General features: G+C 38.0%; 1 protein-coding gene across 4 annotated transcripts; it reads right to left on the reverse strand.

The window, feature by feature from the left end:
• Positions 1–29896: 29896 nt before the first annotated feature.
• LOC149159685 (uncharacterized) lies at positions 29897–90826 on the reverse strand. 4 transcript variants are annotated; one of them, XM_089436544.1, is made up of 3 exons: positions 90620–90826; positions 90175–90357; positions 29897–31737 (listed from the first exon to the last, which is right to left on the reverse strand). In XM_089436544.1, exons 2-3 carry the CDS (start codon positions 90353–90355, stop codon positions 30161–30163), a joined length of 1758 nt encoding a protein of 585 aa, XP_089292670.1. In that variant the 5' UTR covers positions 90356–90357; positions 90620–90826; the 3' UTR covers positions 29897–30160. The 4 variants fall into 4 exon arrangements, with proteins under 4 accessions (XP_089292670.1, XP_089292668.1, XP_089292669.1 ...); XM_089436542.1 differs by having other exon boundaries at positions 90536–90826; XM_089436543.1 differs by having other exon boundaries at positions 90488–90826.
• Between the last annotated feature and the right edge of the window lie 53353 nt (positions 90827–144179).

Raw genomic sequence — 144179 nt, forward strand, 5'->3', positions numbered from 1 at the left:
GTAATGGAAGAAAGAAATAAAACTAGCAACCAAGGAAGGTGACTTTTTAAAGAAAATCATTTCTTCTGAGAAATAAGTATGGCAAAAATGCAAAAATCCAAAGAAGGAACACCTATTCATTTTCTCCCTTGATGGATGATATTGAGTGTTTTATCTGTCACAACTTTGGACACGTTGCAGTCGATTATAGAGGCAAATTCTTCAAGCCATAAATTTTTTTTTATCAATCAAGAAGTCAAGGAAATATATTCTATATACGAAATTCATTAGTTCCTGGGTATACAAGTTTCTTTCAAGGCTATTGTTTTTCATGCAATTTATTTGGTCATAAGTCTACACACTCTAAATTATATGGAAATGAAAGGAACATGAGGCAGAAGTCCTATGATTATCCCCCCCGAATTGTTGTTGGAATCACTGAGAGGAGGTGAATCAATATTAGACCATTATCATTGATTCAAAACATGACAAGAAAAATACACATGAAATTTTTTAAGTGGCAACCCCTCTCAGAGAAAAATCACTGAACACTTTTATAATATTTTCATGAGTACAAAAATAATTTAGCTCCAATTGAAAGGGAAGCCCCAACTTCCTAGTACTCTAGAAAAACATTCAAGTTTATCAGGTAGCTCCAAATCCTGAAAGGATGCTTCTACACCCTGGTTTTACTAGCTCCAATTGGAAGGATGCTCCAACGCCCTAGTTTTATCAGCTACAACTGAGCGGATGCTACAACACCCTTCAAGCTCTAACTTTCCCTCGCACCACCCTACCTCCTTGAATTATTTTCAGGCTATAACCTAAAGGAGAATTCACTCTCCTATGTTGTACCACCCAACCACCCTTAAAATATAAAAAGAAAAAAGAAAGTGAAATGAAATGTGCGATCCCATACCAGGGACAATGACCCACTTACAATAATATTCAACAAAGTTTCTTTTCTACTAATATATGTTCGTATGTGCCAAACTTCAAAACTGCTTGTTATCTCTTACTTTAATAACAACTCAACCATAACTTAATCATTAATAATACAAACTCGACTGTTGATGTAAACCTCGGATGTACAATCTACAGAATTTCCTCTTGTATATTATCAAGATAATACTTTTCACCAAATCATACCTCAAGTGTATTGAAGCAGAGAGTGCCACTATTGTACTTAAGGATGTCCTTGAGTTGGTATCAAATGGCCACTAATGTTTGTCAGTATCTTGTTGTCAATGCTTGTGACTTTATTTATAAACCGCTGATGATGATATATAGGGTTTTTATTGCTATAGATGAAGCCCTTTTTAATCATTGATAAGATCAAGTTCTTATGCTCTCAAAGTGTCTTAACAGTGATCAAGGTTCTTAGAACTACTGTGAAAATGTTTACCCTTAAGAAACCTCTGGTTTGTGAACTGATAATGAAGGTTTTCTACAAAAATAACCCAATGGAACCCTTATAATAATACTACCACAAAATTGAGATGAAAACAATCCATAAAACTTAGATCAAATTTAAAGGTGTTTCGTTTATGTTCCTTAATGAATTGGCCTTATAGTAATTTCATTAGACCTCAAAATATGTTTAAGATAGCCTTAGGAAGCTAGGAAATTGATGGCCACATATGCCTTAGGGGTGTCAATAAGAAAGTCATCAAATTGTCAAAAAAATTGAATATGCCTCTAAAATTACCCTTAGAAGGATTCAAATTAGGGCTTATAATAGAGGTGAAATTTGTCATAAGAAAACTTGCAATAGGCCATAAAAAATATAACCACAAACCAGAAAAATAAACCTTAAATTGTGTCAACAGGTCACTTCCTTAGGGCTGAAATGAATGTCATAACTCTTAATAAAAAGTTTCCCAAAATATGCCACCTACTTGAAAGAATAAGCTTATGAAATTGTATGAGAATTACTTCAGACAAAGGGGATGAAATATCTATGATAATCCTCAGAAACGAGCCTCTCAAATATTAGGTTTATGATCTGTCACAAAGGTCTATAGATTCGAATTCAAAACAAAATAAGAGGACTCAGAAACCATGAGTTTTCTTCATAAGAAAATGCCTGCAAGAGTCTCCAAAATAGGGCTGAAAATACTGTCTGGAACGTTGCCACAGGAGTCCAAAAATTAGCCCTTAGCCATGGGCCCAAAATGCCGTAGAAATCATTCTAAATTTGCCTCAGAGCTACAATGAAAGGCCACCAAAATTTCATCTATTCAAGTCTGAAATAAAGGTTTAGAACTTGCACATCTATTGCAGGAGGTAGCCTCAAATATGTGTGAATGGCCACAACGAATCCACCTAGATCAATCTCAGGAAAATGGCCGAATGGCCTCAGAGATGCTCAAAAACCCTAGTGAAAACCATAATCCAACAGACATAAAAATTAAGCCCAAAACCCTTCAAAACTTCAAACTTCTGCTTGAGATATGCTACACTACTCAAGGCCACAAAGATATCTCAAATCAAGCACACAAGATGATTTTCAATGAATGGAAAATGAGTCCCCTTTTATAGAAACTGTAGAGGCTTCTAGGAATAACTGACTTGTAAAAAATGGAGGGACGCTGATTTTAATTTTGCATTTCAAATTTAAATTTTTTTGGAGCCAAATACAAATTCTTCTTAGAGGCCGACTTTAACTAGGAGACCCAAAAAAGTTTAATTAATTTTCTCTTGACCAATTTTGTAAGAAAAAATGATTAGGATAGGCCCATGGCATAATTTCTTTTTAACTTAATTTTTAAAATAAATATGCTACAAATAAACCAATCTAAAAGTTGCTTGCCACGTCATCTTTAGGGCTTCTTGACTACATGAAGGGGCTCCAACTTTGATCTAGCATATCTCCTCAACTATGACGAGCTATGAGGTGTGCCACCTACTGTTAGAATTGGCATGATGAGGGCCATCAAATGAAGGTGATCCCGATCCCAAACAACCTAAACTTTCTTGTCATTTTTTTCATTGAAAGCGAGACTTCTTCTATTGTTGTTTGAGTTGACATCAGTGACATCCAATTCAAAAATCTCCCCCTTTGTCATTGATGGAAACACACCTACTCCTATTGCGACTGTTTCTCCCCTAAATTCATCCCTTTAACCTTCCTTTTATGATTTCTCTCCCCATTTGACATCAATGGAAAAGGGTAACTCAACATGCCTTTCTCTCCATGGCTACATGGCTTGATGGAATTCATGTCAATGTGAACCTGGTAGAATCTCGAGCTTATCCCAAAGTTAAATGTCTCTCATGGAGAGGCTTGGTGAAGATGTCAACTATTTGTTCCTTTGTCTCAATGTACTCTACCTTAATATTACTCTCTACAACTTGTTTTCACAAAAAGTGGTATTTAATAGGAATTTGTTTTGCTTTTGAATGGATGACAATATTTTTGGAGAGACTTGTGGCGCTAGTGTTTTCACAGAATATCAGAATGGGATCATCAAAATTCACTTGGAGATTCTGTAGAGTTTGTTTCATCTAGAGAACTTGAGTACAACATGTTGTTGTTGCAATATACTCTACTTCTATTGTGGACAAGGAGACTAAGGACTTGTTCTTTCTCAACCAAGATATAAGATAATCACCCAAATAGAAGGATTCTCCACTGGTGCTTTTGCAATCATTAATATTCCGTGCCTAATTTTCATCTGTATGGGTTTTTAAGGTCAAATCATTCCCTTTCGAATACCATAGTCGAAAATATTTTGTTCCTTTAAGGTTTCAGAAGATTCTTTTAACTACAACAACATGGGATTCTTTTTGCTTCACTTGGAATCATGGCACCTATCCAACTACCTACATCATATATGGTCTCGAGGCTATCACATGCAATAGGCTTCCAATCATCAATTTATAAAATCTTTGGCTTGCTTCTTTGGATTCATCATCCTTGCTCAACTCGCAACTAGTCACCATGGCAGTGCTAACTGGTTAACAATCTTCCATTTTGAACCTCTTCAACATTTATTTGATGTACTTGGTTTGAGAGATGAATATGACATCATCTTCCAGATATATTTGAAGTCCCAAGAAGAAGGTCAATTCATCAATTAAATACATCTCGAACTCACTTTGCTTATCGTTGGCAAAATTTTGCTTAGCCTATCATCGTCGCTGCCAAAAATTATATCATCCACATACACTTCAATGAGAGTCAAGTTATCTTATTTAATATTTATGTATAGGTTTCTATTGACACTTCCTCTTTTGAAACCTTTTTGCAACAAATACTTGTCCAGGTGAGCATACCAAGCTCTGGGAACTTGCTTAAGACCATACAAAGATTTATTTAACCTGCAAACATAATCTTTCTTTTTCGTAAGTATAAAACCTTTGGGTTTATCTATGTAGGCTTCTTCTAATCCTTCATTTATAAAAGTTTATTTGACGTCCAACTGGTACACCTTGATCTTTATTGAGCAAGCATAGACCAAAAACATCATGATAGATTCCATTCTAGCAATAGGGGCAAACGTCTCTTGAAATATATTCCTTCAACATGTGCATATCCTTTAAATACCAATCTCGCTTTATTCTCGGTAACCTGTCCATCTTCATTCATCTTGTTCTTGAAGACCCATTTTGTGCCAATAACATTTTTGTCCCTAAGTCTTGGAACGAATTCCCATGTTTTATTATTTTCGATCTAATCTAGTTCTTCTTCCATGGATTTTATATAATGATCATCATCGTTGGCTTCTTTAAAGCCGCTAGGCTCAACTATGGATAAGAGTGCAAGATGTCCTTATTTTGGCATGCATATTTAATGTATTCTTCTTGTTCCTATTCCTGCATTCATATCACTGATGATTTGTTCTAATAAATGATTCTTTGGGTACCATCATTTTTAAGAGTTTTAGAAGGTCACTGTTGATTATCTTCTGCTTCTCTCTCATTGACAATTGACTCTTTGTCTGATTTTTCTTCTTCATTTATTCCTCCTTCTTTCTTTGGTTTTTTTGTTTCTTGTTCCCTTGAAGGTGAGCCTCCTTTCCTGACCTTTTCTCCATGAACTTCATTGGGTGTTACATTGATGCTTTTAACTATAGTGTTAAGTATCAAATTATAACATTTGTATGCCTTGATTTTTTGTGAGTACCCAACAAATATGCCTTCATCTACCCTAGAGTCAAATTTTTTGATCTTCTTGTCTTCCATGTTTATGTAGCATTTTCATCCAAAGATTCTAAAATGTTTGACGTTTGTCGATATCCCCTTCCATAATTCATATGGGGTCTTATCATAGTTTCTTCTAAGCATTCCATTATTCTAAATGTTCATAATTGTCTCCATCGCTTGATTTTGAATCATTAAATATGGTCCTTGTCATTTCTTCTACCGTTATGTTTTTTCTTTCTACGACTCCATTTTGTTTTGGTGTCCTAGCTGCCAAGAATTGTCTTTTTATCCCTTGTTCTTCACTAAAGTGTTGGAATTATTTGGATGTAAACTCTCCTCCATTATCATATATTAAACACTTGATTTTCAAATTAGTTTCATTCTCAACCATCTCTTTGTAGATTCTGAAACATTCAAATGCTTCTAACTTTTTCTTCAAAAAACTTATTGTTGTCATTCTGGTGTAATCGTCGATAAATAGCATGAAGTATTTTTCACCTTCCAATCCTTTCATTCTTATGGGATCACATAGATTAGTATGAACCAACTCTAATGGTTTTGAAGAGGAATGGTCTTTGGTCTTGAATTCAACCCTTTTCTGTTTTTCGTGCTTGCACTGCTTGCACATGGTACTTGTTGGTTTTGACATTTCTAGCATTTCTCTTACAAGTTCCTTTTTACTAATTCTGATGAGGTTATCAAAGTTTAAGTGTCCCATTATTTTGTTCCAAAGCTAACTTTCATCCTCTTTAGCCAAAAATCATCCTTCTTTTCCAATTTTATCTAGAGTGTATATATCATTTTGGGTCCTTATTGCAGTCGCCACTAATCTGCTTGATTTTTCCCTTCTTATTTCACATTTCCTTGAATCAAACAGAAGTGTGTGTCCTTCATCACACATTTGACTCACATTCAGCAGGTTATGGTTCATATTTTCAATGAGAAAAACATCTTCTTCCATGGCAATCTTTCTTCCATGGCAAGTTAAGGTTACCTTTGTACTTGCATGTTCCTCTTTTCAATTTCCTCATGAAGTTGGCTATTTCTTCATCTAAAATTTCACTATAGATACAACTGGGGTTGGCTTGGATTGTTTCTTTCTCTTCTTTCTCTTCTTAAATGTCATAAAATTTGCTTCTCTCTTAGATGGATTCTCCTGCTCCGTTCTCATTTCCTAGGATGTAAGTAGTCCATGTAGCATGTCCATGCTGACAGTTTCTAAGTATGATATTTATTCAACACCGAAAGTTTAGCGTAAAATCTCATTGGAATTATTCTCAATATCTTTCGGACAATTACTTTGTTCATTGGTTCTCCCAATCCGTGTATGGTGCTTACTACTTCATCAACCTAGAGAAAATTACTACAATATTTTCATCTTCATTCATTTTCAGCTACTCAAATTTTCCTCTAAAGGTCTGAAGCTTGGCCTCCTTGACCTTTTTGTCCCCTTCATATATATTTTGGAGCTTGTCCCAAATATCTTTTGCAGATGTGAAATGCATTACTTTAACATACATTGACTTTGTTAGGCCATTCAAAATAGCATTCTTGGCTTTAGCATTACTATCATAGAGCTTCTTACTTGTATCATCTATTGGAGGAGTAGAGGGTTCTTTGTATACAGTGATTACAAAGTTCCAAACATCATATCCTTGTGCTTGCATATATTCCTTCTTCCTTCCACTCCAAAGCACATATTTTTGTCCATTGAATACAAGAACTTCATTCTTTGTGCAATCTGTGATCTCCCTTCCAACGGTTACACTGCTTGTCAAGGAATCTGCTATGATAGAAAATGTTGTAAATATTGAGAGGGGGGTGAATCTGTATTAGAGCATTAACATTGATTCAAAACATAAATCATCAACACATCACAAGAACAATACACAAGAAATTTTTTAGGTGGAAAACTTTTTGAGAGAAAAAGCCACCAAAAGATTTTCTAACATTTTATGAGTACAAAAATAATTCAACTCCAACTAAAAGGGAAGCCCCAACTTAATAGTACTCTAGAAAATCATTCGAGTTTATCAGGTATATCCAACTCCTGAAAGGATGCTTTTACACCTTGGTTTACCAGCTCCAACTAGAAGGATGCTCCAACGCCCTAGTTTTATCAGGTACAACTAATCGAATGCTCCAACACCCCGCAAGCTCCAACTTTCCCTAGCACCACCCTGCATCCATGAAGTCTTTTCAGGGTACAACCTGAAGGAGACTTAACTCTCCTACCTTGCACCACCCAACCACCCTTAAAATATAAAAAAAAGTGAAATGAATTGTGGGCTCCCATACTATGGAAAATGACACACTTATAAGGGTATTCAAAAAATTTCTTTTCTACTAATATATGTCAAAATGTGCCAAACTTCAAAACTCCTCTTTGTCGCTTACTTTAATAACAACTCAACCATAACTGAATCATTAACAATCCAAAATCAAGATTGTTGATGTAATACCTCAAATGTACAATCTACAAAATTGCCTCTTGTATACTGTCAAAATAATACTTTTCAATCAAATCAAACCTAAAGTGTGTTGAAGTAGAGAGTTCTACTGTTGTACTTGAGGATGTCCTTGAGTTGGTGTCAAATGTGCCACTGATGTATGAAGATGTCTGTTATTATCTTGTTCTCAATGCTTATGACTTGATCTTCAAACCATTGATGTTTTCTTGGTAATCTTCCAAACTTCTATATATAGGGTTTTTACTGTTGTAGATGAAGCCTTTTTTGATGGCTGATAAGATCAAGTTCTTGTGCTCTCAAAGTATCATGAAAGTGATCAAGTTTCTTAGGACTATTGTGATAAGGTTGACCCTTAAGAAACCTCTAGTACACAAACTATTAATGAAGGTCTACTACACGAATAACTCAACGAAACCCTTATAATAATACTATCATAAAATCAAGGTGAAAATAATCCATAAAAATCAGATCAGCTTTAAAGATGTTTCGTTTATGTTCCTTGATGAATTAGACCCCAAAAGTTGTTTCAGGTAGCTTCAAGAAGTTGCAAAATTGATGCCCAAAGATGCCATAGGGATTTCAATAAGAAATTCCTCAAAGTGTCAACAAAAATTGCAAATGTGCCTCTGAAATTACCCTTAGGAGCGTTCAAATTAGGGCCTAGAATGAGGGTGAAATTTGTCACAAGAAAATTTTCATTTGGGCACAACAAATAAAACCACAAACTATTGAAATAATCCTTAAATTGTGTGAACATGTCACTTCCTCAGGGTTGAAATGAATTCCATATGTCTCTGCGAAAGTTTCCCAAAATATGCCACAGACTTGAGCGAGTAAGCATATAAAATTGTACCATAATTGCTTCAAAAAGAGGGACTGAAAAATCTCTAATAATCCTAAAAAACGAACCTCTTAAAGATTAGGTTTATGCTTTGTCACATAGGTCTATATATTTGACTTCAAAACACAATAAGAGACTTCATAAACCACAAGTTATCTTCATAAGTGGATTCCTACAAAAGCCTCCAAAAGAGGGTTGAAAAGACAATCAAAAACTGATTGCCAAAAGGGTCCAAAAATTAGCCCTTGGAAAGAGCCTTGAAATGTGTTAGAAGTCCTTCCAAATATTCCTTAGAGATACAATGAAAGGCCACCGAAATTTCATCTTTTTAAGACTAAAATAAAGGCTCAATACTTGCATATTTGTTGCAGGAGGTAGCCTTAGACAGGTGTGAATGGCTTCAGAGAATCCACCCAGATCAGTCTTAGGAAAAAGTCAGAATTAGCTTAGAGTTGCTCAAAAACCTCAGCGAAAACCATTATCCAAAAGAAATAAACAATAAGCCCAAAACCCTTCACATTTTTTACCTCTTGCTTCAGATATGCTAGACTACTCAAGGCCACAAAGATATCTCATATCAAGCATAGAAGATGATTGTCGTCAAAGGGAAAATGAGTCCCATTTTATACAAACCTTGTAGGATTGTAGGAAGAGCTGACTTGGAAAAATGGAGGGAAGTCGACTTGAATTTTTAATTTCAAATTTAATTTTTTCTTGAGCCAAATATAAATTCTTCTTGGAGGACGAATTTAGCTAGGAGACCCAAAATAGTTTAATTAAATTTCCCTTGACCATTTTTGTAAGAAAAAATGATTAGGATAGGCCCATCATATTTTTTTTTTTAAATAAAGATGCTACAAATAAACCAATATAAAGTTTGCTTGCCACATCATATTTGGGGCTTCTTAACTACACGAAGGGGCTCCAACTTTGATCAAGTATATCTCCTTAACTGTGAGGAGTTATGAGGCATGCCACCTACCATTATAATTGACATGATGAGGGCCATCAAATGAAGGTGATCCTGACCCCAAAGAGCCTGAATTTCCTTGTCATTTTTTTCATTGAAAGTGGGGCTTGTTCTACTGCTGCTTAGGTTGACATTAATTACAACTAAGTCAACACTTCTCTGGTCACATAAGATGTTATACATGCAATAAATTTGAACATGTGGAAAAGGAGTGTAGGAGAAATTCAATGAGCTATTTTAGACATTTCAGATGAGGTAGAACTTGTCCAAGACATGCAATTGAAAAATAATTCATTTAATGAAAGGCCTAATGAAATATGCCTCCATCAGCAGTCATCATACCAAAATATGGAAGAAAAGGGAAGAGGGACAAGTTAAGTGTGGCCTATAGTGGCTATTCTCACCACGTCTGGAGATAAGGGCATATTTATCTCTTTATAGAAAACCAAGGGTGGTAATGTTATTCTCAGAAACAATTCACCGACAAAGGTGATAGGAAAAGGTAGAGCCAACCGTGATGTCAAAAATACAACAACTACTAATGTCTTATAGGTTGAAGGATTAAAAGACAACATCCTTAGTGTGGGTCAAATGATTGACAGAGGACATGTAGTCATATTCACTTCAAGAGGATGAAAAATTATAGAAGAAGACACTAGAAAAATAATAACAAAAGGAATCAAAATTGCAAATAAGTTATATGTACCGAAGAAAAGTCTCGGAAGAAATAAGCGACTAAAAACAATCTCTTCTTCAGATTCTGAATAAAGGAAGAAAGGCCCAACTACAATCCATCACTACTTGGCATATTCACAAGGAGCATTAGAAGATTAGCACAATCTCAGGAGGAGCTAATGGCAACAATATAGTAGCTTAATGATTTGATTGAGATGAGTAGCAACAGTAGCATGTTTGATCGAGAGCCTACATGCATGATCAGGTCCATAGGATCAACAAGAATGCAAGAAGGTATAGTTAGCTCAAGGGGAGCTATGCATATGTTTCAACCATATATGTGTATTTGGTTACCACTGACAGTTGAAAATCTCTTGTACCAACCATGCATAGAAGAGCATATTTGATTCATCCATATGTATGTATTGTTTAACTTTTGGCCTATTGGTTGAGTAGTATTTGTCCATTGCATGCATAGTAATACATTGAAAAACCTTGAACCAACTATGTATCATGTGATTTAGTATGCAAAGGAGAGAGAGAGAGTCTTGACTCAGCCATGTGTGAAGAAAGAGTATTTTGCATGCATAGCCAATGGATTAGTTAAGCACATGTGTGTGCATTTACTCTAGCTTTGTAACATCATTATCATCAACATTGAATCTAGTTAGTTGAGTTGTCTTAGTGTCAATTATGCATGGTGGAGAGTCATGAGAATTGGTTCAACCAAATGTGGGATGTTGGGTTTCATTGTTGTAACCATATTATAGCCCTATAACATTGTTGTCTTTATTACTTGGCTATTTTTGGATCAGTCCTAGAGTCAAGCATGCATAGGCAAGATAATCTTGGTGTTAGTCATGCAAAACACTTGTGATAATTATATATGGGTTGTTTGGTGTCATTTTAGCAGCATTATCCTTCATTATATAGATATGTATCTCTCATTATGCAGCCATGCAATATCATAGTTATCATTTGGTCATTGGTTATGAGGAGTTAGTGGTTAGTTGGGGTGTCTCTTGCAAGTGGAAATGAGGCTAATTGCAGGGCAACGGTAAAAGTTTTGAATAGTAGAAAAAAGATGTTTGCAACCTCTTTTAGCCCCATTACTTGTTCAAGGGAGAGGAAAGCATAGTGTTGGCTAGAGGCAGTAGATTCTTTGGTTCATCATGTCTATTTTGTAATAATGATGGTAGTTGATCATTTTATCATCAAACAAAGCATTTGATATCAACCTTTCCTATTGGCATTAACATGGTGTATTCATTTTGTTAGCATGGTTCTTCAACGTGATTTGGGATACTCTTTTCCATTGATGTCAAAGGTGGAGAGTGACACAGCCACTAGCAGAGAAGGAAGAATGACGATCGGTCAATGTGCTGAGAAGAAGATCATTTTGGTGTTTGTGGTTGTACGTTGACATCAACGCCAAAGGTAAAAAATGTCGGCAACATGGTTTTAGCATTTATGTCAACCCTGGAGCCAGTTATGTTGTCAAAATTCTTAGTGAGCTTGTAATGATGATTTATTGATTGAAAGAGGTTTGATGAGGTCTAGGAGGTACTTAACGATGATATGTTATACGTGGTTCCTAATCTGAGCCAAGGAACTTTCTTTTTCCCCATTTAAGCATACGAACATTGGTTCACAAATGCAAACCAACATTTGTAGTTTGGATCACCCATATTTGCTTTGGAAAATTCGTGGACACAACCTTGATTTAGACTACAAAAACAATGTCTATGGTTGTAGGTGTGCAAAGGAAAAATGACCTGCTCCAAGGGATTTGCCCATGGTAATTGGCAGGAACACATTCAACAAGTAGTTACGAATACCAAGAAATGATTCCTTGGTTTTCTCCCATTGTTAATCATTAGGTTGGCTTGACTCAGTTCTCCAATTTCATATATATATATATATATATATATATATCACACAACAGGGGGTCAATGAAATCAATCTGAGCTATTTGTGCATTAGACATTTGTGGATCAATTGTTGTCTATTCTTGTACAGGTCTAGAAGGTCATCGAGAATGCGACTAGATTGAGATAATGGTTTGATCAATGATCGTATTTTCTCATCTCTCTTTTTGTTCTCACCCAAGAGAGCGTAATGGAGGTCATGGAGATCTAATATATCGCACAACAGGGGGTCAATGAAATCAATCTGAGCTATTTGTGCATTGGACATTTGTGGATCAATTATTGTCTATTCTTGTACACGGCTAGAAGTTCATGGAGAATGCGACTAGATTGAGATAATGGTTTAATCAATGATCATATTTTATCTTGTCTCTCTTTTTATTCTGTCCTAGGAGAGCGTAATGGAGGTCATGGAGATCTAATGTGGTGGATGCATGTCTGAATACATCGTTTTTCTAACGCAATTGAAGGATAATTATTCAAGCACAAGTGTGATAAAGGAAAAATATTTGGTACAGATTGTGGTAGATCTAATATGCATGTCTCTGGTTCAATCTTTGTGGAAAGTGTGATATGTTGGGGTGAATCCAGTGCAATTTCTATTGATTGTGTGTTCTGGTGCTTGGATTGTGTTCATGTTTATTGTTCATGTGTCTAATGTGGTTTGCATAATGATGTGATGATAAGACTCGATTTTTGGCATACTGGTTTGTCTCTCATTGTGTCCTGATGTATGGTGCAACACTCTATCCAATCATGTGTATTGGTGCTTGTCTCTGATCTAGAGTACGCACTATTAATTGTGAACACCTACAAATCTTGCCTAGAATGGGTCAATTGATTATGTAAGAGGTTAGATCATAGGCCAATATGAGGATTGCACTAAATACATGGACAAGTTGTTATGTATGTGATCCGAGCATGGTCTGAGTTGAGATATAATTTTTAGAAGTTGAATGTGTTATGATTAATCTTGTAAATTGATGGCAAATCGAGTAAGATTTTTGTATGGTTCGATTTGACTATGTGTGTAGAGAGAACAATGGAAGTTTGTGACTATAGTGTGAACTAGGACATAATGCTAGTGTGTATTGGTTTGATTGTGGATGTCCTAAGGTTGTTGTGTGTTACAATGGCCAAAAGCATACTTTAGTGGCAAAATAAAACAACATCAAATTGAAATTTTGAGGGTGGATTCGAGGTGTAATAATGTGCAGTGTTAACTTGTGTGTGAGTGTTTTAATTGCTACTTGTGTTGGATTGATTATAGATTGGTCACAGTGCACATTAGAGATTTATATGAATTTACCTGAGTGTGATCACTTCGGGTAAGGTGGAACAATGATAAGAACACATGAGAATCTTGACTCAGTTATAGGTATCCAAACTAGAGACCAATGGTGTACGAAAAGGTCGATCATAATTTGATTTGGTGATTTGGTATGGAGTGATAAATGCAGTGCAGAGCACATTTGATAGTGTGGTTTGCATTTAGAATCCCATTGAAAATATCCTACGCAATTGACAGTGTTGTACCAGTGCATTGAGAGTATTTCAGTCCAGTGTATTGCTAATCTAACATTGTGTTGCAGGAATGTAAAGCACTGAGTATTGAATTGCTTTGCTTTGGTTCTCATATGTATAGCTACAACATTTCTAGTTAGAATCCTTGTGCATTATCATTACAGCCAAGACTTGTTTGAATAAGGCCTGAATATGTTGTTGCTAAGGTTTATCAATGAGCTTGATGTGTTGGTTATTGATGTTTAGAGAGATGGGTGTTTTTTTTTGCATAGATTCATATACATGCCTTTTATATTGTGCTAAAGCCATATAATTCTAAGTGTGAGCCTTGTGAGGTCAAAGTACTTATCGGTCAGTTGTTGTTGTAGGGGTTTGATGAGTGTGTGAGAGTATGTTCATGTTGAGTCTTGTTGTTGCCAGTATTTAACAGTGTTTCGGTAGAATTAGTTGATGAGATTTGCATTGTCTTGAGCAAAGGTATTGTCAGTAAGTTTGAATATGAGAAGTATGCCAATTATTGTAGTTTTCAACTACTAGGGTATCTCATGTAAGAGTCTTGTACGTGTTGAGAGCATTGTAACGTTGATATTGAGAGTGTATTTTTTATTTTTTATTGGTGCTAGGGTTTTGTCAATGGAGTTGGATTACATGAGCATAGAAAGTGTATGTTGTTGTTGCTTCTAGGATGACAAAGAGATGTATGTATGCTGCTAGTGGTAGCTTTCTTCCGTTGGTGGCCAAAGAACTTGATCAGGGAGTATTGACTTCCTTCCAGTGGTAGTTGGAGAAACTATTGGAGGTGGTGGTCTCCATCAGGTAGGGGCTTTCACACTGGCAGTGGCCAGTGTATGACGTAAAAGAAGATTTTTTTTAATATTAATAAGAAGAAGACAAAGAAAACAACAACAATGGTTTTTCCCAGTTGGGTTTTCCACCTAATATTCAATGTCTGTGTGCTTGATGGTGTTCCTGCTGCTCATGGCTCATGATTGATAATACTCATGTATTGATGGTTTCACTTATATAGTTTCTCATGATATGTGCATGTTTATGTATATTTTGTTGATTAATCACTGGTACAGTTAATGATTTGTAAAGAAGAGTAAAAATTGAGGTAAAAGTTGATTTATCATGAAATATTGATTCACCTCCCCTCTTAGTGTTTCTAACATGTGGTTGATGTAAATGGTAGGGATACATGATAACGGTAATTAAGAAGTGAATGGTCGCTGGTTAGATGGTTATCCAACTGGCTATCCAATGCAGGAGGAAAAAATTCTCCTATAGGGTTACCCATTTTGGTGGCGAACGATTGAGGGCGAGTAATTTCCACCCAACTGTAGGCATAATGACACTTTTTATTTCTACCACTTTCATGCCCTTGGTGGTATCCAGGGCATGATACCACCAAGGCAAATTTCTAACACTCTCAATAGTTTATAGGTTTAGGTTATAAGCTATCATCAAGGTGTTTTTTAACCAAGGAACTCTTGTCACCAAGCAGACAAGCATACTTCCAGTCGCCCATATGCTCTCTTGCACAACACATGAGAGAGCTATTTTCATTGCTATGCAGTCCCTCAAGTAGCTCCCCTTCCCTGCGTATATTGTGTACATCTAGTGGGACCATGTTACCAAAAAATCTAGCAACCTTTCTCCTCGTGTTTTGTGGATGGATATTATCCCCACAAGGGAGGGTTCCCCAACAAGTCTCAAAGATAAACCTAAGGATTTCCAGGTTAAATAGCCTCTAAAGGCGCTATTAATTAAACACTTAAGAATAATTTCAATAAGGTAGAGCTCCACGGGGAATGAGGTAACAAGTTTTAAAAACCCATAGCTAATTCTAGAGGGATAATTCTCGGAGATGCTAAAATAGATTCCAAACACAAGTTATTTTAAATTTAATTATTGTTGTTATAAATTAGGGTTTAAAATAAAGACATTTTTCAACATGTAAAATATATGAAAATAGTAAAAGGAAACCCACAATTAATGATAAAGAATAAATAGTCAATGTCTATTTGTTGAATAAACAAGGAAAAATATTATAACAAATTTTCAATGGTTGAAAATGCACAAAATAGCTACTAAATCTAAAAGTCAACACTAGAAATATGGCTGAAAAATGCATAAAATTATATTTTTCCCTTCTCAATTTAAGAGGTGAAAAGCCTAACCCTAGGACTATGATGTTTAAGGTATTTTATGTTATTTAATATAGACTTTGTCATAGCCTAACTCTACCTTAACATAATAGGAAGAAAAAACTAAAATATCTAAGATATTGACACACGAAGACCAGTGTCTTTATCAATCTTGGTTATATGGAGTCCAAAAAGGGCAAGATCAAATGTCGAAAACCTTGATTGGGGTGAGTAAGAGAGATAAAAACCTCGCAATCAAACCCTAGCAACTTTTAATCAATTGGAGATTTAAGCTAAAGGAATGATATTCTAATTTTCTTGGATGGATGTTAGGTGAAAATTCTTGCATCAAAGATTTTAGAGCCATAAAATATTCAACATATCATGAAAGATTCATAAAAACTGTAATTCTACAATCTTTCCTATGGAAGAATATACTCACAATAAAATAACACAATTCACCATAGTATCACTTCATCAATCCAAGAGAAAATCCCTCAAAGCAAATTTATCCTCCCCAAGACAATTCATTATCTTCAGTGATTAATTGCATCCAAGAGACAAGAACAACTAGTGCACACTCCATAAGAAAAATAATGATTATGTGACAATGATCCTCCTAAATAAACTTCCCTCTACTTACATGAGGAAAACCAAGTTGGCATAGGGAAAAATTAGACTAAAATCCCTAAAAATAATAATTTAAGTGCTTATAAGTAAAGTAGGTCACAAGCCGACCTAAAGTATAGATATATTATCGATAAAACATAACAAAAAGCCTCCTTTTAGCCTACATGTGTGAGCAAAAAGTCTTCCAAGGGTGACATCATTCTCTAATCGCGAAGATATCTATCAAAAAGGTTCTAAGGATAGGTCACATGAGTGCTCCTCACTCAAATCCATCTCGTCAACAAGTGTACATCATTAAGAAAAATCCCTCCTCGTTAAGGTATCACCGTAAACCAAGCCCACATCATCACTTTAGGCCTCATGAGGGCGACATCAAAACCCTATATCATGTTTACATCATACATAAAGGAGTACCATCCCTTCCAAAGGGCTCTCAAGCCATCATCACCATCAAATTGGTCTAAGAGTAAGGACACATCCATCAAGAAGGTGCAATGCTAGCCTAGGGTATCCTATGTTATTGCTCTCTGAGGTACATCTTCCTTCTAGGTAATGTCTTGGGCTCAATGACAGTGTTTTAGGCACTCGAGGAAGAGGAGATTTTCATCATCAATGCCAAAACCATCCAAAGGTCAACACTCATTTCAAAGTGGTCAATGCCCTAGATATGGTGCCCTTAAGGGTCATTAGGAGGCAGTGGATGTCCTCAGTGAAATTTTGGAGAAGTCTCAATTAATCCCTCAAGGGATAGCAATTGTACCTGGGAGAAAACATCTTAAACATATAATAGAGTTTAGGCTTCTGTGATCCATATCAAGTTAAGAAAGATTCTTCGGCGAAAATCACATGGAATATCATTTGTCGACGCGTTTCGAACCAACCAGTGTGGTTCATCGTCAGGACAAGTTGAAGAAACAGATCAAGCTCATCATGTTAAATAGACTAAGCGGAGCCTCCAACAGCGATCCTTTCTAACGGCTAGCCCGCTTAGTCTATTTAACATGATGAGCTTGATCTGTTTCTTCAACTTGTCCTGACGATGAACCACACTGGTTGGTTCGAAACGCGTCGACAAATGATATTCCATGTGATTTTCGCCGAAGAATCTTTCTTATCTTAAACATATCCTTGAAATCAAGTGAGATCAACATCATAGTTTAAGTAACGACAAGAGTATCACGATGGAGCATACTAATGCAAACATTAGGGGAATTTTGAAGTCTAAAATGGGCCTCCTAAGAAAAATGTACAACCAAAATAAACTTTATAAGAACCAATAGGATTCAAGATGGTGATGTCAACCATGGGGGGTGATTTACCATTTTTGGAGTAAAAAAATAAAAAGATTAAAAAATAATAAAACTATTTTTTCAACTCGTATTTTCAACTTATCTCCCTAAGGTTTTACACAAATTTTGAGTGAGAGTACTCGTTGGATGCAAAATTTAATTCCTCATCCAAGGAGTACCCATGTTGCATACTTTCAATGGACCTTGCTACACAGAAAATGAGAAATATATGAAAAAACATAATTGCAATAATGTTTTTCATGTATTTCTCATTTTTCGTGTAGCAGGGTCCATCGAAAGTATGCAACATGGGTACTCCTTGGATGAGGAATAAAATTATGCATCCAACAAGTGTTGCCACTGGAAATCTGTGTAAACTCATAGGGAGATAAGTTGAAAATACAAGTTGAAATTTTATTTTATTTTTTCTTTTTCCCTCTAAAATTTGATGATGTAATCTAATCTTATTTTATTATTTCCACTATTATTTTATAATTTCCTTAGGAGGCTCATTTTAGACCTCAAAATTCCCCTAATGAGGCATAAGAGTAATTCCCACAAGCTTCATCTTCAAATGTCTTTCTAACTTGCGGTTGGTAAACATGTTATCATGCTTAAATATGGAAGGGTTATCTAGAGGCCCTATTAGATGCTTCCAACCCTAAGGGGAGGAACAATGCCTAGGTCAATCCATCAATCAACTCTAATTATCTCCCTTTTCCATGCAATTAGGTTCATCCACAATTTCCAAAATGGATACTCTTGCCCATTCTATATTTAGTTGACATGGAGATTGCTTTACCAACCTTCTACATGGAATAATTCGCAACATTCCATCGACAAGGTACTTGTCCATGCATGCATTAACTTGAAAGATGATGTTTTATTTCTTAGTATTACCTGTTAGAAATTTTATCTGTATTCTCTGGTTTATTTTGCCTACTTGTTTTATTACTAACAAGTTATTTAACCATATAAACATTGAAATAAACACAATATAGTCTCAACCATCTACAGATCAACAACTGAAAGAAATGAACAAACACACAAGGTACACTGTTATTTTTCGACAATTGTCCCCCGAAAAACCCAACTTGGGAAAACTGGAGTAGCAGTTATGAGGGTTTTATTATTAAGCAACTTTTCTTGAGTACACTGGGTGCCAAATTGGCTCACTCGACAGAGATAAAAAAAATCTAGCATTAATACCTCTCTTCGGAAGCAAATATTCCGAAACTCTGCCCCACGAAACCTTCTCCAGTGCAATTTGAAGCATTGTGTCAGCGCTCTTGGCCTTTGCGTCAGCCTGAAACCCTCTGCGTCAGCCCTTTGAGGCTCTGCGCAACCTCTCTGGCCCTCTACGTCACTTCTACAACCTCTGCGTGGATGATGCAGGCCCTTCTGGCCTCTGTGAAGTCTCTGTTGGCCTTTGTGTGGCTCCCTCTAGCTTTGCCTCTACCTATCTACCTTTGCGCTGGTCTTCTGGCACTATCTCTTCCTCGTACTCGCTGCCCCTCGCTGCAACTCTGATCACTGGTTCGATTTATCTTAGCAAACCCCACTCTAGAAAATCGAAATCACTGATCACTGTGGTGTTTCTCCAACTGACCCTCAAGCCTCCTCTTATACTTTTTATGTTGAGTATTCAACGACCGAGATTACATCTTTAATCAACGACTAAGATTAGATTTGGCTTGATCCATGTCATTTAGAACCTTCTAACCCAGTTTTATATTAATACCCATTGGTATTTTTATTTTCCTAAGTTTAGACTTAGGAACCCATTAAAAATATTAATTATTTTAATATCTCATTCAGCGAGCATAATTTCCCCAAACCATTTCTGGGCCTTGGAGATCTCATGTGCTTTAGCCTCTCCACCAATTTTCATGGCTAGATCACATCCAATGCTACTCCAAATCAACACTCCCTCTTAGCGAGGAATGTGCTCTAGTAATACTCCACCACTGAGCATCACCCTGATTATACGGCACCGGTATCTGTGCTGATGCTAGGCCTTCCTACCCAATATCCTCTGCACTGTTGCATCCTGTACTGCTGCCCATGGCCCTACCACTTCCACTACTACATATGTATGACAACTCCCTCTGCATCCATTCTGTTGCTGGTCCTTCCTCCCAACACTGCATCTGCACTGCAGTTCTCTCTCATCATGTTGCATCGTGTTGCCCATAACACTACCACTGCTACTGTTGCACTGTAACTTAGTTACTGAGAAGTAAGTAACTAATCCACCCAACTACTGACATGCTTCTCAGGCTAGAAACCCTCTCGATGTTGAAGCTCTTTGTGTCGCTATTTTGTGCTCCCTTTGTTGCCTCTGCACTGCCGCAACAACTTTGTGCCTCTCGCACCACTGCAAACCTCTTTGTGCCATCCTGCGCTGATGCAACCTCCTCTGTGCCTCTCACACTATTGCAACCCTCTCTGTGCTGCCTGGGACTGCTGCACTCTAGCACTATCTGTCACTTCATCCGCATCCGCTTATACCAACATCCACCATCCTGCCACTGTCACTTCAGGGCTCCCGTAGTCGAATATGATCCAAGAGGTTGGATACCTTAAGGATCCTGCCATACATCTCCTGTAGTCCTCCTGACTACAGCTCGATGTCTCCCCACCTCTTCTCTAGAGGTACATGAGCACTCATGGCACAATCGTCATCATCCTCTACCTCCTTTTCCGCCTTCGTTGGCGTTGCCTTGGAGTCAAACGCCTCTCCCTTATTCTTCTTCCTTGGACACTGGTTTGCATAATGGACTAGCTCCCCACAGTTGAAGCACTTAATCTTGGAGAGGTCATTTTTCTTCCTCTTCCCCTGCTGCCCCGCAGATGCCAGATCTGCATCCTCTTCCTCCTCTTTCTTGACCCAGGCTCCTTTTCTGCTACTTACCGTCTTGGTCAGCCGTCTGATCTCTTCTTGGCGAAGAGCTGCCCATAATTCTTCCCATCCTGGAAGATTTTCTCTGCCCAAAATGCTTTGGAAGAATGTCTCCCACTCCTCGAACACTGCGTTCAGGGTGGTCCTCGCCATTAACTTCGGATCCCCTGCAACCTGTCGAGGAAGTGATCTATCTGTTCCCCCTTCTGCATTTGATACCACTGCAATTGATTCTCCAGTAGCATCTTCCTCTGCACGAAAGTGCCTTGATACAATGTCTTCAAGGTATCCCACATTTCCTTTGTTGTCTCCTTCTCGGCAATATGTTGACCGCATGATCCTTGACCCCATCAAGGATTATGCATTTCGCCTTGGCCATCGCATCCTCATACTTTTCGTTATCAGCTAAGTCGACTGGGATAGCCATGGTTCTCAAGGCGAAGGCCTTGATGTGATGTCTATTCAGAATGGACAGGATCCTAGCCTTCCAGATCACAAAGTTGGACGCCCCGTCCAGCTTGTCTTGATCCCTGAGTCCATTCGTGGCTACCTCTGCTCTTCTTTTTCGACTCCTCTAAGTCTGTACTTCCCTCCTAGAATTTCTCTGTTGGACTCCCTCTGAGTCTCGATTTCCCTCCTGGAAATCCTCCTGCCAACGTCGAATTGCACCTCTCCGATCTCCTATGCACTTGCAACACTGATCTGGATTTCTTGGCTAAAAATCCGCCTAGGTAGCAACTCCCTCTAACTTGGTTTTCCCTGGTTAGGTATTGTTCTGTCTCGGCAGCAACAACACCCCATCAGCTTCACTCCCCACAATCTGCCCACAGCGTCCTATGCCCCAAAAACTGAAGAACTGAGCCTCTAGGCTCGACGCAATCCCGAGAACACTGATTTTCTCGCTTGGTCAACTGCGTCAACCCTCCTGGTCTCTGCGTGGCTCTTCGTGAGCCTCTTCTACCTTCTGCTGCCTCTGCACTTGCCTCTCTCTGGCTCAAACTGATGATGCGTGCCCTCTGCGTCAACCCTTCTTTGTTGATTTCTGCGTAAAAACAACTTTTGTCACTCGGGACAGTTGTTTCTGCTGCAAATTCTCTAATTCAGTTGGTGCCTTCAACTCTCTTGTGATCTGCAACCTTGCTCTGATACCATGTTGAAATTTCTAAGTATTACCCGTTAGAAATTTTATCTGTATTCTCTGGTTTATTTCACCTACTTGTTTTATTACTAACAAGTTATTTAACCATATAAACACTGAAATAAACACAATACAATGCCAACCATCTACAAATCAACAACTGAAAGAAATGAACAAACACACAAGGGACACCGTTATTTATGGACAATTATCCCCGGAAAAACCCAACTTGGGAAAACCGGTGCAGCTGTTCTCAGGATTTTATTATTAAGCAACTTTTCTTGAGTACATTGGGTGCCACACTCGCTGATCCGACAGAGATAAAAAATCTTGCAGTAATACCTCTCTTCGGAAGCAGATATTCTTAAAGTCTACCCCATGAAACCCTCTCCAGCACAATCTGAAGCACTGTGTCAACCCTCTTGGCCCCTGCGTCAGCCTGAAAACCTCTATGTAAGCCCTCTGAAGCTCTGCGCAGCCTCTCTAGTCCTCTGCGTCACTTCTACAGCCTCTGCATGGATGACGCATGCCCTTCTGGGCTATGCACAGTCTCTGTTGGCCTCTACGTGGCTCCCTCTAACTCTGCGCCTGCCTCTACGCTGGTCTTTTGGCACTATCTCTGCCTCGAACTCACTGCCCCTCACTGCAACTCTGATCACTAGTTCGATTTCTCTTAGCAAACCCCACTCTAGAAAAACGAACTGACTGATCACTCTGGTGTTTCTCCAACTGACCCCCAAGCCTCCTCTTATAATTTTTCTGTTGAGTCTTCAACGGTCGAGATTACATCTATACTCAACGACTAAGATTAGATTTGGCTTTATCCATGTCATTTAAAACGTTCTAACCCAATTTTATATTAATACCCATTAATATTTTTATTTTCCTAAGTTTAGACTCAGAAACCCATTAAAAATATTAAATATTTTAATATCTCTTTCACCGGGCAGAATTTCCCCAAATCATTTCTGGGTCTTGGAGATCTCATGTACTTTAGCCTCTCCACCAATTTTCATGGCTAGAGCACATCCAATGCTACCTCAAATCAACAGATAACCTCTTCTACCAACCTTACACTCATTCAATGATTGGTTGGGACAAGACAAAGAGGGGAAAATGGAAATTTCACAATTCAAAAATCAACACTATAAAATTTTGCTTGAAACCTTTGACATGTTGAACCTCCTTAGCCCCCTCACTATTCCCCATGCTCATGGTATCATGGCAACTATAGGTGCTTGTACCACAAGTAGTTGTTGGCATTTTTCTAATAATTGAAGGACATAATATTTACAAAACACATCGAGATCATCATGGCATACAAATTAAATATCCATGCTGAAAATAAAACAATAACTAGCATATTTAATTACACATTTAATAAAGAAATTGAAATGAAGATGTAAAGTGCAATACTTGCCAACGCAAACCATGTATGGTAAGTCTTTGTGTACAACAAAGTTGAGAGACAAAGCTTTGGAGGGATACTAGTCCCTTAGAAGATGCCTTCAACATTAGTAGCAAGCTATCCAATGAGCTTTACAAATATTCAAACTAGCAAGTTTCATATGATAGTGCATTAACAATTGAAAGCTCGAAGGGGCTAGATTATTGGTCAAGGTACACATGCATCAAGGGAGCGAAACTACAAAACTATTAGAAGGTTGTACTTGATAGTATTGTTTTGTCGTGGATGCTAATATAATAACCGTTAGAAACTACTATTGATGGCCACACAATAGTCCAATGATAGCTTGCTTTTCTTGGTAGGAGTGCTCATGGAATACATGAATTTGGTGTGGTAGCTAATAATTATAGGCTATGTTTTAATAGACTATTAAATAATTAGAAATTTCACGGGGAACTCTAGGCAACAAAATTATGCAACTTGGAAGTTGGATTATGTTGCAAAGAATATTGAAGAGGTAGTCTTTAACAATGATTACAAGTGCAACAATGAATGTGCATTTCTTTCTTGCACTAATCAAGCCATGGAAAATGCATTCCTACATCTCATTATCGAACTAGTCATAAGAAGTACCATCATAACAAAAATTTATACACTCTATCCATTAACAAGAATCCTCACAACAAAGTAGAATAGAGCCTTGATGGGTATCCCAGTTTGTTGAAGGCACCCCCCCCTCAACAAGTCCTTGGTCCTCTGTCATGAGGCATGGGTTCAATTCTCCTTGGGTCCATCAGGGTCAGGCTCCCTTTGGTAGAGTCGACTAGGCAGGAATTCGGCCCATCTAGGGGTGTTACGAGTAAAAAAAAAAACAAAGTAGAATAGGGTCTGATAAGATGGTTAACCATTTCGAATTATGACCTACTACTAACAATATAAAGGATAAAACCAAGCTTGCTTCTCATTAACAATCAAACATAGAGGGGTGGCAAGTGCCTAGGTCAATCCATCAATCAACCCTAATTCTCGCCCTTTTCCATGCAATTAGGTTCATCCACATTTTCCCAAATGGATAGTCTTGCCCATTCTATATTTAGTTCACAGGGAGGTTGCTTTACCAACCTTCTACATGGAATAATTGGCAACATTCCATCGACAGGGTACTTTCCCATGCCTCCATTAACTTGAAAGGTAACCTCATCTACCAACCTTACACTCATTCAATGATTGGTTGGGACAAGACAAACAGGGGAAAATGGAAATTTCCCAATTCAAAAATCAACACAAAATAATTTTTTGCTTGAAACCTTTGCCATGTTGAACCTCCTTAGCACCCTCACTATTCCCCATGCTCATGGTATCATGACAGCTATAGGTGCTTGTACCATAAGTAGTTGTTCACATTTTTCTAATAATTGAAGGGCATAATATTTACAAAACACATCGAGATCATCATGGCATACAAATTAAATATCCATGTTGAAAATAAAACAATAACTAGCATATTTAATTACACATTTAATAAAGCAATCAAAATGAAGATGTAAAGTGCAATACTTGCCAATGCAAACCATGTATGGTAAGTCATTGTGTACAACAAAGTTTGAGAGACAAAGGTTTGGAGGGGGGATACTAGTCCCTTAGAAGATGCCTTCAACATTATTAGCAAGCTACCCAGTGAGCTTTACAAATATTCAAACTTGTGAGTTTCATACGATCATGCATTAACAATTGAAATCTCAAAGGGGCTAGATTATTGGCCAAGGTACACATGCATCGAGGGAGAGAAACTACAAAACTATTAGAAGGTTGTACTTGATGCAAGCCTAAGTGTTGTTTTGTCGTGGATGCCAATATAATAACCGTTAGAAACTACTATTGATGGCCACACAATAGTCCAACGATAGCTTGCTTTTCTTGGTAGGAGTGCTCGTGGAACACATGAATTTGGTGTAGTAGCTAATAATTATAGGCTATGTTTTAATAGACTATTAAATAAATTAGAAATTTCACTGGGCACTTTAGGTAACAAAATTATGGACTTGGAAGTTGGATTATGTTGCAAAGAATGTTGAAGAGGTAGTCTTTAACAATGATTACAAGTGCAACAATGAAAGTGCATTTCTTTCTTGCACTAATCGAGCCATGGAAGATGCATTCCTACAATCTCATTATCGAACTAGTCATAAGAACTACCATCATAACAAAAAATTATGCACTCTATCCCTTAACAAGAATCCTCACAATCATCAACTCAAAAAAGTAGAATAGAGCCTTGATGGGTAGCCTAGTTGGTTGGAGTCCCCCTCCCCCCCAACAAGTCCTTGGCCCTATGTCATGAGGCATCGGTTCAGTTCTCCTTGGGTCCATCAAGGTCAAGCTCCCTGTGCTAGAGTCAACTAGGTGGGAGTTCGGCCCATCTTGGGGTGTTACGAGGAAGAATAAACAAAATAGAACAGGGTCCCATAAGGTGGTTAATGATTTCAAATTATGACCTACAATTAGCAATATAAAGGATAAAACCAAGCTTGCTCTCTCATTAACAATCAAGCATAATCAAATATAGAGGGGTGGCAAGTGCAGGGGTTTTAATATTAGATCCCGAAAGGAAAACGAAAATAACAATTGCCTTGGGTCTGGAAATGTCGCCAAACAAGCAAGTCAAAGCTTGTGCTCTGCTCCAAGGACTCATCATTGCAAAGGAATCCAATATATATCATTGATCGTTGAGCTTCTGCTCTTCTCCAAGGACTCATCATTGTAAAGGAATCCAACATAAAATCATTAATCATTGTTGGAGATTCAAGTGTTATTATAAAATTGATGCCTATGAAATCAACTCCAGCAAATAACAAGCTGCCTTGTCATTGCTTGAATCAACAAGGAGGTCTCTCGTTCTTTCAAGTGCTGAGAGAATTCAATTATCAAGTTGATTTGTTTGCTAATGAAGCCACCACACTTAATCAAAGGAATTTTGAAAAAAAGGAGAGATGATTCCATTATATAGTCCCTAAGCATCCACTGGCTATGAATTTAAGCTATGTCTCATCCTCGTCAGTAACAGATGTTCTATGGCTTCTCATGTCATTCTCAAACACAGCGAGAGGAAATGATAGGACACAGCCCCATCTCCTCGGCATGCAAGAATGAAATCTCATCCTTCTTATTGAACTCTTATCTATGACTTCTCGCTGGTGAGGGGGGACAATTAAGCAATCCGACTTTAGTTTGCAATGACACCTGAAATATTCTCATCATTCTAGAACCCAACGGATAAGAGTTTCTGTGTCTCTGGTTGGTGTTTTAGAAATCTAGTTTGCGAGCTGCCATATTCAGGTTTCATCAATCGACCATTTCCAAGGGGTGTCAATTTTCGGAATATATTTGCAGTCTATTATTTGGAAAGTGCTGTTGGGTTTTGGATTTTATGCGGTGCCTACCTCATTCTCTTCTCTTTCGTGGCATCCTCTTTGGCTCTCCAAATCCTGTCAGTGCCTAGAATTTGAGCCCCAGTGCTTTGGTCTTTAAATCCATGGGATAAGCTCTCTTCTTTTTTGGGATGGGAAGTGTAGTTATTATTAATTTGGGCTATAGACATTTTAGAAAATATAGTTCTCTAATTGTATCACTGTTAGGAATGTGCAATAGAAGAGATACCGTGGGTGTTGAAGCTAACCGTGATCAGAGTGGATATGATTCGGCTCAGCCATCCTCTTTCTGGTTTTAAAGATCATTGACTTCAGAGAACTTCAAGAGATTCACAGGACTCTAGGAAGACATGATGAGTCCATCCACTACAAGCCATCTCTGTTCTCAATGACCTCTAAGGTTCATGAGAACGAACAACATTCTCAGTATGTGACAATTATAAATCTCTTGGTCCAACAAAAGACAGAAAATCTACATGTCGGAAGCAGAGTGTAGCATCTTAAAGAACACATGGTCATCAACCTTCACAAAGACTCCCACTCCATAAGCTTCAAACAGACGATGTCAGTCAACTCTGTACAAAGAGACCTCAAGGAGGAGAAAATACATCAATTGAAAAATGACAAGGGAATTGAACAATAAAATTTTAGGTGGCTCAGAAGGGCCACCAATTTTGTATGAATCTCCATATCAGTACTTCCTGGATGCTTTGCTGTTTGGCTCCGCTACAACACCTTTAATATAATATTTCATAGTTCCAGAATAGAGAAGAAAACAAGCAAAGAAAAATTGTTGTGACATGTTTCTGTGCACATAAACCATTTGTCATGTTTCGGAATAACCTGTAGAATATTTGATATACATATATATACACACCACATCTTAACAGAACACATAAGATCAACCAGTATTAGAAAGAGAGACGCAAAAACGATAAACGGAACATAAACCAACATTACATAAGAAATAAGAAGCTGCGACTCGAGACAAGTGCATCAAGCTGTAGCTGTACTCCGGAGGATGGGCTTTCTCAAACTCTGAATTATTCTGATACTGTTGGCAACGTGAAAAACTCTAATTTCTCTGAAAACTCCCTATCACAGAGACATATACATAATTTATTTTTTAATTATATACATAGCATATGAGTTTCTGGTCTTCAAGAGCCTCGTTGCCTTAACATTTACATAAAACAGTCACCCCTCTCTGGCTATATATTCATGTAGCTGTACTCTTCATTCTTCAGTTTCATTGACCTATTTACTGTGATCATTCGTTGAATATTAATAAGATTTTCTCATCTGATCTTACCTCTAATTCTTATTAAAGTTACGAAGGAAAGGGGTGGATATTAGAAGTTAACTGAAGACATAATGCCCCTAAGAATTATATACAGGGCTAGCATAAGTTTAATTAAAAACTTCAGACACAACAATTTTTTTTCTTTTGTTGTTTGCTAGTCTGTTCGTGACTTGTGGGACTAGTCTATGGCTAAAAAGTTGCAAACTTGCAACGCAGGGGCACCTAATCTATCAAAATCACCGTAAGATTTGTTCCCATGGGATTTTAAACCCAGGACCTTAACACAAGGAGTGCCCTAACAGCACACCCTATCACCGTTTGTTCTACACCCTGTGGGTTTTGAGATATTAAACAATTGAGCATAAGGACCTTACCAGAAAAATATCCTCTATCAATATATCACCAGCTATTACGAGCCAATGCTAGCATCTCTTTATGGTTTTGAAAGAAACATAACCTATTTATCAATGAAAGGTATCATGGATCAAGTCGATGTTTTAAACAAATGTTTACAATGTCGGTGTTAAATAGAAAAGTTAACTGAAAAGTACAGAATATCCCAAATACCGAAATGTGTTGTAAAATTTCTTCATTGTTCATGAAGGAGCATGCAAACAGGATCAGCAGGCCAATCGACAACAAAATGAAGAATTCATAGGACCATAGGCTATATGATAAGGGAACATTTTTTATTGAATACATATATAGTGAGTTTAAGCGAAGGACAATCCTTCAGCTTATCCATATGGTTGAAATTTTAATTATATAACAGAGAAAATTAAAGAGTTGTAACCAGAAGAACTCGGATATTCAGCTAGTTCAAAGACCGGTTTAGAAACATTTCATTGATTTCAAGCATCCAATCTCCGTGTATAAAAATGTCATTTTTTAACAAAAACAACTGCAATGTATATAGTTGTTTCACATCGGAAGTCAAGGAGATTGAAACAAACATCAATGCACTAAAGGAAAAACGCAAGAAAGCTTACAATTGTACAAATCGATTTTACATTAGAGTTTCTAGCAACACATGAAATGTGTCCAAACTGAGTGTACAATGCTAAAGATACAAACATTTCAGATGAAAATGTTTGCCATGTCAAGCATCTAACTATCAAAACTAATACCTCTTTAGATCTAGAGTCACTCACAGAGGTTTAGGTTCTGACACAGTAATTCAACAATTCAATTTTGAAAATCTAGTGTATGATTAATCATATACAGGCATGAGCAGCATTGGATACATTCAGTGATCTTGGTACTGTTCTGCATATATCAAGTTAATCAGGAATCTTGTGAAGCAATAATTGCATATATTCAATTTTCTACACTTGCCAACACACGGGCCTTGAAGGTAGTAGGACTTGAAAACAGTTTCCATTTCGCGACCTGTCTCCGCAGGCTTGAATATTGTTTTGTGTGAGTTCAAAAATCATAATTAAAAAGTTTTCAATGCATAAAACATCATACAATATGCTGTAAGTAAGCTTAAAACCTGATTTAACTAATTATAGAATAATAGAAATCATCGACAACATGGACAAATGAGAAGTGAAGCAAGTCAATTTAAGTTACATGCTGCAATTCAGCTCCTAATCAAAGGTTAGCATGCCACCTAATATTCAGTTATACCTAACGAATAAAGAAGTTACTCCTCTAGTGAAGCTGAAATAATAACAACTACCATGGTCTACTGTCTGACAAGGTAAGGTGTGTTGATCAATTTAAGCTTTCCATTATTATAGTTCGCAGAGCCTCTCAATGCTTGCAAAAACTTCCCATTCAACAAAAAGGAGAAGAAAAACTCCTGCAATCATTTCATCTTGTCCCTACAGAACTTAGAAGCTGAAGTCAAGTTGCCCATCATTCCTCTGATTACCTCAATACAGGTTTGCCTGGTCAGTGCAAACCCTTCTAAATATCCCATTGTTAAAAAACAAAGCATTCAAACCATTAAGATGCATGTCACTCGAAGTTTAATGTTTTTCCAAATATATTTCAGAAGATATCAAAACCAAACCAGTTATACCAAAAAGAAGCATTATAGTCCCCTTAATAAGGCCATCCATTGGGTGCATGCAGAATTTACACATTCTCAATCTCATCTTCCTCATCTAAAACAACAAATGTAATCTCCATATTACTAACATTTCAATTCACAAAACCACTTTCATGCATCCAGGTTTATGTGTAGTACCATAATGAGCTCAACCTACATATAAACGAAATTCAACAGATTATGCCAACCAATTGCTCGTGTGTTTTCTTTCTAGTACACGTCTCAATCTTAAATTTCTTGAATCAAAAAGAGGTAATTTGTAAGAACAAAAATGAATAGTGGAGAAGCAATCTCTCCATTTGCTGTTACAAACATTGAATTTACTCAACAGCAGGGGCTTCTGACTCAAGTTGAGCAACTTCTATGGCTGACGCAGGTGTTTGTGGTTCAAGTTGCACAGCTGCTACAGCCAATGCAGGTCCCTGTGGTTCACACTGTGTAGAGGCCTGTTGTTCAAGTTGTGCAGTTTCTCCCAGTAATGCAGGGGGCTGTGGATCAAGTTTTGCAACTTCTCCCACCATTGCAGGGACATGTGGATCAAATTGTGCAGCTCCTACCACCAATTCAGGGGCCTTTGGATCAAGTTGCCCAACTTTTACCACAGATGCAGGGGCCTGTGGATCAAGTTGCACAGCTTCTACTGCTGATGTAGGGGCCTGTGGTTCACTTTGTGCAGTTGCTATGGCTGCTCCCACCACTTCAGGGACTCGTGGATCAAGTTTCACAGCTTTTACTACCAATGCAGGGACCTGTGGATCAAGTTGTACAGCTTCTACCATGGAAGCAGGGTTCTGTGGATCAAGTTGCCCAGCTTCTATCACAGATGGAGGGGTCTGTGGATCAAGTTGCACAGCTTCTACTTCTGATGCAGTGGCCTGTGGTTCAAGTAGTGCAGCTGTTGTGGCTGCTCCAACCATTGCAGGGACCTGTGGATCAAGTTTTGCAGCTTCTACCACCAATGCAGTGGCCTGTGGATCAAGTTGCACAGCTTCTACCACCAATGCAGGGACTTGTGGATCAAGTTGCACAGCTTTTACAGCTGATAGAGGGGCCTGTGGATCAAGTTGTGCAGTTTCTAATGCTGATGCAAGGGCCTGCGGTTCAGGTTGTGCAGCTGCTATGGCTGATGCATGGACAAGTTCAACCTGTTCATCTACCACCAATGCAGGGGCCTGTGGTTCAAAATGCGCATCTCCTATAACTGATATAGCAGCCTGTGGTTTAAAAGGTGCATCTACCATTGCTGATGCAGGTGCCTGTGGTTCAAGTTGAGTAACTGGTATAGACAATGTTGGTAGCTGTAGTTCAAGTGAAGCAGCTTGTATGGCCGAAGCAGAAGCCTGTGGTTCAAGTTGATCATCTGCTTCAACCAATGGAGGGGCCTGTGGTTCAAGTTGAGCAGCTTCCACAGTCAATGTAGGGGGCTTTCGTTCAAATTCAGCAGCAGCCATAGCCAATGCGGGGACCTGTGGTTCAAGTTGAGCATCTGATGCCACTGATGCAGGGGCCTGTGAATCAAGTTGTCCAGCTGCTCCAGCTTTCACTTCCTTTTTGTCTACAGTTACACACCATTTCCGTTTCTTCTTTTTTGGTACCATATGCGTGTCCCTATGAACTGCTAGATAACCATACAAAACTCTCTTTTGCTGGTTTGTTTCCTTATCAAGTCTGACAAAATCAGGACTTTCTTCAAGCCCCTCGTGTCCAGGTAAACCATGCCAGAAAGGATGAACACTATCCCATTCATCTCGACCACGAGCATTTGCTTTGAAGTATTCATGAAGCCGTTCAGCTTCTTTTAATCCCTCAATTGTGGGTGGATACTGTACCACCACTTGGCCTCTGTGGCCCTCTTTACCCCATGAAGATTTTGGCTTACCAGACGTGTGTCCAATTTCTGCATAGAATTCATTTGCAGATATCAGTTTTCACATATTTTACACATGAATGCCAGCTTTCAAGTTGTTAGGATCGAATTGTAATGAATTTTCAAGTTGCAGCTTGGAAAATCATCTTTTTGAACCAAGGACAACATTTTAAAACCAGTAAAAGTAGCCTGACGTTGAGTTTGTATAAATTAATTTCCACAAAAATATGCATATCTAGATACAAAACGCAGAAAAAAAAAGTACTTACGTTACAAGTAAAACTAAACTATGACCACCTTTTTAAAAATTAAGACTCAGACCAAAAATTTAATAGTACAAACCCATTCATAACTATGCATCCTGCAAACATAGTTTTTCAAGATCCAAAGATATACATGCCTCATAAACTCCAAACAACAGAAGCCTAAAAACCTGGAAAGCCCTCAAATGAAGAACAGAAATGGTAACTAGCTATTTGATCATGATCTCACTTCTTACTTTCACCAACCTGAACACTTGCACAATGTTGAGATAGAGATTTAGACCAAAGGGTGAATTATTGAAAAATGACTGCTAATGATCCTAGTAATGAACAGATTACCAGCCATTCAAGATTGTCATAAAGCTCAAACACTTGAATTGACCCATTAATAGAGCAGTGAATTCTGAATTTAACACACCAATCCCATTATTTCTCAATATCCCCCAATGCATCTTTTTTTTAAATCTTCAGCATGTACACGTCTGTGAATCTCATATCAAAGCAAGTCAACTTGGAAAACTTCCTCAATGGAAAATGCAAGTAAGAATTAAATATCTGATTATGATCAGAATTCCACTTTCATTGAGTTGAAAACATCCTTCAGAGGTAATATTGTCTACTTATTTTATGTCCCAAAAATTACACTAACTAATCTTACCATAAAGCTTATTCCTAAACTTCGCCTTGGATATTCTTACAGTCATATCACAACACTAAAGCAACCCTGCCAAGAAACTTGTCTTTTGTAATTTTACTTTCTCCAAAATTCCTAGATCTTATGTACTGATGTCTCAATATTATAATGTCTAGTTGATTAGATGAACCCAATATCCCTTAAATAGTTCTGTAGTTCATTGTATCAATTTTCCTAGCAAGAACTCTCTAAGACCAGGAGTGAAATTAGCTGCAAGGAAAATTGCCTACAGTTTTCTAAACTAGCTAGAATTATAGAAGCAGGCCCTAATCGTACTAAGATTTTCTCTCATAATCTGTTATTTTAAAGCAAATAAAAGAAAACCATTATCTAGGCTTGATCAATTGTGCAAATAAATTTGAGAAGAAATTTACAGTGAACATAAAGGAAAAAGATTAAGATGAGACCCTCAAATCAGTCCCTAATGCAAAAATAAAATAAACAGAAAACAAGCTGAAAATGAATGCAAAAAAAAAGTAAAATACGCAAGCCTCTAACCAAATATCTTGCTCAATCAATCATACTATGAGGTAGATCCTCCAAGTGACTAAGTCCAGCCTCTTCTTACATGTGAAGTATGTGTAAAGGAAGCTGGAAAAGATGAGACCAAATGAGCCAATTGGCATAGAGTGGCGAATATATCAGTGAAAGCGTTCACTTAACTCCATCTAGCACAATAAATCATTCAATAAGTTGCATCAACTATTAGCTTCTCATAAGGGACTTCTCTTAGTCATGCACACAAATAGCAAATATTCTCTCTCAAGTCCTTTGCAGACTAATACCTAAAACAAAAAATTCTGAACCCGTGATTCTTTTAAAAAATCAGACCAGAAAGACTTCAAAGCTCAAGTTTAATGCTTCTATTATAGACAATTTATTGAGATTCAAGAAGGGGAAAGGTGAGTCTTCCAAAGGGACTGCAATATAGCACCAGAAATGTATTTTTAGAGCTTGGGACAACTTTAGAGCTTGGGACAACTGTGCAGACTGCAGAACAATGGCGCAGTCAAACAATCTGGACTCTGCACATGTACGCCTTTTGTTGTTTCAGTGCCAAGAAAGCCTATTTTTGGTATTTTCTTGTCCAAAAGTTGGATTTGAAAGAATTTCTACGTGTTTCAAGTTTTATGTGGAAATTTTGAGATGTCTAGATTTCCTAACTGGAAGCACAAAGAGGGCTTAAGTTTGATGAAATGACATGGAAAAAGCTAGGAGTGGTTAGGCATATTTTGGGTTTACTCCAGTATTACAAAAATCACCAAGTTAGACCCAGACTTGCAGGTTAAACCTAGCTTGGCCTGTAAAAAAGAGGCAGGTTAATCTCTCAGAGAGTCAAACTCACTGCCCACAAGTGTGACTCAGCAGGTATGAGTTTGACTTGGGAGTAATCACAGGTCAAATTCTGGTCCACATGTACTCGTTGAGTTTAAACACAGGTCAATAATCAATCTGACTTGCAATCCCATCAAAAAACTCAGTGTGCCCTATTTATGTTAACCCAAACAGTAAATATAAACTCAGTGGTCCCTACTTGTATTAGCCAAATTCCAAGTTTTTGCAAAGTCGAAGTCAAACTCTTAACCTCTGGCCTCATCAAGTGTTTCACTGAGCCGAGTATTTACACTGGTTTGATCTTCGAGGACTATCCACAAGGATTTTAAGACCTGGGAAGGACTACTCAAATCAAACAAAGTGAAAAGTCCAATAAATGGGTTCAAGTGTCAAAATTGATCATCTTCAGGATTTCAAGACCTAAGCTGATCCAACTGGGAGGGACTCAATCTAGGATATATGACCCACAGAATCATATAGGACAACAAATAAGCAGAGATGTATGACTCCACAGGATAAAAGCCTTATATAAAGATATATCCTAAATATAACATCATCGTTGAAACAAGGTATGCACTAGTAGAGATGATTGCAGTACACTACATGGCTTTCTCTACTATTAATTGAAATTTAATATCCAATCTATCTTTAACCAGCTAATGCATTTTGTAACGAATAAAATATATAAATAATATAAATATAATGAAAAAGATAATAATTAGTTAACTAGTAATTAGGTTGAAGAGGCATGTCTAAATGAGAAATGACTCTTCATGAAGAGACGCTTGGTATATAAGCAAGCCTCTCGTTCTCATTTGTAATTCATTGTCATTCTTATTCTCATTCTTATTCATATTTAATATTTAATATTTGTATCTTCATGGATATCTATACATTCCAAGTCTTCTGGAGTAATTAATTTTTAGAAGGAACTTTGTTCGCTTCATTTGGTATCAGAGCAGTTTGGTTCTCTAGGTTGCTTAACCGATGCACAGAGCTCGTTCTCCTATCTAGGTCCTTGGCTATCCAAATTCGTCAACCTTGTTGCCGTACAATTGAAGCATTTTGCTCAGAATTTGGGAGTTTCTCCTTTTCTCCGTTTTTCTAGGCCCTTGGCCATAAAAAAAAAAATAACCAAAAAAAATATATATATACAAGTAAATAAAATAAAATAAAATAAAAAGAAGAAGAAAAAAAAAAGTAAAAGAAAAAACAAAACGGATACAAAATCTCATACCAAGTATATTTAAAACTTTTTACGTGGAGAAGCCCGTGGTTTTAAAAACAACCCATGGTAATAGCCCATGGTATTTAAAAGTAAAAGATATTTTGATAACATTGGAGAAAAAAGGTGTGATCTAAATAATTTTAATCGTTCAAATCTAAAGATTGTGACAGTACCAAGAGTCACGTCTCATCCAAATTTTCTGAGAAAAAAAATATTATTATAATTATAAAAAAGGATACTATATAAGCCTTATATAGTTACATATAAAAGGAAAAGTGGGTCTCAAAAAAGTATATATAAATTAAAATTATATAATATATATAATTTATTTTTATATATGAAAAAAAAGTTATTATTATATAAAAAAAATTATTAAAAGAGTGAAAAAAAAAGAAGAATAAGAAGAAGAGAATATTTGAAATATATATATATATATATATTAATAGTAGATTTTTATAAGAGAGAAGTGGAATATATTTTATAGATTAAGAGAATATATAAAATTAACAAAAAAAAAAGAGTGATTTAAAAAGGTATTTAATATTTAAAGAGTAAAATGGAGACTAGTAATGAAAGGTTTCCTAAAACCTTTAGTAAAAGTGTTGATACATTATTTAAAATCAAAGGATCGCTCGCAGGAAGAGATATCATAATCACTATCAGTGCTGCTGAAAAAAGTAATTATGTTAGTCCTAAATGTGCTAACCAATTGGTGATTCCTGAATCAAATATAGTTGAAAAGAATACTCTTGGCGAATATGACAAACAATATGACATAAGCAATCTACACCTAAGTATTGGAGATTACACTTTTACCTCACAATTCACCGTGAAAACCTTATATTCTAACGATAGTGACATTGTTTTGGGATCACCATGGATGGAAACTCTAGGTTCCTTTATTCTAAATACAAAAAAAAAGTTTTTGACATTTTCTTACAAAAAGAAGAAAATAACGCTCCAAGATTTTACACTGGAACCAAACTCAGTAATGCCAGAAGATATCTCAGATATTTCAAAAGTAATTTCTCAAGAAGGTAAAAAAGTATTACAAAATATGCAAAACGAAATTAATAAAATCACTGTTGATAAAAATGAAGAAGTTTCCCGACTTAAAATCCATAGTGAAAAATTGCTGACGCAAATTAAGAAACTTAAGAAGGATAAGAAGTTGTTAGAAAACCAAGTACAACAACTTATCAAGAAGGAAGCATTAAATGTAGGAATTCAAGTTGATGACAAAACAACAAATACCGATCCAATGAATATGACAACTCAAGAAGACAAGTCAGTTGAAGAAATGACACACGTAGATGTTGCAGTTCAGACAATGAACATCCCAAGTGAATGTTCCATAACCAACTCAACAACATCTTCGCCAGAAGAAAATATAAAAATTGCCACATGCCCAATAAGGGAAAGTCAAACCAAAAAAGTTCCCTATCAACATCCAAATCGTGAGAATAGACAACTCAACCAATCTACGTATCAGGACCATTCAGACCAGAAACAACAAATTGATGTTTCAGAGAATAATGACGTAAAATCAATCTCGTCTTATGATGCCAAGTCGTTACAAAGTTCTAGTGATCAGAATACTATACAGAAGATTAATCTGGGATGGTCTGATCCCTTCTCAATGCGACAATTCTGTTTGTCACTAAGAAGATCATATCAACTTGTATCAACGAAGATGACTGTTCCAAGATAGAAAGACGTTTGAAGCCGAAAAAGAGATCAAGCCTTTTGTCATCAACAAGCTTTGAGGACAAAGCTTTTTGAGGAAGGAGGCAATGTAACGAATAAAATATATAAATAATATAAATATAATGAAAAAGATAATAATCATAAATAATAATTAGTTAACTAGTAATTAGGTTGAAGAGGCATGTCTAAATGAGACATGACTCTTCATGAAGAGACACTTGCTTGGTATATAAGCAAGCCTCTCGTTCTCATTTGTAATTCATTGTCATTCTTATTCTCATTCTTATTCATATTTAATATATAATATTTGTATCCTCATGGATATCTATACATTCCAAGTCTTCTGGAGTAATTAATTTTTAGAAGGAACTTTGTTCGCTTCACATTTCCTCATTTTCAGTATTTCACATTATGTATAGTACTTATAAGAGTGTTATACCTTGACACAGCTCAGTAACACAGTTCACTACCTTTTGTGAAGAAAAAGCAGTTGAAAACTTGTGAAAACACACATCCATAAAATCTCTGAAAAACTGATATACCAAACACTCTAAAAGTGCATCTCACATTTCAATATTCTTACAAACCTCTTTAATAAATCCTTTCATGTTGACCATTATTCATTGTTCCATTATTCCTTTCCATAATCATTTCCCAGTTATGCAAAATATTCCTTAGCACTAAGACCTAAATCAGTAGAGAATAATACATCACATCATTCTGATTTAACTTAGAAGGCCTAACCTCATTGGAAAATAAGTTCTTTGACATATGAAAAAGTATCTAGCACCCATCAAGCACAACTGAATATCACTACAATCAAATACTACCAAGTGACACAACACCAACTACTACTAAGTACCATAGTATCAAAGATAGCACCAACTCCGTTGACTATCATGCATAACCTAATTTATAAATAAAATTTTTGTCATATGAAAAAGTGTCTGGCACCAAACAATTACAACTGAATATCACTGACAATCAAGAACTACCAAGTGATATACCCAAAGATAGCGCCAACGTTGTTGACTATCAATTATTACCCTGAAACAATGCCATACTGGACTCTATAAGGATTGCATTTATCCAACATTCCTTAGTCCAATATCCTTTCCGTTACCATTTATCAGATTTTCAAAATCGTCTTTAGCACTATGATCTACATCAATAGAGAAAGGTACATCACATCACTATGATTTAACTTATAGGTTCAACCTAACTGGTAAATGAATTCTTTGGCATATAAAAAAGTACCCAGTACCCATCAAGCACAACTAAGTATCACTGATCATTGAGTACTACCAAGTTAGATACCACTAGCTGCTATAGAGTACCACAGGATCAAAGATATCACCAGCTCTGTTGACTATCACTTATTACCCTGCAACAATGTACACCAGAATATGGAGCGTTTGTGTTTCAGCAAGACAAGCATGCAATTAGGACTAAGGAGCCAAAAAAACCCCATAGCAACCAACTACAACTGTTTCCTTTGACAACTAATGTAATAAGTGGTTATTCCGTGTTGAACTAGAGCAAATGTGTCTAGACTTTGCTGAATGGTGTTGTCATTGATGTCAACCCTGGAGTTTGACTTTGACTAAACATCTGTCTTGATGTCAAATTGTTAGTAAACGCTCTCATATTTGTCTGAATTACATCAAGTTGGAAGCTCCATTGAAAGAGGACTGGAAACCCTAGCTCTAGGGTTTAGGTTCCCTGGACGATGGACATACTCCGCATTCATCGTGGTTTTTGAAGATGAAGAGCAGTGAAATTGACCTCAAGATCATTATCAATAGATTCTCCTCATTTAGTTGTTTCCGGTGATATGTGGCACGCCACGAGAGGCCTCACGGTTTGTGAGTTATGGCTATTTGAAGATAGAGGACCCAAGTAGTGGGCAAAAACCACAAAGGGTGTTGAGGTAGCATCATTTCTTTGGTCAATGCAACGTAAGGCTCCTTACCAAAAATCAAATAATATACCTTGCGGCAAAAGGATTATTTGAGAATATTTATTCTTACACTCAAAGGCATGTGGGGGTTTTGTTTTTAAAAGATAAATTAAATTCAAATCTAAACACCCTTTAAGGGGTCTCTACCTCCAAATACATTTGAATTTCAAATGTGGTCCCCTTCAAAATAGGAATTTGAATGTCTCCTTGGAGCCCCTTCTATCCAAGAGGAAGACTATAAAGTGGCATTGACCCTCTTCCCAAGACAAGCACTTGAACGATTACTCTTGATTCTCTGAAATTACTACTCTCATTCTTGTGGTGGAATGTTAAATCAGGCGAGAGATCTTTTGGAATGATTTACATCTGTTTTGGCTCGTTAATCTTTCTTGCATTTGGCTCAAGGATTTGTTTGTTTCAGGCAAGGAGTTTTGGTACGGTACACTTGATGATCTGATCTTGCCAGAATTATGGCATGACAGTGATCTACACCAGAGTGCACTTGGTATTCGACAGTGTCTTTTGGTACATAACAGTGTTCCTTGTACATGACAGCTTCTTGATGAAAACAGTACCCTAAGGACATTGTGTGGCTTGATGTTATGATAGTACTTGACTGACATAACACAGTGATACTTGGCAGAGTTGAGTTTGGCAATATTGGGTTGGGTTAGACAACTTTAGACCTCATCTTGAGTATTCTCTTATTGTACTGTTATTTGGTGGAGCAACTGCCAAGGATCTCTTTATTTTTCACCAGAGCATGTGGATGCATATTTGTGGAGATTGTGTTATGCAGTATGTATAGGGGCCCTCGAGACTCATATTCCCAAGTTTACACCTTATATATGAAAACCTGGGGGGAAGGTATTTGCACCATAATTGGGTTTGTGCCCTTAATGTACAACTTTAGACCTCATCTTGAGTATTCTCTTATTGTATTGTTATTTGGTGGAGCAACTGCCAAGGATCTCTTTAATTTTCACCACAGCATGTGGATGAGATATTTTTCGAGTTTTTATGATATATTGTGTTGTATTATTCTGTTTTATCTCTAATCATCAGGTTGTATAGGACTAAATTGTGCTTTATCTCCAGTTAAATCCCTCAAATATACTTAAAGCTCAATATTTGCCAACATTTCAAGGGTATACAATAGTGGAACTTTCCGCTCACTCTCTGTAAGTATTGTATTTGATGTGTCAGATAAGTAAGATAAGATAATTTTATTGACGTCCAATGAATAACCACAAAAGTAGGTCAATGGGAATAAAGGATATATCTAGTATGAGTACAATGTGGGAGTGAAAATGCAACTCCTAGAAAATAACACGAGGCACATTAAGATCTCCAATCTCTCTAGTCAATATTTCCGTGTCTACTTGTGCAAGGTTGCAAGACCAATTTCTCTGCAAGTTCTACAAACAATTTACTCATGATCAACATCGTCCTTGGTGGTGATTTCCTTAGTGACTGTCACCATATTAGTGTTGGTGCAAGTTGCAAATGCAACTCTGTTGCTAAGGTCTCACTCAAGTCGCAAATCAAACAAAGTCTCTGAGTTTTGATTGCGTTATGTGCCTAGATTTGATATTGAGATTAAACAAAAGAGATTAAGGAGATATTATTGTTATCTTTGTCAGTGACAACCCTATCTATATCATTGAGATTAAATACTCTTGAGACCCTCTCATGGCAACCCCATCTCGGTTGGGTAAGGCAGACTAGTCTTCACTAATTTGGATCTCCTTGCAAAAATGTCTCTTAGAATTATATCAAAGAATGCCCCATAGCAATTTCCCTTCTTGGGCCAAGAGACTATAATCCACCTAACAAAGTGATCACTAAATACGATTTCAAAATATGAGTTAATTTAAATTAAATAGGAAGGATCTGCACATTTACCAATCCCCATACTCTGACAGCCAATGTAGACATCAACTTTACCTAGCATAGAAGTAATCAGCAGGTCATGAGTTCCCATTTCCAAAACCATTAGTCCTGATCAACATTGACTTTGGTGGTGATTTCATCAATGACTAGTCACTAGCCATGTTAACCTTGGGGCAAGTCATAAATGCAACTTTGTTGCTAACGTCTCACTCAAGTCACATATCCAACAAAGTCTCTGAGCATTGATTGCATCATGTGCCTAGATGTGATATTGAGATTAAACAAAAGAGATTTAGGAGATGATATCATTATTTTTGACAATGACAACCCTATCTATGTCATGGAGATTAAATATTCTTGAGACCCTCCAATAGCAACCCAATCTTGGTTGGGGAAGACAGACAATTCTTTACTAATTTGGATGTCCTTACAAAAATATCTCTGGGAATTATATCAAAGAATGCCCATAGCAAGTTTCATTCTACAAATACTCTAATCCACCTAAGAAAATGATCAGTTAAGATGATTCCAAATCTGAGTCAATTTCAATTCAATTTTAGAAAGAATTTGCACATTTTCCAAGCCCCGTAAATACTCTAAAAGACAAAGGAACCATCAACTTTACCTAGCATGGATGTAATCAGGAGGTCATGAGTTCCAACTTCCAAACACTTTAGACCATGTTTCCCTTTGGGGGGATACTTCCAATGTTTTTATTTGCTCAAATCAACAACTTCCATAACTCCTCATGTACCTCCAATAGCTCAAATAACCCACTTGGTATGCAAAAAAAATGCCCATGGAATTCATCCCCAAGCTACCATATTTCTTGTGATACAATAAAATTTCCCACTTAGTCCCATGAAAGTTTTTCTTCCATGTTTGCATAAAGAATGAATTAGGGAATTGAATCAACTTCTTAAAGGCTCAATTGAAGAGCATCCAACAAGAATAGTGATAAATGGGTGTGCCAGTGGTACTTTCATTTGTATCTAATAATTTACTATTATATAAACTGAATAGTGATAAGCAGGTGTGCCAATAGTACTTTCATTCATACTTGATACTTCACTATTAGATAAACTGAATAGCGATAAATGGCTGAGCCAGTAGTACTTTCATCCATATCTGATACTTAACTAACAGGGACAGCAGGACAATTCCTTGAGGGCCTTAAGTTGACAAGTAAATCATGGAGGAAAACCAAAAACTAAATGAAATGTGGACTCTAATCCCAAATGCAAGCAATAAGATGGTGGAAATTTTGCATCTCATAGTGTAGATGATAGGGACACAATATTTACAAGGGAAAGGGGTATTAAGGCCATTGCTTCCTTTTCAAACACTTCTATACCACACATTGAAAATAAATAATAACTTTACAATCTTGACCAAGGACTTTGATGAAAACAGCCCATAAAATTCAACCTTAAAATTTAGAATGTTAAAGCTGCCCCTAGAGACAATAGATGAACTCTTATATAAAATATTATCCCAGAGATCAAACTAGATATCATTTTACTACAATAGAACAAAATCATCAAAAATTGGCTTAGATCCTTAATGAACGATTACTGACAAGATAGGTTTTAGACAAACCATTGCTAAGGATGGTAGAGGAGGAGAAATGTGTAGGGTAGCTCTTGGCCGGTCTCTTCCATCATAGATAGCAGGTAAGATCATCTTGCCCCGTGTTGGATAATAATCTTGCTTGATGGGGCTTTTGTTCTCTTCATGCCTCGCATGATCCCATTAGGTAAAGTTAGTTGTGGGGGATGCTGGACCAATTACATCCAACTATTAAATGGATTTTTGCAAACAATTTGATATGATTGAGTGGTGTAGCGATAGAGTAAGAGGGAAGATCTAATGTATCAGGTTTCATTGTTCACCCATAAAAACAAAGTTTGTCTCATTATAATCCTATCATGGAGTCATAAAATATTAACTTGAAATAAAGTATGTGGGAAAGGGCAGGTAGACCGTAGGTGTACTTGGTAGAATCATTAAAAGGGACTAGATAAAATTTAAGTCCAAATTTATAGCTTTTATGCAAACTTAATTGGCTACTTTCATAAGTGAGTTTAGAAGTTAAATTTAGTAACATGATCAAGTAAGAGAACCAAGATTTTTGGGCTGTTTTCCCTATTTGTGGATGCCCAGGCAGTGGTTCCAGTCTCTTCTCTGCAGCGGTTTCAGAATCCTCAATGCTTATTGTGGATCACTGAGGCTTTTTCCCTGATAGCGTTCACTCCCGCGTGGTCTTGTTTCCAACGAATCGGTTGGATTTGGAGGAGTTTTTCCTCTTGCGGTGGCTTGCTTTGTTATAGCTGCGGGCAGTTTTGACTGTGTTTCAATGAAACGTGTGGTTTGGGAGGAGTTTCTCCTTCATGCGGTGGCTTGCACTGTCAGCGAGCAGGTTTGGTAGTAGGCTGAGACTCTCCCCGCTTGCTGGCGGATACAGTCTTGGCGTTTTGCTTACATATTTTATGTAACCCCCCTTTTTTTTAATAAAAGGATGGACTTTTTCTGTGGAAAAAAAAAAGAGAACCAAGATTCTTGGCAGGACTTTGGGGACTCCATTGAAGTTTTCTTACAAGTTAAATGTTTTATTTTTTAAATCAAAAGATTGAATTTACACAATTTTAAGAATGTGAAATCCTGTTTCTTGCATTCAAAGAGGAATAGATCACTCAATGCCAAATTTAAAAGAAAAAAAAGGACTGTCTTCTCAGAAATTAGCTTGGCCAAACCAGGGTGGAACTAGAGGGTGACCATTTTAATCCATAAAAATTGACCCAAGTTAGAAACTTGGAGTAACTTCATAGGATTTTAGAGAATATAAAGACAAAGTTGACAAAATTAGGGCTAAGATAAACTAGAATAAAGATGAAGAATACACCACAAAGACATACTTCCAATACTTAAATTGACAAAAAGCTTCTAAAACAACTTTTGTACTTCAACATTAACCCAAAACCCAATAAAAAAGACCACGGTAAAGGAAATTCCAAGATCATTTCCATTTTTTTTTACCTTAAGGGATGTAATGTTTATAGAAAGGAGGCCAAGAAGATATTTGGTGCATTATTCCTTCTAAAGTACCAAGATTTGAGCAAGAAGATATATGGTGCATTATTCCTTCTAAAGTACCAAGATTTGAGCAAGAATATACATCATGACTTTCAAATAAAGATGACTTATACAAGGCCTTCCAAAGACATTGCAGGCACAAATCTTCGAGCATAGGCAAACTCCATTCCCAACTATAAAAGGTTATGGGTTATGATTGGTGATGATCTCCTAATGATGTGTCAAAAAGTGAGTTGAGTCACATGGGAGAACATTTAATTGCAAGATTTGTCAAGCACATTCCTAATGAGACTTGTCAATTAGGTTTATCTTCGGTGGTTGGGAGGAATGATTGTTATTCTCCTCATTTAGGTTCAATTACTATTGGTGACATGTTGAGAATATATCAAATATATTGTTGTAACGGCTCTGAGCCTTGTTGTTGAACGCCCTTGAGCCCTGAAGAATATCTTACCTTTTCCTACGTGTTGGAAGGTAGGGTGCTTGGTTACATAGAAAAGGAAAAAAATATCCCTAACTAGACAAAAAATGACATAGCAAGAGGATAGAGGCCAATCATCTTGCTTAATGTCTCTTGCAAGCTATTAGATAAGACAAAACCAAGAAGATTAGGTCTATTGCTACAATGGTCGTGGTGTGATATGAGCAAGTACGTAATATCAAGTCTTGCTTCACACTAGATAAACTTATTATAGCCTATGAAAGCAATGAGTAGTAAATGGCCAAGGGAAATTGATCAAAATGTTTTTTCTTGTTGCACGGGTTCCCGAACCCGGGGGTGGGGTTCTCGAACCCAAGTACCGGATTCTGGTATGGGTGCTTCTGAGAAGAACCCATAAGAACCGGGTTCTTCTATGAAGAACCGGGTTCTCCATTAAAAAAATTTGGGTTCTTTTGTCTTGACAGGTACGAAGAACCCTGATGATGGGTACTTGGAACCCCAAAATTGGGTTCTTTGGAGTTTATTTTAGTTTTTATTTTTAAAATTTTAATTAATTTAATGGGCTTTCCCTAATATTCCAAGTCTGCATATTTCAAGAGGAATTGGAGTACTTATGCCTTTATCCATTCAGTAAAGAGAAATAGGTTGGGCTCAAAGAAGGCAGAGAACTTAGTGTACATTGATAGCACACTTTGTCTCATATCTCAAAAAGATCTTGGTTATAAGGAGGGTCCTTTCAAGAGATGGGACCAATACACAGATGATGCTATGTGTGTGGGCGAGGAGATACAACCAGATGGCCTTATTGAGCTACCTCCAGTTGCTATGGATGAGAAAGAGCCTCAAGATGAGAGTGATTCTTACCTGGAGAGCATGCTAACTGAAGATCTGAGTGATGTTGATGACATGGCTTGAGGAAGCCATTGTTCACTATTAGCTATTTTTATTTTAGTATTTTAAAATTTCCTAGTTTTTGTTTGGAGATGCCTTAAGGAAAATTTTGAATGTAGAATGACAATGGACATATATCATGATTCTTATTAATATGTAAACTCCAATTTGCACTTGATATAACACTAGAAATTTTGAAATTTCATTGTCAATGTTGAATGTTCAATGGTGTGCATGTTTAAATATTTAAAGTTTAAATCATAAGTATTTTAGTTTTCTTGTTTAAAGTTGAAAAATATACAAATTCACATATATTATAATTTATAAAATATAATATATATATATTATATATATATATAAATTATAATATACCCCCGACGAACCCACGCACCCTATTTCAAAAAATGACGTCCCCGTCCCCGTACCCGTCCCCGAACCCACGTTTCCTGGCAACATAGTTATTTTCATAAGGTTTATGATAGAATTGAGTGGGACTTCCTTTCATATATCATATTATGATGAGGATTTGGGAAACTTTTATGTTTGACTCATGGACAAACTTTTCTTTAATGCCCTTGACCAAACTTTAATGACAACTTAGTGGAGGTGATTTCACTACAAATATCTATGTAGCAAGGGTGTCCTTAGCCCTCTATCCTTTATGTTATTGCTCTAGATGTTTTACGATATCTTCTAAAAGTTGCTTCATTGCTAGGGTGAATAAGAGGCATTTTTTTGAATAATGAAGAACAATTACATAATATACAGTTTGCAAATCATTTCTACTCACTCTAGATCTCAACCAAAATTTTGCAAAAGCAACTATACAATGTCTAATCAACTTTGCTAAAGTACAGAGAGCGAGGAAAAGCATAGGCTACTCTTTGGGTAAGATTAATTTTGTTATTGGTTTTTTCAAAAAGATAAAAAGATGGTTCACTCAAAATATAACTTAGAAGAAGAATCACAAAAGCAAGTAGAATTTTGATAGCAAGTCATATCTAGTATCCCTCCCAGCTCTTTTCTTCTACAAGAAAATAGACAAAACTGGAGATGCTCTTAGGAAACTCCTTTGGAGGAAACAAGAAGGGAAGAAAGTGTTGAGAAATCTAAGGGGAAAAGATTAGATTGAATTTTCTTTACTTGATAACCACTTGTGATGTCTTTTTACTTATTAGCTTTGTTACTTATTATTATGTGTGCATATCATCAAACAACTACCAAAACAAGAAGAACAAGAACATAGAATCTGCGCTGCAAGACAAGGCCAAAACCTCTCCACTTGAGAGGAAAACCTGCAAACCCCTTCTCTTCCTTATAGATTCTTCAATTGACGAATTCCAAGACCTTAAGACTGACACCAATACCCTCCAAGATCAAGACCAACCTCTTTGGATGATGTGCTAACCTTGATCCAGTTAAACCCAATCAAATCTCTTCCAGTAGCACTTCTTCGACCTTCTACTAGAGAAATCTCAATCTCTACTACAGATCTAAACTTTTGCACACCCCCCAAAGTCACTACTACCACACATGAGAGCTTTGATCTTGCCTTTCTGAGCCTCCCTTTATCTTCGCTTACCTTTCTCTGACTTCTAGGGCTAGAGAATAACCCTTGGTGACCTTCACTTGACTTCTTTTCCTTCTTTTCACCAAGATTAAACTTTAAGATAGAAACCCTAGTTTCTGCTGCAAAAACCCTAATCCTTCTTAGCACATGAGAGAGAAAAATAGCCCAAACAAAGATCCTCTTCGTCCTCTTCCTTCTTTGATGCCTCTTTCTTCTTCTTTCTTTGCTAGAATGAGAGATGTGTGTGTGTGTCTCAAGGAGGGTGAGTTCCCTCCTATATATAGGCTTTTCAAGGTGGATGTGGCTCCTCTTTTTTGGCCGACTTGCTAGCTGCCAGGCCGACTTGGACTTGGAGGGTATTCTGACAATTTTAAAGACAGATAATTTTCTTTACAGGTTACAATGTGCCCGATGGGGTCTTCAACTTATGACAATGACTCTTTCGACTTCTTGACCTAGGACAAACCCTAGAAGCACTCAATGGGTGCTTGACCTATAAAATGAAAGACCTTGAGCATGAAACCTGTTATAGGTCATTTTGTCACATCTGGTCAATAGGCCTTCAACTGGATCAATCAACATCCTTTGACCTCCTTTTCATCATCCTTGCACAAAACCCTAAGCATGACTCATTTTAACCCTGAGTTTATGCCTGAAAGCAATTTGTTTCAGTCATTTTAAGGACCAACGCACCTTGGTCTCTTATTGACCAGCATTGGCTACTAGGTTGTCGTACTCTACATCTGCACTGATCACCAGCAAGTTGCTCAGTGTTGGGGGTGCGTTGATTCTAGAAATTCGGGAAGAAGAGAAAGAATCTCGAAGCTTCCTCTTCTGAAAGCTTCCAGGATCTATTGTAACCATTTACCTCATATAAAAATCTTGAATCATATCCTATCCTACCTTGGAGTTTTCATCCCTTATCCCTTGAGCTCATCCTCCCATCAAGAGTGGATCTCAAGCCCAGATTGGTAAAAGGATAAGAATTCATGAACTACCTCCTTCACCTATATATTTATTGCCATCCATAGGCAAGGGGTTGGCTTTTGGAGAGTGATTATACCCTTATGTTGTTGTTGTGAGAGATATATTTCCATGCATTAGGGTGATTAGAGGTGCACTTTGTGACAAGGAAAGGACAAGTCAACTTGGAGGAGCTCTTCTACAAGATCAACACCTATTTTTGGTTGTAACTCACTCCATTTCTATTAATGCAAAGAGTTCTTTGTTTTCTTATATATGATGTTATGGTTTCATATATTTCAATACCATGTTGATCTATTGAATAAAGTGATTAGATGATGTTGCATAGATTCCATGGATCGTTGACTTGTGTTATCTGATTATGCAGGTTCTAATTATAGCAATTAGAGCTAGGATTAGAGCATTCAAGCCAAGGAAGGAGCGAAGCATATGACAAATTCCAGGTAGGCTTCATCCTGTTATCTATTTACTTTAAGGAAACATTAGTCCCTTTGTCTTTTTGTTGTTCTAGGTCAATCCACCAGGCCTAGGGAAGATACTTCTTTCCGCATTCTTAGATTCTGCATAACAAATTGGTGACCATACTTGAGAATGGTGTATTCCCTTGGTGGTTTCTTTATCCATTGTGCTTGTCTTACCTCTTCTTCGGACCTTTACTGTCATATTCAGTCAAGAACAGACCTAGGAAGACCTTTCATTGAGTCCCAATTGCGATCCTTGTGCTGAAACTTTGCATCCCTCGACCAATGCACCCTTTAGTCTTCTGACAGAGCGTTGCACCCCAGTTGAGCCTTATTTATGCCTGCGTTGCATAACACTGGTGCCTCCTTTACACCTGCGTTGGCCCCTATTCATGCACAAGTTTTCTTTTGTCTTGATTTTCTCTCTGATCAGCCTTGTTCCAGCTACTCTTCCTTGAGTCTTTGAGTGTCTTGTGGTCCCTCTAAAGCCTCCATTTGGTTTGCTTTTGTTTTAGTACCTTTGGTAAGGATTTGTTTAAATATTTTCCTTTGCTCTTATCATTAGGTCGTTTGCAAACTGATTTTGTTTGATCATTAAGTGCTTAGATGAATTGGTGTTCTAGTCATCGTTTTGAAAAGCTTGTTTGAATTAGTGATTAGACTTTGCATCTTGCTTTTCTTCATTTTCAAAAATTAAGTGACTTGAAAAGAAAAATCTTTGCATTGGCATTTAGGGTTGTGTGTGCATCGAAATTGGAACAGTTGCATTTAAAAAGGAATTGCATTTTGCACATTGTTTGTTGCATACTCTTTGTCTCTTCCCTTAGATAGATTTTCATTGAATGAGAAAGATTTCATTTCCTCATGCTAGTTTTCATTTTAGGATATTCAGGTGACATTCATGGTGAGCCCCAAAATTGAAACTTAATTGAAGATAAACATTAAAATTTATTGAATCAACCTAAGGAGCATTTGTAACATTAACAAAAACATTTAAAGGTCTAGGCTAGAGACATGTTCCAATGTCATTAAACGTAGGAGTTGTCAGTGTTTGCCAGCGTTGTATTCCGGTGATGAAACCCTGTTCCACATACGTGAGTGTATAGGATTGTTCTCCACGTACCTTTGGGTATACTGAATGGCGTTCCACACACGTAAAGTATATGGGAACGCTTTCAGTGAACGGTTGCGCATTAGACAACACTATTACGGACTGCACTTCCACGTACCGTCGAGTATATTTTGGAAGTCCCCTATAGGTTGCTATCCTCACCATAGGTAACCGAGTCGGCCACCTTATGTAACCTGATACACCGAACACAACATTCGGGGAGTTTTCATATACATACATTAAGTCCTTGGTTCGCCAAGGTGTATATTGCATTTCACAGTTGCTTGGTAACCCTTTATGCCTAGATTACCCTCTTTTTTATTTATTTTTGTGTTATTTTTTAAAATTTATTATCCAACGTGGAAGAACAAAATCCCCCACTCCGTCATTCGCGTAGAACACAAAATAACCCTCCTCTTCCACTAAAGGCTAATCCTGGTCTTCATCAGAAGCATAAGAAGACGCAAACTACCGAATCGAGAAATTCGAGAACTACTTTTGGTCCTCCTAAATCTGATCAACCAAAATCATCCTTCTCTTTGAGTACTGAGCCCGAGATCACATCTACTCTTGATGGTGAATCTGACACAATCAGAACAAAAGTCCCTGAAACCTTATTGCTTGATGTTATTGAACCTGACTTTCCTGAGTCAGATACTTTACCTCCTGAGGTTGTTGAACCTGAGGAACCTCAACCATCTTCACCTGTTACTTCAGGTCCTTCTCCTTCTCTTCCTTTGTCTCAGACAGAACCTCCAACCATATATCTTGGACCCGACGGTGAACCTCTTCCATACGGACTTGTGAGTATTGAAGAGATCCCGCAAGAGGAGCCTCGTCCCTCTACTCCTGTTCATTGGAGTGGACTTCATTTTTATCAGACTGATCCTCTTCCTCCTCTTCAAACTCCAACACAAACTCCTTTACCTGATTCTTGACTCACCTGCAGATTTCTCACAACAATCTTCATTGGGATTGTTAACCATGACTGGATCCAATTTGACCTCCCAACCCATGTCCACCACTATGGTTGAGACATCAAATGTTGCTTCCTCATCCATGTTTGCAACATCACCAGAGGCACATCTATATGGTGGCTCATCCGTCCCACCTGGCTATCAGTCTTTATCTGGTACCTTCTCTGGTGCAGCTTCCAGTCCTTAGACCTCTCCCATGTCATCCATTTCAGGAATTCCATCTGGCACTTCTCTTATGAATGCTACTCAGCCTACTCCTTCTCCCCCCCCTACACCTACAATTGAACAGCACACTGGCACTTATGTTAGTGCACAAGGTTATCTTCATGTTGACGGTGTTGGACCCGCCAACGTGTAAGAGGATCTCCGTGGTAAGAAGTCCCAATTAGACCTCAGACTGTTTGGTGTAGGAGTCCCAACAGTGGGTCACAAGGTAATTCCTTGACCGCGATTTCGCACAAAGGCAAGTAAGATGTCTCTATTGGTTGCAAGGGTGTGACAACTGCAGCAAGCCAAGGAAGGTGCATGAGAGGTTTTAACACAGTGAGGGTGAGGTGAGTGCGCCCCTTGGAAACCTGTAATAGTACGCGGCTTGGAAGGGAACACACGAGCAAAGATGCATCACAAGCTGGGAAGTAGGTTAGCGAGCAATCCAAAGTGATGGTTAAGCCAACAGCACATTTCAGAAAGATTCATACGTACTTATACAGAACAGTCTATACATGCATGCGTAAGCAAACAAACACATATATCATTTAGAGTAAACCAGATAGCATAGAATAAAATACAACATATGCATGAAACGTGTTGACTCTGTTATATTAAGAAGTGTAAGTTCCAGTCATACAATACATCCATGTCTAACCACTAGTTCCGACAGCGGAACATTACAGCCACAATCGCCAGCTCCTCTAAAGAGATATACTAGCTCTGCGCAGTGGAGAAGCCAAGGGTCGTTACAACACTATCCAAGCTCTCTCCAAAATAGTCTTATCGGAAGCTTGGCTAACCAAAAGCCTTTACAATGAGTTATGAGGGGCTATTTATAACAAAGGGTGGGGTGACCCTTGACATTCCCCTTTGTGATAGTTCATATACCCTCATGACTCTTCATCTACTCGATGATTGTTACGTCCAACTATCGACACTTGAACTTCCACTTGACGAGGCATTACATTACAATGCACATGTGCTCATGTGAGACAAAATGGCTTGAGCAAAACATCACTGACACTCAGTCCATTGTGGTGAGACCAACTCTTTGACATGCTTGTGATGGTGAAGGTGGTGAATTGATGCCAAGCTTGGTCGTCCGTGATGGTGTGCATGCACTCCATGGTGACATCTTGCTGAAGCGAACTCTTGCCTCTGTTGCATCCAGGTGCATTGGTGTGGCTCCTCCATCCAACTCGTCTGTTAGCATGTGCATGGTCTTCTTGGGTGCGGACGAACCGGAAACACACTGATGCATAGTGTCTGTGCTGATCTTCCAGTGTGTGTTGGTGGTCATGCGCATCAACTGTCAACTACATGTTCAACTCCAGTCGGACTTGCTTCTTGTCTTCGCCTTGGTGAGTGTACTGAATGGGTGGGATCGCATGTGTGTGCACAATGACATGCATGTTGATGCATTCCCTTGCATGCGATCAACAACACTGCTCACCTTGTCTGCTCTGTGCCAGCGGCTGGGATTGATCTATAACTTGTACGGGCACAGTTTCATCCATGAGTGCATGTTGTGCCCCCTGCTATTCCTGTTCCCACTGCAACTCATTCACTTGTTTGTGCAGCCCATGTTCTTCCTTGAGTTGTTGCTTCAGTACATGCAACTCCTTTGTTCCATCCTCTGTCTTCGTGATGCAAGAGCATGAGACTTGGAGGGAAAATCTTCAAACTTATTCCAAAAATCCAAAAAAAATCTACAAGCAAAGGAGTGGGATCCTTTAGCTAGCAATTTCCATGCTTTTCTAGTTTAAGATAAGGATAGAATTGACAATAAATCATGTTGTAATAATTGCTTATAGATATGTTGTAGTAAGCTTTATGCGTAATTGCTTTAAATCACTCTATGTAAAAGGCATGCTTTTGTATGGATAAGGACAGAGAGGGCTTATCTATTAATTATAAAATGAAATAATGGGACGCGCTAGAGTTAGGCGAGCCCAAAAGCATTATCATCTGAAAAAAATCTCTCTCTGTGCATCTGATTGAATGGTTCTCTGTTGACTCGTAATTGTATGCGTGTATCAATTTGATGTCTTTCTTCTGAGTCTGAATATCAATGAATTAACCTTATTTCCAAGTAATATTGTGGTTGAAGCCTTTAGATTGTGTTTTTCCTTCATACTCGCGAGTCTGATTTCTTTATTTGCTTAATAGAGTTCGCAGGCAAAACTTTGTTTACACAGGAAATCTTTGAAAAAGACTTAGTCTAGACGTAGTTCCGGACTTAAAATATTATTGAATTTGGTTCATACCCATATCGGGTCCGAACCTTTATCGCATCGCTGAGTGGGAGCGGTATAGAGTTAAACCGTCGAAGTCCAAAGCTCCGACAGCCCGGAACCGAAACACTATAAAGAAGAATTAAAAGGATATCGGGTCCGCGATTGTTATCGCATCGGCAGATCGGAGCGGAAGGAGCCTTGCCTTGGAGCACTGGAGTCGCCAATTGCGACCTCCGATAACACTACGTGTCATCGCATCGAAGGAGGGAGCTTGGAAGGGTCGATTATAGACCGCCGATAGTGTTAATTGCATTAAAGGCATTTCTTGAATTTAAAGCGCCGATAGTTAATTCTTTAGAATTAACTTTATAGTGATAATAAGGCCCGATAGTGTATTTCCGTTCCTTTGGAACGAAAGCTCTCCGCTTGTGTATATCGCGTTTTTAACGATTTCGTTTGTTTTAAAAGCAACAATAGTCTATCACTATAATTCCTATGGGATTATAGTTCCGATAGAGGAAAAACAGGCCTGTGATATGTTTTGCCCGATAACAAGGGTTGGGGTGATAAGAGGGAAACCTCATGAAGCAGTCAATCTAACATTAGATGACTGATACACATGTTGAAGCAGAAAGAGGAATTCAGCCAGAAATTGAAGAAATTATATCAAGCTTCGCTCGTTTGAGCATATCGCCTGCACCCAGGCCACCATTAGTGGTATCGGAGCCACCAGCTGACATTGAATTGAATCTCAGAAGCAAGAGAAGGAAGGTTACTATGGCTTTCAAATTTGGAAGAGGACGGCCTGTTGCAAAAGCTAAAGTAATGGAAGTTGTGCAACAGATGCAAGCTAGATTGGATGCATTAACAACAAGCAGAAACATAGATGATGGAGATGTTAGTGAACCTAAGGTTGAAGCTGCATAGGAGGAAGCTGTAGCAGTTACCCCTGAGATGAGGTTCTTCCAATCAGTGTTGAGAACTTGAGATCCACAGCTAGGCCAAAGACCGAAGTTCCAATATATGAAGGAGGACTGAATCCAGAAGAATTAATAGACTGGATTAATGGCATGGAGAAATTTTTCGACTATAAAGAAACAGAAGATGAAAAGAAAGTAAAGTTTGTTGTCACCAAGTTAAAAGGCCATGTAGCGCTTTGGTGGGATGGTGTGCAAGCAAAAAGAAAGAGACTTGGCAAGCAACTTATCAAGATTTGGAGCAGGATGGTAGCAAAACTAAGAGGTAAGTTTTTACCAAGTAATTATCAGCAAACCTTGTTCAGATAGATGCAGAATCTTAGACAGAGGTCTTTGACAGTGAAAGAATACACAGAGGAATTCTACAAGGTAAGCATAAGCGTTGGGGAAGCCCAGGATACAGATGAGAAGGTGGCCAAATATGTGAATGGCCTTAGGATGGACATTCAAGATGAGATAAGTATACTGTCTCCTAAAACAGTAGAGAAAGCTTATCAAATAGCACTGAACGCTGAAGAAAAACTCACGAGGAAGCAGCCTGCCAGAGGGAGAGGTACTTTCAGAGGAAGGGAAGTCAAGGTGGTAGAGGAAGATCTACAGAACCTAAAGATGGAGCTAGCAACAACTCAACCCAGATGCACCCACAGGAGGTGATGCAAGAGGCAAAAGGAGTTTTTCTAGAGGGAGAAGAGGCAGAGGAAGAGGAAGAGAAGTAAGATGTTACAGGTGCAACAAACTAGGACACAGAGCCTTTGAGTGCCCAGAGAAAGCAGAAACAAATCAAAGGAACGCTATTGTTGCTCAAGCTGAGGGGGAAGCAACGACAACAGTGACAGAAGAAGAAAATATACCAGAGAGAGGAGAATCTTTGGTAGTTAATAAAGTTTTGCTCAAGCCAGTAAAGGAGATAGTTGAACCATCACAAAGAAAGACTTTATTCAAAACAGTGTGTAAAGTTCAAGGGAAATGTTGTCAGATGATCATTGATAGTGGCAGCACTGATAATTTGGTCTCTACAGAAGCGATGGAGAAATTGAAGTTGAAGACAATGAAACATCCAACACCCTACAAGGTGTCATGGTTGCAAAAGGGACATCAACTGTTAGTGAATGAACAGTGTGAAGTGGAATTTCAGGTGGGCAAGTATAAAGATAAAATTGTATGTGATGTGATGCCAATGGATGCGTGTCACATTTTGATTGGAAGACCTTGGCAATATGACAGAAGAGCCATGCATGATGGAAAAAGAAACACCTACAAGTTTGGAAAGGATGGTGTCAATCATACGTTGCTGCCTCTGCAAGAAGAAGATGTACCAAGAAAGCAGACTGATCCAAAAACGTTGTTACTAGGAGGAAAGGAATACTTGAAGCAGATTGAAGAGAATGAGGTAAATTTTGTTGTAATTTGCAAGCCCAAGGTAATAATGACTTCTACTAAAGTTTCTAATTTACCCATTGAAATTCAAGAAATGTTGAAGAAATATTGTGATATTATTGTTGATGATTTGCCAAATGAGTTGCCACCGATTAGAAGAATTAGCCATCATATAAATTTGATTCATGGAGCAAGTCTACCTAACAAAGCAGCTTACAGAATGACTCCTACAAAAAATGAAGAGGTTAGGAAGCAGGTGCAAGAATTGCTTGACAAAGGGCTGATCAGAGAAAGCTTGAGTCCTTGTGCAGTGCCAACAGTGTTGAGTCCAAAGAAAGATGGAGGCTGGAGAATGTGTACAGATTCAAGAGCCATCAATAAAATCACAATCAGGTACAGATTTCCTTTGCCTAGAATTGAAGATTTAATGGATTGCTTGAGTGGAGCAAAGTATTTTTCAAAACTAAATCTTAAAAGTGGGTGTCATCAGATAAGGATAAGAGAAGGGGATGAGTGGAAAACCGCTCTTAAGACAAATGAGGGATTGTATGAGTGGAGAGTAATGCCTTTTGGGTTGTCAAATGCACCAAGTATGTTTATGAGACTCATGAATGAAGTTTTTAAAGATTTTATTGGTAAATTTGTAATAGTATATCTGGACGATATATTAGTTTACAATGGGTCTAAGGAGGAGCACATGAGGCATTTGAATTATGCCTTACAAAGGCTAAAACAAGAGAAATTGTTGTTGAATTTGAAGAAGTGTTCATTCATGAAAGAGGAGCTAGTGTACTTGGGTTTTGTTATTTCTGCTGAAGGGCTGATGATGGATCCAGAAAAGATCAAGGCAATCATGGAATGGCCTTCACCATAAAAGTGTCTTTGAGGTAAGAAGTTTTCATGGTCTTGCTAGCTTTTATAGAAAATTCATCAAGAATTTTAGTAAGATCAATGCACCTATTTTGAGACCATAAAGAAGGACAAACAACCATTTAGATGGACTACTGAAGCAGAAAAGAATTTGCAGCTGTTAAAGAAGAAAATCACTGAAAAGCCTATTTTGGTTTTCCCTGATTTTAGTAAGCCTTTCCAAGTGAAGTGTGATGCTAGCGGAGAAGCAATTGGAGGTGTTTTAAGCCAGGAAGACAGACCTATAGCTTATTTTAGTGAAATGCTGAATGATTCAAAGAAGAAATATTCTTCTTATGATAAGGAGTTCTACGCAGTTGTACAGTCATTAAAAAAATGGAGGCATTATCTAATGTCAAAAGAATTAATCCTTTACTTAGATAACCATGCACTACAATATATTATGCAGCAACCAAAGCTTAGCCAGCAACATGCCAAATGGGTGGAGTATCTTCAAGGTTTCCATTTTGTTTTGAAGCATATAAATGGCCAATCAAACAAAGTTGCAAATGCCTTAAGTAGGAGGAATGTATTATTTCAAGAGAGTCAAATCCAAGTGTTGGGTTTTGATTTCCTTAAAAGTTATATGAAACAGATCTAGATTTTAAAGAGGCATTTGAAGCTTGTAAAAATCCTGTTTTGATGGATAGGAGTAGATGGTTGGATTACTTCTTACAAGATGCACTGTTGTTTAAGAAAAATCAGTTGTGCATACCAAATTGTTCAATGAGAGAGAATTTAATCAAAGAAAAACATAGTGGAGGACTTGCAGGAAATTTTGGCATAGAGAAGACTTTTGAACAGTTGAACAGATTTTATTTCTAGCCGAAAATGAAATTTGAAGTGGAGAAGTATGTGAAAACTTGCAAAGTCTGTCAACATGCAAAGGGAAGGAGCCAAAACACAGGTTTGTATATCCCATTACCAATTCCAGATAGGCCTTAGGATATGGTAAGTATGGATTTTGTTTTGAGTTTACCAAAGACTCAAAGAGGTAATGATTCAATTTTTGTTGTAGTGGACAGATTTTAAAAAATGGCACACTTTATTCCATGTTATAAGACTAGTGATGCTTCTCACATTGCTAATTTGTTTTTAAGGAGGTTGTAAGATTGCATGGGTTGCCTAAGAGTATTGTCTCAGACAGGGATTCCAAATTTGTTGGACATTTCTGGAGGACACTATGGAAGAAATTGGAAACTAAATTAAGTTTCAGTTCTGCCTATTATCCACAAACTGATGGACAGGCTGAAGTTGTGAACAGGAGTTTGGGAAATATTTTAAAGAGCCTTACTGCAGAACATCCAAAGCAATGGGATCAAGTGTTGGCACAAGCTGAATATGCATATAATGACTCACCTAATAGGAGTACAGGACAAATTCCATTCCATATTGTTTATGGAATGCATCCAAGCGGAGTATCTGAGTTAAGAAACTTGGGAAAAGAAGAGATGAGAAGTGCAGAGGGTGAAGATTTTGCTTCAAAAATGCAAGCAATAAATGAACAAGTGAAACAGCAGCTGCAGGATAGCAACATCAAGTACAAAGCCAGAGCAGACATGAGAAGAAAAGAGGTGAACTTTGAAGTTGGAGATTTGGTTTTAGCACATCTCAGAAATGAGAGGTTTCCAAAGAGGGAGTATAACAAATTGAAGATCAAAAAAATTGGACCATGCAGAGCGTAGAGGAAATTTTCTGCAAATGCCTATGAGATTAAGTTACCCCTTGATGTTGAAATATCACCAATTTTTAATGTTGCAGACCTGTACAAGTATGAAGGTGAAATTGCAGATGATATAGCACAAGATCAAGAGACCCGAGATATTGACTGGGTAAAACAGTGACCCACAGCAAAGAATTTGCAGCCAGAAAGAATTCTGGACAAGAAGGTGTTTAAGAAAACAAGGGGGCAAGAATACTTCCAGTATTTGGTAAAGTGGAAGGATCAGCCAACCATTGAAGCTACTTGGGTTACAGAAGACATGCTACAGAAACTGGGCAGTTCTGTAGATGAACTCATGGACAGGAGCCCATGAAGACGTTTGTCCTCAGGAGTCTGATGCAGGAGCATGAGACTTGGAGGGAAAATCTTCAAACTTATTCCAAAAAACCAAAAAAATCTACAGACAAAGGAGTGGGGTCCTTTAGCCAGCAATTTCCATGCTTTTCTAGTTTAAGATAAGGATAGAATTAAGAATAAATCATGCTGTAATAATCGCTTATAAATAAGTTGTAGTAAGCTTTATGCGTAATTGCTTTAAATCACTCTATGTAAAGGGCATGCTTTTGTATGGATAAGGACCGAGAGGGCTTATCTATTAATTATAAAATGAAATAACGGGACGCGCTAGAGTTAGGCGAGCCCAAAATCATTATCATCTGAAAAAAAATCTCTCTCTGTGCATCTGATTGAATGGTTCTTTGTTGACTCGTAATTGTATGCGTGTATCAGTTTGATGGCTTTCTTCTAAGTCTGAATATCAATGAATTAACCTTATTTCCAAGTAATATTGTGGTTGAAGCCTTTAGATTGTGTTTTTCCTTCATACTGGCGAGTCTGGTTTCTTTATTTGCTTAATAGAGTTCGCGGGCAAAACTCTGTTTACACAGGAAATCTTTGAAAAAGACTTAGTCTGGACGTAGTTCCGGACTTTAAATATTATTGAATTTGGTTCATACCCATATCGGGTCCGAACCTTTATCGCATCGCTGAGTGGGAGCGAGACAGAGTTAAACCGCCGAAGTCCAAAACTCCGATAGCCCGGACCCGAAACACTATAGAGAAGAATTAAAAGGATATCGGGTCCGCGATTGTTATCGCATCGGCAGATCGAAGCGGAAGGAGCCTTGCCTTGGAGCGCTGGAGTCGCCGATTGCAACCTCCAATAACACTACGTGTTATCGCGTCGGAGGAGGGAGCTTGGAAGGGTCGATTATAGACCACCGATAGTGTTAACTGCATTAAAAGCATTTCTTGAATTTAAAGGGCCGATAGTTAATTCTTTAGAATTAACTTTATAGTGATAATAAGGCCCGATAGTGTATTTCTGTTCCTTAGGAACGAAAGCTCTCCACCTGTGTATATCGCGTTTTTAACGCATTTCCTTTGTTATAAAAGCAACGATAGTCTATCACTATAATTCCTATGGGATTATAGTTCCGATAGAGGAAAAAACAGGCCTGTGATATGTTTTGCCCGATAACAAGGGTTGGGGTGATAAGAGGGAAACCTCATGAAGAAGTCAGTCTAACATTAGATGGTTGATACACCTGTTGAAGCAGAAAGAGGAATTCAGCCAGAAATTGAAGAAATTATATCAAGCTTCGCCCGTTTGAGCATATCGCCTACACCCAGGCCACCACTTCGCGCGATCTTCATGTCACGCCATCACCTCATAGCCTGAGTCTCCAAAGTTTCTTTCATCACCAGTGGATCTGCTTGAGCTTGCAACTTTGTTCCGCTTGCATTCGTTGCATTCGGTATGCTGCCTTCAGCTGTTGTTCATGATGTTTCTCGTTGTGATGCTGCTGCCGTCATATCTTGATGTCCTTGTCTACGAATAACTTGATGTCTTCGTGGGTAGGCAAGTCCATAGACACTTGATTGACTGCATCCCCAAGTGTGCTTTGAATGGTGTCTTCAACACTGCTCTCTTGGAAACCATTGTACCTGTACTGTTGAGAGGCAGATGAACACTTACGATACCTGGAGACATGGCAACACTCATGGAAAGCAATCTATTAGTTGAAAACCAAAATGAACTTGAGAACTAAGTTGCAACATACCTGTGTGACTGATCATGAAGGTTGCGCAATTTCCATCGAGAGGTCGGGAGACTGACTGCCAGAACTGCGCAATGCACAGTCCAGTCTGACTGCTAACTGTTGGGATTGTGTAATGCGCAATTTCAACTGGGAGTGACTGAAGGCTTAGGGACTGCATTGCGCAATTTTCTGGGCCAGTAGTCACTATCCCTCAGAAATGCGCAAAACAATCCTGGAGGACAGTGCCTGGGCAGAAATGCGCATTTCTGGAGAGGAAGACAGAACCTTCCTTCCCCAGATTGCGCAATGTTGTCTCAATGAAGGCAGAGTCCGGGCCAAGGTTGGCCAGACTCACCGACGGGCAACTGAAAGCAAATGTGGAAGTGAATGCATGGCGACACTAAGTGAAAGCAGAAGTGATTGATCGTGCATGAAAACATTGAATGAAAGATTCAGTAAACAGATCAACATGCATGTGCGTGAAGCGAGTCGCCGAATCGACGATCGTTCGTGCAAAAACAGTTACATGCATGCGACGACAGTGAGATAGCAACGAAACTGAAACGGTGCTGGTACAAGTTAGTATGTATCAAAACGACAGCAAGCGCTCACTGAAATCAAGCAGACAGCATTCATACGAAGAGAAACACAAAAAGCGCCAGAAATGCAACACAAGACATTGAAAGCGGGCTTTCCCCAAAACAGTTGAGTTGAATGTGCCAACGGCTCCTAGATGCGATGTGGGATGTCAGAGTTGCAAGGTTGATGTTAGGAATGAGCTCTGCAGCGTCCGGTTCATGAGTTTTGATAAAATCAAAGATGTGACGCGCATGCCACAAATCTAGGAAGAGCGACACTTGGTGGGAGGTTTCCGAGATGATCCTTGCATGCAACCTCCAACTGCTAAAAGTAGATCCCTGAATCAAGGGATGCCTTTGCATGTTGCCTTGGGAGAAGCAACCCATGCATGCAAATCGGTTTTTCTCGGTCCCGGAGGTAACTGGTCAACTCAATTGCACATGCAAGAGGCTGCTCAACTGGGGGGAGAAAATGCGCATTTCTAGAAGGGAGTTAGGCTGGCTGTCCAGAAGATTTGCGCAATTTCTGGGCAGAGCAACTGACTGTTGCCCAGTATTGTGCAATTCCTGGGTTGAGCAGCCCTGCTGCGAGGAATTGCGCAATTTTCTAGATGAAGCCTACTTGGCAGAATTACGTAATTCTAGAGCCCAGCAGGCTGCCAGACTGAATTGCGCAATTTCTGGAGGGGAGGCTGGTTGCCTTCCAGAATTGTGCAATTTCTGGAGGGAAGGCTGGTTGCCCTCCAGAATTGCGCAATTTCTAGAGGGAAGGCTAGTTGCCCTCCAGAATTGCGCAATTTCTTGAGGGAGTTTCTCAGCCTGCAGCTGGATCAAGTCCGGACAAACAGTTTGTGAGGGAGATGCATCAAGCTCTGATACACACGCTGCCTCTCTGCAAGAAAAACACTGAAGCTTGTGTACTTGACAAAGCAAGACATGCTGCTGTGAAAGGTTGGTATGGAGGCTCCAAAACAAAGCTAAGGCAAAAATTTGGAGGGTGGTTGTAGCCGCTACAACACTTGGCGACACACTAGTAGAACTCCAGCGCTCTGAATGGACCTTGTTCGTTAAAAGCAAGTCTGACACCTTCGGAAGTATTGTTCAGTTCTTAGTTCGTCTTGGTTTCCACACTTGCTTAATTGTAAGATGTAGCATCTGCCAAGTTCTTGGTCGATTGACACACATTCCAAGACAAGTCAACACAGTTGTTTTGATTGGGGTTGAGGGGTATATTGGTGCACAAGCAGTATAGCCGTCAAAATCTTAGTTTCATCTCTGGTGTTGCTCCGCTGCCAGCAAGCCTGGACAGTACCTCGGTGGAGTCACATAGAAACACAAGCATGGCTCCGCTACCAGTGAGCCTTGTCAGTACCCCGACGGAGTTACTTGCATCGCCTCTCTACGCAAGAAGCCTTTCTCTTCTTTCGCCTTATCTATTTTCGTTTTTTCAAACTTTTTTCACTTTTTCATTTTTTCATTTTTCGTCTTTGTAACTGTGCATAGCACTTATTCATTTCAAAGGCGAAAGAGGGATCCCGCCTTATTGAGAGCAAAAGAGGTTGTTTCTGCAGAGAAGTAGTTTATTATACCTCTGACATGAATGTTAAGGTTTTCCCCCTCACCTTACTCTACTTGAATGAGTTGACAAGGATTAACCCAAAAACAACCGACTAGAGTAGGTGATACCAGTTAGCGCGCAAGTGTTGTGTTTTCACCAAGGTTCACTTCGAACAATACGTATTTTCCATTGATGTATCATGGACTGAAGACAACAAGTTCTTACATAGGAGAGCGAACAACAGATAATCAAATGTTGATAGTTGTACAAATCCTCTTGTACTTTACCCAGCATGTTTCAAGAGCCATACATGGTTTCCTGCGAAACTAACCTACGAGCAAAACAAGCAAACAAACAAAAAAGCAAAGCGAAAGCAGAAGCAAAAGCAAAAGCAAAGCGAGTAAGCAAACAAGCAAGCAGACAAAGCAGGTAAGAAAACAAGCATGCAAGCAAACAGACTAAAAGCAAACACTACTCCTACTCCTAAGATAATGATGCATGGGTCATCTCATGTGAAGTGATACTTCCAAATGCAGCGACCGGCGCATTGGTTGACCCATGTTCGAGAAGGCATGGTTCACGAACAAGAGAGTTCTGCGAACCAGCAAACAAGAAAGATGTAACGATGAAGACAGACACACTCCGAGCTTACAAGCGACCACAGAACAAAGATGAGTGAAAGCGCATGACATGCATTCTGTGGACTTGCCATGGTGTTGTGCTACACTGCGTGCAAATGTCGAGTGTATGCATTCTCTTGACTGTGACAAGCAAGCAAACGTGAGAAAGGTAGACCACTTATGTTGTGCATGTGTGCTTGTTGTGTAAGATTCCTCCAATGCATGAGCGATGGGATCGTGTAGTTCAAGTGGAGGAAGCGAAATCTGGGTGTTTGGTTGATCTTCAATGCAAAGCAGAGAGTGATGAGGAGCCTTGAGTGTTTCAACAATTTCCTGACCGGAAGTGAAACCAACCTCAAGACAGCGAGGGCCTGACATAACCATCAGCTCGAGCTAAAGTGCCTCGACAGCCTGCGGAGTTTCAACTTCACTGACAGATAAATCATCGTAGACCAGTGCCTTGGATAGATTAACAACGATTGAATCAACATCGTGATCGGATGAGGAAGTGGATAGATCACGACAACCAAGATCAGAAAATTCAAGATGTTTTTCAGCATCCTCATGATTTGATGAATCGGGCAGAGGGGTAGATGGGAAGCAAAGATGTTCACCCTCTGTGTTTTCAGGAAAGATAGATGATAGATCAGACGGATTTTCCAAGGAAGATGTGTCCTCTCCGCACTGTAATGACAGACTGACATCCAACATGTCCTATGAATGATCGGAAGTAGAAACATCCGGAAATGGGTTTTCACAGGGGAAATCAGCAGTGGCAAAATCACAAGGGATGTCAGGATAAAGCGAATGAGGCACAGCTAGAAGGGAGTCATCCTTCACCGCAGGTTCTTCTTTAGATTCCCACACACACTCATCATGAATGATGGCACAAGTTGGCTGCATAACACCAACTCCGTCGACAACTTGATCCTCGTTCACAGCAGGTGAGGAGTCTGGAATGGGAGAACACAAGACAGTACAATCCGGAGGATCAACAGAACGCGAGGACGGAGGTTGAGGGAACGAATCCACGTGACAACCAACAGGCTTGCAAGCCAAATCTACGCAAATATCAAGAGCAGGTGGGGTGGGAGGATGTGACAGTTCAACAGAGGTGTGTGCATGATCTCCCACATCACTCTGTGGTGGTGGAGTTGTTTGATGAGGTGAAGGCGGATAATCACTTGTGACAACAATTGTGCCTGCCTGTGATTGCGCAGCTCCATCACCGAAGTGTGTTGAGCGGGGTTTGGATATGTGAAGAAGATACTCAAATCTTCCATAAAGAAATTCCCAATCAATTTCATCTTCAAGAAATCGGTATGCAAGATTACAAAAGTGTGTGTAAAACTGATCAACGGATTCATCGGGTGCTTTTCGTAATTTCAAAATTTCTTGATCAAGTGCTTCATGGTCAAAGTGATTGAAAGCACGGTCTATCTCTGCGACCAGATGAACAAGAGAATGAATAGATTTTTCAGGCAGCGTGGCACACTAGTGCATTAGGTGCCCTTGAAGCGTGTAGATGAACAGCGCGCAGCTCATGTATTCTTCAAAGAATCCATGTCTTTCGCATGAGCCTACAACGCCGACTGCGTACCTAACCAAGGCTATGTGGCCTCCACCATCGTATGTTTTATGAGACAAGTTATCTGAGAGCTTTTCCGAGATAGTGAAATCGTTTCCATAAGACATACACTCCAGAAGAGCAACTTGGTAGTTAGTCATGATAGATGTGTAGAGATTCAAAATAGATGTGAGGACTCAGCTTGTCATCTGTCCCTCCTTCTAGCGCCAAAATGTTGACGGTGTTGGACCCGCCAAAGCTCATTGATTTACAATAGTAGAGCACAAAGATCTTGAGTTTCTTGACAGCCCACAAGGGGATCTCGTTCCCTTGTGTCGCCATTCATAACCTCCATATTTGCTTATGCAACTAGAGATTTAAGGTTCAACTACCCTTCATTATGTTGATACTTAATGACAAGTACATCAAGTTTCACAATGATCAAAGCCCATTTCGGAGGTATATTAACTAGATTTGGAGGAAATTGCTAATTTTAGCAATTCTCCAATTTTCTAGGAGCCATAGTTTCGAAGTCCACATGTCAGAGTTGATCACAGATTATTGGTCCTTGCAAGCTAACAATGCTAATGAGATTTTTTTTGTGCAACATGCAAACATTTTCACGACAATGCCATTTAACAATTAGGGTTCCAAGGCTCATATGTTAATATTAAGCATATATTTGGATTCCTTGCTTAAAAACAATTCAAATGAAACTCATTTTGTTGAAATGAGAGAAGTTGTGTATATCTTTCGGAGAAAGTTGTGCAGCACGTTCACCCTGTCCAACATTTCAAGTGGACACTCCACCCATCATCAAGGACTAGAAAGCAAACACATGAAAGAAGTTGTTATTTTTAGAAATGCCTATTTTTAAGCATGCCATAGTTGACAACAATCTCATATTAGTTCCCTTCAATTTCCATTTTCCATTTTCCTACTTTGTAGGAGTCAAACTGTTATTTTTGGCATGGCTATATTTAGCCTTACTATTTTTAACAAGTACATGCTCTAGGCTTCTAGTTCCAATGAGAATCATGAATTAGTTCAAATTGAGCAAATGGAAGTATTTAAGTGTCACATGTGGTTTCTACTGTGAGGGTTGTCTTGTGAGGAAAACCCTAGGTTGAATTGGTATTAATAATCTCCAACCCCCAAACAATAGTTCAACCCCCCTTTGATATTTTTGGCAATTGCTCAGCTATCCTTGTGGCATCAATTCTAAATTTGCTAGTGGATAACCCTTTACCATTTTTGGAAAAACTATGTTGCCTTGCTAAAGTTGGCCAATTTAAACCCTAATTCCATCTGATATCTTTGGTTAGCTAAAAATATTGTCAACTTGATATCTTTGGCTAGTCTAACCTCTTCATCTACCCTAAAAGTGAGATAATTTGGTCTCCTACTTTGACAAGTCTGTCAATTTTAAAAGTTTGAATATTGGAAACACAACCTTACCATTTTAAGACCTAGGTGAACCTCCTCTTTATAAATGGAATTCTGGTTAAGAGTTACATTGAGCCAGAAACATTCAAGGGAATCTCAATGGTTGGGTGGATACGACAACCATATATATGGTTGTAGGAAGGCTATAGTAAGACTTTACTTGTATATTTGGTGAGTTAACAATAGTCTTCTTCAGAAATGGTAGTGTGGGGATGGTCACCAGGTAGACTAGCCTAAAAGTTAGCAGTTCCAAGCACATTTATCCATAGAATTGGTTTCAAACAGATATGGAAATTGCCTATTTCTTGGCTCTCTTGGAGATAGAATGTGCATGGTTTCGAGATATCTCTTCTAGATTAGACTTAACACTGAGATTTAGGCAGTGTGGAAGTCTAGACTCTATTTACATCATATATAACAAATACACCATACAAACAACAGCTAACTTGGATTTAAAGCACTGATAATAAAATTGTACAAGTTCAACAGTTGGTAGTTTAGTGACAGTTATGAACAAAATTGTCTCTCATCTACCAATTGTCTGTCTTTCACTGCATAGAAATTTGCCCTAACTAGCACTTGAGTTTATTTATTTTGTCATTCTAGACAACACGTTAATTTTAAAACGGTTGACAGTTCATTTAGCAGAGAACTAACTATTACCCAACTTGCATTGGAGCCTGGAGGAATGGGTCTTCAGTTTTACTGCTAGGGTGCACTTAATTGACTTCCTGCTTATATAAATGCCAAAGGAGGAGTTCAAAGAAGGATAGAGACCATTGACCAACAATCTACAGCTAGCCAACATTACTTCTCTTCTTTTCCAACATTGTTTTTCTTCTTTTCCAATCTTTCTTTCATCGTTGCCTCCACTCTATGTAAGGCTTGTTATGAATGTTGATTTGAGGTAGCATCGGATGTGCTCTAAACCTCAAATTTTGCAAGGAGGCTTATATTCCAAAGAACCTAGAAAGCGTTTTGGGAAATTCCACCAAAATGTGATTTTATTAAAATAATTAATATTTTTAATGGGGTTCCTCTAAACTTAGGAAAATTAAAATATTAAAGGGTATTAATCTAATCAAGGATGAAACTTCTAGAAAAAGCCATGGATCAAGCCAAAACGATCTAAGCTTTTGATTATATTTTAATCTAGGCCGTTGGTTGTCCAACAGGTAGATATAAGAAGGGGCTTGAGGGTCATTTGGAAAACACACAAAGAGATAGAGAAAATCAATTTTCTGAATTGAGAAGTTCTCAGGAGGAAAAATCGATTAAGGATTCTCTTGCAATTGAGGCGCAGGGATAACAGCTTCCGAAGAGAGAGATTCTCACTCGAAGATACATCAGCAGAGATAGGCAATAAGTGATCCTGAGGCCTTGACACAGGGCCAGAAGGGCCACGCACAAGTGACGCAGAGGCACAGAGAGAAAGTCTAGCCGGAGGATTGGAAATTCAAAGTAGTCTCTCTCTCCGAGTGAGTTGACGGAGAGAAAGAGCTTCTAGTTCGAATTTTGTCGTGGCATAGGGAGCAACGTTGAGCCTCCGCGTGAGGAGCAGTTGGTGGACGCCAATTTTTTCAGTAGGTAACTTTGTTGGGCTGAAAAGACATCAAAAGAAAGAAGCAGCGGAGCATAGTGAGGGAATACTTCCTCAATGATTTCTTGCTGAGGAAATCAACATTTCTCAATTGCTGGGAAGCAAAGGAGCAACAGCTTACCAACTCCATCAATGAGTGCGTAAGTCAGCCCGGGAGCTACGCAGTAGGGAGAAAGAGGGAGTTGTTCAACAATTTTCAGAGGAGATGGCAACCAGTGGATTGAGGGATCAGGACAGGTTGGACAAGGCTTCCAACTATGCCATCTCAAAGGCTAGGATGACCTTCCTGCTAGATGAGCATGCCCTCAAGATGTACGTTTATAATGTGGTGGTTGAACCTGTAGATGCAGATCCGTTGAAAAAGTACAAAGCTGAGATGGCTAAGATGAAGAGGATGATTCTGGATGGAGTCAAGGATCAAGTGTTGTGCCACGTTGCCAACAAAGGGACCGCTAAACGTTGCCAACAAAGGGACCGCTAAGGAGATGTGGGATGCCTTGGCCACATTGTATTAGGGAACTTCCGAGCAGCGAAAGACGTACTTAGAGCAGAAGTTGAGATCTGCTCAAATGCAGAAGGGGGAGCGAGTAGATCCGTTCCTTACGAAACTGAAGGAGACCCGTGATGAGTTGTCAATTGCAGGGCATACACCTCAAGACTCGGAGTTAGTGAGATTGGCTCTAAACTCCATCTCAGATGATTGGCAGATCTTTGTCCAAAGTATCCTGGGCAAGGCAGCATTGCCAAATTGGGACGAGATGTGGGCAGCTCTGAAACAAGAAGAGCTGAGGACAGACTTGCTCAAAGTAAAACTTGACGAGAGCAGCAACAGCAGTGGGTCGAAGCCGAAAGTGGAGGAAGAGGATAACACAACCCTTGCATCGAAGGGACAGCAAGGGCAACAGAGACGTAAGAAGGACACCTCCAAGGTGAAGTTCTTCAGATGTGGCAAGATGGGCCACTATCCATCCCAGTGTCCTTTGAAGAAAAAGGGCAAGGATGAGAAGCATGATCCAAAAGTTGCAGCCGCGAAGATCGACGAGGAGTTCGCCATGACAGCCGAGATACCTCCAGGAGGGAGCTGGGCTGATATAGAGTTGTAGTTGGGAGGACTGTAGATGAGCAATATCCTTGAGGAGCCCACCTCTTGGATCATCACCTTGCTACGGGATCCCATGATCAGGAGTAGCAGGATGGTGGAGTTTCAGTTGGTGCCACAGAGTGTTGATTCGACAAATGCAGTGGCTAGGAGAGCCAGAGACTGAGCAACGCAGAGTAGAGAGGCAGCAGTGCGAGGAGGCACAATGCAAAGCTTCAACAACGCAGTAGCTTCAGAGGCAAAGTGGGACTAGCAGCAGTCAGGATTTCAGCACCGAGGAGTATCCACTGGATACTTATCCAGTTTTGGATGTTTTTAGTTGCTTCTCTCAGCAACTAAGTTGCAGTACGGATGCAGTGTTAGCAATGGCAGTGCTAGCAGCATAGTAGATGCAGCGTTTCAGAGGGAGTTGTAGTACAAATGTAGCATTAGCAGTGGCAGTATCAAAGGCAGCGGTACAGTGGCAGCAGCAGCGCAGTGGTTGGTGGACAGTACATCATACATCAACAACGCAGAGACAATGCTTCAGAGTCAAAGCAGTATACAGAGTGGCAGTGTATTGCTAGAGCACATTCCTTGCTAAGAGGGAATGTTGATTTGAGGTAGCATCGGATGTGCTCTAAGCCTCAAATTCTGCAGGGAGGCATAAGTACACGTATTCCAAAGAACCCAAAAAGCGTTTTGGGAAATTCCACCCAAAAAAGTGATTTTATTAAAATAATTAATATTTGAATTGGGGTTCCTAAGTCTAAACTTCGGAAAATTAAAATATTAATGGGTATTAATCTAATCAAGGGTGAAACTTCTAGAAAAAGCCATGGATCAAGCCAAAACGATATGAGCCTTCGATTACGTTTTAATCTAGGTCGTTGGTTGTCCAACAAGAAGATATAAGAAGGGGCTTGAGGGTCATTTGGAAAACACACAGAGAGATAGAGAAAATCGATTTTCTGAATTGAGAAGTTCTCAGGAGAAAAAATCGATTAAAGGAATCTCTTGCAGTTGAGGGGCAGGGATAGAAGCTTCCGAAGGGAGAGATTCTCAACTGGAGATACATCAGCAGAGAGAGGCAGTAAGTGATCCAGAGGTTGACGCAAGGCCAGAAGGGCCACGCAGAAGTGACGCAGAGGCAGAGAGAGAGTTGAAAATCAGAGCAAAGGGTCAGTTTCAGCAGCCGGAAGCCGAGGTGTGAGATCGGGAGGCTAAGAGCAGTGACTCTGGGCTTCTGACTGAATTCCCAGCCAGGTGACGTAGTACCTGAAAGGGTTGACGCTAGGACAGCATAGAGGCAGCGCAGAGCTAGCGCAATGCCTGCCAGGAGCATCTCATCCAGTAGCTGGAGCCTAGAACAACCAGGACTTTTCTCAATGATTATATGAGGTAAACTCACAAAGCTTCTGCCAGTATTTCTCTCTGAAACTGAATAACCCTGTGAGGTATTCAGTGATGTATTCAGATTTTGCTACTACATAATAATAAAACCCTCAAGGTTGTTGCACGATTTTCCCGCATTGGGTTTTTACAGGGACATTTTGTCCAAAAATAATTGTCCTATGTGTTGTATTTTTCTTTCTTGCTCAGTATTCTGTTTCCGCATACAAGTAAATTAAGTGAAAGTCGCAAACATATTTACTTCGAAATTTACCTTAGAAGACAATAAATAACTTGTATGATTTAATCAAGTAGGAGAAGTAACATCAGTTTGCTGCAATAGGGATTCCAGCTTAGGAATTTTCATAATGAAGCTAACTTTTCACATGTCATCATGATGCAGATATTTGTTTGGTCAAGAATAAATAGGGTTTGATTATGCAATGTGTTACAACTCTTCAATTTATTGCTTGAATATTCTTGCTTACATTACAATGTTGTGGGTATCCCAAGTTGGTTTATTTTGATGTTATATTCACTTAAGGTGCACATCCATTTCCTCTTTCATCTTTCATGTGTAGTTGTTTTGTGAAGTAGAATCTCCCTTGCGTTATTTAAACAAAACTTTCTTGTGTCCTTGGATACTTCACACATATCAAGGACAAATACTTTTATGTGATTGCTCATACTCACCACACAGATTGCCCCAATCCAAATAGAGTTATTTACTCAGTTATTTCCTAGGTTTGCTCAGAGCATATCTAAGAGATATCAAGACACCACATCGCCTCTTGGCACAAGGATCATGATATGTTGAGACTTACATGGTGTCACTAACCAGTCCTCAAAATCAACATGGGATAACACATCAAAGGAGAGGGAATTTTGTAGTTGTGAAAGTAATTCCTGTTGAAAATAGCAACATCAGAAGTCATTCTCCAATGAGAGGCCTTAAATGGCCACCCTAAGGCTAGCCAGGGAAGATTTGGAGAATCAATAAACACTGTAAGTCACTGCAAAAGTCAAGGCGAAGGTAGAAGCCTTGTGAGCTTTGACAAGAGCTAGGATGAAGGAGCTGCTAGTGGATGCCTAGTGAGACATGTGCAAAATCCAAGGCAATGCATTGTGAGCTCTTTGAGCAATAGTCAATACTCAACTAGCAAGAGTCAGGACGAATGAAGAAGTCCTATGAGTTAGTACTAGCATGTGTGATGGACTCCTTGGCTTGTTGTGATGTGACTACCTACGACCTAGCCCCTCCTAGGCTTACTCCAACAAGTGTCCAAGTTGTAGTACTAAATGATCACATGGAAAAGACCTTGTTATCTTGAACATAAGTACTTAAATTTAATTGCAAGTGAATGGACCATTCTGGTTGAGAGAGTGATAAAATGTCTATGTAAAAGTCTTGAGTCATGTAAACTCCTAGTCTTAGTGACTAGTAGAGATGTTATAATGTAATGTTATGATGTAAAGGCTAAAATCCTAAGTTTGCTTAAGTTTATAAAGACATTATTATATTAAAGATGTCAATGTAAAAATAGAAGGGGGGGGGCACTTGTGTCTAGAGAGAACAACTTAAGTTGTTAACCCCTCTCTCATGGAGTCTTCTAGAAGGATCATAAATCTTATCCCATGTCAATCCAAGATTAGATTTGGCCGCTCCATTCTAGCCAAGAGAAATGATAAAAGGACCAAGAGAAACCATTGCGCTAGACAGGTTCATTTTCTGCAGTTATTCATCAGCACACAGGTTTTCTGGGACGAGTTACAAAAGTGAACATAACTTGAGCTACAGAGGTCCAATCAAGTTGATTCCAATTAGATTTTTAAGCTACGAAAAGGGTGTTCCTAGATCCATAGAACGCTTAGTCAGATTCAGGCTTTAAGGCAGGCATCTACATTGCTAAATTGACACAACCTGATTCTGTCAAATTTCTGCACAATTTCTGAAACAGGACGTGTGGAAAAGGGTTTGATTTATAGGGTTTCTACTCTAGATATTAGTGAGCACTAAGTGGATCTTGGATCTACTCTCCAAGGTGCACCTATCCCTCTTGAGAGCCCAAGGTTTCAAGTTCTCAATTGTTAGAAATAAGCGTTCAAAGTTCAGTTGTCATTTCACCCAAATTTGGTCTATTTTTCTACAATGCGCCCAAGTAATCTTCAGCTCTACTTCATACAAGCTCAAATCTAGTCTGGGTTGCTTTAGATCTGACATTTTTGGCTCAAGGCGAGTTGATCTAAGTCATTTGCACTTGCATGCAAGAAGTTTGAAGTCAATTAAGGCTTCATTGTCTCTAGTCGTCCTCTCTCCCAGTGAACTGTATTGTAGCACCCTCAAGAAGGGTTTTATACCTGCAAATTTGTTCAAGAACAATAAAGTAAGAAGGTCTTTGTTGGGGTTATTGTGTTTCCCCAGGGTAAATCTTGTGTATTGGTGTGTTTCGGTACTTTTACAATTTATTTCAATTACTTATGCATGTTGATATTCAGATCTAAGAGGCGAATTCAAACAAAAACAAAAACAAAAGTACTCACATTCATATCTGCATTCAAAAATTAACAATTCCGAGACACAAAAGATGCATGTATTTGACTATTGTTTCATACACACCCACACAACATATTCCACATATGAGGAGAGGGGAGTCAAGCAACCATAATCACCCTAGAACCAATCTACCATTATGTTATTATGACACATCACACCCTTATGGATACTACCATTGGCATAAGGATTAAGATATGCTGTTTAGACTAACCCTTTAACCAATGTGGAATAGCATATGAAAGAAAAGGAGATTTTATCATTGATTCATCATAAAAGCATTTCTAAGATGTTAAATGGGCATTTCCAACAACTATTTCACAAATGCACCCACACAACACGAGGATAATGTTTTCCAAACAAGCGTACTCACCCTCAAACAATCAACCATTGTGTTAGTAGGAAACACTACCTTGATTGAGCAATTCTAATAAAAGAATCCTCTTTGTTCCTCCATAACAAGTCTCGACTACAACAAGCCTTGAAATCCTCTTTGCTATTCAACAAACACTCATCAATCATCAATGTATAGCATCTTTCTTACACTTGCATTTTTATTTAATATCCTCTCTTCATCAAATATTAGTCTTTTATTGGACACTTAGTTCTTTATCTTTCCTACATTCAATATTGTTCTAGGAGTCCCTTTCACACCCCCTCTTTGCGCCTACACTAGGAGTACTCTCTTAGTAGTACGCATTGACCTACATGAATAAAATCATCTCATCATATCTCATCTCACAATAAATCTAACATAGTCATGTACTCATTGTATACTCGTCAAATTTCAATCATGCTTTAATATAAATAAGCATTTTTTTCACTTCAACTTCTACTCGACAAGTTATGTCAACTACAGGGTCTTTCCCAACTTTAACAACTATTTGATTGTGTAAAAGAAAATGTGTTTCCCTTCCATGACTTGTCAAAGTTGCTAGAGTTTACTCACAAAAGGACTCGAGAATGCTAAAGACTAAGAGTTGACTAAAACTCATGAAAGACTTGTAAGTTGACTTGATAAAAAAATTCCATCAAAATACACTAAATTTTATCTTACAATAAGGTATAAGTTTGTAATTTCCACATGATGGAGGATTTTGAATAGTAACACATTTCAAGACAAGTCCATTGGTTGTTAATTGTGAAATAGAAACAAAACAGGAGCTTAATTATGGTTTTGGTGTCTTTTATGAAAATAAAACCAAGTTTCAATTGTGAAACTTGTGAGTCAAACTAGTCGAGTCAATTTGACCAGTGAATCAAACCCACATGTCAATTTGACTCATGTTTGAAATGCAAATCTAAATTATGAGTATGAATCAAGGCCATTAAACTTGGAAAAGTTGATTCAACTCAATTTCTTCAAATAATAGAGACAAACTTGGGAGCCAACTCAAACTCAAAAAGAGTCTAGTAACGATGTTTAACATACTAAAACCATATCTAAGAATGAGAACATTGTGTAAGTTCAGTTCTAGTTGATGTTACTAAATTTCATTGCAAACTGATGACAATTTATAACATAAAACAACACAAAACTATCGCTAAGGTTTTCAAAAAATTGATTACATTCAAGACTCAAGTGCATTACTTGTCTGGCATTCATCCTATAAACACATTCAACGTCTTAGATTTCTTTCAATATATCCGTTTTTTGGTATATGTATAATGAAATCTATGTATCTAAAGACGTATCAAAATTTTGAAACACGTCCAAACACTACAAACTATTGGAATAACTCCCACTTGTCTTATGTGTGATCATATAAAAGGTTGAGAATATTATTAAAATTGGTCAATGTAAGGTAGAGCTTGTTTCTATGTGAATAGGTTGATTATTCAGGAGATTGTTAGATCTAGTTGTGTTGCGAAATCTAGGGCAGCTATATTAGGGTGATTTCTCTTACTTTTATAACTACTTGTGATGTTATTTTATTTCAACTTGTAGAATTTATAAGTAGCTTATTCTTCTCTTGATTATTATAGTGTTCTTATCATCAAACATCTACCAAAAGATGAAGATCAATAGAACAAAATGGACACAAGATGTCAGTTGCTAGCCAGGGCCAAAACCTGTTGAGAAATCTAGGGCATCAGAAGTTAGGAGATTTCTCTTCTTGATAAATTGCTTGTGATATACTTTTACTTCTTGGATTATGATCTTCTCTTCATTATATTATTAATGTGTTCTTTTCATCAAGACAATTACCAAATAAACAATAGAAGACAAGAGACACAATATGTAGGCTAGTCAGCCAATGCCAAAACCTCTCACACTTTGAGAGGAAAACCCAATCAGAAATTCTTCTTAAAGATCTTCAATTGACAAATACCAAAACTATGACAAAGACCCTTAACTATAATGTCCTCCCAAGACCAAGTCAATACCTTCTTCTTCAATGATGCTTTCCCTCTTTTGGATCTCAGCTTTCCTTTCTCTTCTCGGTCTCGGCTCCTTCCCTTCTTGATCTCGACTTCCTTTGATTCTCGGTGTCTTCTTGTAGGCTTGTCATCCTACCACAGAAACCCTATATTATCTTCACTTCTTTATAGTCTCTACAAGAGAGAGACTTCATGCATCTTGACTCAGCTTCTCCTAACGAGACTTTATATCCAAACAAAACACCTTAAAGTGACATCTGATCCCTCGACTTCTTTTGGATACCTTCAGTTTCGTTATCTTTGCACGTGGGAGGACAAACTGACCCAAAACAACACTTGACTATCTTCGCTATCCTTCCTCTTTTCTGTGCTGGTATGGAGGCTTCTTCTAGTGTATACTTCGCACTTCTTTCTCGACTTGCTTCATCGAATTCATTGTCTCCAAATGAGGCCGAGTAAGGGTATATATACAAGTTTGTTCATGACCTCTAGGCCGACATGATCTCTTGGAGGGAAGTCGAATTCATCTTCTAGATACATCTCTTTGTTGTAGGTCGACATCACAAGGGATAGTGGAAAGTCTTGGGAGGATGACTTTACATAGACAAGTGTGACTCTTTACAATGTGTAACATGACTTCTACATGACAATAACTCTTTTATTCTTTCATGACTAGATGACAAAATTCCTAAAGGCTCTCAATGGGAGCCTTGACTCAAAAAAAATAAATCTATTGCTCATGAAACACATGATACAAGCATTACAATAATTTTATTGTTCTTCTTATCATCTCTTTACATATATATACAATTACATGTCATTATGAATACCGAACCTAGTTACACTTTTCAACACTCCCTCTTAACTAGGGAGGTATTCATAATAGTACTTGGTCATTCTCAATCTAAAGAATTTCTCATAAGAAGAATCGGATTTGTAACCCATTTGTTTAGCATCATATCAACCAGCATTATCACATAGCAAGGCCTTGACTAACAGCTCTATCTCTCCACAAGATCTAAGCTCAATGTTGGCGAGACCAATGACTTATAGACACTCTCATCATTGTCTCTCTCGGAACATACCCCACCCGAGTTCTAAGGGTGTGTTCCATTAGGACTATTCTTATCTTGGATTCGCAGTCCTCCATGACTACTCTTATCTTGGATGCCCTATCTCATCCTCAAAGAGTATGAGATGCCAAATGATTACCCAATCCTCTCATTCTATCTTCCCAAGTGAAGACTAGAATGATGTGTCTATCTCTCCCTCTCAATTAGGGAGGGCATATCTATTCCATGAAAAGGAATTCACTCATTCCTACACAAGGAAGGTACCTAAGCTCCCTCTTGTCTTGGGAATTTCCAGTTTTCTTCCAAGTAAGAAACTTTCCAGGCTTCCTCTGAAAATAGGGACCTACAGCAGCTCCTCGGGTGGAGATGATGGGACAACCAACTGCTTGAAGAACTCCTTCCTTCGATGTCATGAATTTCTTTGTCACAGAGTCTTCTTCTTTTGGGACTTCTTCATAGAGCACAGACCATCCATCACTTTCATCCACGAGCCAGTGATGTTATCATTCCTTTCATCAGAAAGTGATTCATCAGTATACATCTGGCCTTGCTTCATGTTATGTTTCCTTCATCATGCTTTCTTCTTCAGAAGGATCTTACATCCTTCTACATGGTTCTCTTGGAAGACATCCATAGTTCTTCCCTTCAGCAACCCTACATAAGCCCATCCAGATACTAGTTCATAAATAAGAAATGAACACTTAAATCATAATTACCTTTGTGATGGTCTTTCATCATGACATCTTCCTATAGGCATCAGCATCCAACGTATATGTTGACTCATCTCTTAAAGATATGTTTTGTCAAGGGTCTCCATCTTTTTCCAGACTTCCATCAGAGTCTTCATATCTTTCTGGGAGATATCATAGTCAAATCTTCTTGGTCTTTCGGATGTTGACTGCCTTTACCATTGTTGCATGATCTCTTCCTTCCTTTCTTTACACATTTCATTCCCAAGAGCTTCAGAGTTCCTCAATTGTAGTCAACTACCTCATACTCCATATGAGGACATATTATGTTGATTTCATCTAATAAATATGTGACCCATGCATTCTTGCATCCCTTTGAGGTAGGAGATGTTGTTTTTTATCATGCCTCTTAAGATAAAGGAGTGATTCATGTTGTCTACAACCATATGACATGACTTCTATAATATCAAATGTGATCATACATACCTCATATTTCGTTTGAGTCATCCAGACTTCTTACAATAGCTTCCGTTGAGTGAAGGAATTTCACCCCCTTGATTTGCAATATTGTTATGTTATCATACCATCATCCTATGAATTTCACAAGATTGAAACTCTTGAAGAAACACTTGCTCTTCCTCTTGATCGTTGAATCTTACAATGAAGATTCCATCAAAGATTCTTAAGGATTTTGCATATCCTATCCTGCAGATGTTACCTTTTGACAGATGTATGATAACCCTTTTCCTAGATGACTTCTTCCCTTTTCATAAGTATCACTCAAGCTTTCAATGGGGTTTTCCAAGAGCTATATTCTACATAGTTGACTTCCATAGTTTTTGTTCCAGAAATCCATCATATAACATATGTCACGAGCTCTTACTTCTAATGCTTCTATCATGATGCCATTAATATGATGCATCTTACCTTATTTACAATGTTTCCTATCTATAATACAACAGAAGAGTACCTTTCAGTAAAGGAGATCATCTCAATCATAGTACCTTTTAGTAAAGGAGATCATCTCAATCATAGTAGAGGTCTTTCACTTCCTCCTTAGGATTCTTTGTTTCAGGCTCTTCCACTTCTTCGGTAATATGGGCTTCTTCCTTATTCCTCTTGTTATTGTCCCTTTTAAGCTCAGGACAATCTCTTCGATAATGCCCATATTCTTGACATCCATAGCGTTGTACTTTAGCCATGTTCTTCTTCTTTTGAGGACCAAATTTTCCAAATTTTCCTTTTCTTCTTGACATAGTAGCATACACTTGATTTTGCTCATTTGTTCTTACATCAGACTTTGCCTTCAATTTGGTTTCTTCAATCTTACACAATGACCATAGATCTTGAAAAGGAATGGCTTCTTTCTTCCCATAGATACTTGAAGTGAAGTTGCCCCACTCCTGTGGTAGTGCATTCAGTACTACAATGGTCATTTCTTTCTCAAACATTATTTCACCCAGATCTTGAAGTTGATCTCTTATTTCAAAAATCCTCATAAAATATGAGGCTATTCCTTCTTCCCTTGAGATCTTCAATTTGTAGAGTTCTTGTCTTAGAGAGATTACTTCTCCAACAATACTTACAAAAAACAACTCTACCAATTTGTCATATATAGCTTTTGCAGTGTCTAATTTTGATACATATGGGATGAGAGAGTCTTTGATGGATTCTATGAGAACCCTTTGGGCTCTCACTTCTCCTTTCATGAATCGAGCTTGTGCTTGAGTATCTTCTTTGGGAGGTTGAGTTATTGACCCTTTGATGTGGTCCATGACTTCATTCTCAATGAGATTTAGGTCTGTTCTTTTCTTCCATGCAAGGAAGTTTGCAGCCCCAACCAATTTGTTGCTATCCTTGTAAAAAGACATTTTGATAATATCAAATGAAGTCATAAACTTACTTGAGTATTTGCTGCTTGCTTCCTCCTTAATCTTGATGTTGATAGAGGACTACTCCTTCGAGGATTGATGAAAGAGAGCTTGAATGTTATAGTCTACCTTCGACCTTGAAGAGCTTCCTTAGGTGATGATCTCAGAAAGACTTCTAGGGTTTTGGTCTTTCTCCCTGCTTCCTTCTTGAAGATGATTTCAAGACTTCTTGCTGGAGTGGATTTCTTTGATCTAGGGTTTCGTTATGATGAAGGTCTTGATCTCTTGCTTGGTATCCTTTGCCTTGCTTTGATCCTTCTTTGAAGCTTGATTCTCATGTGTCTTCTTGATTAGATGCACCTTCTTGACTTTAGCACCTATGCTCTGATTCCATGTTGAGAAATCTAGGGCATCAGAAGTTAGGAGATTTCTCTTCTTGATAAATTGCTTGTGATCTTCTCTTCATTATGTTATTAATGTGTTCTTTTCATCAAGACAATTACCAAATAAGCAATAGAAGACAAGAGACACAACATGTAGGCTAGTCAGCCAGGGCCAAAACCTCTCTCTTTGAGAGTAAAACCCAATTAGAAATTCTTCTTATAGATCTTCAATTGACAAATACCAAAACTATGACAAAGACCCTTGACTCTAATGTCCTCCCAAGACCAAGTCACTACCTTCTTCTTCAATGATGCTTTCCCTCTTTTGGATCTCAGCTTTCCTTTCTCTTCTCGGTCTCTGCTCCTTCCCTTCTTGATCTCGGCTTCCTTTGATTCTCAGTCTCTTCTTGTAGGCTTGTCACCCTACCACAAAAACCCTATATTATCTTCGCTTTTTTATATTTTCTACAAGAGAGAGACTTCATGCATCTTGACTCGACTTCTCCTAGTGAGGCTCTATATCCAAACAAAACACCATACAACTGCTCCTTCAACTTCTTCTAGATACCTTCAATTCTGCTATCTTTGCACGTGGGAGGGAAAACTAACCCAAAACAATGCTTGAAAGTTGACTATCTTCATTATCCTTCATCTTTTTTGTGCTAGTATGGAGGCTTCTTCTAGTGTATACTTTGCACTTCTTTCTTAACTTGCTTCACCAAATTCGTTGTCTCCAAATGAGGACGAGTAAGGGTATATATAAAAGTTCGTTCATAACCTCTAGGCTAACATGATCTCTTTGAGGGAAGCCGACTTCATCTTGTAGATACATCTCTTTGTTGTAGGTCAACATTGTGAGCGATAGTGACAATGTCTTGGAGGATGACTTTACATAGACAAGTGTGACTCTTTACAATGTGCAACATGACTTCATTACGTGACAATGACTCTTTTATTCTTTCATGACTAGATGAAAAAATTCCTAAAGGCTCTCAATGGGAGCCTTGACTCAAAAGTAAAATTTCTTGCTCATGAAACCCATGATGCAAGCATTACAATAATTTCATTTTTCTTCTTTTTATCTCTTTACATAAAAATACAATTACATGTCATTATGAAGACCAAACCTAGTTACACTTTTCAACAAAACCTCTCCTAGAGGGGAAAAGCCACAATAAATTCTTCTCTTCTTATAGAATCTTCAAATGACAAATTCCAAGACAATTAGACCCAAGACCAAGACCCCTCCAAGACCAAGTCAACCTTCCCTTTTGATAAGCTTCTCTTTCACATAGTCAACCCAAGTCAAACACTTATTCTTTTGCACAACTTTGACCCCTGCAACAAATTTCAGTCTCTTCTACAGGTCTACAATTTTCGGCCCTCCTACAATAGCTATAATTTCGCACGTGTGGGTGATCTAGGTCAAAAATAAGTTCTCCTCCTTGATCGCTTTAGTTTGCTTCTCTTCTTTTTTATTTGATCTTTATCTTTCAAACCTTGGCCCTTCTAGTAGACTGCAATTGTGATCTTGCTACAATAATAGATGCCCTAATTCTTCGCACATGCGAGAGGATAGACAAAATTCAGATTATCAATTTCAGTTTTCCTTCCTTGAGTTCTACTCTCCTTTTCTTGTCCTTCTTTTATTTCCTTCTTTTCCTTGTGATCGAACTTGCTTGGATACACTCCTTCAAATGAGGTCGAATGCATTTATATATACCTTTTCATGAGGCTCGAATTGCCCATAATGAGGCCGACTTCTTCTCTGTACGTCGTCTTGATCTTGGAGGGGAACTATGACATAGTTTGACTCAATAAATTCTTTTAACTTGATACAAAATGCCCAATAGCGTCTATTACATATACCAATGACTCTTTTGACTCCTAAACTCTATGACAAAACCCTAGAAGCACACAATGGGTGCTTGACCTACAAATAAATTGACCTTGAGCATGAAACCCATGTTATAAAATAATAATAATAAATTTTATTTTTCTTTTATATCAAATACATAAAATCAAGAATACATAGGATATTATGAAGACCGAACCTAGTTACAAATTTCAACACTCCCTCTTAACTAGGGAGGTATTTACAATACATAGAAGGTACATGGTCATTCTCATACTGAAGAATTTCTTATAAGAAGAGTCGAATTGGTAAGCCATCTCATAAGCTATCTTTTCAGCTTATATCAATGCATCTCATCATATCAACCAACATTGTCATATAGCAAGGCCTTGACTAACAAATCTATCTCTCCACTAGATTAGAGCACAATATTGGGGAGACAATGATTTATAGACACTTTCATCATTGTCTCTCAAGGTACATACCCCATCCAGATGTTCACAAGGTATGTCCTTTTAGGACCATTCCTATCTTGGACTTACACATTCTCAAGGAATCTCCTCTTCGACTATTATTTCCTATTGGATGCCCTAACTCATCCTCAAAGAGTATCAGTATAAGTCTCAGATGCTTACCCAATCCTCCATTTTTTCTTCATGATATGAAATGAAGACAAGAATGATGTGTCTATCTCCCCCTCTCAACTAGGGAGGATCTGCTTATTCCTTCATATGAAAGGAATATACCCAAGCTCCCTCTTAACTAGTGACTTGTTTTCAACAACAACTATCTATTCTTCCGTGGAGATCATGGTACTATCAGTTGCTTGTAGGGCTCCTCTTTTTGCATCTTGAGGTCATGAACAAACTTCAACTTCTACATTGTGGAGCCATCTTTTTCCATAACTTCTTCGTAGGGCTTCAGACATCTTCTACATCACTTCCCTCAAATGAAACATAGTGTTGAATGCTAGACATGTCATCCTTCAGAAAATGACTATCTTTGTCATCATTTGGCTCCTTCATATTGCCACCTCTTCCAAGTCATGTTCTTCTTAGGATCATCCATCGAAATTTATGTGTACTAGATGTAGATGAAATTCTACAATCTTCTGTTGGTGGACCGTTTCCAATCCAACCAGATGCTTTCAAAAATAAAAAATGAACATTAAAAATAGAATTACCTCTTCATCATGGCCCTTTGTCATATCATCTGCTTCTACAACATCAACATCTTTTGAATCCAACTCCAAGTCTTCCATTACTGAGGTTATTATTCTTCATCATAGTCATTAGGGTCTTCATATCTTCTGCACATACTCCTTTCTTTAGCATAGTTCCCCCTTATTAGAAACCTTATGGCCCACCTCCTTATATTCTACAAGAGGTCTTCATAACTTCTTTATGGAGATGTTATAGCCAATCCGTTTAATATCAAGCGTTGATTAAGTCACTATAGACATATCTTCACAAACTCTCCTTTCAACTTCTTCACATACTACTTCCTCGAGAGCTCTATACTTAGCTCTTCTTGCATAGCGACAATTTGTTGTCCATCACCTCATATGCGGTCATACAATTTTGATTTTGTCATGTCATAATGTAGACATATCTTCACGAACTCTCCTTTCAACTTCTTCACATACTACTTCCTTGAGATCTCTATACTTAGCTCTTCTTGCATAGCGACAATTTGTTGTCCATCACCTCATATGAGGTCATACGATGTTGATCCTATCATGTCATAATGTAGAAGAGTTCCTTCTTCAACCATGCTCATGAGATAGAGTATTCCAACCATTCCATCTGCAACTAAGTGATGACATGACCTTATCTATTAAAATTACCAAATATATGCATACCTTTTCTTTCATATGGTCATCTAGACTTCCTTTAGCAGCTACCTTTCCCTTGCTTGAAGATGGAAATGCTTCAACTAGATTGTCATGCTGCACTTCTTTTTCACCATACCTTCATCCTTCTAAATTGTGGATCCCACTTTAGGTGGAATGTAGACTTATCTATGTGACACTTGCTTCTTATAAGTAGACGTGAACCTTTCCAACAAAGATTCTAATGGAGGATCTTGATGATCCCTTTTCTGCAAATGTTTCTTCTTTCTAGTGATGACAAGGTGTGATGATGTCTTTATCTTGCTAGATGACTTGCTTCAACCATGTAAATGTTGTTTTTGCTACCCTTTCATGCTACTAATAATGATGCCATCTCAATCGCTGATACAATGCATCCTACCATAATTGTAATGCTTCTATCATGACTTTTGACTTGAAAATAAACTTACAAAGTATGAGACCTTTAATAGTATAAGTCTTTCACTTCTTCCTTCTTTGTTTTCTTCTCTTTCGATTCTTCTACCTCTTCGGTGACATGGGCTTCACTTCTTTCTTTCCTTTTCTTGTTGCCCTTCTTGAGTTTAGTACAATTCCTCTTGAAATGCCCATATTCATGACATGTATAACACTGAATCTTAGACATGTCAATCTTCTTTTGAAATTCCTTTCAAGGCTCAAATTATCCAACTTTCCTTTCTTCCTTGTCATGGCAGCAAATGCTTGTGTTTGCTCATTTGATCCAACGTCATTCTTTGCTTTTAATCTGGATTCTTCAATCTTACATAATGCCCATAGATCACTGAATGGTGTAGCTTCCTTCTTTCCATAGATGCTTGATACAAAGTTGCCCCATTCATCTAGTAGTGCATTGAGTACACAAGTGGTCATCTCTAGATCTGACATTGTTTCTCCTAGCTCTTATAGTTGATCTATAATTTGAGATACCTTCATGAGATATGAAGCTATCCCTTCTTCCTTAGATGCTTTCATCTTGTATAATTCATTTCTTAAGGATATTATTTCCCCAGTTGTACTTACAGAGTACAACTCTACCAAATTGTCATAGATCTCCTTTGATGTCTCCAATTTTGCTACAAAAGGGAATGAGAGAATCCTTGATAGATTCAATGAGGATTCTTTGAGCCCTTATTTCTCCTTTCATATGTTTTGGCAATGCTTGAGATTGTTCTTAAGGAGGCTTTGTGATGGAGCCCTTAACATACTCAAAAGCTTCATTTTCTATGTGAATCAAATCTATTCTCTTCTTCCATGCAAGGTAGTTTGATGCACCAACAAGTTTATTATTCTCTTTGCAGAAAGTATTCATGTGATTTGTAGGATGAGACATAAAAATAAAGTACTTACTTGACAAATGAAGATGCCTCTCTATTGATGATGTCTTCCACTAGAGTGTGAGATTTAAAATAAAGTGGAGATGATCTACCTACTTGAAAATGATGGTTCCTATTTTCAAGATGAGAAAGAGATGTTCTTTTTCCTTCGCAAGTGCTTAAGGTGTGATATTTTCTTCAGTATGAGGGAGATCACTTTGGTTCCTTTGATGATGATGAAGAATGTGGAGGCTTCCCAAAATACTTGAAAAGTGTAGAGTCCTTCTTTCTTTGAGATGGTGGTGGGGTCCTTATGGTCTTCTTTTCTTCTTCCAAGAGTTCTTCCTTCAAGATGATAGGGCCTTTGTGATGTGATGACTAGATCTCCTCAAAGTTCCTCCTTTTATATTCAACCGTTATGATCTTCAAGTTGCCTTTCCTTGTTACCTTAGCTCCAATACCATGTTGAGAAATCTAGGGCAACTAGATTAGGGTGATTTCTCTTACTTTGATAACTGCTTGTGATGTTCTTTTATTTCAACTTGTATAATTTACAAGTAGCTTCTTCTTCTCTTGGTTATTATAGTGTTCTTATCATCAAACAACTACCAAAACATGAAGATCAATAAAACAAAATGGGCACAAGATGTAGGCTACTAGGCAGGGCCAAAACCTCTCCTAAAGAGGAGAACCCACAAGAAATTCTTCTCTTCTTATATAATCTTCAAATGACGAATTCCAAGACACTTAGACCCAAGACCAAGTCAACCTTCCCTTTTGATGAGCTTCTCTTTCACAAAGTCCACCCAAGTCCACTTCTGCTTTTGCACAACTTCAACCCCTGCAACAAATTTTCAGTCTCCTATGCAGGTCTGCAATTTTCGACCTTTCTGTAATAGCTGTAATTTCACACGTGGTTGATCTAGGTCAAAAATAAGTTTTCTTCCTTGCTCGCTTTAGCTTGCTTCTCTTCTCCTTGATTTGATCTTTTATGTTTCAAACTTCGGCCCTTCTAGTAGACTGCAATTGTGATCTTGCTACAATAATAGATGCCCTAATTCTTTGCATGTGCGAGAGGATAGACAAAATTCAAATTATCAATTTCAGTTCTCCTTCCTTGAGTTCTTCTCTCCTTCGCATGTCCTCCTTTTATCTCCTTCTTGTTCTTGTGATCGAACTTGCTTGGATACACTCCTTCAAATGAGGTCAAATGCATTTATATATACCTTTTCATGAGGCTCGAATTGCCCATAATGAGGTTGACTTCTTCTCTTTAGGCCGACTTGATCTTAGAGGGGTATTATGACACATTTTGACTCTAAATAAATTCTTTTTGACTTGATACAAAATGCCCAATAGGGTCTCTTACATATAAAAATGACTCTTTTGACTCCTAGACTCTGACAAAACCCTAGCAGCACACAATGGGTGCTTGATACAAATAAATTGACCTTGAGCATGAAACCCATGCTATAAATTAATAATAATAAATTTTCTTTCCCTTTTATATTAAATACATAAAATCAAGAATACATAGGATATTATGAATACCGAACCTAGTTACAAATTTCAACAAGTTGGATATGAGAGATTCTCTCCAACTTGTTAGCTCCTAGTTTGATGCGTTGTTGAGATATCCTCTCAACCAAGATAGTGCGTTGATTTTAAGACAACATTCATGTATTATATATGTATTATTACATTGAATATATAGATCACTCAACACAATTCTTGTGTGTGGAAACAATGTCTACTCTCCCATATTTCTTCAAGGCACCAAAGTAACACAAGGCTTGGCTCCCTAGCGTGAAGGCCCATAGAAGTAAAATCTTATAGGTAGCACATCCACTATAGGAATAGAATTGGTGTAGTAGAGAGTTCTTTTTTAGATTTTATCTCAAAGGATGTTGATAATAGTTCTTAAGATCAGATGATGGTGAATAAACAAGGTAAAGTTTGAGTGTTGTGATCAATAAAATCAGTGGCCATATGGTAATGTGAATCACACCTTGTCTCTATAGAAAGTTTATGATGTTATATATAAATACTACGCATCTTTCCTGAAGTTGGTACTCAAGAGAAGTATTACAGTGGCACTTCGGCATTTTCTTTCAAAGCTTGTACCTTATGTCTCCATGAAATGGAGTATGTATAATTGTAAATGATACATATCTTTATATATGTATGTAACATATCAAGAATATATCATTGTAAGACTTGGATAGACATGCATACCCCTTTGCCATGTGTCCTTGATTTGGATAACTTATTCGATATACTATAGAACCTTTAATATGGAGTTGTTAAACACTTGGAAGAGTGGTCCATGTGTTGGCTAGATGCTCTATGAGTGGACCATGTTGGCTATAGACTCTAGGATGTGCCTAAAAACCAAAAGTTTTAAATTCAAGAGAGAGTTCATCAAAAAGTTGAATGAACCATGTACCTAGAGGACATGCTATTAGACCAAGAATTAGGTACCTGAGATGGTTATTACTTTATATATACTTTAACAGTTTGGTGATGTCTACATGAGGTACATGATGTAAATTCCTGGTTGGACCAAATATAGACTTTATTGATGGTTCTTCAATTCATGGTAGAGCTTTTGTTGCAGAAGACTTGATCCTAATGGAAGACCTAATCTGACAAAGATTGAGACAAGTACTTGCTAAGGGGAACTGTGGGAATGAGTAACTCCTAATTGTCTTATGTTTGATCATATTAAAGGTTGTGATTGTTATTATCATTAATCAATGTGAGGTACAACTTGTCTCTACGTGAAGAGTTTGATTATTTAAGAAGTTGTTAGATCTAGAGGGATATAAGAGATTCTCTACAACTAGTTAGCTCCTACTTTAATGTGTGGTTGAGATATTTTCTCAACTATATGTTAGTGTGACTAGAATAGTGTGTTTATCTTGAGACAACATTCATTTATTGATATTTGTGTACCATTACATTGGTTAAATAGATCACTCAACACAATATATGTCTAGAAACAATGTCTACTCTCATTTTTCAAACTTCTATGGTTTGAATTTCCATTAGTTAACAAAAGATCCACAGTGATATTGTTTATTATTGACATTTGAAATTCCAAAGTCGAGTCCATCTTCAAGACAAGTCATCTACTCTCCCAATTCTCTAAGTGTTATCAAAGATGGTACAAGACTAACTCTCTCATAGGAGTGGCCCTTGATCATGGCATTTTAGTGTTTATAATCCTACATACATATGTAGGATTAAAATAGGTGAGAGTCCATTGTTTGTTGTGAGCATTGCTATCGTTTATCTATAGAATTTTGCTACAATTCATTTGTAGCATTATGATTTTGGGTGTCACCGATTTGTCCATGGAAATATGTTGTTTGTCCATCAATTCATGAATAATGACACCTACACCTTGCAATAATAGAGGCCACTAACTTTTGGCGACAATCTTGAATGTCGCTAATTTCTTAAAAAGGACTAGTTGCTAAAGTCCAGATTTATTGATAACAACATGATGTAGAGCAAGCCATGTGGGAATGAGAAATTCCCCATCTATGTGACAGAATCAAATTCTCTGTGAGAGATTTGTGCTACGGTGGCCTCAAGATCATGTCGTGATGCTCATTGATGGAGGCCAAATTGGTTTTTGAGCATGATATTACTATTATTCAACAAACAACATAGGGCAAAAGGCACAGAGTAAAAAGAGAGTAGAGCAACCATCATAGGCTCTAATTATTCTGCACATATAATCAATCAACTAAATGCTCTCGCTTTCTGATCGTTCACAAGTGGTAGAAGTGGCTCGGTCACAATCTCTCTATTTTCTTCTACGCGCTCATTGGTAGACATGAAGGATATAGAAGGAACTAGTATTAAGTTGGATTTTAGAACAAATAGCAATGAAGGAGGCAAACATAATTCGATGCCAAATCAAGAGCGGTAGCCATGTTTCCATCTAAAACATTCTCCATCCCTTCCCGGAACAATTCAAGGATTTTATGCTAGATGACAAAAGCGTATTCCTCCACAAAAACCTCCTCTAACAATGACAAAGATGCATTTCCAACCAAAGTTCAAATTGCATGGCTAGATCTCCAAGTAAAAGATTACCACAACTAGGAGGAAGAAGACAAAGACAAGGATGCTTTGGCTCGGCCATTGATTCTAGAATTAGGGAAGGATGAAATTCTTTGCCCAATTCCTGCACAGACTACCTCTCCATGACATTTCCAAACTGCCAAAACCTGTCAGTCATTTACAGCACTGCTCCCTTTTCTTTAAATAAAAATATTAAATAAATGGGAACAAATACCATTGAACTAACCATAAGTGGCCCCACAACCCCTAACAGAAAAGCATATATCCCCACTATCTCATAAAACTTCTCAATAAAGAGATCTCAGAGTCTGTATGGTCAGAAAAGTGCTGCAGCCTAGCAATGAAAAGAGCATTGACCAGGTATTTTGCACCACAGAGAGCAGATCTTGAAAATTTCCCTTCCTTTTCTAAGGATAACATGGTGCTATTTGCCCTATTTCTTACGATTTCCTAAGATGTCTAACCCATGTTTCCTTTCCTTATCAGACTTTTGTAACACTCATTGCTATCTGTCCCTACTCCCAATCATTTGGGACACTTCAGAGTAAAACTGTAAAACCCATTGATTAATATCAAATTATATGTCTCCTAAAATAAAATTTGAAAATGGAAAAAGAATAAATAAATAGTGATCATCCTTCTTCTGGATGTCTGTATATGAAGTATTATAGTTGCGCATTCAATATGATTACCTGCCTCAGAAAGTAGACATAAATTTACTGATCTATTGATATATGCCTAAATTTTTGTGTAGGCTTTGATAAAATTATGACAAGCACTGCAAGACCATGACATGCCATATATACAATATGCTTCCCTAGCGACAAGTAGCAAGTCTTAGTATGTGTGTCTGCTCTTGCAGTGCACACAATCTGCTCATTTGCAGTTATTCCATAAAGGATATTTCAAGCCTCAACGTAACTATATCCAACAATGTATATCTATACCTATGAATAACATTAGAACTCAAATCTATGCCAACAAGGTGTCAGGTCCATGGTGATGATGACGACTTGTTAAGCCCTTCTCCAAGATTTCACCTCATTGCCAGCAGCACAATTGGGGCCAGGTGCAAGGTATGGGTGGCTTTTGTGAAACACTCCCTAGTTGGACCCACTCTAGGTAGTCAAACTTTCTTGGGCTCCTGAACTTGCAAACCAGATTAATGGTACTTCTTCTTATATAATGATGAAGCAGCAACATGCCAACTTTTGAAGTGAAACCCCAGCAAACATTTCTAAAAAGAGCAGATCTCATAACAGTAACACCTAACGTTTTAGACAAAGTTGAACAAGTCATACATACAGAAATTTTATTAAACCATCCAAATTGATCTATTCAAAAGCCTGAAAAATGGAGACGGACAAGCTCTCATCACTAGAACTCAACTCATACGTTTCTTTCTTCGGCTCCTAAATGTAGGATTGAAAAAACAGTAAATACCAGAACTCCCCCAAATATTCCAATAGCTCATAATTTAACCCTATGAAATTAACATAATATTCTCCAAATAAGCCTTGAAACACCCGTGGTTTAAGATAAAATTCACCAAGCCATGCATGCAGAAATTCTCTTAAACAATTCCAACTTATTAGCCAGACAAAAGCCTAGAAAACACAAAGGAAATGTAAAAGCTCTCATCACTCAGGCTCGAAGCAAAGGGTTTCTATCTCGCTCCATTCGGCTCTTAAACTTGATAAATGCCATAGTTCCCAATGTATTCCAAAAACAGTAATGCAACCCTCTAAAACTTTCATAAAAATTCCTCTAGTAGACCTTAACCAACGTTTGAGGCAAAACTCCAGCTAATAGTGCTCTAAAGAGTAGACCCCATAACACCTGTCGTTTAAAATAAAGTTGAACAAGACGTGCATGCAGAAATTCTATTAAACCATTCTACCTTATTCAGATGAAAACCTTGAAAATATAAAGTAGAAGTAGAAGCTCTCGTCTCTCGGACTCAACCAGAACACTTCTATCTCGCCCCATTCAGCTCCTACGCAGAGAATTGAAAGAAACGGAAAATATCAGATCTCCCCCTATTTATTCCAATAGCAGTAACTTAGCTCTTTGATCTCGAAAGGGGCTTGAAATCAATTTTTCAAGTGAAGCTCCAACTAACAGTTTTGTATAGACCAGACCTCATAACGCCTATTAAGATAACAATGGAACATGAGGAGATACTATCAAACCATCCCATCTTATCCAGACAGAAGCCCTGAAAACAGGAGGGATAAGTAGAAGGACTCATCACTTCAATTTAAATCGAAGCTTTTCCATCTAGCCCCACACTCAGGTCCTAAACTTTATAACCGGAAAAAGAACCAATACCGTCCCTCCCTTAATGTATTGCAATAACAGAAAATTATTAGTCCTTCATAAAATTCCCCTGATAGCCCTTAAACTATTAATATTTACAAGGGATAGACATACGTAAATTACAGCAGAAATATTTTACTCACCTTGGAGGATCTGGGCCATTTCCACGTTCCCAATGCCAGTCCATCGACCATCTTCATTCTTCGCGAGCCTCGTGTTCTGAATTATGACAGTGGGAGGCCAGACAATATCATCGTCCGATGGCTTGAACTTCCGCTTCTGGCGAACGGTGGGGGTAATCACCAGAGTCTTACTATCAGCCATGGCTGCGACAACAAATACCCGACAGTCAATTTCATATACCCACAAGCTAATTCAATGAACCCTCTGAAACCAATTAGTTGCACCAATAAAAATTTAGACATACCAACAAACACGGGCAATGAGAACACACACCCGGCCCAATAAAAGTATGAAAGAACCAGAGTTACATGCCAAATTTACCGATACAAGACTACCAGACTTTGCCAAAAAGCAAAGGTGCCCACTATCTCTCTTTATATATGCGAAGAGAGAGTGGAGAGTTACTGTGCAAGATGGAATTGGTAATGGAGTTGTGTAACTCTCGCACAGCCTTGAAGCCGCTCAACTGGTCATTGATGGAGTGAAGTAATGCGCAATTCGTGTGAATTAATTTATAGTAATGTACAACATTCCCGCGTGGGGAATTGAATGAAACGCTTTAAATCATTTGGTCCTGTGGAAGGACAATTTGAGATTTCGCTCAGGCTTTTGATACCAAATTGAAATGGTCTCCAATCGAGGTCTTATATTTGATCTCCTAGTACATTGATAATTATGGTATATTGGAGTCAGTCATTCATCAGCAAATTGGTCACCATGGGTAAATTTGTTCCTATTAAAAATTACTGTCCTCATTTTTAATTAGGAATGTTTTGTTCATAAAAATACAATTAAGAATATCCGATAAATATCATTATAAAAAATTTAGATAATTATTATTATTTTTAAATAAAAATATTAAAACCATAATATAATGGTTGAAATTTTCAAATTTGTTGGATGATTTTATTTTGAAATTCAACCTCATATCAATTTCAATTTAATATTAGTAAAATAAATTATCAAAATATACACCTTTATATCACATTAGCGTTTCATTTTTTCAATTGCTAGTAAATAGTTTCGGAATTTGCTGGGCAGATTGCTCATTATGGGGCAATTTGTTTGCCCAATAGAGTTAAGAACTTTAGATAATTATTATCATTTTTCATTAGAAATGTTAAAATTTGCAATACAATTATTGAAATTGTCAAATATGATAGGTGATTTTATTTTGAAATTCTAACATAATATAATAATAAAATAGATTAAGATGACCAAATTGTTTATAACAAGTCAATTGATAACTAGAGGCCTATTTAACTCTGGATTTATCAAGCACCCCAGAGGGATCAAATATATCTAGGTGCAAACTCTTTTTTCAGTGCAAAACTTGAGGAAAGGTTTACACCTCAAGAGATTTGATCCATCTCAGTGCTTGATATATTCAAAGTTAGAAACTGAAATTATATTGGAAACCTAAATCTAAAAATGATCCAAATCAAATAAATATTTCACTAACCTCTTTTGATATAATCTGTATGGTCGATCACTTCTTGGATTCCACTTTTGATCGAATATATTTGGTCGATCACTTCTTCACTTCCTCTTTTGACAAAATCTATTTGGTTGATCACTTCTTGGCTTCCTCTATTGACATAATCTGTTTGGTTGATCACTTCTTGACTTCCTTCTAGGTTTATCACTTCTTGGCTTCCCACTTTGACATAATATGTTTGGTTGATCACTTCTTGACTTCCTTCAGGTTGATCACTTCGTGGCTTCCTCTTTTCACATAATCTGTTTGGTTGATTACTTCTTGGCTTCCCACTTTGACATAATATGTTTGGTTGATCACTTCTTGACTTCCTTCCAGGTTAATCACTTCTTGGCTTCCTCTTTTCACATAATCTGTTTGGTTGATTACTTCTTGGCTTCCTTCCTGTGCACATGGATGCAAGAAAACAGATGAGATAACACTATGATCACATTTCCTTATATAAATACCATAAGAATATTATTAGCAAAACTATGGGTGGTAAAAAGGTGGACCAAAAAAAACAAACAATAAATTCATTTACAAAATGTAACCCATGGAAATATAGAAACTTAACCATTTACAAAACTTAAATATCATAAAAATATTAGAAATTTATATTATTAATATAAATAGTAAAATATAAAATAAGATACTATAAAAGTAAAATAAATTAATTATTTTATAATATATATTTTTAATGAAATATTTTATAGTGTGAAGATCAAAATTATGGAAATCAAATTTCCAAAAAAAAAAAAAATTGAGAAAAACATTTTTTTATATATTCAAAAATGTTTGTTTCAACTTTTCAACTTTTCTCTATCTATTAGTGGCTAAAATTAAGATGTTATAAATAACTGGTGAAATGGAGCTTTATTTAGTCAATCAGAAACATGTGTCATACAAAAAATTTAAGAAAAACATGTAGATCCAAAATGCATAAGAAAAATGGAATCTCACTCAAAAGAAACACATCTCAAAACCCAAATATACTAAACATTTCAACAATGCGAATTGAAAACCAAAACCCTAACACTGAAAATTATTTGAGAAGTATTCCAAATGCATGTTAGGACCCATGTTATCAAAGCCCAAGGAGCCCTACACTGATAGATTATAAATTATTTATTTAACAAAAATTGCAAATTTCATTGAAAAATGTGTAAATTTTTCTAATAAAAACAATATAAATCATAAATTGTTTGATTATAACCATATTGTCTGCCAATGATCATTCTCCAATTTTCTCACACACCAAAATTATGTTCTAAACCCTAAGGGTGAAAATGTTCCAAATCAAATAAATATTTCACTAACCTGTTTTGATGACATAATTGCTTACTCAAAATAGCTTTGTTTAAATAATCACTTCTTGACTTCATCCCTATACACATGGATTAAGGCAAACCTGTGAGATAATGATCATTTCAAAACCTTACCTTATATAGGTGGTAAAAGCGTGGACCAAAAAAACGCAAACGATAAATCCACTTACAAAATGTAACCCCCAAAATATAGAAACTTAACCATTTACAAAGCATATTAGAAGGGCAACTAACAATCATGCTAAATTCCCAACCTTATGGAAAAGCCATGAAATTGCTTTGGAATCAAAAATTACCAAGCTAAATATTTTAGGGGACTCAATGTTGGTCATAAGTCAGTTCACAAAGGCCAAAGCATCCATTTCCAATGATTTAGCGACTATATGCCAAAGAATCCTTTCTCTCCGCTAAATATTTTAGGGGACTCGATGTTGGTCATCCGTCAGTTCACAAATGCCAAAGCATCCATTTCCAAGGATTTAGCAACTATAAACCAAAGAACCCTTTCTCTCCTTTCAAATTTCAAAGGAGTTAACTTTTTTCCTATCCTTCATGTTAATTTATGGTATGTCCTATGCTTAGTGCAGTTTACTTCGATTTCTTCTTATTAGCCATTGTTTAGCAATCACATAAACATAAAGTAAAATGTTGGTAGAACATTAATAGATCAATAGAAAACAAGCCAAGACAAGAGACAAAAGATGTGGTGGCTAGCCAGGGACAAACCCCAATGCAAGGAAACCCTTTGATCAATTCTTCTTTAATCTTCAATAGTTCAACAAAGAGAAATAGTACAAATTCATATGACAGCAGCAGCAAACCCTAAATCAACAAAGTCAAACTTAGTCAAACAGCCCCGGATTGACCTCTAGTCAACCTTGAAGAACTCAATCTTCAATAGCAAACTTCGGCAGCCCAAAACAACCCTTGGTCAACGGTCAAAACAACAGACAAAGATTAGTAGTCTGCGGTTAGCCTAACCAATCAACGTTGGTCATCGCTAGTCAACGCAACACCCAAACAACCTGCGCAGTGTTGAAGTTTCTAAGTTTACTTAGTTAGAAACCCTTCATGCACTTTATCTGATTTATTCCTACCTACTTGTTATTTTACTTAACAAGTTATTTACAATATAAATATTGAAAATAAACACTAGTGCATGCTCAACATATTACAGATCAGCAACTAAAAGAAACAAAAACAAACACGCCATATGACACCATTATTTTTAGACTAATGTCCCCGGAAAAACCCAATGTGGGAAAACCAGTGCAGCTATTTGAGGGTTTTCTTATTAAGCAATATCAGAGTACAATTTGGGTGTCGAAAATGGTCCACCCAACAGAGAATTTCCTTGGCAGTAATACCTCTTAGTTTCTGACAAATCTCCTGCCTGAAACCATGGATAATCCTTCCGGCAACTACTCAGCACCAATCTGTCCCAGAAACCCCAGCGTCAGCCTCTCTCTAGACTGTGTCAGCCCCTCTCTACCCAGCGCTGGCCCTGCGTCACCCCGGATGGGTCTGCGTCAGCCTTAGGAGGCCCTACGTCAGCCCTCTGGCCCTCTGTGTCAGCAATGCTAGCCTCTCTGAGGCTCTGCGCAGCTCCCGGCTACCTCTACGTGGCCCTGCGTGAGCCTTGGCTGGCTCTGCGTCACTCTCCCCGGCTACTGCGCTACTCTCTTGGCACTATCTCTGCCTCTCTGTCTCTCTGTACTCAATGCCCCTCAGCTGCAACTCCCGATCACTAATTCTATCTCTCTTAGCAAACCCCGCTCTAGAGAATAGAATAACTGATCACTCTGGTGCCTTCTCCAAGTGACCCTCAAGCCTCCTCTTATACTTTTTCTGTTGACATATCAACAGCCGAGATTAAGTCCCTAATCAACAACTAAGATTAGATCTGGCCTTATCCATGTCTTTTGGACCATTCTAACACAGTTTCATATTAATACACATTAATATTTTATTTTCCCTAAGTTTAGACTTAGGGACTCCATTAACAATATTAATTATTTTAATATCTCCTGAACTGTTTAGAATCTTTCCAAACCCTTTCTGGGTATTGGAGATCTCATGTGCCCCAACCTCTCCACCAAATTTCGTGGCTAGAGCACATTCGATGCTACCCCAAATCAACACGCAGGTCATCCCTTGGTCAACGCTTGGTCAGTGCTTCACAAAACATCCTAACACTTGGTCAATGCAGCCCTAGAAAAGTCAACGATGCCCAGAAATTCAACGCTGCCATAAAATCAGTCAACGTTGCCCTAAATAGAAAATGTGTCCTTCTTCTTGCACGTGTGAGAAAAGTTGCTCCTTCGCTGGCCCAATGAGATGAGGAGAGAGAAGATGAGTTGAGATGAGATGAGTGAATAATGACTCAACCTCACTTGTACTTATATGATGTGCTGGGCATGTGTGCCACACATTTAGCTGTTGGCCGACCTTGACAATTTGTTAAGTAAATACAAATAAATTCATATCTCCATAAATACTTGTCAAAATCGGATGATCATTAGATCAATCCTACACCTCTCGACGAGAGGAATCAAGGAAAAATATCAACTGCCATAAATAAGATGACCCACATGGAGTTTGGCCCTAGTTTCCAATTTTAACACTCCCTCTCAACTAGGGAGAACTCCATCTGCTACTCTGTCTGACCATTGGTACTATCTCTGCCATCAAATGCACTGCCCTACACTGCTCGACTATACTCTGCTGAACTATGAAGAAGAAGAAATGATCGAGGATGTATAATACCATCCTCCACTAACCTGAAGTTAGTCTCAAAGTGTGTCGTACCACTCTCACTGATCCCAGATCGGTATCATTGATCCCAGATCAATGGAGGTCATCCTAGCATAGGGAGTATGGTAGATACAACGATGTGTCCATCAATAGTACTACTAATGGTCCCTAACCCCATTTCCCTACTCATTGATCAGATGATAGGTACTTCCCATGAGTTCCAGACTGCATGGGTAGGATGCCTCGACAGAAGAACTAATCATCTTGTCCCAAAGTCGCCACGGGGTATCACAGGGGAAGGTTGAACCTTTCACCCTGTACATAGTGCACCACTAGAGGAGGGTGAGTCACCCTGTGGTCGCATGTCACTCCAAGAAGTACCCCAAGCCCCCTGGAGCTCCGAGAGCTCAATGTATGCATCATACACGACCCTCATAAGAGGGTCTCTCAACGACACCAAGTCGTTCTCGAAAAGTCAAGAATTTGACCTTTCCCAGGGGCATTGTCAAAATGTCGACGACCTGCTCATCTGTACTGGTATGTTGGAACCTTATTGCTCCTTGCTGCACCATATCCCGGATATAATGGTACCCGATATCGATATGCTTCGAGCGATCATGAAATACGAGATTCTTTGATAAATGAATCCCGCTCTGGTTGTCGCATAGGATCACAGTAGTATCCAATGTAAATCCAAACATCTCACTGAAGAGCTTCCGCAACCAAACCGCCTCACAAGAGGCCATACTCACAGCAATGTACTCTGCCTCAACGGTGCTCAAAGCCACCTACTTCTATTTCCTGTTCATCCAGGATATTGAGGCAAATCCGGAAGAGAAACAACACCCGGAAGTGCTCTTTCGATCCACCACACTGCTTGCCCAATCAACATCAGTATATCCATGTAATCTCACATCTCCGATAGTGTATCTCAACCCATGAGTGATTGTGTCATGAAGGTATCTCAACATATTCTTGGCACCAATCCAATGTGTGTGGTGAGGCTCAACCATATGTTGACTGCAAAACATATATCAGAGGGGAGTTCACCAAGAACATCAATGCTCCAATGAGTCAACGATACTCGGTAGCATTTTGTAAAATAGGTCCGGTAGCACTACCGCTTAACTTCTTGAAGTCAAGCTCCATCGGGGTAGTCACGGGCTTGCAGTCCACCATACCGAATCTCTCCAATATCTTCACCACATATTTTCCTTGAGATAGGAAATTCTCCCCTGACTTCTGCCAAACTTCCAGTACTAGGAAATAGTGCATCAATCCTAGGTCCTTCATCTCAAACTCAGAAGCCAACTCCCTCTTACATTTGTGAATGAGAGGGTCTGCACCTGTCAGAAAGAGGTTGTCAATGTACAACACCAGTATGAGAGGTTTGTCATCTTCAACCTTAAAGTAAAGGTTAGGGTCGACTTCACTCCTAGTGAATCCCAGCTTCATCAAGTAGCTATCGATCCTCTCATACCACGCTCGGGGTGCTTGCTTTAGCCCATATAGGGCTTTCTTCAACCTGCACACATGAGATTCCCGATCATGAATCTCAAATCCTTCGGGTTGGTCCACATAGACTTCCTCTTTGATCGAACCATGCAAGTATGCAGTCTTGACATCCATCTGATGTAGGTTCCATCCTTGCGAAGCAGCAAGGGCTATGATCGAGCGGATGGTGGTGTAACAGGCAACAGGTGCAAATATCTCGTCAGAGTCTATTCCTTCCTTCTGAGAGAATCCACGAGTGACAAAACGATCCTTATACTTTTCAACACTTCCATCAGCTCCATGCTTTATCTTGTAAAGCCATTTCGAAGTGACAACTGCTTGTCCTAGGGTCTAGGGACCACATCCCAAACATCGTTCTTCATGATGGAATTATATTCCTCAATCATAGCATCATTCCATACTTGATGCTTGACAGCTTCTGCGAACAATGAAGGCTCATTTTGAATGATCATGCTAATTATGGTCAAGTATCCCTAATACCTGGCTGGTTTCTTACTTTCACGAAAAGTCCCTCTTGGTGCAATGTGTCCTTCAGCATCATCAAGTGTCCCCTTGAGCCATGAAGGCTTCTTCCTAGAAGAGGAAGGCTCCTGTGGAGGGGGATCAATAGGATCCATAGGTTTTTCCACATCGGGCATCGTCTCATCTTCCTTTTCCTCTGGTTTCCTGGTGTCAATTTCTTTAGATTCCCTTAGAGTAGGAATATTGTCAACTTTGCTAAGAGCCATATCCTCATCAAAGGTGACATCATGGCTAATCTCGACTTCCCTTTGACCAGCCACATAGATTCTATAGCCCTTAGTATTTTCGCTATAGCCCACAAAGATTCCTTTCTTTCCAGATGCACCCAATTTATTCCTTTTCTCTTTCGGCACATGAAAATATACAGGACTTCCAAAAATTCTAAAATGAGATACGTTAGGTTTCTTACGAGTGAAAATTTCTTCAGGAGTCTTGGAACCCAATGCTTGATGAGGGCATTGGTTTTGCCCATATACGGCAGTATTCGCAGCTTCTGCCCATAGAAACTTTGGAAGCCTTTGATCATGGAGCATAGCATGGACAGCTTCCACAATCGCACGATTCTTCCTTTCCGCCACACCATTCTACTCAAGAGTATATGGTGTTGTAGTCTCCCTCTTAATGCCAGCCTATTTGCAAAAGTCATGGAACTCACTGGATTCATACTCAGTCCCATTATTAGTCCTTAAGATCTTGATCTTCTTTTCGGTTTAATTCTCGATCAAGGCTTTGAAGTGACGAAACTAGGAGAACACTTCATCCTTCTTTTTCAAGAAGTATATCCAAGTCTTGCGATAATAATCATCTATAAAAGTGAGGTAATATAAGTATCCTCCCAAGGAGTTCACAGGCATCATACCACATATGTCTGAGTGAACCAACTGCAATATATCGGAGGTCTTGTTATGGCTTGAGGGGAATGGTCTCCTTTTGAGCTTTCCTTCGACACATCCCGGACATACACCTTCTTGCTCTGTTTTGAAATCGGCCATCCTTGTCACCATTTGTCTCACATCGGGTAGAGCTTTATAATGAAGGTGAGCAAACCTCCGATGCCATAGTTCGGACTGAAGGGATGTGTCACAAGACATGACAGCCAGCATACTTCCTTCGACCTGATATAATGAATCAACTTGAAACCCAAGAGTGAAAGCATCTTTAAAATTATTTTTCCATACATGTACCTTGCCATCGATGAAGGCCACCTTGTAGCCTTTGTCTTCCATTGTCGAAATGGACACAAGGTTCTTTTGAGATCAGGTACATATAGGAATTCTTATAATTGAATTATATTACCTTGATTCAATTGACGAGTAAAATTCCATACGCCTTTCACAAGATATTTTGAGTTGTCCCCAAGAACAATTTCTAGGTTGGTCTCCTTCTCTATCAGGTTAGAGAGAGCTTCTTTGTAACCAGTGAAGTGCCTTGAGGCACCACTATCAATAAGCCAATTTCCTAGCGAGTCCGGGGGAGCAGTAGTAGAGAGGGTCGTTGGTAGATAATATTCATCTTGCTTATTGTTAACAACATTAGATTCCTACCTGGAGTTTCTTGCCTTCTTGGAGAGTTGACCACTTCCTTGATTTCCGACATTCCTTTTGCCATTGAACCTGTCGTTCCTTTGATTGCCTCGGGAGTGATTTTGATCATCATCATGATGTGAGTCCTTTTTATCAGGGCTCTCCCTTGCATAGTGGCCCATTTTGTTGCAATTGTAACATCTTCCTTTTCTTCCACCCTTCAGTTTGACCTTTTCTTTAGATTTAGCCTCGGAATTGTTTCTCCTTTTAGCATGAGAGGAGAATGTAGTGGGATTGCCTCTACGTGAAAGCATTTTTTGCTCTTCCATCCTTGTTTCTTCTTGAATGCATCTTGCCATCAATTCCTCAAATCCAGGAATCATTATTGTTGAGAAGAGTGGTTTTGAATATATACCATTCAGATGGGAGCCCTCTGAGAGTTGTGATAGTCATTTCCCTGCCAGGAACGACTTCCCCAATTGATAAGAGATCATTCTTGATCTCGGTGATCCTCAAGAAGTATGCTTGCATACTCTCATCTTTTCCCTTCTTAATTTCCTTCTGCTTATTTCTAAGGAACAAAACTTGATTTGCATCATTAACATTAAATAAGCTTACCATTCTATCGTAGATTTCCTTGGAGGTGGTCAGCGCAGAAACATAGGCCACTAGGTGCTTGTCGATAGAGTCCCAAATGATATTCTTTGCTTTGACTTCTTCCCCGGTCCACTTGTTCCTAGCAGCAGTGAATGCATTTGATGGAGGCTCAACGATTCTGCCTCTCACATGGTCCAACACTTCTTGCTCTTCTAATGTCAGATCGAGAGACATCTTCCATTCGTGATAGTCAGACTTCTCATAGAGCTCGTCTTCATCGGGGAAGTGTGATGAGGACACCATGAAGTCTTTGAGATTGCTTCAACAACCTTCGGTGATTGCTCTTGCTCTTGCTTAGGCTTTGTCTTCACCTCAGCTCTGATACCATGTTAATTTATGGTATGTTCTATGCTTAGTGCAGTTTACTTTGATTTCTTCTTATTAGCCACTGTTTAGTAATCACATAAACATAAAGTAAAATGTCGATAGAACATTAATATATCGACAGAAAACAAGCCAAGACAAGAGACATAAGATGTGGCAGCTAGCCAGGGACAAACCCCAATGCGGGGAAACCCTTTGATCAATTCTTCTTTAATCGTCAATAGTTCAGGAGAGAGAAATAGTACAAATTCAGAAATCTGTAATTTTATGACAGCAGCAACAAACCCTAAATCAACAAAGTCAAACTTAGTCAATCAGCCCATATTGACCTCTAGTCAACCTTGAAGAACTCCGTCTTCAACAACAAACTTCAGCAACCCAAAACAACCCTTGGTCAACGATCAAAACAACAGTCAAAGATCAACAGTCTGCAGTCAGCCCTAACCAGTCAACGTTGGTCAACGCAACACCCAAACAGCTTGCGTAAGTCAGCCCTTGGTCAATGCTTCACAAAACAACCTAGCACTTGGTCAACATATCCCTATAAAAGTCAACGCTACCCAAAAAGTCAACGCAGCCCTAAAATTAGTCAACACCGCCCTAAATAGAAAATGTGTCCTTCTTCTTGCACGTGTGAGAGAAGCTGCTCCTTCACTCGCCCAATGAGATGAGGAGAGAGAAGATGAGTTGAGATGAGATGAGTGAATAATGACTCAACCTCACTTGTACTTATATGATGTGTTGGGCATGTGTGCCACACATTTAGTTGTTGGCTGACCTTGACAATTTGCTAAGAAAATACAAATAAATTCATATCTCCTTAAATAATTGTCGGAATCGGATGATTGTTAGATCAATCCTACACCTCTGGATGAGAGGAATCAAGGAAAAATATCAGCTACCATAAATAAGATGACCCACATGGAGTTTGGCCCTAGTTGCGAATTTTAACACTTCACAATCTAAATGTAGGGGCCAACACATTAGCAAGAAAAGGGTCTTTGATGATCCATTGAGAAATTATTTGTGATCAAAGGAAGAGTCTTATCCCTATTCCATAACATGCTAAGTCCCATTCATATGAAGCATCGACAGGTGGTTTGTCTGATGCTTGATGCCTCTGGAGAATCAGGCTGCCGAGAGCCTCATAAGAGTCCTTTTTATCCTTCTCCAACATCAAAATTATATTAGGTATGACACGTGTTTAATTGTAAGGTACATGGGGACTCACCTCAAGGCTTCCCTCAATAATAGTGAACTTGTCCACTTAATGGAGGATCATTCCGACCATCTCCAAATTTGGTGTAATAAGAAGGTAAGGGCACTACCGTAGTGAAATAATTTATTACTTATGATTCAGATTGTCCCATTAACGCGAGAATTTAGAGGTAGTGGTTTTGCAATGAATAATTTAGTCTTATTAGTTAAGTTTGGCTCGTGAAAGGCCAAGGGGCTTCTCATTATAAAAATGCATCTGGTCTCCTATTTCTCCCATTGGAATTCAGTTGTAGCTCTATACGGTCCATATTTTCAAGCTTGGGCTAGTTACTTTGTTCGCATTCTTCTGCACCATAAGATGGTGAATCCTCTAGATAATGTGGATTTTCCAGATGTAATAAAGTGGTTGGTTAATGCCTCTTAGGCTCCACTATATTCAATCAAAAAGCTTGAGAATTTAGTGGAACGTCAAAGATTATGCTCACTTACAGTGCGGAAACATCGGGTTCCTTGGGAGCTTTAAGGGAGGAAATTATTTTTCTCTTGGACAGGGTGGTTGCTCTCGAAGTTACATCGCCCATGGTCGATGGTACTCCAAATGAAACTCATGCTTTAGGCCCTTCTTTTTCAGGTGGAAAAACAACACGACGTCCTTGGGGCCCTAATAAGGGTGGAAACAATGTTGGTTGAGTCTTCATGCTCCTTGTTTTTTGCAGCTAGCTTATATTTTGTATGAATTTTTGCAAGTGTAGTTTGTTACTAGGGTCTCATTACATGGTATATAGTTGCAATTTTTTTAATACAAGTTGGTGCCTTTTTTTTCAAGACACTAAACTCTTTGTTTACTTTAATGAAGATATTCTTGTGGTCAATGAGTTCAAATGTAATGGTGTTGGGCCCCTCTCCCACTCTTTTTTAATATAAATAGATAAATACTCATTCTTAAAAAAAAAATCTTATTAGGTTTTATGAGAAATTGTATTAAGTGTTTTCCAATCATTTACACAAAGTTATTCTTCAAATTAGGATAAGAATTTCACTTTATTTGATATGATACTCTCAATCTGGCTTGGATTTATATTAATTCATTATTTTTTTTGTAAATCGAGCATTTCTATGAATTCATATCAAAGGTACATTGTGAGAAGCTTGGGAGTAGCATTCTTCTGCCTATCGAACTTGTTGGCTAGAAGGTAGTAACAAAAAACCATTGACAACAACAACAATAAACTTATAGACCACATGCAGATCGCCCAAAAAAACCAAAGATCCCAAGAACCAAAATACATTTGAAATTCGTCCCTGATCGAAAAGACTTCCCAATATTGGAATGTTTGGTCCAATTCATGGAGGTAAGGGAAGGAAAACAACTTCATGAATGTGTGCTTCCATATGTTACATCCAGTCCTCAAGTCAATCTAGCCTCTCTTGGATCCTTTTTTGGTCATAATGCAGGGATACTACTCAATCCATCGCGTGCCATTGATTGCGTTGAATGTCATTCATAAAATCAATAATTTCATTCTAGTCTTTGTGTCGGTTGCGTGCGATCTTCTCTAACATCGTGGTGACCAGTTGAATTGATTTTCTATAGAATCAAATAGAGGTGGCAGATCAACTCTTCCAAGAGAAAGGGTTGGTTATTGGTCTATTTCTTCCCCAAAATATTGAATTTCCACATGGTGGTCTTCTCCCTTGCCTTGAGGCTCCATAAACGGCAAGCGCGACCACGTTGGCACTACACGGGCCACAAAATAATAGTTGAAGGCCACTGACCCCAAGCCCTACACTCTAAGAAACAACTTTCTTGAAATTCGTAGATTATACTAGGATAAACACCCCAAGTGCGAATAAGACAAGAATATTTATAGAAATGTTGATTGGAGAAGAGTCAACTATCGGCCACTCTAGGCTCAAACACACCCTAGACGTTAATTGAATCCCAGACCCAACAGAGGGAGGGGAAACCTTAGAAACAACAACACTACCTCACCCATTGACCACAAGTAATGAACTCCAGCTAAGAAAAAAGACAAAGACCAGAAGGGTCTACCCTCAACAACTACATACTCAACCTCGACTGCTTCGAGCCAAAAAAGAGCTTCGCCAAGAAGACTAACAACCCAGAAAGGAGAAGGAACATGTGAAAACATGGAAGCTGGGGGGGGGGAGAATTTTACCAATGAGTTTGAAATTAAGGTGGCCGCAAATAGAGTCCTTGTAACCGTTAACCAAAGCTCTTGATTTGCCTGCACAAGCACAACGCACTTGCCCAGTGTCTGTGTAGAACTCCACAATCTCGGGTCCCAATTTGTTATAGACTGAATTGTTGTTGTGAAAGGGATTCAACCTATGGTACCTAAAGTGATGTCCTTCCTTGCTATCACAATTTGGGGAGCCAGGGATGGAAAAGGCAAGGAGCCCCCCTACACTCCTAACAAACCATTGCCAATCAGTTTCCTTCCTCCCATTACCATGCAAATTCTATAATTTCCTGAGGGAGCACAAATACTAACTATATCATAGAGCCCTTTGAGAACCATCGACTCCCACACACCAGAAGCGTGTTTAACACGGTTCGTCACCACAATTATCATGTGGGCTAGGAAGGATGAGGAACACTGGGGTTTTTGGAGATAACGCAATCCCTAGGTTGTCATAAAGCTTCAGTTAGTACTTGAAGCCCTCATCGACTATGTTTATGGAGAATTGTTGTATTAGCATAAGCCAAGTCATGGCAATGGTTATGTTGGCTTGTTTTTGAAGCGATTCAAGCCTCCTTCAAGATCACTGTTACTCAAATTTTATCCAATCCTTTTTTATGCGGGAAGGGCAATGATCTTGATGGAGATCACAAAGGAATGGTAGCTTGACGCAAACAGAGTTTCCCCAGTTGTAGATCTGATCTATATACCCACCTATCTAGTGGGAAAATACTTTAAATCCATGGATCTAGAAGTTTTTTCATGGATTTTTATTAAATCTCTTGAGAATGTCTTTCTTGTCACCCTGGATCTGCATCGATCTGTTTAGAGTTATGTAGATCTAGCATCTGTTAGGGACAATAGGTACGCATAATTCTTTCCCTTCGCTTCTAAAGAAATGGATTTGCATCATCACACTTTGCAATTGCATGATGGACCTAACTGTAGTTTGTTGCTTCAGTTTCAACCTAGATCTCAGATCTAGATCCCTACTTTCTCTGCTCAAAGGCACATTTTTCATAAATCAATTGTGGATCAAAAGGATTCTTTTCTAATCTTTATGAAAAACCTAAATAGGAAATCACTCCTATTAGGGTTTTGGTCCTTCGGTCTAGTGGAAAATCTAAAAAAGAAGGTCCAATATAACTTGGGTATACCGACAATTCTACATAATATGATGCATGAAGGCAAATCGTTACAAGATGTCAGCTAGTTGAAAGACTCTCACATTGATCATAACTCCACAATTGTCAATTTAGGGTTATGGAGTGGAGCTCTAAGAATGAGTAACCAAACTGGATCAACTTCGTTTTCCAAAAATACAAAGGGTCTAGCATTGTTCAACGATGTCGTGAAAGGGAAAGTTGCTTCACCAGATGGATAGATCCCAAATCCGTTAATCCCATGCCATTACTTTATTGAACAAATGGAAAAAACACTAGATATGTCTGCAAATTTGCCAGGAGTTAACGGTTTTTTCATAGATCTCCAAGCCAAAGCTCTTATCTATAGGTTTAATGGTTTTTGGTACACAAATTTGAAGATCTACATCAGTGGGTTTTCACCAATTGGATTGATAAATGTGATATTTACTTGTGTTTGAAGGGATTTTTGGTGGTACAATTTGATAATCAAGAAAAATTGGATTTTGTTTTAAATGAGAGACCATGGTTTTGGGGAAGGGTGGGCCTCTTCGTAACTCCATGGTTTCCAACTTTTGATGCGACAACAATGGTGGTTATGAAGATGCAAATATGGGTGAGACTACACAACCTCCCTCTCCCTTTTTGGCACCCCCAAGTTTTAGAAGGCATTGGAAACACATTGGGGAGGTTTCTGAAGATGGATCAAGAAATAATGGAAACATGTATTTTTACTTTTGCTAAGATTTGCATAGAGATAGACCTTAGTAAGTGTCTACCAAACCGCATCCATATGATTCCCAAAGATTTTAAGTGGATTCAATTGTTAGATTTTGAAAATACGACTTTCATGTGCTAGATTTGTTTTCAGACAGGACATTTACAAAACACTTGCCCTCAAACAAAAAAAGGACAAAGAAAAGAAACCAAAGGCTAAAGGGGTGGCAATTTCTAGGTTTGCATTTTTCAGAACAAGAAGACGAAGAAACAGAGGAGAATCATCAAAATGCAAAAGACTAGAATCAACAAGGTTCCTAAGTGGAGGAGGATGAAAAGAAGCAAAATGATGATGAAAGACACGTCGAGAAAGACAATAATTTAGCAATGGTCCAGGTTCCCCAAAAACAACATGAGGAAATATACAACACCCAAGGAACAACCGAAAAAAATAAACACATACATGTGAGAGTTCCAACTCAGATAAAGAAGTACCATTAAAACATGAAGGAGAAAAAATGGCAGTAGTAATTGCTAACCCAAATTATGGGGGTTGGCAAAAAGTTCAAAAAAAGAAATGTAAAAAAAAGAAACTCAATTTATCTAAGTAAATTTTGCATGTGAGTTAAAGAAGCTATGATATTAACCGTACTTTAAGTATATACAAAATGTAATTTTATTTTTAATAGAATCACAAGTTTTTCCTCAAAAAAAAAAAATATAAAATAAAAACAAATTATTGTTAAGGCTAGAGTTAAATGCCCCTCTTTGTTCTTTACTCATGGCCGAGAACACCCCAGGGCGGATAATATTGATCATTATAAATAAAATAAAATAAAACCCAAAAATAATTCTTGTTTTTATTTTTTAACTAAGAAATTATAATTAAAAAGCTTTTAATTTTTTTTTTTGGAAAACTTTACCCATAAAATTTTATGAAAAATTGTGTTATTAATTTATTATTATTGAAAAACTCTCTCGAATTCATATTATTTCAATTTAGATTAAATTTATATTAATTCATTATTATAAATAAAATAAAATAATTAATTTTTAAAGGTGGTCCAATACTTATATAGGAATTTAATTCCACATGTTTCAAGCTCGAACTTTTGACAAGACTATATACACTTAAAAATTGCTAAAAATAAAAATAAAAATTAATATATATATATATATATATAAACCAAATTAAAATTCTCCTTCATATTAATATTAATTACATGTGAACAAATGATTATACATTTAATAAAATTAAATTAAAACCCATTGAACGAAATGAAATACTCGTAAAAACGGAAAGGGATGGTGACCTTCGATAACTTTTAAACTTGATAGTTTACTATGAATGCAAATTCTATTAATTAAGTATTTTATATAAAATTATTAAAAAAAATTTAAGGGTGGTTTATAGACACTTAGTGGGGGCTATGAGGAGATTTGATCCCGTGACTCCCGAAAGAGGTGAGCAACCATGGTTCGCAGTCACAGAGTGACCGCTACGTCCATGGGCACGAGATTTGACCCCGTGACCTCCCGAAATGACGTTAGCTACAAAAACTCGACCAATTGAGCTATCCCTTGGGTTTTCTCCCAAAAGGAGGTTAGCTACAAGAACTCAATTGAGCTATCCCTTGGGTTTTCTCCCGAAACGAGGTTAGCTACAAGAACTCGACCAATTGAGCTATCCCTTGGGTTTTTCTAAGGCAACCATGGTTCGCAGTCACAGAGTGGCTGCTACGGTTCGCGGTCACAAAGTGGCCACTACGTCGATGGGCACTCGACCAATTGAGCTATCCCTTGGGGTTTTACTCGACCAACTGAGCTATCCAGGGTTTTTATGGGTGCTCGACCAAGTGAGTTATCCCTCTGAGCTATCCCTTGGGGTTTTGCTCGACCAACTGAGCTATCCCTTGGGGTTTTTATGGGTGCTCAACCAACTGAGTTATCCCTTGGGGTTTTTTTTAAGGCAACATGATTCGCAGTCACAGAGTGGTCGCTAGTCCATGGATAGTAATCTACACAAATCCATCAAAGACGACCTAACATTTCGGGCCTAACCCCAAGAACATTGAAGAGATTTGACCTATGACCTCCCAATAAACAAGGTAGTTAGCAACAAAAACTCGACCAATTAAAATATCCCTTAAAACTAATTATTATATATTATATTACAATTTTATTATGTATAATTTATAATAAAATTTCTAATTTCTATATTTATTAGATAATAGACTTTCTAGAAATTTCTAATATAATCAATACCTGCTTTTTGACTGCTCTCCTTTATTGTGCACCTTAGCCTTTTTTTTTTATTCAAATATTTTCATGGCCTCATTTATATCCCACTATTGCTCTTAAGGATTTTTAAGTGACATGGGAGAGCCTGGCTAAGAGAATGTCTCCTTTCTTCTACGCTAATGTAGCTCGAACTAATATGTAACAGTATTATTAGAAGTTAAACGCAGGAGCTGGTAATTGCACAACGTTAATGTTAGAGTATTAATCACGACGCCGTTTGTGACCGTACTTGTGAGGGTAAACCTGGTTTATATGGCGTTGAGTTCAGTGTTAGCCAATGGGATAATCAATAGTTGGTAGGAGTCGGTGGAGATTATTGTTAATTCTCTTGCTCATTTTTGTATAAATAATGGTAACAGTGATGGTTAAACAAACAAATTCACTTTGCGAGAGTTTTTAAATTTTAATATGGTATCAGAGCTCAGAAGTGTTGTGAGAAGAAGTTGTCTAAATTAAAATAATAACGGAAAACCATCAACCCAAAGTTCTACACTCTCAGAAACAATTTCCATGAAAGTCCCAAATTACACTGAAATAAACACCCCAAGTGCTAATAAAACAATAAAATTTACAGAAATGCCCACTAGAAAAGAGTCAACTATCCGCCACTCTGGCTCAAAACACAACCTAGATATTAATTAAAAAAACAAAAAAACAAAAACAAAAACAACAACACCACCTCACCAATTGACTACAAAAAATAAACTCCAGTTAAAAAAAGACAAAAACCAGAAAGAACCTACCCTCAACAAATACAGACTCAACCTCGACTGCCCCGATCGAAACAATATGCAACTCCCAAGCAGATTCACTATGAGCTCATCGACCACGGATCCACCATCTATGCTGGATGTATATCCCTCTAGTGACTTTGTTTTCCGAGGCTTTTTATTTTTTTTGGATCTTTTTTTCCTGACAGTATCACAGTCACAGGTGTAGGATATTTTTGGGCAATTGCTTGGCTACTATTGACTTTCTGCCACGGCTCACTTTTTTTTTTCTTTTTTCTTTCTTTTTCTTCTTTTTCTTTTCTTCTTCTTCTTCTTTTTTTTTTTTTCTTCTTGAAGAAGCAACATATTACATATACACGACGAAGCGAGCAGATACAACAGCCAAAGTTGCGGAGCTAAACCATCACATCAATCACAATATACCGAACATTCTCAATGAAACACTATAGGCTGCCGCGCAGCGCCACATACAGGGACTAGATCGTTGGTGGGGTGTGAGAAAACCGACTGCCCCAACCGTTGCCCTGTGCACTCGTGTGCCACTTTGGTTTATGTTATGAACAATATTTTGCTTTCTACCCTACTTTAATTCGTAGGCATTTTTGGATACCCCTAGTTTATTTTTGTATCAGGCTAACTAGAATAGCTAATCCTCTGTTTTCATGCAGTGGACTTTCTAGAACCTGCTTTTTTTTTTTGTATCTGACTTAATTGGAAAGCAATTGTTGAATTTTTTATTCACTAGGTTGTTTTTTCAGGAAAAAAAAAAACCTTTTATAGATTATTATTAAAAATGTTTTAAATTCTTTTATCAAAAAATAAAAAATAAAATGTCTTTATTTTGGAGAGTCAAGTAAGTTAATGATAACAACATGGAAAGTTAGATAGATATTTTCGCAGCTAGTTTTTGAGATAATCTATTTAGCGAAAGGTTTATCAAGAAACTGTGAGAGTTTATTGTGAGGATTCAATGAAAATACAATCTGTCCCATAAACTATTTTTAACCTCATGAAAATTTAATTACCTTTTTTTCTTTACAATTGTATTTATATATTTTACCTCCTTGGCATTGGGGTTTCGCTTTACACTAATATGGTCCTTTTCAGTGGGAGAAATAAGTTTGGAACCTTCATTCAAGAAATCACTTTTGAAAAGTCATGATTTATGTGAAAGTATTTTTCATATGCGTTTTCTTTCCCCACATGAGAGCTCTGCTTCGGGCTTTTACTCAAGGTATAAACTCATTACAATGTATCATTTAAATAATTTTAGTTTTGTCAAAGGGTCTCATGTTTGCGGTTAACCGAGGTGTGATATTTGGTTTAAACTGAACTCGTTAGAAAATATAATAACTAATCAAACTTTGTGTAGACTGCAGGAGAGGTCTGATAAAATTGGGATGAATGATGGCTATAACTATAAAACTTGGTGTTTATTACAGAAGATGTCTGATGAGAGAGCTTGGGAAGCAATTCCCATGATGGCTGATCCTCTCTATGTAAACTTGGTGTTTATTACATAAAATGTCTGATGAGAGAGCTTGGGAAGCAATTCCCATGATGGCTGATCCTCTCTATGTATACATTATTTCAAAGGATTGTTTTTCATTCATACAAACCCTAGATGCATGGATCTCTGATTTAATCTACTGTTAAACAAATTGCTAAACCTACAACATAGGCCATATTATTACAGTTTCCATACATGAACACAATAGTTTTATTGACATAAATGTAAAATGCATTTCACAATGAATGTAAATGTAAAACATGATTCACAAGTAAATCATGCAATCTACTTAAAAAAAATTATATGAATCTAGTAATGCCACTGCAAATTGATGTTCAACAAAGTCCCTTTGTGAATTTTCTGTCTATATATAACTCTCGCACAATTATTCAAATCATCGCAAATAGCTACTTCGTACTTGTATGTGTGGAAAATTTAATGGAATTTTATGTTTTAAATAGGTAATATCAGAGAAGAATACCATGTAAAAAACCACGGATTCTTAACAGACCGAGTCAAAATGTTTACATAACACAAAACCTCAACATTAAATTTACTAATTTACCTTGATTTGATTTTAATTAATAATTTTATTCTTTTATTTTATTTATATTTTTATGTATTTTGATTATTTAAAATGTTAAACACAACAATGACAAGTGCAATATACCAATATTCTATTACATATTATCATTAGATGGAATTTCACGACCAAGTCAAAATGTTTACATAACACAAAAACCCCAACATTAAATTTACTAATTTACCTCAATTTTGTTCTTAATTTTATGTATTTTGACTATTTAAAATGTTAAATAAGACAAGACAAGTGCAATATATCAATATAGAATTACATATTGTCATGAGATGGAATTTCACTAGTAAATGATTTCGGACTTTGATGAGAAATTGCTTGCCATGAATCAATTTGTTTGTCATAATCTTAAAATCCGCTTGATGAGTGATTCTATTTTGAAATTCTAACATAATATAATAATAAAATATACCAAGTTGGAAAAATTGTTTTTTATGGGTCAATTTGTTTGTCAAATACGATTAAAAATTTCCGATAATTATTATAAATTTTTATTGTAAATTTTAAAATCCATAACTAAGTTAAAACTGTTCAAATTGATGGGTCATTTATTTTGAAATTCCAACCAAATATATTAATAAAAGATACCAATTTAGTATCAATAAAATAAAATATAATATCACTTTATTATTTTCAATTAGTATTTTTTATTTATATATTGCTATCAGCTAAATTCTGTGGATAACTTGTTCGGAATTTGGTAGACAAATTGCTCATTGCACAAATTGTTTGTTATGGGTCAATTTGTTTGTCGAATATGGTTAAGAATTTCCAATAACGTTAAAATTGGTAATGAAATTATTGAAATAATCAAATTTGATGAGTGATTCTATTTTGAAATTCTAACCTAATATAATAAAAAAAAAATATCAGAAAATTGCTAGTTATGGGTTAATTTATAAGATTTTCTAATAACAATTATAATTTTTTATTAAAAATGTTAAAATCCATAATAACGTTAAAACAATTTAAAACTGTTAAAATTGATGGGCGATTTATTTTGAAATTCCAACCAAATATATTAATAAAATATACCAATTTAGTATCAATATAATATAATATCACTTTATTGTTTAAGTCTTTTTATTAATATTTTTTATTTATATATTGCGGTAGAATTCTGTGGATAACTTGTTGGGAATTTGATAGACAAATTGCTCATTAAAGTATTGATTATTGTTTCATCTTTTCAATTAGTTTTTTTATTTACTGATCTGAAATCACCCCTAGGTGACCTCAGGAAATTAATGAAGGTATTATAGACTCATGTGTTGGTGTGTGTGTCTATGTTATCTTAGGCAACGGATCGATAAGATTGCAAAATAAACAGACACTTGAAACAGTAAGAGATCACAGTAAGCAAAACAGAAACACAACAAAATTTAATAAGGAGTTCACCCAATCCTCCTGGGCTTTGTCTCTTGGTCCAACTTGTAATGGTGGCCTTTTTATTATGTTTTTAAAGCAGAGTATTACAATAAGGAGCTCAATCTGAGTCTCACTTGACAGAGGATGATCAGTGGGATGGCACTTGGAATTCCCAAGTCCTTAGAGTTCATAGACTCCCCTTACTGAATTTCGACCTCAATTGGTCTCTGTCTGCTCGATGCTGCCCTTACTCTGATGGTCAGCTCGACTTCTCTGTTCTCTGCAATTTTGCCTTTCTTTCTGTGTCTCTCAGCCTTCGGCTTCTTCACTGCTTCTCTGCCTCACTGTCTCTCTGTCTTGTCTCTGTCAGCTTGTGGCTTTAAAGCCAGTTCATTTCTTCGACTGTTCGCTTCGTCTTCCCGGCTCTCTGGATTGCCTGCCTCTATCCGCTGGGACTCCTCTGCCCTGCATCATCGTTGCTGCGTAACGCTTTGCAGAGAGGTGGCCACCTGTCTCCTTGCGAACTGAGTGTCAGTTCTTCCTGAACGGTCGTTTTTTCCATTATTTCCCAGATGCCTACGAAACGGATCCTTCTGTCGACTCATCGGTCAAATCGGACTTCAAATCTTTATGCACCGTAGCTTATTTCTCCCTCAGGTTCGATCATCCATCGGGTTGAACCTCCGCTATTTGATCTGGAGCCCCCAGATCCTACGGTCTTCGCTTATATCGCGCGGTTGAATTGCTTGACCGTTAGTTCGCGATGTAAGCGGTTTTTCTCTCTCCCCGCCGGACACGCATTACTCGGTGTATGAATCGTTGGGTCTTCAACCAAACCCACTTACCGCCCAGAATGCCTCCGATATTTCGCTGGTTTTGAGCACGGGACCCGCCTGTCGGTTTTAGCACTTTCCCACGGTTTTCTAGTTTCCCTTGTGGCTTTTCCTTCTCGAGGGGTTTTGCGCTAATCGCGTATCAGAAACAACCTTCGTTTCTGGGTTTGAGCTTCCCAACTGCCATTTTGCGCCATGCACAGTCTACATGGGCCAACGGTCAGTGTGCTTTGATCAAAGGTCCTCGTTGCTCCGTGTTGGCTGCAAATTACCATTATTCAGAGGTTATTTCTGATAGCTGTAAGATTTCTTAAAGTCTGTCATTCATTCTTAACAATCATGGAATTGTTTGAGGATCCAATTCGGATCATGACCTTCCCACTGAAAAAGCTTTTGGACCACCAAAAGTTGGTTTTCAAGCATTGACTAAGTGAGGATACAACTTTTTCACCTGTCCAATCTCTATCCATTTGCACTGCTTGGCTTTGAACCCCTGAGCCCAATTCTAAGATACTCAACATCTCCCCTACGCGTCGTTCTCACCTTCCTGTCCAGAACTGTGTCTTCCTACAATTCATTAAGATATTCAGGTAGCAAGTCATCAATAGAAGGCAATTGACTCTGTTCTTTAGGATCTTCAATTAACGAAGGTTCAAATAGTCTCAAGCTGTCTGCATTGACGACTGAGTAGATGTGCATATAAGCTGGAAAATCGAAGCGAAAAGCATTCTCACCAATTTTCTCAAGGATCCTGAAAGGTCCATACCTTATTTGTTTCAGCTTTTTACCTTCACCTTGCATCCTGTCCTTGTTGATATACAACCATACTTGATCACCAACTTGGAAATTATGCTCCATCGATGCTTGTCATGCTTTGCCTTGTATTTAGCCTGGCTCTTTTCCAGTTGTTCCTGTATTTGGCCATGCACAGTCCACATGGGCCAATGGTCAACGCACTTTGATCGAAGGTCCTCGTTGCTCCGTGTTGGCTGCAAATTACCATTATTCAGAGGTTATTTCTGATAGCTGTAAGATTTCTTAAAGTCTGTCATTCATTATTAACAATCATGGAATTGTTTGAGGATCCAATTCGGATCACGACCTTCCCACTGAAAAAGCTTTTGGGCCACCAAAAGTTGGTTTTCAAGCATCGACTAAGTGAGGATACAACTTTTTCACTTGTCCAATCTCTATCCATTTTGCACTGCTTGGCTTTGAACCCCTGAGCCCAATTCTGAGGTACTCAACATCTCCCCTGCGCGTCGTTCTCACCTTCCTGTCCAGAACTGTGTCTTCCTGCAATTCATTAAGATATTCAGGTAGCAAGTCATCAATAGAAGGCAATTGACTCTGTTATTTAGGATCTTCAATTAGCGAAGGTTCAAATAGTCTCAAGCTGTTTGCATTGACGACTGAGTAGATGTGCATATAAGCTGGCAAATCAAGGCGAAAAGCATTCTCACCAATTTTTACAAGGATCCTGAAAGGTCCATACCTTATTTGTTTCAGCTTTTTACCTTCACCTTGCATCCTGTCCTTGCTGATATACAGCCAGACTTGATCACCAACTTGGAAACTATGCTCCATCGATGCTTTTCATGCTTTGCCTTATATTTTGCCTGGCTCTTTTCCAGTTGTTCCTGTATTTGGCCATGCACAGTCTACATGGGCCAATGGTCAATGCACTTTGATCGAAGTTCCTCATTGCTCCGTGTTGGCTACAAATTACCATTATTCAGAGGTTATTTCTGATAGCTGTAAGATTTATTAAAGTCTGTCATTCATTCTTAACAATCATGGAATTGTTTGAGGATCCAATTCGGATCACCACCTTCCCATTGAAAAAGCTTTTGGACCACCAAAAGTTGGTTTTCAAGCATCGACTAAGTGAGGATACAACTTTTTCACCTGTCTAATCTCTATCCATTTTGCACTGCTTGGCTTTGAATCCCTGAGCCCAATTCTGAGGTACTCAACATCTCCCCTACGCGTCGTTCTCACCTTCCTGTCCAGAACTATGTCTTCCGGCAATTCATTAAGATATTCAAGTAGCAAGTCATTAATAGAAGGCAATTGACTCTGTTCTTTAGGATCTTCAATTAACGAAGGTTCAAATAGTCTCAAGCTGTCTGCATTGACGACTGAGTAGATGTGCATATAAGCTGGCAAATCAAGGCGAAAAGCATTCTCACCAATTTTCTCAAGGATCCTGAAAGGTCCATACCTTATTTGTTTCAGCTTTTTACCTTCACCTTGCATCCTGTCCTTGCTAATATACAGCCAGACTTGATCACCAACTTGGAAACTATGCTCCATCGATGCTTGTCATGCTTTGCCTTGTATTTGGCCTGGCTCTTTTCCAGTTGTTCCTGTACTGCCTGATGGATCTCTTGGATTTGTTCAATGAACCTAGTTGCCTTGCCCACATCACTGTGTCCCTCAACTGTTGTGTCCTTACCAAAGACAAAATCTAAGGGAGACCTTGGTGTGAAACTAAAACAGGTCTCAAAAGGAGATATCTGTGTGGAAGAATGTTTGGCTCGGTTGTAAGCATGCTGCACATAACACAAATGTTCATCCCAAATCTTGGGATGCTTGCTGCAATATCCCTTGAGCAACTAGATCACTGTCCTGTTGACTACTTCTGTCTGGCCATCGGTTTATGGATGGAAAGCTGTGCTTTTCTTTAGTTTGGTGTCTATCAGTTCCCACATACTTGACCAAAACTTTCCCACAAATCGGGTGTCTCAATCAGATATAATGGAAGTGGGTAATCCAAAATGAACCCATGCATGTTGAAAGAACAGTTTTGCAGTTTGTTTAGCTGTAATCTGTTTATTACATCAAAATACACAATTTGCTGAACCTATCCACAACAACATACAAATAATCATGACCTTTCCTAGATTTAGGCAGTCCTCCGACAAAGTCCATGGAAACACTTTACCAAGGATGAGAAGGAACTGGTAATGGAGTGTACAAGCCTAGTTTTCTATTGTTGGGCTTGCTTTTAGCACACATAGTACACCCTCTTACATATCTAACAATTGTCTCGTTCATTTTTGGCCAATAACAAAATCTTTGTAGCTGTGCAATTTTTTTACTTACCCCAAAGTGACCTGATATTAGAGAAGTGTGTGCTTCTCGAATTATCTTTACTCTTTCAGTTTGTGGAATGCATAACTTCCCACAATGATATAGGAGTCGGTCCTTAATATGATAATCAAATTCTTCTACTCGTTTTCCTTGACTTAAATTTGCATATACAACTTTAAAGTCTATATCTTGAGCATATTGTTCAATGTAGCTCTCATGTAACACAGAATTATGCTTAAGTATAGTAGATGCATTTATAATGGGTCTAGATAACATATCTGCAACTTTATTGTGTATGCCCTTTTTATATCTGATGACTAAATGAAACTGTTGTAGAAAACCCATCCATCTATAGTGTCTTGATTGCTGCAACTTAGTTTGGGAGTGTAGATATTGAAGTGGTTGATGATCAGTATGTATAACTGTTTCTTTGCCCATTAAGTAATGTTTCCACTTTTTCACACTCTGTACTAATGCATACAATTCTTTATCATATGTGGGATAGTTAACTACTGCAGAATTAAATGTCTCAGAATGATAACATATGGGTTTACCATGTTGTATCAACACTACTCCCATGGCATAGTCATTGGTATCCATTTAGATCTCAAACAGTCTTTGAAGATCTGGCAGTGCTAGTATTGGTGTTGTACTAATCTTTTCTTTCAAGGTGTCGAAGGCTTTTTGCTGTTTGCCTCCCCACTGAAACACCTTGTTCAATCCTGTTAAAGCATGTAAGGGAGCTGCAATTAAGGAAAAGTTAGAAATGAACTTTCTCCAATATTGTGCTGCTCCTAAGAAGCTCCTAACTTCTGTAGCAGATTTGGGTTTAGGCCAGTTTACAATGGCTACCACATTAGAGGGATCTATCTTCAATTCACCACCCCCTACTATATGTCCCAAATAATTCAAAGATGTTTTTCCAAATTCACATTTTGAGAGTTTAACATAAAGTTTTTCTCTTTTCAAAACATCTAGTGTCTACTTAACATGCTTTAAATGTTCTTCCCATGTTTTGCTAAATATTAGAATGTCATCCAGATATACAATAACAAAATTATCAAGAAAAGGTTTGAGTACATCATTCATTATTCTCATGAAAGTAGCAGGAGCATTAGTTAAGCCGAAATGCATAACCAGCCACTCATACAATCCCTGCTTTGTTTTGAAAGCAGTCTTCCATGCATCTTGTTCTACAACTCTGACCTGATGATATCCACTATGCAATTCTAACTTGGAAAAATAAATAGCTTCTTCTAATTGATCTAATAGATCATCTATGCGAGGAAGGGGATAACGATTTTTTATTTTTATCTTATTCAGTGCTCGGTAATCAATGCACATTCTCCACGAACCATTTTTCTTTCTCACCAAAACGATTGGAGATCCACATGGTGATGTGCTAGGTCTGATGAACCCCTTCTCGAGCAACTCCTGCACGTGCTTCTTGATTTCTGCATTCTCTAAAGAGCGCAACATGTACATTCCAAAGTTAGGCAATGGAGCATCTTGTTGCAAATTAATATCATGCACTATTTCCTTTTTGGGTGGCAGACCTTTAGGTTCTTGAAACAAGATATCAGACTCTGAAACAACTTTTTCTAAATCAGCTCGCTGTTTATCATCACAGCCCTCAAATACATTGGTTTTATCAGGTTTCTTTTCCTTTACAACCATCAGTAAAAATTGTTTGCATGAATTTATAATTCGTTTAATCTGCCCTGAGTTTATGAGAGTTTAATTATTCTTGAGCTTATGAACTCTTACAAAGTATTCGATTCTATCTTTAACGAGTAGATACTTGTTCTCAACTCTATAGAAAATAGCTTTTCTGTCATACAAGTAAGGACTTCCTAAAACAATTCCACATATATCCAAAGGAATTATGTCTAACTCAACCTCATCTACAAATGTTGACCCAAAAGAAAACTTAAGTTTGCATTGTCTAGTCACTTGTAGTTGTGCTTTATCATTTAACCATCCTACTGGGTATGGTTTCTTGTGAGGTGTAATCAGTAATCCCAACTTCTTTACAATTGCTTCGGAAATTAAATTTACTTGTGAGCCACTATCAAACAAAGTATCAATCTTTTGATGTTTGGAAATAACTTGAATATGGAAAAACTCCTGTCTTTTTCTCTCATTTTCTTCATTAATAGTAGATTGTGCAGAATTACTAGTATATGCTTCAGAATTCTTACCTTTTATACTTTATGGCTGCAATGGTTGTTTCATCTCCTGAGTCCGACCCCAAATCTTTCTGAATAGCTGCAACAATCTTCTTCTTCTTGCCCTTGAACTTCTTAGGTCTCAGCTCCGGATGCAGAATCCAACAGTGCTCATCATCATGCCCATCCTTCTTATAGTGAGTGCATGAAGACTTGCTTTTTTGTGCAGTGTTGGCCTTCCTTGCTTTCCATTTCTGTTTTCTTTTCTCCTTATTCTTGCTTGCAGTGGGTTGGGATGATCCCCCAACTTCTAGGTTCCCATTCTTTCCTCTAGCTTCTAGATGCATAGCTTGAACAGATACCTCATCTATACTAGTGGGATTAAACATGAGGATAGTGTGCCTCATGTAGCTGTGTAGACCATCGATGTACTTCAACAGAGTCTCAGGTGAGTCTAATGAGATTTCTAGAATCAAATATCTCTTCCTAAATTCTTGGGTGTAATCTTGTACACTTTTCCCTTTCAATTGTCGAAGAGTTTATCAGCTCATCATGGCTTGCTGCATGTAGGCCAGTCGATAGAACTGCTTTTTGATTGCAGAAAAAAATTCACTCCAAACAGAAAGAGTCTTACCATGTCTCTTCATGTCAGCTTGGGTCCTGCCTTCCCACCAAACCAAGGCAGTGCCTCCAAGGCGTAGGCTAGCCAGCTGAATCTTGCTCTTGTCTGAATCGATACTCTGCACTCTGCAATAAACATCAATTTGTCTAATCCAATTGTCCAGCTTTTTTGCATTCAACTCTCCATCATATATTGGTAAATCAAATTTAACATCTAGTTTAATCAAAGATGTCTTCCTTTTATGTTCAGGGCTATTAGGAGGTGTGAGAAAGTTTTCTTCTTTCCCTTTGCCTTTTGAGTGGTCATGGAGGAGAGACTCTTCTTCTCCTTTATCTTGTTTGGAGCCTGATGAATCTTCATCTTTATGTTTTCTAAAGTCCTTATACATTTCCTCTACCATGGACCTTATGGCCAGGAAACTATCTATAAATTGAGGGTCTGGCCCCACAGAACCTTCCTCCGACATTGTCTTCTGAGGATAGACTCTTCAAATTTCAGGATTAGTTTTGACCAACTCTCCTTCTCCTAATTTGAGCTTTGATCTAGTTAGCATTCAACAGCTAAATCTAGCACAAGCTTGTCTAACTTTAACAACCTATAGCTCTGATACCACTTGATCTGAAATCACCCCTAGGTGACCTCAGGAAATTAATGAAGGTATTACAGACTCATGCGTTGGTGTGTGTGTCTATGTTATCTTAGGCAACGAATCTATAAGATTGTAAAATAAATAAACACTTGAAACAGTAAGAGATCACAGTAAGCAAAACATAAACACAACAAAATTTAATAAGGAGTTCATCCAATCCTCCTGGGCTATGTCTCCTGGTCCAGCTTTCAGTGGTGGCCTTTTTATTATGTTTTTAAAGCAGAGTCTTACAATAAGGAGCTCAATCTGAGTCTCACTTGACAGAGGATGATCAGTAGGATGACACTTGAAATTCCCAAGTCCATAGAGTTCACAGACTCCCCTTACTGAATTTCAACCTCAATTGGTCTCTGTCTACTCGATGTTGCCCTTACAATGATGGTCAGCTCGACTTCTTTGTTCTCTGCAATTTTGCCTTTCTTTCTGTGTCTTTCGGCCTTCGGCTTCTTCACTGCTTCTCTGCCTCACTGTCTCTCTGTCTGGTCTCTGTCAGCTCATGGATCGCCTAACTCTGTCCGCTGGGACTCCTCTGCCCTGCATCATCGTTGCTGTGTAACGCTTCACAGAGAGGTGGCCACTTGTCTCCTTGCGAATTGAGTGTCAGTTCTTCCTGAATGGTCATTTTTTTCCGTTATTTCCCAGATGCCTACGAAACAGATCCTTCTGTCAACTCATCGGTCAAATCAGACTTCAAATCTTTATGCGTCGTAGCTTATTTCTCCCTCGGGTCCGGTCATCCATTGGGTTGAACCTCCACCGTTTGATTTGGAGCCCCCAGATCCTACGATTTTCGCTTATATCGCGCAGTTGAGTTGCTCGACCGTTACTCCACGATGTAAGAGGTTTTTCTCTCTCCCCACCGAACACGCGTCACTCGGTGTATGGAATCGTTGGGTCTTCGGCCAAACCCATGATCTAGGCGGATGTTGGTGGCTACCCACCTATCCCATCTGGACCCCCGCAACTATCCCTTTCAGTTTTTCAGTTTCCTTAATTATAGCGCAATTTACTATTTTTAGCAGTTTTTTCGGGTCCTAAACTTCTGGAGCCGTTTTGAGGCCCTAAACGACGTTTTTTTGGGAAATCTACCTCAGCAATTTGTTTGTCAAAAAATCGTATTTTCTGTCGTAGTCCTCGGAGAGATCTTTCCAATGGGCTATCATGCGCGTCAAACGGAGATAATACGCCCAATTTGCGACCTCGGGAAGTTGATGTACCAACTTACCCAAAAACGGGGCCCACAATTTGACGTTTCATCTTCTAGGGTTAGGTTTTGGAATGTGAAGGGTTTTCCATTGTTTCCCAACAATAAATAGGCCTTCGAGCCTCATTGTAACACAATTTAGAACAGTTCAGAGGCATGTAGCCACCACATCTCTTCTCAGAGATAAGCTACCATCGCCCTAGCTGGTTTGTTTCCATTCCTGTTTGTAAGCATATTTCAGTATTTTTACAGTAATGAAATGAAGCATTATTGCCGCTGCATCTTTGTGTATATGGTTATCTCTGTATTTTGTTGCGTTCCCGTTTAAATCCGGATCAACCCACTTACCGCCCGAAATGCCTCCGATATTCCGCCGGTTTTGAGCGCAGGACCCGCCTATTGATTTTAGCGCTTTCCCACGGTTTTCTGGTTTCCCTTGTGACCGAGCGCTCAGGGCTTTTCCTTCTCGAGGGGTTTTTCCTAGCGATACGCAATTCGCATATTAGAAACAGCCTCCGTTTCTGGGTCTGAGCTTCCCAATTGCCATTTTTGCACCATGCACAGTCTCCATGGGCCAACGGTCAGCGTGCTTTGACCAAAGGTCCTCGTTGCTCTGTGCTGGCTGCAAATTACCATTATTCAGAGGTTATTTCTGATAGCTATAAGATTTCTTGAAGTCTGTCATTCATTCTTAACAATCATGGAATTGTTTGAGGATCCAATTCGGATCATTTACATATTGCCATTAGACGAAATTTCATGGAAAAATTGCTAGTTATGAGTCAATTTGATTGTCAAATACGATTAAGAATTTGTTAAAATCCATAAACAAATAATAAAAGAAGAAGAAGAAGAAGAAGATAAAACGGTTTAAATTATTGAAATGATTTATTTTAAAATTCCAACTAAATATATTAATAAAATATATCAATTTAGTATCTACAAAACAAAATATAATATCACTTTATTATTTTAGTTTTTCAATTAGTATTTTTTCATTTATGTATTGGGAACGGGTGGATAACCTGTCAGTTGCTCGTTAAAGTATTAGGTTATTGTTTCACTTTTTCAATTAATTTTTTTATTTACATGTTGCCCTTAGATGGAATTTCACGTAAATGGTTTTAGATTTTGATGGGAAATTACTTTTCACATTTGGAAATTTCAGACGGGTACCTAGATCTTGATTGGAAGGGAAGAGTTTGTTGGTGGGGTTGGGAAAATACAAGTACCACCTTGCCTATTGAGAGCGCTCCATAGCAGGGGGATTTTCTTATGGGGCAAGTGCCATCCGAAAATGGGAAGGGGCCATTCCCATATGGAAAAATTCGAATGAATTGCTGCTCTACGAAGATATGAAGGCTCAATGGGACACAATCTTATCCTCGCTGCATGGCCATGGGATTTCTCGAAATTCGGACAAAGATCTTCTCATCTAGAAGGGTATGGAAGGCTCCTCGACTGTCAAGGTTAAACACATTTATACACAACTTCTAAGTTCTGAGGTAGATATATCCGGGGAAATTTTTCCTCCCTCATTTTGGAAAACAGGATGCCCCACCAAGATCATCATCTTTGCTTGGTTGGTTTTTTATAATAGGAACCTCACGTGGGAGAACTTACAAACACGCAATTGGCACGGGCCTGCCAGATGCCCGCTTTGCAGAGAATGCTCAGAATATAATTTACATCTATTCCTCAACTGCAAACTGGTGCTACCAATCTGGCAGAATATTGCCGCTCTCTATGGTTTCACCCTCTGTTCCTTCCCATCCATTTCTGAAGCATTTAAAAAATGGAGCACTATGAAGAAAGAATGGAGAGCCATTCCCTTAATGGTCATTTGGGGTATTTGGAAATGGAGAAATGGCAGTATCTTCAGCTCAAAAGTGGAAACTAGCTCTTCTGTAACTGCATCTATTATTTCCCTATACAGTGCCCTCGATACATCCGGGAAGAACAACATCAGTCTCTAACTTCGCCCCAAGGTATATGGAGAATGCAGATCATGGAGGACAACAACATCTACCAGATCCAGGATTTTGTTTTCAGGGCATATTGCAGTAAAGAATGGTAGAATTTAGGTATATTTGTACTTTTCTAATCCAACATGGTAGATCTCGCAGTGAAGGTAACTCTTTTTTTGCAGTCACTTATTGCAGATTTGTATATCTCCTTGATCTCTTTATCTACTCATATCCACCCAGTCTCGACATTGTATCTTGGTCATCCTTCTTTTTTTGTCAACTTCAAGATGTGGCGCGTTCCACTCTACTGTATATGCAATAGGCAATATTCTCAGACATTATGTACATAAGGATCATATCACGAATATAATATAAATATATAGTGTTTTTCGTGCTGAAAAAAAAAATAAAGTTATTAAAATTGCTTGTTATTGGTTAAGGAATTTCAATCATGTTAAAATCTATAATAAAGTCATGGAAATCATCAAATTTGATGGATGATTCCATTTTGAAATATTAACATAATAATATAATAATAAAATATATCAATATGGAAAAATGTTTGATAATTATTATTATTATTTTATTGAAAATGTTAAAATTTAAAACGGTTTAAATTATTGGGTGATTTATTTTAAAATTCTAACTAAAAATATTAATAAAATATACCAATTTAATATCAATAAAATAAAACATAGCATCACTTTATTGTTTGAGTTTTTCAATTAGTATTTTTAATTTATATATTGTTATTCGTGATAAAATTTTGTAGATAATTTATCCGGAATTTGATAGACAAATTGCTAGTTAAACAAATTACTTTGCTCATTTAATATGGTTAAAAATTTCTAATAATGATTAAAAAATATAACAAAATTGTTGAAACCGTCAAATTGAATAAAACTAGTTTTATTTTGAAATTCTAATCTTGATTATAATTTTTTTTTTAATTTAATTTATTTTTTAACTAATTTATTTATAACTATAATTTATTATGAAATATTATTTTAACGAATCATATATCTTATTTAGGATTGGATGAAAAGAGGTTAAATAGTGCATGGTAGTGGGTAACGAGGGCATTAGAACATATATATTACTAAAAACTCTTCTTACTATTTTTTTTGTAAGCTTTGTAGTATTTCTTTTTTTCTTTTAATTTTCCATAAACAGGTAGAAAAATATGTCTATCAATATATTTCTGGTGGCCTCAACCTGCCCGCAAGAAACTAGGTGTGTTGGCCACAGATCTGCATCAAAAGCTGTCCAAAATTTAAACAGTTTAATTTTTATCATCAAGGCTACATTTGCTGCTATATCTACTATATACTTCATGTTTGAAAAGTAAATGTTATTCGACATAATAAAAAAATTTGACTATCTGGGTCTCTGCTTCAATCATTTGATGATTCTACTGGAGTTGGGTCTTTCGCACTTGACCTCGGTGCTTCACTCTGCAATATTGTCTAGATTTGTTTTTCCATTCTCTTCAAGCAGAGGTTTTGATGATATTGTTGCATTTGAACTAATTGGATTTCCTTTTGGAGATATTTTAAGCTTGGATCTTCTTGCATGTCCACTTCTGGCTCTTCTCTGTCCATGTAAGTTATCATTGCTTTGGCCAAAAGGTTTTTCATTACCCAACATTACTGGATGGTCTGCCTAAACAGTGTTTGGCGACTTCGAGTATTGCCTGGATCCTGAATTATTGGCTCTCAATCTACTATTAGGATTTCTTCATTTTCTATATTGGCATTTAACTCCCCTTCCCATTTCGCTGTTATTGCTTTTACTTATGTTGGGGTTCCTACATAGTAGGCATTGATTAAATTTTGCATGCTCTCTTGTCCGATTCTTCTTCCCGTTTTCTCTGTGGTTTTCTCGTTGATGCCTCCGGGCCTTTCAATTTCTGTTATGTCTTTTTTCCTGCACTTCTGCTCCCTTTTCATCCCTGTTGTCTGCCTTCTTTTACCATATTTTTCTACTTCTATTTCCTACAGTCCCTGCACTCCTTCGGCCATACCTGTTTCAATTGCCGGAGGTTCGGGGCCTAGTGAACATTGGAATTAATACTACCTGTAATGTGAACCAGTAATAATTCATTAAAATCAAGAATAATGTTATCCATAGTGTTCTTCCATTGCTTTTTGGTCTGTGTTTTGGCCTTATTACTCCCAATTTTCTTCTCATTCGCCCCATCACCCCCAATTTGCAGCCTACTCCGTTAAAGCCTCACTCCTCGGCTCTATGTGTAACGCCCTGGAGTCTCGGGCAGGCGTGCACGACGACGGGTCGATGTGCGACCGGGCGAAACATCCTTCACACGGAGTTGACGAGCCGGAAGTTGAGGTGCAGATACCCGAGCTAGCGGTGCGGTCACCCAAGCTGGCGGTTAGGCACGGCAAGCCATGGTTCGGTGCGATGGACAAGACGGACAAGCGAGTTGTGCGGAAGAGTAAGGCAACGGTTGAGGACGCGGTTCTGCAGATGAACACGGGCACCCGACGAGCGGACATCCGATAGTGTGACGGGGCTGCGGAATAGTGCGACGAAACAGAGTTGCAGTGCGACGAAATACATGGAGACACTTAGGCCGAGATATGGCCAAGTGTCGAGCGAATGTATTAAGAGCACGAAAATGGAGCTTATGCGCATGAAATAGCATGAGCGTATATATTAGCGCATAAACATATGTTATAAGGGCGTGAACGCATGTGGAAATATAAGACAATGTGCATACGTGGATTTATATGAGGATAATGGGGATGGCCGTAAGCGAATAATCCCTTAAAAACATATAAAAGGATGCGTATGGGACAAAGGCTTTGACACATGGTGAAAGACCAACGTAACATATGTATGGGCATAAAGAACATATAATGGCGGTTATATGTGCGTGAATTGAATTAAATAAAATATAATATATGCATGTATGGACTTATATGTAAATGACGTGGAGGCCATAAAACATACGAAGGAAAACATGTATATATCGATGGAGAATGGATGGAATGAAGCCAACGTGTTGAAGGTGCATTCGTGGGCTTATGGTGAGGAAAACGGTGTCGGCCTTAAGGCCAAGACACCCATTCGTAATCCTACGATGAGGCATATAAATAAACATGTGATGAGATTCATTTGAGGCCATCATCCATCGCTCTTGTCTTCGCATCACAAGTGGGAAATGCGCAGTTCTTATGCGCATAACTCATGCGCATGACAAAGAGAATGCGAAGGATTTCTACTTGGAGTTTGGGGGAACAAGCTACGATATTTGGACAGCAGGTTGGTTATATGATTGCGCAGATTATGTGAGTGTTTGGGTACGCTCGGGTAGCAGCGCAGCAAGTTATACAAAACAGGTTGTCTCGGTGGGAGATCATATGTGAGCACAGTTTATACAGCCGGTTATACATTGGAGGAGTGAGCAGCTTGCGCAGTTTTGGTGAGAGTGTCTCACGGCCTATGGTATACGGTTGCAGGTGCAGAATTATGGTCTCGGTGTATACACGGTTTTAGTGCAGGATTGGGGTGAACGTCTTGATGACCGTGTGGGCATTCGTTCACAACAAAGGTGTATAATCGTGTATGCAAAGGCTTTTTAAAGTCTTGTTGTAATGTTTCTAAGTATGGCCGTGAATTAGCCGGCATACTTGTGTATATGTATTATTGAAAAGAAAGTTTCATAATATATAATTGCGGGCAGACTCACTTGGGAGTTGCCCCTCCCGTTCATATGAATGTTGTTATTATTGTTTCGGTTTAAGTTATACATGATGATGTTATGATGTATAATGAAGAATGAAGATTTAAGCATTTATATGGATAAGATAATCGGTTAATGCATGTTATATCGGTTTAAGAAGAAATTAATATCGGTTAATGCTCGGTTATCTTGGTTAAGGCGTAGTCCACAAACGTGCACTTGGCAAAAGTGAGCGTTCGGTGGTGCCGCACACCGCCCAATTAAAGAAAAAAAAGATTGGGGGCGTGACAGGTGGTATCAGAGCTCGGTCAGAGCTGGTGAGCAATCTTGCTCGTAACAGTTAACAGGTGAAGATAAGGTCATGGAGAACATCCGAGGACTTGTAACCTTGAAGATTTGTGGCAAAGATGTTCAAGCGTTGGCAAACACGGGAGGTTCATATAACCTTATATCGGCACGGTTTGTAGAAGAAGTGGGGCTGATATCTACTATGGAAAGCTGGGAAATAACCTCGTGGAATTTGGCAATAGGCTTGATACGAGATGTACCGGTGCAGTTGGAAAGATGTAGAGGTCAGCTAGACTTCGTAGTGATCAATACAGATGGCATTGATGTAATGCTTGGACGAGAAGGACTTCTTCAAATCAGTGAGGCAATGGATGAAGTTGCAAACCGAGAAGAGGAAGTCTTGATGGCCGAAGATGTTGAGGACTTGACTATGATGGAGGTTAGACTTGAAGATGATCAAGCTAAGCCCGAATCATACAACTCATGGACATGGACAGATGAGGATGCTCATATGGAAGGACCATGTGATGATGAGGGTATGATGGAGACTGAACTTGAGTTTAATCAAGTTGAACCAGGATCATGGATGGACACTCACATGGAAGAACCACATGAGGATGAGGACTCGATGGAGGCAGAACTTGAAGGTGTTCAAGTTGAACCAGGATCGTACAGCTTATCAACATGTGTGGGTGAGGTCACTCATATGGAGGAGCCTCATATTGATAAAGTAAGTATGATTACTTGTGTTCCATTTGGGCATTTGGTAGATGGATCATGTGTAGGGGATGGCAAGATCAGCTTGCCTGAGCGTGGGGACATATTACCGTGGATGACTATGATGGAGCCTTGTATGGAGATGCAAGGGTCGTTACCTGCTGAAGGACTTGTTGAGGATGCTTGCTACCTTGAGATGGAAGGTGCAAGACCCCCAGACAAGGGTGGAACTTGATGAACATTATGGATGATTTGGGTCATGCTTTAGCCACATGGCTAAGTGCCCGGCATGACTCATGGACTGATTGGAAGGGCACACCTTTGGGTGGACTTCTCATGGCCGAGACCAAGAGGTAGGTGAACCTTTGGTGGAGGAGCTATGGAGAAGGAACTCATGATGATGTGGTTGGTGACCGAGTTCACTAAACCGAAGATTGATTACTTGGATGGATTCTTGATGGGTCGGGGATGTGACAGAAGCTTTGAGGAACAGCTGATGGTGGCATGAGGATGTGCATTCTCATGGTTTGGACGTGACGGTTGGACTAGCTACCCAACTAGTTCAAACATGGGGGATATAAGTGTACAGAGATGTGTTGGCATCTGTTGGAGTATCATGGCAGCAGATCACATAAGGACGACATGTGATTGAGATGACTTCCTGTTGATGACGATCTTGGTAGAAAGTTACTAAGATGGTGTGTTGTCGGGGACGACAACGTTTTCGGGTGGAGGAGAATGTAACGCCCTGGAGTCTCGGGCAGGCGTGCACGACGACGAGTTGATGTGCGACCGGGCGAAACATCCTTCACACGGAGTTGACGAGCCGGAAGTTGAGGTGCGGACACCCGAGCTAGCGGTGCGGTCACCCAAGCTGGCGGTTAGGCACGGCAAGCCATGGTTCGGTGCGATGGACAAGACAGACAAGCGAGCTGTGCGGAAGAGTAAGGCAACGGTTGAGGACGCGGTTCTGCAGACGAACACGGGCACCCGACGAGCGGACATCCGATAGTGTGACGGGGCTGCGGAATAGTGCGACGAAACAGAGTTGCAGTGCGACGAAATACATGGAGACACTTAGGCCGAGATGTGGCCAAGTGTCGAGCGAATGTATTAAGAGCACGAAAATGGAGCTTATGCGCATGAAATAGCATGAGCGTATATATTAGCGCATAAACATATGTTATAAGGACGTGAACGCATGTGGAAATATAAGACAATGTGCATACGTGGATTTATATGAGGATAATGGGGATGGCCGTAAGCGAATAATCCCTTAAAAACATATAAAAGGATGCGTATGGGACAAAGGCTTTGACACATGGCGAAAGACCAACGTAACATATGTATGGGCATAAAGAACATATAATGGCGGTTATATGTGCGTGAATTGAATTAAATAAAATATAATATATGCATGTATGGACTTATATGTAAATGACGTGGAGGCCATAAAACATACGAAGGAAAACATGTATATATCGATGGAGAATGGATGGAATGAAGCCGACGTGTTGAAGGTGCATTCGTGGGCTTATGGTGAGGAAAACGGTGTCGGCCTTAAGGCCAAGACACCCGTTCGTAATCCTACGATGAGGCATATAAATAAACATGTGATGAGATTCATTTGAGGCCATCATCCATCGCTCTTGTCTTCGCATCACAAGTGGGAAATGCGCAGTTCTTATGCGCATAACTCATGCGCATGACAAAGAGAATGCGAAGGATTTCTACTTGGAGTTTGGGGGAACAAGCTACGATATTTGGACAGCAGGTTGGTTATATGATTGCGCAGATTATGTGAGTGTTTGGGCACGCTCGGATAGCAGCGCAGCAAGTTATACAAAACAAGTTGTCTCGGTGGGAGATCATATGTGAACACAGTTTATACAGCCGGTTATACATTGGAGGAGTGAGCAGCTTGCGCAGATTTGGTGAGAGTGTCTCACGGCCTATGGTATACGATTGCAGGTGCAGAATTATGGTCTCGGTGTATACACGGTTTTAGTGCAGGATTGGGGTGAACGTCTTGATGACCGTGTGGGCATTCGTTCACAACAAAGGTGTATAATCGTGTATGTAAAGGCTTTTAAAAGTCTTGTTGTAATGTTTCTAAGTATGGCCGTGAATTAGCCGGCATACTTGTGTATATGTATTATTGAAAAGAAAGTTTCATAATATATAATTGCGGGCAGACTCACTTGGGAGTTGCCCCTCCCATTCATATGAATGTTGTTATTATTGTTTCGGTTTAAGATTATACATGATGATGTTATGATGTATAATGAAGAATGAAGATTTAAGCATTTATATGGATAAGATAATCGGTTAATGCATGTTATATCGGTTTAAGAAGAAATTAATATCGGTTAATGCTTGGTTATCTTGGTTAAGGCGTAGTCCGCAAACGTGCACTTGGCAAAAGTGAGCGTTCGGTGGTGCCACACACCGCCCAATTAAAGAAAAAAAAGATTGGGGGCGTGACACTATGCCCCCCTTGATTCCTATCCCCCAGGGTCTCCCCAGGTGTCCCCCTCCTCGCTCATGGTCTAGTGGGCTAGAGGTTTTCTTACCGTCTTCAAGGGAGCTGAGATTTTTCAGCCATTCCACCATCGGGACAGACCCCGTGTTCGCTTTTCGGTGCTGCGGCTTCCCTAGAGTGCCATCACTACCCAATGACTTCCCAGGTTGCTCTTTATTCTTCCTTGCATTGCCCTTTTGGTTTGGAGTTAACTCTTTCCTAACCCACTGGTCTATATTTCTATCCCCGTGATGAGAGTGTCCCACCCGACTCCATGCTATCCTCCCTTGGCTTTTTTTCCAATTTCCGTTCCTAGCTTTCTCCCCTCCCAAGTCTAGAGGGTAGTAGCTCCCCCGAGAGCTCATAGAGGCCTCAAGGCCTTTCATCTGCTCAGTTCTGCAGTGGTTCCTATTGGCAGACATTCCTGTTTTCCCCCCCAATTCGGTTTCCCCCCCAAGCCTCTCACAGTATCCTTCCCTCCCCCCCCCCCTATCCAAGAGTGCCATCCCTTTATACCATGACATTATCAACAAGAAATTACAGATTGAAACATGAAATTTGCCACTGCATGCATCATCTACGAGATCCGCCAATCTTTTTCTAACCCACGACCAGCCAGGCCCCTTACGGGGTTCGTTTTTTTCCTTCCCACCCTTCCAGGAAAGCTATCAAGTCGAACCCATACAAAATTAACAGGAAATTATACTTTAACACTTTGGATTTTTCATTCCTTTTCTCGACTGAAAGACCAAATACTTTTTTTTTAGCACAAAACCAACATTTTCCTATTACATTCACTACTTCTCTCCTTATTTTCCAAATTCTTCTCCATTTGCATGGCATTGTTACCCTATCGACACAGGGGGGAGCTGTAATTACATACCAAGTGTTGCAGACGAATTTCAGTTGCTGGTCATCGCGCCCCTTCTCTCGGTGTTCACCAACTGCTCTGTCTGCTCATTCTCCCTTAGCTCGCTGCATGCAATCACCCTTCTTCCTTGCCACTTTTTTTCTAAACTGCTCTCCCACTTAGCTATTCTCATTACCGAGGTACCCTCCACTTGTCGCGTTTCCATATTCGCCTACCCTTCCTTCATGTGTGGTCCTCGGTCGAGGCACCCACTTCCCATCCATTTATTGTCCTCTGTCATTTCCTTATAGTTTCCAGCTACCCCTACCGTCTTCTTTTTTCGTCTCCCTTCGTTGGCTACTCTTGTCGTCTTCTTTTTTCCGTCTCCCTTCGCCGACTGTCCTGCCCTCCCTCCATCTATCCTTTCCTTATACCTTCTTGCTCCCATTGCCCTCCGCACCCCGATCAGGGACTTCTTACTAAACTTAAAAAACATATATATTACTAAATTATTCATTTCAAATTTGAAAATAAAAAACAAATACAATATTAATTAATTTCACTTTTCGGTAAACATATATTAGTGAGCATGGCCATGTTATTAAGTGGTATATACTATTTCAAAGCCTTGGAGATAAATGATGGGATATAAGAATATTATTAGTAAGGTTGTGGTTACTCAAATTTAATTTTTTCACGTTCTTATTTTTGTGTTTTTTTACAATCTTTTATTTAATTTTTGGAAACAAATTCCTAAATTGAAACAAGTATAATAATATTTGCAAAAAGAAAGTTCATAATGAATGCCCATATTACTACAAAAAGTTAAGTGAAATTTGAAGAAGCTATTTCATTCCTAATCTATAGCTTTAAAGTTCACAAATTTTCATATTTTTTTTGTAAGCTTGGTAGGACTACATCTTCATCATGTCCAATATATCACTCCAATTAGGGTGGGGAATTGGATTGGTGACTTCACATCAAGGAGTGTTGTAAGAGAGCACCTGATCACGTCTATCCAAGACCATGGACCACAAATTTGCATATTATTCCGAAAGAATATCCTTAAAGTTCATAAATTTGCTTTGTGATTTTTAAATCTTTGCTTTATAATATTTAAATATCATTTATATGAGAATAATTTTAGACTTATTGATGATAAAAAAATATTTTATGTTTGAAATTTTTCTATATATATATATATTTTTTTTTAATTTTTAATTATTTAATTATTTAACTATTTATTTATTTATTTTTTGTAATAAAGTTATTCCATTTTATCCTATATAGTCTAAATAACCTTCCATTTGTTTTTAAAAAGTCTTTGAAATTCATTCAAGCTCATTTTAAGGTCTCCCTTGCAAGTGCAACGGGAAAGGAGAAGTTTAGGTTCACACAAATAAACACAAGTGTAATGGTGGCCAACATTACCTAAAACCTTGAACTCTATCATTGAAATGATGGGCTTTCTAGATCTTCAAGTATCTTAGTCGAGGATGTTGATACATTACGAACTAAGGTCACACAATTGTGTTAATTGACTAAGTAGCATAGGCAAGTACAAAGCCAAGTAGAATAGGGGTCTAGTTAAATATAAAATGTCATGCCAAGGTGATCGATTTACATATCTCCTAATACACAAAGAAGAAGAAGAAGAAGAAGAAGAAAGAATTCAGGTAAAATTTAGTAGCATCTCTTCTAAGTCAATAATAAAGGCAAAATAATAACCAAGGTCATGGGACACGTATTCTAAGCTAAATTTTGGGTAAAACATCCTAGTGTGGATGTTCATTTGGTTTATTATGGCTAAGGAAATTGGCAAAGGCAATGGAAAATGCTTTCGAAAGACAGTAACATTAATTGACATTTTATTTATGAAAATAATGGAAATTAGGAGAAAATGAAGGTGAAAGGTCACAGGTTTCATGTGAGGAGAAAAATGAAGGAAAATAATGAAAATGAAGAAAATAAAGACTTCATTAATAAAAAGGTTTTTGAGGATCAGTTCATAACCTTTTGTTAGTTCAGTTTTGGAGCTCTCTCTCTATTCTCTCTACTCGCTCATACTCTTGGACACTTAGAGTATTCTTGGAGCATTCTAACATTAGAGGAAAGTAGGCAAAGGAAGGACAAGAAAGCAATAGGAAGTAAGGACCAAGCAAGGAAGAGCGAGATTCAAGCAACTATAGCGGGATTACTTGTAGGTATTGAGTTGCATGTATGATTTCCTTGCTAGCATTGGTATGCATGGTACATGCATGTGTGTTTTTGGTTCTCTTTTTGTCACTAGCATGGGTCTTGCCAGGTGTGATAGTGGTTTTCAACCTTGTCTTGCCATTTCCAGATAGTCATGGTGTGATGGGGTTCTCTTGTTTTGGTTGAGCTGGATTATCGGATGGTTTTTTGAAACTGAGGGGTGTGGTATCAGGGGAGAAACACGAGGCCTAGAAATCCCTGGACTGGTGAAGGTGGGATTGCAGTAAATCCTGATTGTGTATGCCCTTGTTAGGCATAGGAATCCTTGACCAGTGAATGACAGGATATATGGTAAATCCTAGAGGGTGGAGCCTCGTTGGGCCTAGGAATCCTCGACTGGTGAATGGTGGGATATATGGTAAATCCTAGAGGTGGAGATGGACAATTTCCTCACGGTTTAGCTGGAGAGATCCGGAGACATCCATGCTTATTTAGGGCCTAGTGATTCAATGGGATTGCGGCAAAGCTTGGTTGTATTGATGAGGGTTTCGGGTCTAGGAATCCCTTGGTGGATATACGGTAAAGCATGAGGAAACCTTGATTGGTTTTGTTGTGAGTCCCACATTCATGCTTGGAATATGGCATGAGGGTGATTGGATGAAAGAAAGATTTGGTTCAACCTAATCTAGGGTCGGGTGGTTCGTGGAAGTCTTTGACTTGTTTTGCTTATGCATACATTAATAAGAATTCATTTTCCTTTGGTATTTAATGTGTGAATGTACTTGTTAATGTGTGGCTTTAATCGTTGTTCTATTATTGTTTTTTCTTGTCGGTGGTTGTTCTATTGGTTATATGTTGGTTATAAGCATGGATCATGACAAGCTTTGGTTATGGCTCTCATCATGATTTGATTAGTACATGAAATTTGAATGATTATATGATGTAATATATGATAATGCAACTATTGTGATAAGGCATCAGTTCTTCTTGATGATTCTTAGATAAGTATGAGACCCTTATGCTCAGATATGTGGTTATGGCCTGTAGATTACATGTTTTTGATATGTTTGACGAAATTCCTAACATGGCTAGTAGGGGTCAGGTCAAGTACTTGTACCAATGTTTGCATTAGTAGTGTTAATTCATTGTTATTTCTCATTTTGGGAAGTTTCATGAAGTTCTGGGTAGAGGCTTGAGACCTGGCCCTGAAAAAGTGGCACAAAATTTGGGGTCGCTGGCTTAGAATTGTATAAAAAAGACCACAATCGCATACATGCCTTGTTGTGGGAGAAACTGGAAGGTCTCAATTGCATGCATGACTTGTCATGGGAGCGACTAGGGGTCTATCTCAGAAAAATGACAAGTTGTCTCGGGGGTTGGGCACTTGGAAGGGTTGGTTGTCTCCTGAAGGTTTTGTAGCTCCTTAGAAAGGTAAAATTAGTTTTGTTTGGTCAGTTCTAGTTCCTTAACTATACATGGGGAGTTGAATCACATTATAGTAACTCTTCGTCACATGTTTACCCCAATTGACTAGTTAGCTTGGGTAAATGTGGGAGGAGGGTGTTACACTTAGAAGTTGTATTTGAATATATAATTAATTGACACTTGTAGACTTTTTAAGATATACCATTTTTTGTCAAAAAGTAGTTTCTCCATTATTTCATATTAGAAGGTTTATAATTAATTAGCTGAGTAAACATTAATGTAATTATCTCTTATTTTTTCAAGAAGGAGAATGTACATAACAAATACACTTGGAATAATAGAAGATTTGGGCCAGGTGATATAGTTGCTCAAATAGATCAATTCCTTATCTCATACTCCTTCCTTAACCATCATCTCATTTCTTGATCGTACATCCTCCTATAAAGTGTGTCTAATCATAGACAAATTTCTTTGGATTTGCTAAGTGCTTTAAATTGCGGTCCAATCCCTTTTATATTTTTTCCTATTTGGAATGGGCAATAAGGATTTACCTAGTGAGTTGAAAAATCTTGGAAAAGATGGGTTGATGACAATCCTATTACTATATGGGAACACAAAACAAAGAGATTAATAAGGGATATAAAACATTGAACCAAACCAAAAAAATCTTCAAGGAAAATTGGATTTTCAAACTTTGGAGAAGAAATTCAAAACAAAATGGAATCAAATCAAGTAACCAATGAAACTCTACATCAAGAAAAAGAAGCATTCGTTGCATATCATACTCCACTAAAAGAGGAAGAGGAAATGTGGATATTTAAGTCACGAAGCGTTTGGCTTAAAGTCATAGATCATAATTCTAATTTTTCCATAAGTAAGCCAAAAACCAAGAATGGAAAAACGACATACAAGATATAATGGTACAAGTGGAAAAGGTTGAGGACTTCCAACATATTAAAAGGAAAGAGGTCTGATACTTCAGTTCTTTATTAAAACAAGATGACACACTCTTAGATGAATTTGAAAGTTACATTTTGTAGCAAGTCCCTGAACTATTAACGACATAATGAAACCAAATGCTTACACATCTACCCACAAAAGAAGAAATAATGCAGGTTGTTTTCTCCTTTATCCGAAACAAATCCCTAGGGCATGATGGTTTTTCTACCCACTTCTATCAATTTTATTGGGACATTATTAAACCAAACCTTTGCAGAATGGTGGGATATTCATTAAAAGAGAAACGCATGGGGGGGATCAACTCATCATTTCTAACCCTCATCCCAAAAGATTCCAATCCCTCCTCCTTTGTTTTCTTTCGTCCTATATCTCTCTACAATGTCCCCTACAAAGTAATTTCCAAAATCCTTTCCAACCACCTTAAAATAATCCTTCCTTAAGTGATCTTTGAAAATCAAGGAGGTTTTGTTCCTCAGAGACAAATTCTAGACAATATAGTCCTGGTCCAGGAAGCAATAGACTCAACTCATAAGTACAACAAAAAAGGTATGGTTATAAAGCTTGATATGACAAATGTCTTTGACATGGTCAAGAACAAATATTTATTTGCAATTATGAAGCAACTAGGCTTTGATGATAAATTTATACAGTGGATAAGACTATGCATCAACACCCCTTGGATCGCTCCTTTAGTAAATGGTAGACCAACGAAATTTTTCAAAGCTTCTAAATGGCTTCGACAAGGTTTCCCCCTTTCTCCCTTCTTATATATTATTATGGCTGCTCTCAATCGCAAGGTAAACCATGAGCAAAGGATTGGGTGCCTCACGAGAATTCACTTTATGGGCAATATTAAAAGTCTCAATAGTTCACAATTTTCAAATCACACTCTACTTCTTGGGGCATCAATTATAATCTTAAAAAGGTTCAAACAACTTCTGTAAGACTAACTAATCAGGTTAAATCTCAAATCTTCTCTTAGAATATTGAAATTTTTGGCTTTAACTCCGTTGAAAATTGGAAGGAATTTAAATATCTAGAGATCCTTATTTGCCTCAAATATCACTTAGCACAAACCTGGTCAGGAATCATAAACAAAGTTAAAAGGAAATTTGAAACCTGAGGATCTTGTTGGTTCAACCTTTTGGGTCACATAGTGCTCATCAAATCAATTTTATCAACCTTCCCTCTCTATCGATACTTAACCCTTTGGCTCCTGAATCTGTTCGACAATAACTAGAAAAAGAAATTAGGAAATTTATATGCGAAGGAGGCAAACATAAAATAAAAAGGTTTCATTTGGTAAATTGAACCACGGTCGAAGCATCTAAACTCCATGGTGATTTAGGCATCCATGACCTTATCCTTGAAAATCAAGCGATGGGTGCACAACTGGTCTAACAATTTATCTCTTAGCTTGAGTGTTGGTGGTAGAAGGTGTTAAAATCCAAACACAACACACCATAAAATGTTCGAAGCCTTTGACACCTTCAGCCTTCAAAATAGGATCAACCATTTGGAAGCTCATTTTCTCAATGACTGCCTTAATTTTGACTCATCTTTACTAGATACCTAGAAATTGTGCCCATATTAATATCTAGTTTGAATCTATTATGGGTAAACAACCCCTAAAAGAAGTAAAGAGAACTCTGGCCTATCAAAGAGGTTCTCACAAGTCAAGGGAAAACTTCGTTGGCTGATATCTCTCAATGGGATGTGAGCATACATTAGTTAGGTTGGAATCTAGATGGAATCCCAGATAGACTAACTCATCGTGTGAACACTCTCTAAGATCGTATGATTAGTTGTGCCACTTGGAATCAAGAAGTGGAGGATCAGATCGGATGGGAAAAGTCAAAATACATTGTCAAAGGTGGAAATGAAGCTTTATTATATGCAGATAATATTCCTCCTAAACCTTCCCTTTGGAAAAAAATCCGGTGCAATAATCTAAATCCCAAAATTAATGTTTTTTGTTGTACTCTTGCCCACAATAAACCTCTCACTACTGAGAACCTCCTCAAGCGTGGAATCCAAGGTCCCTCTAGATGTCCCTTATGCAAACATCATGAAGAAACCCCCGCTCATTTAGGTGGCCCTCCAATATCCCTATTCTATTCTCTTCCTGGCCAAAATCCTACAATGGTTCTTTCATCGAAAAACCTCCCTTCAAGTGGTTTTGGGAATCCTTTTTGAAATTTATGTGTTGAAAAATTTGGTTGGCGACGAACAATGCTACCTTTCAAAATCAAATACCTAGATCCCAATCAATCACCATGAAAGCAAGCCTTCTATGTGTGGAATATGGGAATCTTTCCACAAAAAGAACTTACGAGCTCCTAGAGCATAATGAGCAAGACTGGTTGCAAGAGCTAGAAGGATTAGCTAGCAAAAGGGTGGCCACAATAAGTAAATCCAACCATACAGACCATAAATGGATTCTCAGACTATCTGACTAAGAATTTGTAAATTGGAAGAAGAAAAGAGCATGTTGGATCCTTTATTTTGACAACGCCTCAAAGAAAAAACCAGGTGTGGCAAGAGGGGGAGGGGTTTCATATAACCCTAATGGAAATCTAAACACAAGGTATGCCTGAGGTTTAGGGTCCATGACAAATAACCAAGTTGAATTGCATGGCCTCCTGCGAGACCTCCTTATCATGAAAGGTAGACGGATGTCCAATAGAGTCATAATGGGAAATTCTCTTCTTGTCATTAACCATGATTATAATGACACCCTACCTAAGTAAATCCACCTAGAAAACTTAACGAGGAGAATCACAACATTGCTTGTTGAAATCCAACAAAAAGCATACTTCCATATCCTTTGGATGCTTAACAATGAAGCAGATAATTGTGCTAATTGAGTTTGCCATCTTCAATTTAGGTAATTAGAATTAAATGGAATATATAGTTGGTGCAATATTCCATAGCTTAATCCAACATTTCATGGCTCTTAAAATTAACTTGCTCAAGTAATATAAGGAAATATGTGAAATGAGATGTAATCCCCAAATTTCATGTGTATTCATTAATCACAATCCACACAGGTGGCTAGGAGCATGACAAAGTTCGTGGCATTAATGGCACCACTCTTCTCCTAATAAATCATGTGCATATAGCCTAGGGGTTGTCACCTTTGTACCGAGCACCATTATTCTTTGCTCTTGCATTATACTCTCACTGCAAACGAATGATATTTAAGCAGTTTATTTCAAATTTTCCTTTAAGTGTATCTCATATGCAATGAGGGTGTACTAATCAATTATTGTGGATTATAAAATGGGTTCAAGGGGCTTACCAAAGATATGTAAATTCAAACCTTGCTCTGGTGACTATTATTGGTGTATCTTTTGGTTTAGTGCATGTTCTACTTGTGAATTTCTCCTGGGCTGGGGATTTACAATACTCTTATACATTGTTGCTTCTTTGGGTTTGGCTCCCTTCTTATTTGGTTCCCTCAAGCGAGAGTGGTAGGATGGGACCTCGCGAGGTGTTGTCTTGGCTATTCTGTTGATGTGCCTGACACTCAGAAATCTCCTTGTGACACAATCAATTCCCCAACATACCCTCAACATCATACAAATTGTTCCAAGGTGGTAAGTTACAATACTAGTTGCAAAAGTTGGAATTTCATAAATAAGCATTGCTTCTTTCCACATAGATTGCAAAATCTGACACTTAGTGAAAGCACAAGAAACAATAAGTGGAAAATACCTCAAGATTAGGCTTCTAGTAGCCATGGAACTGAGAATATAAATTGTGTCGGCCTAGACATAATAGCTCAGCAGAAACATAAAATAAATGACATGAATGTACAACTTATGGTTCTTAATCTAAAGATGAAAGATTACATGTTATCCACAACTCAAATCCAAGATGAGAATCTCTCTTTCTAGAAAAGATCACCAAGTAGGATGATGATTTGGACACCCTTCGAAGTCAACTGAGGACCCTTCAAGACTGGATCAATCACATGACTGCGTGTATCGCAGAGATGGATGAGGAAACTCGTACCAATGAAGAATAGAGGTTGGACCTCAATAAGTCAGCCACAAGATAATTTTTCCAATGTCTGCGTGTTATGTTACCTTGTAATATCATCTTATGCGAGGTCAATTTTGTCTTGTATATAGCTATCAAAACAACATACAAATTGATATAGTTTAGGGTCTCTTTAATAGTATGTCAATAGCATTTAGATCATTTGAATGACTAGCAAGATAAAGATATTGTAAACTTCCCAAGTAATAATCGTGTTCGAACACATATTTTAATCAAATCCTAATTATTTTTGTTAAAAGGAAAAAAGAAGAAAGAGAATATCAAATATTCCCTTTTTAAATTCAAGGTGAAAAACTAAATGTTTCCATTTATGTATAATGTAAAATAATGTCTGTTTTCACACAAAATATAACTAGAACTTGGATTTGAATATATAATAACCAATTAACACTTGTAGAATTTTTTATGACACAATCTTCTTTTGTTAAAAAAATAGTTTCTCAATTATCTCCTATTGAAAAATTTATAATGATTATACAAACCAATAATAATGTAATTGTCTTGTCTTCTTTTTTAAGATAATAATGATGATAATGAATTTCCTGTAATAACATCTTATTTTTTAATTTAAAGAAAACACTTCATCATGTCTAACTTCTCACCGGCATCAAGAGATTGCACAAGATTTGAACCCAAGATTTCCACTTCAATAAAACTTCATTTCCACAACCATTACCAAATTAAACTACCACAAACAAACAAAACATTCAACCTATTAAAAAAATAAAAACTTAAAATTTAAAATATTTTTTCTTTTCTTTTTAAATACAAAAATTATCATTATAAATATTATATCTTTAATTACTTTTCATTTCCATCCTCATATTAAAACATCGGACATTTTTCCAAAAAATCCTATATTTTTAACTTAAATATAATATCTTTAATTACTTTTCATTTTCAAACTTAAAAATTTAAAACATCCCACCTATCAAAAAAAATAAAAACTTGTCATTTAAAAAATATATATATATTTTCTTTTAAAATAAAAAAATCATCAATATAAATATTATATCTTTAATTACTTTTCATTTCCATCCCTATAATTTTAAACATCCAACCTATTTCCAAAAAAATCTCATATTTTTAAACATACCCTCTCCTCTCCATTTCCAAGCCTTTTTTTTAAAAACATCCATGCTTATATTTTAAAACATCCATCAGAGTCTCATATTTTCTAACATACCCTTTCATATTTTCTTTATACCTACCTTTTTAATTTGTGGAATTGTTTTTTCATTCCCAAAGCAAGCTTATATAATAAGCTAATACATACCCTTTTTAACCTTTTCACTTTATGTGGCATTTCGTTTTCATTCACAAAGCAAGCTTACATTATAAGCTAACTTATTATATGTTATTCATTGTTGGCCAATGGGAAGGTTTACTTTATGTGAAATTTCTCTTTCTTTCACAAAACGAGCTTATATCATACGCAAACGTATTATATATTATTCATTGTTTGCCCGTTGGAAGGCATTTAATCAACTAATGAAGTGATAAAGGAAGCTTAGAAGATGTGGGGTTGGAAGAAAATTCCAACCTGGTCGCTTGGATGATTGAGATATTTTATTTGGGTTTGCACTCAAATTAATTTGAGTGGATATATAAATTTTTTAAATTAAAACGGCTTAAGATTTAGAGGCATCTCGCAGGAGTGAAAGTCTGCTCTCTTACGGACCACCAGTGGGTTATTACAGGTGGCGTGATTTTCCTTGATAACAGTGATGAGTCAAACCGACATGCGCGGATAGCAGCGAGAGATGGCTATCCTCACTTGGTTTGATACCGGAGTTTGATAGATTTTACCACCTTCAAAAATATATAAATAAATTATTTTAATTTTAAGATTGCTCATTCTCATATATATTATATTTATTTAAATATCTCAATTTAATATTATCTTATTGTTTCACTTTTTCAATTAGCCTTTATTTGTATGTTATTATTAAAGATGGTTTTTTCTTTGTATGTTATTATTAGAGATGTATATTTTTTTACTTAACCTTTTTATTTGTATGTTATTATTAAATATGATTCCTCAGGTCATCCTGGCTAAATTTGTTATAGGTTATGAATTTAATTTAATTTATTTTAATTTAATTTAATTTTTTTTTTTTTTTCATTTTTTAATTAGGAATATTTTGTTTAGAAAATTAAAAATAATAATCGATAATAATAATTATTTTTTATGAATATATATATATTGTGGGAATATTTTGTTTATAAAATAAAATAAAAAATATTTGATAATTATCATTATTTTTTAGTTAAAAATATTTTGTTAGTTAAATATGATTAATTTTCTTTTTATAGTTATTATATTTTAATTAAAATTATTAAAACTCATAATAAAATTGTTGAAATCATAAAGGTTGATGGAAGATTTCATTTTGAAATTCTAACCTAATATATTAGTTTAATATTTAGTAAAATAAACCATATCAATAAATGATCAAATTATACACTTTAGTATCAAGTCAGTGTTTCACTTTTTCAATTATGGGTAAATGGTTTTGGAATCTGATGAGCAATTGTTCATTATGGGTAGGGTTAAGAATTTTGGATAATTATTTTCATTTTATATTGAAAATGTTAAAATTCTTAATAAAGTTGTTGAAGTCATTAAATTAATGGGTGATTTCATTTTGAAATTCTAACAAAATACAATAAGATGAGCAAAGTGTTCTTTATATGTCGTTTTTTTCATCAAATATGGTTAAGAATTTCTTATAACTATTATTATTTTTATTTAAAATGTTAACATTGTTAGTAAAAATTTTAGAAACTGTCAAATTTGATGGGTGATTTCATTTTGAAATTCCAATTAAATGTACCAATAAATTTTACCAATTTAGTATCAATAAAATAAAATATAGTATCAATTTATTGTTTTAGTTTTTCAATAAGTTTTTTTATTTGTATGTTGTTATTAGAGATGGAATTTCACTTGTAAATTGTCTCAAATTTGATGGGCAACTTAGTTGTCATTAGTCAATTTGTTTGTAAGAATTTCCGATAACTTTTTTTTGAGAGGAAAAACCCATTGGTTTTATATAAAGTCCAGTACATTTTTCCATATACATCATGAAATCTGTAATGTCCCCCAAAATTTTTTTTTTTATTTAACATCGCATCAGCGGGAGTTACCACATTTCACCATGCTGGCCTACAGTACCTTTGATTTATTTCACTGTAACACTCGAATTTACTACTGCTACAGCTACACTGGGTGTCACTTGATTGCTCAATTAATACTCAGGAGGTTGTTTTGTTTTGATTTTATGATCCACCCACAAGTATTCACGTTCTAATTTGGTGTGAGGCCGCCTCCATGACGTGGCGAGCCTCTCCAGGTAAGGCGGTGTTAACTCCAGGCTGCGCTGTCATGTGCATGGTTTGGTGGACCGGCTTGGGATCCTCACCCAGATCAACGGTGCTATTCACTTCTTTGTGATCCAATGGTTGTGTTCATTCCGGGTTCCCTTACTTCTAACTTTGGCAAGATTGACCTCATTTGCTTCTGCAAACCTCCCGCGAGGTTTGCTCTGATGCGGCCACTGTTCGACAATGCTGGTCTTGTTTTTCTGTTGATTTGGTTTCCGAGTTTAGCTCTGTGGCCTGGCAGAGGGGCTAACCTTTTTTTTTTTAACGAGATCGGATACTTGTGTATTATAAAAAACTTCAAAAGGCAAAGCCTGTTACATACTGTAGGAAAAGCTGAGAGGGAAGGATCCAAAATGGGTGCGCAGACCCTTGATCCTTGTTGATGGACTTGGTAGAAATAGTTTGAAAAAGATAACGGCTATACTGCCGTACAAACAAGCCTGCTAATAAACAAAATTTACAAGACATTAAACAGATTACTGTTGCTGATTAACAGAGTCGTCAAGCTGAGGTTCCTTTTTGGCGCTGATTTTAGTCGAGGTCTCCGCTTGCATGCTTTGTGTTATTGAACTGATATGAGCAATTGCTTCTTCCATGTGGTTGCACTTCTCCTTGAGATTTTCAATCTCCGCTTTTTGCTTCTCCAGTTTTTTCCTCTTGGAGTTTCTGTCCGCATGGAATTCCTCCTTGAGCTCATTAAAGTGCTTAACGAATCTTGCAATCATAAAGCAGTGGGCTTTACATAAGGTGCATTCGCTGTTTGTGATGATGCGCTCCAGAGGGTTTGCAGCTGTGTCACGATCTTCTGGGAGCTCTGCCATTTCTGAGACTCGGGTGTAGAGAGCTTTAGAGGCTATTGACGAGAAGAAAGAACAGGGGGAGCGTAAGGAAAGAGGGCGGGATGAAGGGGAGAAGGAGGCGCAGATCGGGAAGAGAGCAGGCCCAACGTTGAAGGGGGCTGTGGAATGAAGGGATAGCTGCAATACAGGAGAAGACGAAGGACTGAAGGGAGCTGGAGGAGGATGACGCTGAAACAAGGAGACAGAGCAGTTAGCTGAAAGGAATAACAGAACAAAACAATTGCAAAAATTACCCCTGAGAACGATTGAGAGCGGCCTTCCGATTGAGCTGAACGAAATGCGTTCTCTAGAACTGTCCCCAGGCTGAGTGAGGGGAGGCGATCCTTTGCGCTTATGCAAATGAGGGAATGGAGATCTGAGATGCGCTGAGAGGGAGGGACTCTGGTGCTTATAATGCTGAGTGAGAGGCTGAGCCAACTGATCTGCCGGGAGATCCTCAGAGATTTGGCTGAGCTTAAGATCAGATTTGAAATTGTTTTTGCAGTCGATGAAGATTGTGAAGCGACGGAGGCCTACCTTCTGCTCAGAGATGTCACGGGAGAGCTGAGAATTCATGGACTCGTAC

Source organism: Pinus tabuliformis, chromosome 5_2 (genome assembly GCF_031772625.1).
Source record: "Pinus tabuliformis cultivar Carrire ecotype Pingquan chromosome 5_2, CPIR1, whole genome shotgun sequence".
Taxonomy (NCBI): Eukaryota; Viridiplantae; Streptophyta; class Pinopsida; order Pinales; family Pinaceae; genus Pinus; species Pinus tabuliformis.

Coding starts and splice junctions, on each gene's coding strand:
- LOC149159685 (XM_089436544.1), bottom strand. CDS start 90,355: ATGGCTGATAGTAAGACTCTGGTGATTACCCCCACCGTTCGCCAGAAG. Junction 31,738..90,174: donor AATGGCCCAGATCCTCCAAG/GTGAGTAAAATA, acceptor AATTCTATGCAG/AAATTGGACACACGTCTGGT.